The sequence below is a fragment of the Stylophora pistillata genome, chromosome 1 (genome assembly GCF_964205215.1).
Source record: "Stylophora pistillata chromosome 1, jaStyPist1.2, whole genome shotgun sequence".
Lineage (NCBI taxonomy): Eukaryota > Metazoa > Cnidaria > Anthozoa > Scleractinia > Pocilloporidae > Stylophora > Stylophora pistillata.
The window spans coordinates 19989435-20112241 of NC_142519.1; the positions used below are offsets into that span (position 1 = coordinate 19989435).

At 38.2% G+C, this 122807-nt stretch overlaps 10 protein-coding genes across 24 annotated transcripts; 6 read left to right on the forward strand and 4 right to left on the reverse strand.

Moving 5' to 3' along the window:
- The first annotated feature begins 20163 nt into the window (after positions 1-20163).
- On the forward strand, positions 20164-25524 carry LOC111340201 (uncharacterized). The gene is made up of 3 exons (XM_022946997.2): positions 20164-20435; positions 21867-22558; positions 23109-25524. The coding sequence occupies exons 2-3, from the start codon at positions 21874-21876 to the stop codon at positions 24896-24898; spliced, it is 2475 nt and encodes an 824-aa protein (XP_022802732.2). The 5' UTR covers positions 20164-20435; positions 21867-21873; the 3' UTR covers positions 24899-25524.
- A 1671-nt stretch (positions 25525-27195) lies between these two features.
- Positions 27196-37537, forward strand: LOC111340200 (E3 ubiquitin-protein ligase TRIM71-like). 3 transcript variants are annotated; one of them, XM_088742908.1, is made up of 4 exons: positions 27196-27465; positions 29039-29123; positions 30227-30924; positions 35340-37537. In XM_088742908.1, the coding sequence occupies exons 3-4, from the start codon at positions 30234-30236 to the stop codon at positions 37109-37111; spliced, it is 2463 nt and encodes an 820-aa protein (XP_088599034.1). In that variant the 5' UTR covers positions 27196-27465; positions 29039-29123; positions 30227-30233; the 3' UTR covers positions 37112-37537. The 3 variants fall into 3 exon arrangements, with proteins under 3 accessions (XP_088599034.1, XP_088599038.1, XP_088599042.1); XM_088742912.1 differs by lacking the exon at positions 29039-29123; XM_088742916.1 differs by lacking the exon at positions 29039-29123 and having other exon boundaries at positions 30626-30924.
- A 1363-nt stretch (positions 37538-38900) lies between these two features.
- On the forward strand, positions 38901-46293 carry LOC111340199 (uncharacterized). Its single transcript, XM_022946995.2, has 3 exons — positions 38901-39094; positions 41751-42438; positions 43333-46293. Exons 2-3 carry the CDS (start codon positions 41763-41765, stop codon positions 45057-45059), a joined length of 2403 nt encoding a protein of 800 aa, XP_022802730.2. The 5' UTR covers positions 38901-39094; positions 41751-41762; the 3' UTR covers positions 45060-46293.
- Positions 46294-46664: 371 nt separating this feature from the next.
- On the forward strand, positions 46665-51520 carry LOC111340193 (uncharacterized). 2 transcript variants are annotated; one of them, XM_022946988.2, is made up of 3 exons: positions 46665-46809; positions 48074-48791; positions 49179-51520. In XM_022946988.2, exons 2-3 carry the CDS (start codon positions 48086-48088, stop codon positions 50936-50938), a joined length of 2466 nt encoding a protein of 821 aa, XP_022802723.2. In that variant the 5' UTR covers positions 46665-46809; positions 48074-48085; the 3' UTR covers positions 50939-51520. The 2 variants fall into 2 exon arrangements, with proteins under 2 accessions (XP_022802723.2, XP_088599030.1); XM_088742904.1 differs by lacking the exon at positions 46665-46809 and adding an exon at positions 47233-47394.
- Positions 51521-51849: 329 nt separating this feature from the next.
- Positions 51850-69123, forward strand: LOC111340191 (serine/threonine-protein phosphatase 6 regulatory subunit 3). 4 transcript variants are annotated; one of them, XR_015994575.1, is made up of 33 exons: positions 51850-52542; positions 52640-52719; positions 55158-55244; positions 55781-55853; positions 56368-56432; positions 56893-56941; positions 57050-57187; positions 57758-57823; positions 57923-58035; positions 58561-58680; positions 58795-58847; positions 59004-59077; positions 59188-59340; positions 59454-59579; positions 59902-59966; positions 60693-60808; positions 60916-61001; positions 61205-61291; positions 61516-61613; positions 61717-61774; positions 62161-62235; positions 62374-62429; positions 62920-63098; positions 64017-64176; positions 64492-64574; positions 64729-64771; positions 65012-65128; positions 65623-65733; positions 66244-66298; positions 66539-66663; positions 67051-67146; positions 67533-67574; positions 68251-69123. XR_015994575.1 is itself a non-coding variant. In XM_088742892.1 (32 exons), exons 1-31 carry the CDS (start codon positions 52483-52485, stop codon positions 67106-67108), a joined length of 2829 nt encoding a protein of 942 aa, XP_088599018.1. In that variant the 5' UTR covers positions 51850-52482; the 3' UTR covers positions 67109-67146; positions 67533-69123. The 4 variants fall into 4 exon arrangements, 2 of the variants coding, with proteins under 2 accessions (XP_088599018.1, XP_022802722.1); XM_088742892.1 differs by having other exon boundaries at positions 67533-69123; XR_015994574.1 differs by having other exon boundaries at positions 51869-52542; positions 67051-67574.
- Positions 69124-70306: 1183 nt separating this feature from the next.
- Positions 70307-75981, reverse strand: LOC111340194 (lysosomal acid lipase/cholesteryl ester hydrolase). Its single transcript, XM_022946989.2, has 7 exons — positions 75432-75981; positions 74465-74784; positions 72672-72915; positions 72300-72455; positions 71808-71879; positions 71628-71699; positions 70307-71199 (listed from the first exon to the last, which is right to left on the reverse strand). The coding sequence occupies exons 1-7, from the start codon at positions 75528-75530 to the stop codon at positions 70957-70959; spliced, it is 1206 nt and encodes a 401-aa protein (XP_022802724.1). The 5' UTR covers positions 75531-75981; the 3' UTR covers positions 70307-70956.
- An 809-nt stretch (positions 75982-76790) lies between these two features.
- Positions 76791-86066, reverse strand: LOC111340195 (non-selective voltage-gated ion channel VDAC2). Of its 2 annotated transcripts, XM_022946990.2 has the most exons (12): positions 85993-86066; positions 84843-84903; positions 80118-80187; positions 79952-80001; positions 79732-79816; positions 79419-79486; positions 79193-79245; positions 78409-78519; positions 78054-78170; positions 77886-77925; positions 77357-77467; positions 76791-77143 (listed from the first exon to the last, which is right to left on the reverse strand). In XM_022946990.2, exons 2-12 carry the CDS (start codon positions 84888-84890, stop codon positions 76994-76996), a joined length of 903 nt encoding a protein of 300 aa, XP_022802725.2. In that variant the 5' UTR covers positions 84891-84903; positions 85993-86066; the 3' UTR covers positions 76791-76993. The 2 variants fall into 2 exon arrangements, with proteins under 2 accessions (XP_022802725.2, XP_022802726.1); XM_022946991.2 differs by lacking the exon at positions 84843-84903 and having other exon boundaries at positions 85993-86063.
- LOC111340198 (protein SPMIP2) lies at positions 85420-92087 on the forward strand. Of its 5 annotated transcripts, none has more exons than XM_088742965.1 (9): positions 85422-85594; positions 88324-88464; positions 89029-89147; positions 89492-89524; positions 89888-89959; positions 90119-90177; positions 90348-90391; positions 90504-90696; positions 91601-92087. In XM_088742965.1, exons 2-9 carry the CDS (start codon positions 88377-88379, stop codon positions 91671-91673), a joined length of 681 nt encoding a protein of 226 aa, XP_088599091.1. In that variant the 5' UTR covers positions 85422-85594; positions 88324-88376; the 3' UTR covers positions 91674-92087. The 5 variants fall into 5 exon arrangements, with proteins under 5 accessions (XP_088599100.1, XP_088599091.1, XP_088599083.1 ...); XM_088742957.1 differs by lacking the exon at positions 85422-85594 and adding an exon at positions 86065-86154; XM_022946992.2 differs by lacking the exon at positions 85422-85594 and adding an exon at positions 86065-86154 and having other exon boundaries at positions 91704-92087.
- A 1065-nt stretch (positions 92088-93152) lies between these two features.
- Positions 93153-104161, reverse strand: LOC111340207 (AN1-type zinc finger protein 4). The gene is made up of 13 exons (XM_022947008.2): positions 103776-104161; positions 101164-101239; positions 100214-100281; positions 99830-99884; positions 99558-99617; positions 98934-99011; positions 98234-98297; positions 97776-97856; positions 96498-96568; positions 95503-96085; positions 95022-95073; positions 94443-94584; positions 93153-93958 (listed from the first exon to the last, which is right to left on the reverse strand). Exons 1-13 carry the CDS (start codon positions 103876-103878, stop codon positions 93823-93825), a joined length of 1569 nt encoding a protein of 522 aa, XP_022802743.2. The 5' UTR covers positions 103879-104161; the 3' UTR covers positions 93153-93822.
- Positions 104162-106938: 2777 nt separating this feature from the next.
- LOC111340204 (uncharacterized) lies at positions 106939-120358 on the reverse strand. Of its 4 annotated transcripts, XM_022947003.2 has the most exons (13): positions 119939-120358; positions 118546-118689; positions 117860-118061; positions 117079-117145; positions 113357-114536; positions 112884-112994; positions 112192-112482; positions 111389-111478; positions 110885-111025; positions 110593-110639; positions 110004-110052; positions 109341-109470; positions 106939-108845 (listed from the first exon to the last, which is right to left on the reverse strand). In XM_022947003.2, exons 3-13 carry the CDS (start codon positions 118053-118055, stop codon positions 108250-108252), a joined length of 2898 nt encoding a protein of 965 aa, XP_022802738.2. In that variant the 5' UTR covers positions 118056-118061; positions 118546-118689; positions 119939-120358; the 3' UTR covers positions 106939-108249. The 4 variants fall into 4 exon arrangements, with proteins under 4 accessions (XP_022802738.2, XP_022802737.2, XP_022802739.2 ...); XM_022947002.2 differs by lacking the exon at positions 118546-118689 and having other exon boundaries at positions 119939-120356; XM_022947004.2 differs by lacking the exons at positions 118546-118689; positions 119939-120358 and adding an exon at positions 119378-119518.
- Between the last annotated feature and the right edge of the window lie 2449 nt (positions 120359-122807).

Below are 122807 nucleotides of genomic sequence, written 5' to 3' on the forward strand. Positions count from 1 at the left end.
GCTGCCCTAATTCATCTACCCACGCTTCCCTGGCGTCAACTTTCGGGAAATTTTTCATCTTGTCGTATCGTACACTCATATCGTCGTGTCGTTGAATCACCACCTTATTGTGGCACTCTGTCATCTTGTTGGAACATGGCACAACGAGATGACACGATACCACGACGAGATGATTCAACGACATGACGAAACGAGTATATGGCACTACAAGATGATAAGACAACATGGCAAGAACAATTTGTCCGAGACTTGACGCCATAGTTGTAAGTGATAGGTTAAACAATACGAAATGGACTGCATAACACAAATCGGACACTCTTAGCTTAGGAGCAACACATGTTGAGAATAAACTTTGTTGAGGCTGCTAATCAGAGAGAGAGAGAAAGAGAGCTCGAGAAAATAAAGTAATGCCCTATCCTTTTTTGCTTGGGGTAATCGGTGGACGTACCCGACTAAGATCAGTCAATTTATTTATGTGCAGGTCTGTACCATGTTTTATATGGCCAGGTCATTAAAGTATTAGGAAGTCAGTAGCGGAACGTCTTTTGCCAAAACAGCCTGAATTTTCATTTACATGCATGGCAAAAAATTAATTGTCTTAAAAAAGTAAAGCGAAGGTTACGAGTGAATCAACCTGAATACTGTGCTCCACATGTCTTTTCTTTGTGTGACAGAGCGATAATACACGCGAATAAGCTGGGTGAGCGTGACAACTGGTTGCCTGAAGATCACTACTAACTCATTATCATATTTTTTCATTGTTTATCAAGTAAGTTATTATTTCGTTACCGTTAAAGGAAAATGTAATCAACAGGAAGCGTTTGGGCATAGAGTAATCAAATTAGTTTTGCGAATAGTGATGTATCGAATCAGGTATTTTCAGGGCGTTAACCGCGTAGGGACATAACAGCATGACTGTCCAGTAAACCCACGTTTGACTGGAAATTAGTGCCCACGAATGTAGGACGTGACGGTATGCGCAAGCCTTGATTCCCACTCGGAATTATGTATCTGGGTGTAGATTTCCCAAGCTAATAAATAAAGCGCTTTTTGTAGCTTTAAGTTAGAATGGCATATAATAGATCGTGAAACGGAACGTGTACTGTTGAATCGTCGACAGTAAAGCCTGAATCAAGTAAAAGTATACAGTTCAAGATTATTGAACTAGCAAGAGCCGGAATTCTCAGTAACGCAGGAGGGAAATTCTGCAAAACTTGCCTAAAAGATGTACTTCCTTTGCGTGACAAAGAGTGATAATTTATACTATAAGGCTGGTTAACATGACAAACGGTCGCCTAAAGATCACTCCAAATTAGCCAATCAGCGGACAGATGAATAGCGTGATCCAAAACCACTGAAACCACTTGAACCAAACAGTTCTTGAACCAGCAATAAAAAACGAGGTGGAGGTTCCTTCGCCACCTCACAAGATACTTTTTGGTAATTCAGTCTTCTTGCAGTACGGCTATCGTTTGTTGATTATTTCCAAGGTCAAGCTCAGCTAGTTTCAAACTTTCTAAATCGCTGTGGCAAAATTCTTTCATCGAAGAAAAAGGACTGGAGTTTAACCAACGTTTGTCTCTCGTTCCTTTGTAGAACAAGCCGTCGCAATCAAATCAAAGCAGGAACCCCTTTGGGTGACAGAGTCACTAGACACATTTTTTGGAATGAACTAGAGGCTCCTATATTTCAGTATTTTTCTATATTTTATTGTAATAATTTTTCTACTTTTAGGATGCGACCTAGTGATCGTTTTGGAATGTAGTATATCGTGGTGTTAAACGGATATGCGCAAGTTACACCTACACAGTAAGACGTGATTTCTCAGGGTAGTTTGGAAAAGATGAAATGCAGGAACTCGGAACCAGAACCGGAATACTCGGAATGCCCAGAATACCAGGAATTCCCGGAATGACCGAAAAATAATAAATTTTTAAAAGATAAAAGTAAATTAATAAATGAATGAGAATATTGATAATTAAAAATTAATGTTGAATTCACAACTTAATATTAAATTATTATATACGATATTTTTTTCTCAGAGGATCTAAAAAAAAAACACCTACCGGCACTGTTCATGGAGATGCACGTATTAGAATTAAAAAAAGTCTGAGTCAGGCCAAGTAGCCCATACAGCCTAAGCGACGAAATATTTGTACTCTCCCTTCCCCCTGAATGGGATGCTAGTCCATCACATGGTTACTCCCCGTTTTAAACTCGCCTCCACCCATTTACACACCTGTAGGATGTCTAGGGCGCCATAGCGCCATGACCATTAGGCCGCCACGCTTTTCCAACCAGAACCATTGCAGAAGACTAAACAAATGCTATATTTCCAATTAGTTTAATAGTTCAATTATAAAAAGCTCCGAACTATTACACACATTGGAAGCTATCAAAGCAGCTACCATTAAGACCAGCTGTCTACAGTCAAATTGAGAGATCGTCAGTTACTCGACACCTTTTCGCGTTTATTCTATATACCTTGAATATATACCTTTGAATATAAACCTTGTACCGATGGATTCTTCTAAACAAGGTTTATATTTAAAGGTATATATTTAAGGTATTTATAATAATCGCGAAAAGGTGTCGAGTAACTGACGATCTCTCAATTTTAACTGTAGACGGCTGGTCTTAATGGTAGCTGCTTTGATAGCTCCCAATGTGTGGTTAATAATTATCTAAGGTAGAGTATTAGGAGTGAAACCATGTGATGGATTGGCATCCCATCCAGGGGGAAGGGAGAGTAAAAATATTTCGTCGCTCAGGCTGTATGGGTTACTGGCCTGACGTAGACTTGTTTTAAATTCTAATACGTGCATCTCCAGGAACAGTGCCGGTAAGTGTTTATTTTTTGGGACCCTCAGAGAAAAATTTCGTTTTAAATTGCTTAATTAAGTTGTGAAATTACCATCAATTTTTAATCATCAATATTCCTATTTGTTTATTAATTTACTTTTATTTTTTTTTAAATTATTGTTTTTTGGTCATTCCTGGAATTCCGGGTATTCCGGTTCCGGTTCCGAATTCTTCCATTTTCCATACCATTTCTCAGGCGCCGATTTAACTAATTTCCTTTCGACAAAATTATCTTGTTTGTTTTGATATAATTATCACATTTCGATAGCGAAATAAGTACAGGACGTCCTTACCACGCGCTGCAATTCGGAAAGGCGAGGTTTAGGCAACGAGTTGTAGAATCTTAAGAATGTTGTTCTACGCTTGTTCGTTTCACATAAATAGAGGCTGTTTTAGTTAGTTCTTCAGTTGATTATTTTGAGTTACATTGGATCACTTGTAAGAAGACGAAGACTTTCTCTGTTCGAGGGTTACTGTATTCTGCTAGTTATTCCCGTTCATTTATTTATTTATTCATTTATTTATTTGTTTATTATTTTTCCGCTTGTCTTTATTATTATCGTTGCTTAGGTTCAGTTTGGCTTCAATAAATTATTTTAGAGGTATATTCCTTGAATTCTTCTCGTTCTCTCGCGACCGCTCGTTCCGTCTTGTTACACTTTGTTAACAGTCAGGCGAGTTTCGAATTCACCGAATCTGGGGTTTGAGTGCTCATAGGACAGTTTTTATTTGTAGGTTTGTTATATTTTTTTTATGTTCTCAGATTTTATTTTCGAAACACTGTCTTACATCCTCAAATCAAGCGTCATAATGATGTCGTGAAATGACTTATATTGGGCGCCATGTTGCTTAATATAATTGCATAAGATCAAAGTATTTCCATTAACTTCTTCTTCCTCACCTACCCTCGAAGCCCCGTATATTTCTATGGTGCTGGTGTCCATGGTCGTTCTGTCTTCTTCATTTTTAGGGATTCGAATTTACCCTGTCGTCTATAATATGGCATACAATCAAACTCTCAGTTTGCATTTTGAACATAAATCCAATCAAGTTCGATCAACTTCATGAGGCTAAAACACCTTGATCAGATGAGTACTATCCTTCAAGCTCTTTCTCTTCCCTAACCCTCGAAGTCCTGAGTATCTTTGTAGGGGTAAAGTCTATAGTCGCTTGATTTCTAGTGATATTTTGGGATTCGAATTAAATCTCTCTGCTATAATCCAGCAGTTTTTATGTCGTGTTTATGACCTCCCTTCGCATAATTTCCCGGGGAAAGTATCACGCACAACGAAAAAGGATTTTTCTTTTCTGACAAGAGCTCATTTTTCATAGAAGAGTTTTCATAGACGAACACAGTAACTCTCTCCTTTTTTATCTGTGTTATTAAGTCATATTGGGTACACGAAATGATATTTTAGAGAAAAAAAAAGTTATTAAACAATGTTTTTTTCGAACATCAAATATATTTTCGTTTGTGATACGATGCGTCTCTTTTCGCACTACTTACGTTCTCTTCTCCCTCCGAGGACGATGTATGATGTTTCTTCTAACACCAACATAGGAAAACTCTTATGATCTTCTAGACGAGATATGGGTTAATTTTATCGTTTGACGGTTCTAGCATACCTTAATTACCGGATAATTTTAAAATTCTCCGACTGATGACTAAGATTTAAACGTTTTTGAATAACGTGTTGTTAATGTTTCCTCTGAAAGGCAAATCATATTTTCTGCTTATGTAAGGTTAACTGCTCGACGAAACTTAAAGGAAATTCGAATCATCAGGCTGCCCCTGTAAACCCAACCAAAGCGCCTAAATCTTTCCAGACACTGTCGAAGTAAATGTTTTCGAATTTCTGTCGGGTTTTATCCTCATCATTCTACTGTAGTTAACGCCAGTATTCAGTACTTAAATTATCTATAGTCTCAATATTTCGTTTCTAGAGACATTGTCGCACCTCTGCGAATTTGTGGGGGGGAGGGGGTTCTTTCTAAAATCGTATAATATATCACTTCTGTGTTTGCAGTACACCCTAAAAGATACTGTAAATAGAAGAAAGATTGGGCGAGTGCATACAATGGACTCTGATAGTGGAAAAAAACTTCTCAGCGAAAAGAAGGTAGCGGAAGACAACGTCAAAGATAAACAGGGTGAGGTTATTTAAAAGGTTGAGGGTGAAATTTCAATATAATTTAAGGCTAGTTTCGTTGTTGTTGTTGTTGTTGTTGTTTCTAACTTGGGATTAATTTTTTTTTTCTTTTTCGAAGATTTATACGTCGAGTTAGTCATTTCTTTGGCAACTCCGAGACAAAAGAAGGCAATCATCGTGGGGAAAAAAATTCTGAAAAAACCCAAGTTGAACTCATTTACAACAAGTCAAAATGAATAAAATTGGATTCTTAAGAGACATACACCACACGCTCTCCATCAAAAATTCCCAGGTCCGCACCTGCTTAAGAACGTCATGGAACATGAACATCTATAAATGTCTGGAAGGCAGAGAGGGTTTGGTCCAGCAATTTGCCCATTGCACATAGGATGGATAAAATGAGATTCAGAAGGATTTATTCACTCAAACAATATTTTGTAGAACAGAGGCTAAGGGTACCATGCAGATAGGTAAATCAAAAAGGGTCAAAATATTCCTACCGGCTAGAGACAAACCTTTTAGTAATTTACAAGCGTAGCTGTCTACCCGAACCATTAAAACGAAAACAACTGCGAAAACAACTGTTTTTTTAGCTGTGCATGGAATCAAAGTTATACCATTTTGCAATCAAAATGAATACTCCCTACAGCTGTCTCTGTATCATGGTCTACATATATGCTGTAGATGCTCTTTGGCTCCTATATTTAGTCAATCTTAAGGCTTTAACTCAAATACAATAGCATTGATTTTTTGGTTGCTTCTGCGAGAGCAGATTAGGTAACAGTACAAAACAAATCAGCGAACATAATGCTGCCTTGCATTGATTTATTATTCTCCGTTATTTTAAGGTAGAAATGATGTGATGAGATTAACAGTTCCTGTAAGAGATGGCATAGTTCTGGCCCAATTCAGACAGGAGCATAATCTGGCTGTCAGTAATCATGTGTTTCCTCTCAGCGACTCTGTTTATCAGACGCTGATGATGAGATTAGGCTTTATCATCAGTTTTTTTTTTCTCTCCCTTTCGAGCATAAATCACTTTGAGGTATAAACCGGGAGGGGGGGGGATTCCCAGATGAAACAGACGGGGATGCTCGTCGTCTCGCTTAGGGGTGTAAAACTTTGGATTTTGGTCTTGCTTAGGGTGTTCCAGGCAAAGCGCCAATATTTTAAGCCGCCAAGGTCTCGTTTAGGGTTCCGCGAAGAAATACAGAATTACGCGAAGAGAAACAGAAGTAAAATTTTCTTTTGAACTTGTATTGTTTACCGTATTACCTCAACATTAACTAGTTTCCTATTTTACCAAGTGCTAAAGGGACAATGCATGAACATGAGCGGTCTCTTTTAGGGGTCAAAATTTGCTTACGCCACGCCCAGATGGTCTCCTTTAGGGTTTTTTTAAAATTTCCGACGAGCATCCCCATCTGTTTCATATGGGAGTCCCCCCCCCCCCGGGGGATGTAACCAGTTGGTTGATTCTTTGTTGAATTCTGAGACATTATGCTTTTGGATGATTGAAGTTTTCTACGACTAAGGGTTGTCAAATTAAGCCGGCAACCTGAACATTTCACTTTATATTCTGAAAAACAAAACGTGCTGGCTATTCCAATGACTTGTTGGTACAGAAGGCGGCAAACGTATCAAACCATTAGAGATTTCTTTAATCTTCATTGTGCTTGATTAGAAGATTCTGAAGAATGAATCTCTGTGGCTTGGGAGAACTAATACGATGGAGCTTAATTCAATGTTCGCCATACTAACGCTGATCGCAATTGAAATCAAAACCTAAAAACTAGTCCTAAAACGAAGTATTCATGAACTGTCAAAGAAAGGAAAACGAACTATTCATGAGTTGTCAAAAAAAAGAAACCGCAATCGCTTAGCTGTTTAAAACCACAGGGAAGCATAGAAAAATATTCACACCTTGTTCAAAGTCACGCAACGAAACTAGAACTGTTCCTAACACTTGTGGCAGAACATTGTGCAGCCTACTATATATCTATATCTATATATATATATAGGAAGTCGTTAGTGGAACTCTCAGGCCAACAAAGGTGCACCGCGCCATGAGGATCGATAAAGATTCGCAGTCCAAACCTCACAGCAAACACGAACGTAGAAAGTTAAAAAATTGCGAGGACAGACAACTTCTGACGTAAAAAATATGAAAAATTTTTTAATAAAAAACGTTTCGGTCACAGACCTTCAGTTATTTACCTAGGCAGGTAAAATAACTGAAGAAGTAAATAACTGAAGAAGGTCTCTGACCGAAACGTTTTTTATCAAAAAATTTTTCATTGTTTCTACGTCAGAAGTTGTCCATCCTCGCAATTTTTAAACTTTCTATAAAGATATAGTCGTTAGTGGAACTCGCAGGCCAACAAAGGTGCACCGCGCCAGGAGGATCGATAAAGATTCGCAGTCCAAACCTCACAGCAAACACGAACGTAGAAAGTTTAAAAAATTGCGAGGATAGACAACTTCTGACGTAAAAAATATAAAAAATTTTAATAAAAAACGTTTCGGTCAGAGACCTTCAGTTATTTACAACTGTTGAAATAAAAAAAGAGCATTAAATAGGATCGAAGTGCTAATGATTATGTAATTACAGATAACGACTAATGAACTGGTGCTAATAACAAGATAACAAAAAACCTAATTACAAAGAAAGCAATGGACAAAATACAAGAAACAAACCCTAAAAACTAAGAGATAAGAATACTAAATATGTTAATATGAGTGGCGTAACCAATTGCAAAGAAGCAATGCGGCAAGCATTAAAAAAGGGAAGGCCCACTTTTAACTACAACTGTAAACCGTAACAAAATCCCAAAACAAGGCCTTTGGAGCCCGAAAGGGCAAATTAGCAACAAAATCCCTGGAGGGGCCCTTAAATGATACTAATCATAATAATATCCCTTGGCAGGGCCTCTGAATCCGATCCACACCTAAAGGGCCGACAAAATCCAAGAAAAGGACCTTTGAACGATCAATTTAGTAGCGCCTAATTCTTTGTTTTCAACCACGTGACAAAAATTTGCTACGTCATACGCGGCCGCCATGTTGGGGGATAACTAAGCTTTCAAAATGGTTTCTGAAGGCGTGCCCGATGTGAACCTTCACTATTCGGATTACTTTGCGGGTGTAGAGGGTCCTACGAAGTCAAGGTACCACGAAAAAATAACTGTTTAAGGCTTCGACCGATATGCGTTGAGAAAAAGTGATGTCTCCGAAAACATCGAGCTCCTTCTGGACGTTCAATATCCAGATATTGTGAACTACTTACAAAGACCCAAATGAAGTTGTTGTGTTCCCCAGAGTTAGTCACGGTAGTCTATTTTTTTTCTGATGATCTCGGAGAGAAGCAAACAGAGCAAAATAAAGGACTCATTTTTTATCGACCTCGGCTAACAACTCTTGTTTTACTAGGTAATTTGCTTACTTCAACTAAGTTGAAATTGTAAATTGGCCATCGTTAAGTGTTAAAAAGCTGACGTTTCGAGCGTTAGCCCTTTTTCAGAGCGATCTAGTTGATCTTGACACGACAGCTGCAAATTCAGAAGACATATCACTCATAGTACTCACATTAGCGAGTGATATGGCATATTTCAAGGATCTAAATTTTGGATTTAGAATTAAGACGTTTTGTGTACTCTCACGTGGTGAATGGCTCACAGAGAGCCCGTGACATCCCATTTTGAACATGGCTTCTGGCATAAAAATTTGGAACTGTAATTGCTTCCCATTGCTATTGCATAGCAGGGTTCTGTGAAGGGTGGTCTCATGTTGGGGCAGAGCTTTTTGCTGTGGAGGCTGGTGTTAGTATTAGAGATTCTACCACATGCACACAGGAAAAGAACAAATGGCTTCTCTCTAGTGATATGAAAGAAATCCCCATTACCTATAAGTGAGATGGATTTTACCTCTGCCTGAAGGAAGCATGAATTGATGGTGGAGAAACACTGGTTAGTCCTATGGCTACTAGATCTAACCCTGGGATCTGAACAACCAGGACACCTGCCCCAACCCCAGAAGAGCAGAAAACTATTTTTAGAAGTATTTCTGGCTGTACAGTAAATCCAGAAGTCTTGTCCCTTGTCGTACCTTTAAATGAGCAGTATACTTGTAAAGAAATTGGTAATGTACCCAAGCCCTTTCCCAATAGCTTTTTTTTTTAGAGAAGAGTGTTTGCAGTTAGATTACTGGTACATAGAGTTGTTGCAGCAGTGTCAACAAATATTGCTTGAGATTACACCTGATGAGTGTGGAGCAATAGAAGCTTCAACTAGAAAGCAGTCACAATGTAAAGTTTGGTACCAAATGGCAGGCAGGCAGGTCGTATTACTGCTTCCAATCTAAAAACTGCTTGCAAAACAAATACAGCTAAACCTGCTAAGAGTCTTGTTTAAGTCCATATCCTACCCTGAAGCCCACGAGTTTTTAACTGCGGCCACGAGGTGGGGTTGTGAAAACGAGGGTAGGGCTCACAAAGCTTACCAGTCTGACAATTTCTGACCATGAGTCTTTGACAATTTCTGACAGTGGTCTCAATATTGATCGAAGGTGACCATACTTCATAGCTTCACCTGATGGGATTATTAACTGCAAATGCTGTGGGATGGGTGTGTGTGAATAAAATGTCCATATGCACACAAGGATTCCACAATCGCTGAGGCTGCTGGCCAAACCAACTTTTGTTTAAAGAAAGATGAGTTTGGTAAAGTTCATCTTGACAAAAGTCATGCCTACTACCAAGTTCAGGTCCAGATCTTTATCTGTGAGCTTGAATATTGTGATTTTGTGGTGTGAACAACAATAGATCGCTTTGCGCAGAAATTCTTCCTGACAGAGTTTTGGGAAAATGCATGCTCTGTTTCCTCTGATTTCTTAAGCAAGTGCATTTTGCCTGAAATTGTAGGGAAGTAATATACATGCCCAGGGTGTGAAGCTGTAGCCATTGCATCTTCTTCAACATCATCTAGTGATGAAGAAGAGGAAAGGCTGTGGTGCTATTGTCAACAAGATTTGTAGGGCAGCACATTAATTGGCTGTGACAATGATTTGTGCAAGATAAAATGGTATATGTCATGTTTGAAGTTGAAAGAAGAGCCTTTAATTTAGGAAACTAGATCTGTCCAACTTTTTATAGAAAAAAATTAACCGAGCAATCATGATTGAAATGTCAAGGTTAATCAATTGTACCACAACCACCAAAATATTACTTTGAGGGTGCTCCTTTCTTTGTCAAAATACTTACTGAACTTTATGGTTGTTTGTCGTATAGGTATCTATTAACGACTAGCATCTGTGACACAAACTAAACAAATGTTGCTTGTCAATGGTGTACCTTAAAGCTGTGTTTTTGTCAACTTGAGAATTACTGAAGTTCTTTAATGACAGATTGTGGCTAACCTTAACTACAGCCTTTATATGAAAAATTGTACATGAATTACCTGGAATGAAACAGGTTGTAAGTTCACCTCGAAGAAATGGTACAATGCATGGAATCTGATAAATTGGTGACTGCATAGCACACTACGGCAGCTTTGCCAATAGGAGCCAGAGACTCACCTGGTTTTGTCTTTACCAACGAGACAATACCGGCTTCCGCAAAGTAGGTGGGTGGTTATCCCCCAGTTTGTGTTGTTATTATCACTATTTAGAAAACACAGCATCAATCCCACAAGTATCAGTAATTATCTGAATCTCAAACTAAACTATATACGTATGCGCCAAGTTTGGAAAATTTTTATTACATAAGAAACATACAGCCTTGAAAGCTTAAACAATAACCACTTTTCAATTGCTTGCTTGTTCATACCTGTAACACAACCAAATCCAAAACAACCAAAGACAACACAGAGTTGTGGCATGATAAGAGGGGAAACTAAAACTGTAAAACGATCATACCGGCTTCCGCAAAGCACGTGGGCGGTGTAGTATCCAACAAAAAAAATTTACCGTTCACACAAAATAAAGGTATTGCAATCCAAACTACAGCACAAGTCTTAAAATAGTCTACATTGGCATGCCTAATTACAAGTATTGACAGCTATTTAGAATGCATGACATCGACAAGTATATGCGTAACACCTTCAACTTACACTTCAGACAGCTATGTTACAGGGATTGTAACGCGTGGTTATCCCCCAACATGGCTGACCCCGGTTTTTTAATTTATGCCAACGTCACGTGCAAACAAAGAATATAAGATGGAAAATTAATTAAAGCAAATTCTATTTTTCGAATGAAATTCCTTTCTTTTATTCAAACCATATATATATATATATATACCGTAAATGCTCGAGTTAGCGCCCGGGGCGCTAATTTAATTTTCTAAGGCGAGAGGGGGGCGCTAATTCGAAGGGGGGCGCTTATTTGAAGCTGGGCGCTTATTTCGTTTATGAATTTTTAGCCTCAAAATGACACTATCTTTATTTCTATTTCAAACCAAACTGCAACATAAAAATTCAAAAACCTTATAGAAAACTACTTTAACAATGTCACATTTCATTATAAAGTACCGTATAGACCGTATACGTCTGGTATATCGTACCGAGTACCGAGATTCATTTTTTCTCGGGGGAGGGGGGGGGGCGCTCATTTGAAGGGGGGCACTTAGGAAGCGGGGCGCTTATTTGAGGCTGGGCGCTAATTCGAGCATTTACGGTATATATATATATACATATAGATATTATCCAACTACACTCTGTAGAGCACAAAAAACGCCATAGACGAGTATAAATATCACGCGGTATTTGTACTCCAGAGAACCGGTTAGACAGCTTTTCTCGCATCGCGCGAGCGAAGAGTTGGATTGAAGTTAGGAAAAAAATGGCGGGCAATTTGAATCATATATCTAGCGAAGAAGAGTCGGAATGGTTGGCAAATATAGATCCGAGTTTATTAGATGAATCGAACGAAGAAAAACAGCTAGACGACCAGGAAATTTCTTCATTTATCGAAGAAAATAGAAACTTAACAGCAACACGACAACGCGCCAATTCTGTTCCGCCTCGCATACTTCTGTCAGGCACCCCTCGCAATAAATATCCGCGAAATTCGCCCGCACTGAAATAACAATAGCCAACGAGGTGCGTAGCACCGAGTTCGCTATAATCATCTCGTATCCAACAAGCGCGAGTGGAATAATTGTTTTATTAAAAAAACGCCTCTAAGATATTAGACAAATGTTCTCGACTTTATTTTGTAAGAAGAAACCGGTTGTTACAATGTACAGATATTAGATTATAGTATATTGGCTCATACACCATAATGGCTAAGCCAATAAAAAGTCTTGAATTGCATTATCCAATGAAAAAACCTCTATATTTGAAGAATGTTTGTACGCCTGGAAGGACCACAATACAGATATCAGTTACAGCTTGCTGCTGTGTGAGTAACATCAGAATTAACATTGTGAATTATTCTTTTTCAATACTGTATATCTTCAACATTCTTTGACTACATTAATAAACGTTGCCTACTTAATTATCGTTAATGAAACTTATGTTGGTGTTTTTTCCCTTTTAATCCCACGTCTTCGTCTTTCAGTTGGTCCACAGACCCTCAGTCAGCTCCGTTTTACAGAGCTTGTTACGTAAAAGACTTCTTCCGGCAGAACAAAAAGTGAGTACTGCAAACACTAGCTGTTGCACCTGACTTTCCCTGTTTAAGTCTAAATTGCAAACATTACTCTTAAGTTGAATCCTTTCTTACTCTTCCTTACTTTTCTCAAATTGCTTAAGTATATGTTTGTTTGAGTGCCTGCTATTGTTCTCAATGTTTTATGTGTGGGTATGTTCTATCCCTTTTAACCTAATACATTTTGTACCTAAATCACGCCAAAAAACTGATACCTCGCTTTTGTAAAATATGAGGAGCCTGTAGCTCAGTCGCATAAGCCTCTTGTTTTTCCTACGGGTTTCCTCGTCACATGGTAAATCTTCATTTATATTATATTAATGTATATGTAATTCCTTTTATTTCTACTACTGTATTATAAATTACGAAATGGCAGATAAACAAATAAATAAAAATAAATAATTAAAAATAATAAAAAAATAAAATGTCTGCTTTGTAGAGCTGATAACTGTTTTCCGGAGCTGGAAGACTTGCATCAAGTTTTGAATTCTCAGTCAAGTAGCACAGTCGTATTAATTTCTGATTCAAATATCATTTTCTTTAATCCACAGAGTTAAAAGAAATTTCCCGTTAAGTTCATGTACTGCTGGCGGTACAGATGACAGCGTGGAACAAAAAGCTATCAAAGTATCACTTACATGTTCCATCACATTCAGAAGAATAACGTTACCAGTCAGAGGCCATGATTGTAAACATATTCAGATATACACTTTGCATGATGCTAGGCTAAGCTTGATCCCGAAAACCATCTGATTACAAATGTTGTTCAAGGCAGATCGAATTACCAGAAAATGGTTCAGTGCTGATACAGAGGAATTTATGCGGGCATATCAGATGTAACACCGAATCATTACAAACACCTTCAAACCAAAGCAAAATTGATGTTAGAAGTGATGGTTACTAGTTTCTAAGAGTTGGGATGTCTGACAGTGACTTCCCATGAAGTTATTTGATAGAATGTTATCCAGTTTACTGAATACGAAACTCCGATTTGTTGTTTCTGTATTGCTTCGACTTAGAATCTTACTTAGATCTCAACTCCAAAAGAGAGAGTTGGAAATGTCCGGTGTGTAGGTGAGTACTTCAGAATTTATTTTTGTTGTTGTCGTGTACGAGTGGTTTCCTTGAGGTTATAGCTCCGGAGAAGACGAAAGGCAGTGTCAAGAGCATTTTAATAGCTTGATGTTTTTCTTTCATCTTTGAATTTCCTACTGTCTTGGTGAATTCAACTTTAACTAAACACAACTATTTCATTTTACAGCGAAACTGCACCTGTTGTGGGACTTGAAGTGGATCCGTTCATTTGGTGCATCCTTACAACCTCCGGGTGGTTGCTATAGTTACCATTTTTCTAAACATAGATTGAAGATTTGCACAGTTTTTACACAGACTTTACTGGAATTCGAACCATATGGGTTTACTAAATGGAAGAATATTATTTATCGTTTTGAAGAATTTGAATCAAAATCCCCTAGGCACCAATGGGTATTGATACAATTCCACATTAACCGTCGCGCTCGCCACTACACCTTACCCATAGCTGATTATGTCAGGCCCAAAGGCACCCGTCTTACTCGTCATAGCTCTGATTAAGACGCACTAATTCCTAAGTGCCGTACAAAGCTTTTTCAATTTAGTTACTTTAATCGTGTCGCTAAACTCTGGAATACCTTACCTGTATCCACTCGTATTATTAGTTCTCTCAATCGGTTTAAATCTCACGTACTCCAACGCTATTCGGCTGCTTTTCGTACAAACTATGACGTCACTAACTTCAACAACTGGAAGTCGATCTGCTGCAATGCAGTAGGTCACGTGATCTTCTATTAGTTGGTGACTGCTGCTATTAGGACTTTCTATCGGCCGCATGAGGGATTCATTCCTATCGTTTTCGTTTTTTCTTTTATTATTTTATATACTTTTTTATATACATTTCACACTGTCTGTTGTTTACATAGTTAGTATTTGTGTATTTCTTGTAACGGCACACTTAATTTGGAGCCTCGCTCTGTTGTGTGTCCCGCACCCTTGTCCTCCGTTCTCTTCTGTGTCTTGTTCATATGTATATTTTAGTCCTTTTAGTATTGTAAGTATGGTGAAAGCGATTAAATAAATAAAATACCGTATCGACTCCTTTCTATTTCAGCACTGATGAGGAAGAGGTATTTCAGCACTGATGAGGAAGAGGTAACAATTGATCGAAACAATCAGTGGATACCTGTTCCAATTAAACGAGAACTAAAATATGACGATTTCCAGGAGTCCACAGTCAAACAAGAAGACTCAATCGTCTCCTCCTAACTCGTTACCGCTGTCTGGTGTTAAGACGCCCACATCACAGATGTCCAGCGTGCAGTAGTGAACGCTACTTGCCATATCCTTGAAACGAATGCTAATCTTGCTCAGGACATGTACCATGGCGGAATGACCCCTCGATCGAAATTTGAACTACTGACGATTCCCTCTTAAGAACTTACTAATTTGAGACTTTCTAAGTATATTCTTCACACTATAACCATGATGTCGATATGATTTAATCAATAGACCGTTCAAATGCCACTGAAAATGTACTGAAACTCTGATACATGCCTTCATTTCCAGCCGCCTTGACTATTGTAATAGCCTCTTATACGGCTTACCAACGTATCAGATTCAAAAACTGCAAAGAGTCCAGAACTCTGCTGCACGTCTTGTATTTGAAGAAAGTAAATTTTGTCATATTACATCATTGCTGAGAGCCCTACACTGGTCACCCGTAGCATATCGAATTGTTTTTAAAATTTTATTGTTAACTTTTAAGGCCATTCATAAACTTGCTCCGACTTACATTTCTGATCTTGTATCTCTGAAAGACACAGGGGGTAGGTACTATCTTAGATCAAATGATGGCAAACTTCTTAACATTCCACCATGCAAGTCTCTTTCCACGCTTGGTGATCGATCTTTTCATATGGCTGCCCTTAAATTATGGAACGATCTTCCCCTTTTTATAAGAAATATATCTTCAGTTAATGCTTTCAAGAAGGCTCTTAAAACTCATTTATTCGAGAAGGCGTTTCCTAGCTAATTTATTGTTTTTATTCTTTTCATAAAGACGGATTTGTATATAGGACTTTAAAGATTAATTGGTTATTGTAAATAAGACTTTTTGTTAATTGGAATATGTTTAGGATTTTAGGATTTTGTTGAGTCAATGTAATGCGCAGATGAAAACTTTTTCTCTGGATTGATATTTGCGCAGTACCAATACCAATTGATATTTGCGCAATACCAATTGTCACTCACTGATTGAATTAGCCTTCCTGAATCCTGTTATCATCAGTAAAAGAGAAACCTCGATCAGCGATAATTACAAACGTCGAGCAAATCAATAAATATTATTATATTATTATGCCACAGTCACAGCTGTGAGACTAAATCGTTGTTCTTCCCTGAACTTCTCAAACCTCAAATTTGATGTTGAGCTACTCTGTAGGGCTGATTATACTTCAAAACATTCGACTCCATGTAACAATGCAATGCCAACTTTATTCCGCTCCAACAACAGCGATTTACAGAATTCAACCAGAGAAAACAAGAAAAACGAGTTCATCGGCCTCGTGGTCCCTTAAGTCCTTGCAGTCACACACCAAAGTGCCTTTTTGTTTCGCTCCGCCATTTTGAAAGACGCGTTTCTCGGTCATGGCTGATGAATCGGAGAAATCAGACGAAAACACCGGCGATTTATTGTCCCAAGGACCTTCACAGCCTTCTATGGACCTCGGTGTTGAAGGTAAGCGCTTCGGTCAGGCGCTGTTAGCCGACCGTGGCTTTATTCCGGCGATCTCCTCAGCTATCGTCTTCTGGTTTGTCAGAGAGCGCGGGAAAGCCATATGGCTCCACAACACGTCCTGAACTACCTGGAACTAAACGTTCCGCCGGTGAGCTTGATGGCCCCGGAGATTTGGTGGGAAAGTCTGTTGACTCCACCAGTGCTAGCCCGTTGGCTAAACATTTTAGTCATGATTCTCCCTTTCACCGGGAAATCGAGCCTGCTGTAAACATTGACGACCCTACCGATGAGTCGGCAGTTAAGGGTGAATATTCTGACAGTGTGGAAGCCAGTGCAGCCAGATGGCAGGCTTCGGAAGAGCTCTCGACGTTTCTGGGTACAACAAGGACGCAATTATCAAAATTTGACAAGCGTCCGATCGTTAAAGATTACCCAAGACCCAACGTGGATGCAGCGTTCACTCCACGCTTGGACTCTTACCTGCCTAGTCTCATGGGCGGTCTAACCGGCCCTGACGCCGAGTTGAGGGAGATTCAAGATAAAGTGCTCGACATTCTGGGCCCTCTAAGCACTGCCCATGAACACCTACTGGACAAGCTTGATGCTCCTTCTTCTATTATCCAGTTCTCAACAGAGGAAGGGACTGGCCTCATGGCAATCATCCAAACGTCAATTCAGTTGGCCGGACACGCTTCAGCCACAATCTCACAAAAACGTAGGGTAGCAGTCCTATCTAAGGTAAACAAGGTTTATGCATCCCTTGGTAAGGAGGCTTTCCCTGATGCAGGCAAAGATCTATTTGGCAAAGGTTTTAAGTCACGTCTTAAAGAGCGTACAGAAACGGCGAAAGCAATTACTGAAGCTCAGAAAGTGGGGCAACAGCTTTTTCGGCCCGCCCCTCCACGTGGACATCCCTACCTGGCACGTGGAGGACCATGGAGCAACCTACGACGTGGAACCCGCCAAGGACGTTGGCAAACCAGATCCCGTCCTTCTCAACCGAGGGGAAGGGCTTTCCCCCACCCACAAGCCAAACCAGTGAACAAAGGTATGTCCGTAAAATGCACGATCCTCGTAGTAGAGAGCGCTATTTATGCAATGGCGAAAATCAGACCTGAAAAAAATCAGGCCTGTACGGGACTCGAACCACTGACCTCTGCGATACTAGTGCAGCGCTCTACCAATTGAGCTAACAAGCCAACTGGGAGCAGGCCGTTAAGTTGATTCGTAATAAACCCGTGATGATAAATCAGATAAAATGAATATATGAAGTTCATATATTTTGAACTGCGGTTGTAGATACGTATGATGCACGATCCTCGCAGTAGAGAGCGCTATTTAAGCAATAGCGAAAATCAGGGTTTATTACGAATCAACTTAACGGCACGTATGTAGATACGTATGATGCACGAGTGAGTACAGGCGGCCTATGGTGTCAATCCGAACAGTTTCTCCATATAAACTGTCTGGAGCTTTTAGCAGGTTCCTTCGCGATCAAATGCTTCGCAAAGGACAAAACAAACATTAACATTCAGCTCTTGATGGACAATGTGACTGCACTTACATTCATCAACAAAATGGGGGGAACCAAATCTCGTGCCCTAGCCTCTCTGTCTCGCGACCTCTGGCAGTGGTGTCTTCAGAGGCAGATAACAGTGTCTGCTACTCACATTCCGGGGATCCTGAATGTGACTGCAGACAGGGAATCCAGGTATCACCTGGACTCCTCTGATCGGAAGCTTTGCTCAGTAATGTTCCAGACCCTTCAGAACCTTTGGGGCCCTATGGAACTCGACCTGTTTGCTTCTCGGTTGACAAACCAGCTACCTCGCTTTGTGAGCTGGAAACCAGACCCCCATGCGGAAGCAGTGGATGCCTTCTCCCTTCAGTGGAACATGGTCAGGGGTTATGCCTTTACCCCCTTCTGTCGTCTGGGAAGGTGCCTCAGTCAAGGTATGAGACAACAAGCCCCATATCTTGTGTTGGTAGCACCTGTGTGGAAATCTCAACCCTGGTATCCCCTCTTGCTGGATCTTTTAGTAGACTTTCCAGTCCTTATTCCCCAGTCTCCCAATCTTTTAACCCGGGAGGGAGTGTCCCACCCTCTGAACCACCTCCAACTGGGAGGATGGCATATCTCTGGCAACAGTAGACGTTTTTATCCTGAAGGGGTAGTTTTCAACCTTCCTTGCCTGACTAAGTCTATTCGAACTGGAAAGTATAAAAAGCAGTCCTTTCATGCCAGCTTCCCTGAGGATAAAAACTTGTGTGTTGTCGATTGCCTCAAGGATTATAAATCTCGTGCGGGAGATGAGATCTGTTCTTGCTAGCCAGGAAAATCGGCTTTTCCTGTCAGTAGTCCAACCTCATAAACCCGTTTCGGCTAGTACGGTTGCTAGGTGGGTACCAAGTCTGCTACAAGCAGCAGGTATTGACACATCTCAATTTAAACTTCATTCAGTGCGTGGGGCATCGGCCTCTGCTACTGCCAGCGGTGGGGTCGGTTTGTCAGATATCTTGGCCATGGCCTGCTGGTCATCTGACTCCACTTTTAAGCGTTTCTACTATAAACCTGTGCTTCACCCTGACGCAAGTAGGTCAGTTCTTTCCGTTCCCAGGTTAGATAGCCGTCTTTGAACATGCATTGTTACATGGAGTCGAATGTTTTCACGTATAATCCCAGATTAAACAAAGGGACCGTAGGTCCTGAAGTATAAGATAGATTATACGAGAAACATAAGACGGAATGTAACAATGCAATCCCACCCACACCCATAACCCTCATGTTTGACGTTTCTTTGTTTTTGCATTTTTTCTCTTTTTTCTGTTCTTTCCAGGTTGACTTGCTCAACAAAAAGGCACTGTGGTGTATGACTGCAAGGACTTATGGGACCACGAGACCGTTGAACTCGTTTTTCTTGTTTTTTTCTGGTTGAGTTCTGTAAATCGCTGTTGATGGAGCAAAATAAAGTTGGCATTGCATTGTTACATTCCGTCTCATGTTTCTCGTATAATCTATCTTATACTTCAGGACCTACGGTCCCTTGTATAATCTGGGATTATAATTTATTATGATAGATAAATTCGTATCTGCACTACAAATAAAGCAAATGTTTGGTATGATCAGTTCATGTTGAATACTTTATAACCCCAAAAGGTACCAATGTCTTTGAAATGTGTAATACATAAGGGTCTCTTCCAGTACTTTGTGATTGGTCATTGCCTATGATATATATGGATGTGAAAGTACGGATAACGTCATACCATTTTTACTTGTTTTGACCCGTGATATATTTTGACCTAAAAATTTTCCGGTCTTATGTAAAATACTTAAACATGAATATACAGGTTAAAATTGAACGCGCATTTCCCCCGTTTATTCTAAAAAACTTCACGTTACCATCGAGTTCATAAATTGGTGAAACCCATTTTTTTGTAATTTTGAATCTTGTATTTTTAGTCGCATTTTAGGAAAACTGACAAAAGTTCCAATGTGGCCTTAAACTACTATAAATTTGATGTCAAAATGTCTATCCCAGCTTTCGCCGATCCTTCCAGTAATACTGATAATTGCGATCTGGAGTTCCATTACAGGCCCGAGGCACTCAATAGCAACTTTAAATTAACCGAAATTGAATGCAAAATACCTTTGTTTTCTTAGTAAATACCTCCGATCAAATTTGCTTGCGTGACTAAGTAAAGGCGACTCTTATAACATGGAGAACACTCATTGGCCGATCACTGAACTACCACATAAATTGATATTGTGACCACACATATGATGGAGAAAATGGTGAGGAAAGATCTTTAGATTCTTATTCATTCAAAGGATAAGAGTGTCAGTCTCTTTAGTGAAAACCAATTGTCACTCACTGATTGAATTAGCCTTCCTGAATCCTGTTATCATCAGTAAAAGAGAAACCTCCATCAGCGATAATTACAAACGTCGAACAACGTCCTGTTTGTGGAGGGCTCACCGTAATTTCATTGTCGACTGGGATTCCTAGGTTTGTTTTTGATTATGCCAATTTTCAATTCTATTAATTCCACAACATTTCCAACATTTCAGTCCTGTATTCTCTTGGGTCTGTCCTACATCATACTTTACGCACACGATGGACATCTGCATCTCGTCGATGATCCATCGGCAGGAATTTTCTGTTGTAAATTGTCTGCAGATTATTCAAATTAGTTCGCTAAAGTGAAGGGGCTGATATTAAAAAGTTTTCTTCGAAGATCTCAGGGAACTCAATTAATATTTCCAAAACAAAACAAAACAAAATCGATAAAGCTCATTCAAAGGGCTCACGGTTTACTTGTGTTTGAAAATCGATCATGATACTGAGAACAATCACCGCACGTAATCGAACCGAGCGTAATCCAACTAAATCGACTGTTGTTTTGTTTCATAAGATTGCATCGCTTGACACTTTTTCTCGCATTCGATGCAATTTTGTTTGTTTGTTTGTTTGTTTTTTTTTTTTAATTCTTTCCGTAACAATGGAAACCCTGATTAAAGGTCGTTTTACGGTTGGAACATATACATGCATTAATAAGAAAGCCAATTCTGTGATCGATATTGTCGTGCTTTACTGGTTGTGTGATTTTGTCTAATTACCACATGTCCGCTGTTTAGGCAAAATTTTTTTGAAAAGATCACTGCTCACTTTGGGTTAGCGTAAGTCATGGTAGGCAAATAATTCATGCCATGCTACTCAAATAATCGTCAAAGCTAATTTTAGATCAGCCAGAACGTGAAGGAACTTGTAACAGAAAGTAGCAAAAGGGGGGGGGGGGACAGGAAGTAGCACATGGGGGGAGGGGGCTGATCCCGTTCACGCATGAATTATAGAGAATTCACTCGTCACGTATATAAAAGAAAAAACTTCAAATATTTCTTCTTGTGTAAACAAGGTTGCGAGGAAATCTTGAGGTTTAGACGAAATGAAAAACATTCAATTGTCATATATATTTCTGGTGGCAAATCACGCTTCGCGCTGGTTTATAAATTCACGAATCACGCTGTCCTTTACGAAAAATTCACGCTTCACATATCTCAATACTCTGTTCAGCCTTATGCCTGAATAAAATAATTGTACCGAGTATGAAAGTATCAAAATGGATGCAGATGATTCTTTCAAGCTTTTCCTGATTTCACTGGCACAAAACTGACTTCAGGTGAAGCAGTCGGACAGCTCTAAACATGAGAACCAACATGACGACGCTGAAAACAATATACATGTTCTCTGTGCTTTTCCTGTATATATTTCCAAGGGTGCTGACAAGAAAAGTGTGTTTACACAATCAAAAGCTTCTTTGGTTGTTGATCATTTCCTGCTTTCTCCTGACCTTAAAATGTGATTCACGGGTGATATTGTAAGGAGAAATTAGATGCTCTTAAGGGTCAAAGGGTTAAAATGATTCTTTTTCTGCCTCAGACAGTCAATGGCTACCGCAACACCGACAGTTTCATCCACAAAGGGGACAACCAACTACGCTCGCTTGTGTCGTCTGCTGGTTGATGCTGGTACCCAGGCCCTTAGAGACACATTTGATGCCATCCATTCACCAGCAAATCTTCACACAGTTTTGGCAGCCAATAAGGCAACTTTACAGTCGCTGAGAAAGAAAAAGGTTATGAACGCGACGCAGTGGGGAAAGCTCTTTCCTGTTATTCCATCCTCAGTGTCTTCAAGAGACTTTGATATCACGCTTTTGATGGTTCTACTTCGAAACTTATGCGGCTTACCTTCTCCCTCAGCAGGCTGGGATACACTTCCTGCTGTAACAGATGTGAGTCGTGAAGCTGATATCGCTCGTATTAAGTATTACAGGAACACTGTGTACGGTCACGCCGAGTGCGCCTCAGTTGATGATTCGAAGTTTAACGCATGCTGGGGCGACATCCGGGACACTCTAGTAAGACTTGGAGGGGTGAAGTACAAAGCAGCTATTGACAATCTTGCAACTGAGTGTATGGACCCTGAAGTTGAAGATCACTGCAAAGAACTCCTTAGCCAGTGGAAGAAAGACGAAGACAACGTTAAAGATAAACTGGATGAGGTCATTGAAAAACTAGTTGAATTGAAAACATCAAGCATGACGCAAAGAGAGAATCCCGAAAATGAAGGTCAGCTTTTTGTAATGCAAGTTTTTTGTTTCACTTATTTCTTTGAATGACTGCGAATATATAGTTATCATAAATGCTGCGGATAAATATGACAGATTGAGAGTGACCTTCACAGTAGTGAACACTAAATAAGCAGTAGTGAAAATAAGGCCTGAAAAAAAATACAGTTCTGTACGGGAGTTGAACCCATGACCTCTGCGTTGCCAGTGTAGTGCTTTACAAACTGAGCTAATAAGCTGACTGGGAGCTAGTTATTTGGTTGGTTCGCATTAAACCCGTGATACTCAAGCACATTTAAATATCCGCAGTTCACATTTATGATATTCATATATTCACGTGTACAGTCATTCATACATCAGTTCACGGGCTTATTACGGGTTTCATAAGCATAGCTTTCTACTCGAGCCCGGGACCTCCTTGCGTTCTTAACACTCACTCACAGATGTCGACCACAAACATCGAATTTGATCCAACCACTCATTAATTATTTATAGTAATATACAGAGGAAAGTAACGATCATTTGAAACGTTTCTTTTCATGTTATACTAGAGGGTGAACCGCTTGTGTCGAAAGACCGGGAGAGCTCTGCCATGTGTAAAGAGAGACATAACGAAACCGAGCCACTCGATTACTATTGTACGAACTGTCAAGTTTGCATTTGCGACAAGTGTGGAAAAACTCGTCACACTCATCACACCAAAGTGAGTATACAACAGGCTACTGAGGAAGAAAAACAGAGGATGGTGAAGATTGTGGAACAAGTAAAAATACAAATTACTGAGCTTGAGACGCAAATGGAAACAACGACAAGACTATTTGCAATAAGCAAAGAAAAAATTTCTGCAGCTCGTAGTTATGCACAGACAACTGCTGAAGAACTCATTCGTTTTTTGAAGGAGCACGAGAAGTGCGTTGTTACCGAGTTAGACGTTATTGAAAAAAGACAAGAAATAGACTATGCAACACAATTAGAAAGCATGCAAGCAGCAGTCAACGAATTGAAATGTTCTGTGAAAAATTGTGAGGAAATCCTACACAGAGACGTTAGCTTAGAAACTCTACAATCACAAACAAGTGACACTAAAAAATGTAAAAGTGTTCTGAAAGAAACAAAAATGGACATTTATGAGCCCTGTCATGTCCACTACCAATTATTTGAGGAGTACATTCGAGCGATGAAAGGCGGAACTCCTGGCGACTTACTGTATAGCAAAACGGATCCTTCAAGGTCATTTGTCAGAGATAATGACTTAAAACAACCTGAAGCTGGACGAACGAAGGATTTTGACATCGTTACAATTGACTCAGAAGGGGAACAATGCTACCATGAAATCGATGAAATCAAAGTGACAGTTCGGAGTCCGACGGGAATGGTTCTCGACAGCAAGACTGATAGCTGGATGCCACGTGGGACGTACAGAGTCAGGTACACACCAGCATGTGATGGAGAACATGAGGTGACAGTGTTAGTTAATAATCAACCAATTTCTGGTAGTCCGTGGAATGTAAGCGTGACTCCGCATAAATATAGTTTCTTTCATTACTTCGGGTTACCAGAGAAAGCACGCAAACAATTCAAAGAACCCTGCGCTGTTGCAGTAGACAAAAACAAAATGACAATAGCAGTAGCTGATAGAAAGGAACAAAGGGTGCAACTGTATGATTTTTGTAATTCAGGGCATCTTTCAGATCTCGGTGAGAAGGGACCAGCGGCTATAAGACTAACTGACCCCACCTCGGTTGCATTCACCCAATCTGGTGACGTCATTGTCATTGCCTCTGGTACCATGTTTTGCTTTACTGTAAGGGGTAGTTTTCTTGGATGTATTAACAACAGAAAACTCCAGCTTCCATTTTCATTGAGTGTTACCAGCGAAGGCCGCCTCGTGGTGTGCGATACCGGTGACAACTCAGTCAAGGTCCTCTCCCCTGATGGAACAAAACTGTTACAGTCCTTTAGTGATCCAGACTGTGATGACTCCCCGTGGAAAGCTGTTTTTCACCAAGATATGTTCTTCGTGTCTTACCCCGAAGCTCATTGTGTTAAAACATTTAATAAGGACGGGGACTTTCTCTATGATATTGGCAAAGAAGATGCAGTTGAAGGACAATTGAGTCAACCTCGTGGACTCGCTATTGACACCTTTAACAACCTGGTGGTTTGTGACAAGAAAAAAAAGACGTTGAATGTCTTCAAACTGGATGGAACATTCTTGAACACGGCCACCAATAATAATATCCTCAGCTGTCCTTCGTCTGTTGCTGCCCTCTCAACTAATGAATCCCCGTGGCTTATCATTGCTGATTCCAAAACCAAATGCGTCGTGATGTTTGATTAAGTGACAATCAAATTTTTATTTGAATTTGTAGTGTTCTAATTGGTTAATTTAATCTCATATCTGATTACCTCATGAGCTTTGAATTTACCATACATGGTAAATGATTGCACTGTGTTTCACAAAGTTGATCTTTCTTTCTTCCCGCGGAAAGAGAGCGTTTCCATAGACAGTGCAATGGCCCGCGGAGGCACTCGATGGGCATGGTTTATTGTTGCTGATCCCGGAAAAAGTGCGTCGCTATGTTTAAGTAACTAAAATAATCAAACTTTAATTTGTAGCGTTCTGATTGCTTCATTCAATTCTGGTTGTTAGTTCGTCAGCCATAGATTGGCCATATGTGGTATGATATTCAGTGTCTTTTGCCCTTTTTGTCACTGACCCGCGAGGAAAGAAGCCTTATTTTATCGGCTGAAAAAAGAATGAAAGTACAATACCCAGTTATTTACCCTGATGACAGGCTGCCCAAGTGTGCTTTGTGTGATTTTGGGGTCTAAAAGGTTATTGACAGGAATACCCAACATGTGAAGATTGAATTTTAAGCTTAAGCGTATGCCGCAAAAAAAGAGGGGGGAAATGAAAAATATAGGAAAAAAAATAGAAAGGTTATTAAAAGCGAGAAATATGACGGTTAATGTCTCCTTACCTTTTTCCGCCGTCGCCTTGTCGCTTACGGTCGTTTTAATGCTATTTTGGCGACTTCCCTCGTACCGTGTGTTGCGCTACTATACTAGTATTATATAAATTTCAAAGTTACGAAATAAGAAAACAGAGAGGGCGTTGCCGTAGTAATTCTACTGACCCCACCCCCTTGTCCTCTTTATATGTTAGATCATCTTATACGGCGGGGCGGTAAGAGTTACAATTCGTCCTCAGGGAAGGAAAAACCGCCTTAGGAACGAGATCGGTTCGACTATAGCACATTTAGGAACTGTTAAGTTAAGCCGCAGCCCGAAATGAGAACGACTGGTTTTCGCTTACCTAGTTTCTTTAAACTGCGCTTGGTAGACAGACAGACAGACATCTATATTTATACAGGATAGCCCCTTCAGTGTAGTAAACACTGGTATCAACGGGGGTCCTGTAACCCACCCATCCCACCCCAGGGGAGGACATCCATCACACAGTAATCTCGTGCGTGAGAAATTAACGTCTCCTGCCCCTAACCCTGCAGGAGACGGGACCTCCATTTATTCGTCCCTATCCGAGAAGACTAGAATATCTAACCATTTCTTGATGTTAAAGAAAGGAAGCATATTCATCTCAGTTAATTTTAAGACCCTGAGTGTTGGTCCGGCCGGTATTGAACTCTCAACCTCCCGCACAGCAGTCCGGCGCTCTCCCAATTGAGCTAACCAGGCGGCGGTACTCAAGTTTTGAGCATCAGTGATTGTTATTCTCATGTTCTGATTAGCTTTCGGAGTTCCAACCCGTGGCCAGTCTGCCTGTGAGTCTTAATACTTCTTAATGAAAATAGAAATGATTAAGTAGAATAATGAATTAGTCCGCCTTTACTTATGAATGGCAACTTCCATGGTCCTCATGTGTTTAGGTTGAGGTTATGTCTGGAATATTTTTCTCAGACATTTTGTGATAGATTAGACATTGCGTGACGAACTGCAAGAGGTACAACTCGGATGCGCTTCAGAACAATAAATGTTGAGAATAAACGTTGGTTGAAGCTATTAATCCGCGAAAGAGAAGAGAAAGCGACGCCTCATCCCCTTCTCACTCTCCCTTGTGGTAATCGGTGAACGAGGTCGCCTGATCAGTCGATTTATGACATGGCAGATTTGCATGTATAGTGTTTTATTCGGCCAGGTCACTTAAGTATACGATGGCAATGGCCATATCTGCGTATGGCAAAAAGTTAGATTGTTTTAACAAGTACAACAAAGTTTAAGGCGTTATCACAACTGTGTTAGACATGTCCTGTCCTTGTGTGACAAGATACGATCATATATGCGATTAGGCTGAGTTAGCGTGACAATTGGTTGCCTAGCGATCGGCACTTCTAACCAACCAATAAGCACACCAGGTCAAGCCTTGTTACAAACCTAACATGAACCAGCACTGGTGAGGTGGTGAAAGGTCCTCCGCCACTAAGCAAAGCTTGGAGATGTAGTTCTATTTCCTTCCTTTCTTGGTTGATTTTAATTCCTTGGGACACATTTCTTAATAAAAACCTACTTTTCTTAATCTTGGCGTAACTTTTTTCCGCCTTTTTTACTTCAAAATCTTTAAGTACAAACACTTCCCCACTGGGTAGTTCTGGGTAATCCAGTCGACAGCATGTGACACAAGAGATAAAACTAAGCTAGGTTCGAATTTGCTAAATTACTATGCGTAAATTATTTCCTCGAAGACGAATACCTAACGTTTACTTCATCAAAGAAGTTCATCCAAAGTTTACTCGTTTCTTTGTGGAACGCGCCGTTGTTGTTAAATTAGAAGGGAAACCTTATGTAACTACTATTGTACAGAGCGAATAACTTCCTGTGCGAGGAGAGCTTCGAATTCACCGAATCTGGAGTTTGAATTAGTGCTCATAGGACAATTGTGATTTGCAGGTTTGATATATTTCTTTTTACACCCCCAAATATTATTTTTGAAATGAATGAGTTATCTCTCAAATAAAACCTTATAGTGCTGTCGTGAAGTTCGATCAACTCTTTAAGACTTAAGCGCCGTGGTGCTAAATCGATGCTAAATATGACCAAATTATTTTCATTTAGTTCGTGTTCTCGCTTACCCTCGAAGTACTGAGCATTTCTGTAATGCTGATGTCCGTGGTCCTTCGGATTTCATTTATTTCATCAGGATTCGTGTTGAATTCGTCGTTTATAATCAGCCTGCGACAAGGTCGCATGGCATTTAAAGCTTATCTATCAGTTTCAAGAGAGTGAACCTTCTCCTGACACATTACCACCAATTACTGTGGACGTTCTTTCATCTTTCTTTGCCGGCACCATTCGTAGGCTAAATTGTTTCAGCCATAGCTATAAATTGTCTCTTTGAATCACTTATTTCAGACAAATATCACTTAGTTTAAATAGCTAAGTACGGTTACTGAGAAAATCGAATGGCACCTCTCGTAACGTTCATTTCGAATTTGGTGTTATTATAATTAAGAAATTTCAACCACAATCTACTCGTAATATAGAGTCCAGTCAGTTTATCGTTCGAACAATGTTATATTTGGACATGACAGTCTTCGCTGGACAAAGCAAACGTTTTAGTTCTGTCTTAGACCCAATCAACTTTGATAAACAACGTGAGACTTACACCTTGATCAAATAACTATTTACAATCTTTTCGTCCTCCCTCGCCTTTGAAGTCCTAAGTATCTGTATTGAGCTGGTGTCCATGACACTATAATTTCACTCATGTTTCTGGATTCGAACTCAGTCTCTAGTCTATAATGAAACCGTTTTAACGTCGTGTTTACACTCCAACCTAAAAATCTGTTACAAGTTGAGAAATCTCCCAGCACTCTACCGTGCATAGCCTCATCTGTAGGCCAAGACGTTCTTGAATTTTGCTGTTTGAACATAATCGTCATGCACTGATGTTAAACACCAATCCTGCAACCGCATGTTTACACGGCATGCTTCTCGGGTACGAATCGATTACATTGCTCGACCTCACTCCGCATATCAAGCAATTTAACAAAATGGCGGCTTTAATTTGTTATGACTGAAGCTTCTCAGTGAGATGAGTTGTGATTTGTTTCATAAACAAACACAGTAGCCTTCTTCCTCTTTATTCAGCTGTTTTATTTAGTCTAATGGGTTCACGAATTGAGGTCTTGTGTTGTAATCAGCTTATTTGATACATTATGTACGAGAATATTTAAAACCGTGAAAATGAGAGGAAATTATTCAAAACTAGTAACTCGATTGACTAAAGGAGTGATTGACTGGCCAGAAAATATTTACAATATCTATATGTGAATATCTATTATTCTTTATTTCCGGGCGAGGAAGCTCATTTACTGTTAAAAGAGAAAGCTTTGTATAAATTTACAAATTGTGGACCTTTTTTTAACACGTGGAGAATGAAAATTTGTCTTATTTACGAACAGATCTCACAACTTCTTGGATTTTTGGAAGTGAATCTTTTGCCCTACCATTTTTCTTATAGGCTGTACTGATTTGCATTTGTCGAAACATACCAAAATAAATACTTCACTCGAAGGCTATTCACAGGTGAAACAAATCTGACCGAGGTAAGACTTTGAAAAGGCGCTTATCCGTGGTGCTGGTGGTGGAATCCTTCCGATTTTACTTTAATTCTCATTTTGTAGAGGGCCTGGTCAAGCAAGCCCTATAGCTCATCAAAATCTCCTTAGGGCAACCTCATGGTTTGCTTTAATACTTCAATTAAGTGGTAAGAACTTTAAAAAAAAAAAACCTTTTGCCATCTCCTTCCCATACAGTGCGTTACGTACCCGTACCATTTGATTATCAAATCCGGGGTGCTAAAATTAAACTTAACTTAAGTAAATTATAGTAAACGCGATAACAACAGACACAAGACGAGGTATGAAGACAAATAAATTGATGGCCAGTTAAAAAGAAATCGAAAAATTCGAATGATGACCAAATTGATCCTTAAAATTGTTGCTCAAGCAAGAAATGAATTTAACTATGCGTTAAAATTCTGCCTAATAAGATGCACGGGACTAAACCAGGGGCGAAATAACTCACGAGGTAATTGCGTGACAAAAAGAAAGGTAAAATCCAGTGAGGCCTGTAAAACCTCAAAACGTGGTTAATTGGCCGCCAAATACGCGAAAAACAAATTGAAGACAAGGATTAAAATCGCTACATGGCGGGAAAAACATTTTCCATATCTGAAATTGGCATCGTCGATATTAAGACTTTGAAGCCGTGTTATTTCCAGTTGAGTATTCTCCTCGGTTGCTATTCGTTTTTAAGGTCTACAGAGGTGTATTTCGATGATGGGGGAACGAAAAGTAAAAATCACCTTGATCATTTAAGCGTATGGCTCGACCACGCAAAAGACATCATTTCGAATTACAGTTGTTGATAACTCCTTGTGCTCAGGCGAAAATGTCTGCATGCACCCCAACCCAGATATATGAACAGGAGCTGGTTTGCTTCTGTACCCAAAGTCGCGCTATTAAGAGGGGGAGGCAGGGTATAACGCGCGTTTAATCCAAGTTGTGATGCTAAAATTAGTTGTCTAACACGTACAATGAATTATCGACAAGACGAACGAGTGAGTAAGTTTTAAGTCCATACGTAAACCTCATAGTATGACTACGTAGTCATACTATGAGGCAAAGAGGTTTCTTCTCTGCCTTAGGTTTCCTATGGCTAACGCAGCACCAACAGGTTTTTCGACAAGGGAGACCACAAACTACGCTCGCTTGTGTCGTCTGCTGATTGATGTTGCCACCCAGGTCCTCAGAGACACATTTGATGCCATCCATCCACCAGCAAATCTTCACATAGTTTTAGCAGCAAACAAAGCGACGATATTAATGCCACTGAGAACAAGAAAAGTTCTAAACGCGACTCAGTGGAGAAAGCTCTTTCCAACCAATCCTTCCTCAGTTTCATCTGAAAATTTCGATATCACCCTTTTGATGATCCTGCTACGAAACTTATGTAGCTTACCATCTCCCGCAGCAGGCTGGGATACACTTCCTGCCGTAACAGATGTGAGTCGCGAAGCTGATATCGCTCGTGTTAAATATTACAGAAACACTGTGTATGGCCATGCTAAGTGCGCCTCAGTTGATGATCCGACGTTCAACACATACTGGCGCGACATCCGGGACACTTTATTGAGACTTGGAGGTGCAACTCGGTACAAATCAACCATTGACAAGCTTGAAACTGAGTGCATGGACCCTGAAAATGAATATCACTACAAAGAAGCTCTCAGCCAGTGGAAGAAAGATGAAGAAAACGTTATAGATAAACTGGATGAAGTCATCAAAAGACTGGATGATATCAAACCATTAACCATGTCTCAAAGGAAGGAATCTGTAACCGAAGGTTAGTGAAGCGTTAGTTTCACAAGATTTTTGCCTCTTCAAAGCTTGTATGGCAGTCGTCTACGATTTGTAACGACGTAAAAGACCAACTGAAAAGAGAGCAAAGAGGAAAGAGTATTTTCTGTAGTTTTAGTTACTTAAATTTCGTTAATATACGTTCATAGCATGTGATTTTCAGATACATGATTGGTTCAGGTTTGTTTTCAAACATCAGCTTTAACTTTTTTCTTCACTGGGTTTTCAGTCAGGTAGAATAGGGTAACAGTATAGTGTCGCTGGATAGATAGCCCAACAAGGCACGCACAAGAAACTTCAAAATGCTGACCTTGTTTTACTTTTTACATTATTTTTGCACGTTCAAAACTAGATATCTCAGTGGTCCACTTTGTCCTAAAAAGAGAAGGACGACCACCTGTAAAAAGCTCACTAAGACAACAGTTGTTCTTGTAATTAAGAGCGTGTCTCTGTAATTTCCGACCACTCGAAATTGTTTCAAAAATAAATCTTCCCTTAAACTTTGCATGTGGATAAGGAAACCATTGCCTATTATCGGAACAAAAGTCGTTTCCCTCAGATTACAAAAGTTTTTTATTTTTTAACAATTTTCCGCACGAAGGTAAAATCGTGAAATTGACATAATTTGTGTGCACAAGATGAGCAATCTTTATTAGGATCTCACGCTGTCAAAGATTATTCAATACGAGAGACATTCTAGAACACAAGAGTTTAATACATCAACTTTCCAAGTGTGATCACAAAGGTAGAGTATCTGGATAAATGTATACACTGTCGTTACGTCAAATATGCCACTACTTGACTAAGCCGAAAAGTGGTACTTTTTAAATTGCGATTTATCCGTACTGGGACAAAACTAGACATCAGGAGTTACACACACTCAACAACCGTGCATGAGAGCACTATATTCCGTAAAAATATCCATGGCTATTATCGCAGGAAAAAAATAAAGCGAAGTAGAAATGTGTGATTTTCACATACCTGTACGGCGCTGCTTTCGGTAATTTGCATTCGTAATTATCCACAATGAATCACAAAATAATCGCAAATGAGCAGCTAAGTGCACTTACTAATACTGTAGAATGTCTGTAAGTCGGGTTTTATTGTCCGAAGGTCCAAGGATTCCAAGGATTTCTTTCCGGGTGCGAGTCTATAGGAATTTAGGTCATTCATTGTGAGTGACGATTCAGCGGCACCGAGTATCTGTATACTAGCACTGTAATCCTGTCCATCTTCCAACTTTAAAGCCATGCTGAGAACAGTATCCCCTAAAATACACAGCTCCATCCGAATGCAAGTTGTGTTGTAGACTGTTCCAAATTTGCCGGTCATTTATAAGAATCGAGTAACATTCATCGTGACATTCTTCTCTTTGATAAACAGTCTGTGGCTTCGATTGCATGAGAATCTAGACAGCCGCAGGCCGGGGGAGGAGGGGGGGGGGGGTGGAGGGGCAGTCATTGCAGACAACTGCATTCTGTGACCAGTTCTTCTATCTTTGCAACAAAGTCTTTTTTTCTCTCATAATAATCAAGAATTTCCTTGAGAATTGTATTATTCAGTTTCAGGAGTTTTCGCTGAGTAGCATATTCACAAACATTGAAAGTGTCATAGATAATGGGGTGTTTCAAACCAATGTGCACATGGATAGAGTTTAGAAGCTCTACTTCATCTTCAAATTCTTTCCATTCAACTCCCGCTGCCTCCTCCTCTTCTGAAGGTGTTGAATGTTTTCGAGTGGACGCCAGCCTGGAGAAGAAGCTTTCTATCTGGCTTTCTTTAAAATATTCAACACCTTCAGAAGAAGAGGCAGCGGAAGTTTAATGGAAAGAATTTGAAGATGAAGTAGAGCTTCTAAACTCTATCCATGCGCACATTGGTTTGAAACACCCCGGTATCTATGACACTTTCAATGTTTGGAAGATGCACAGGATTACAGTGCTAGTATACAAATACTCGGTGCCGCTGAATCGTCATTCACAATGAATGCCCTAAATTCCTACAGACTCGCACCCGGAAAGAAATCCTTGGAATCCTTGAACCTTCGGACAATAAAACCTGACTTACAGACATTCTACAGTATTAGTAAGTGCACTGAGCTGTTCATCTGCGATTATTTTGTGATTCATTGTGGATAATTACGAATGCAAATTACCGAAAGCAGCGCCGTACAGGTATGTGAAAATCACACATTTCTCCTTCACTTTATTTTTTTCCTGCGATAATAGCCATGGATATTTTCAAAGAATATAGTGTTCTCATGCACGATTGTTGAGTGTGTGTAACTCCTGATATCTAGTTTTGTCCCAGTACTGAGAAATTGCAATTTTAAAAAGTACCACTTTTCGGCTTAGTCAAGTAGTGGCGTATTTGACGTAACGACAGTGTATACATTTATCCAGATACTCTACCTTTGTGATCACACTTGGAAAGTTGATGTATTAAACTGTTGTATTCCAGAATATATCTCGTATTGAATCATTTTTGACAGCGTGAGATCCTAATAAAGATTGCTCATTTTGTGCACACAAATTATGTCAATTTCACAATTTGACCTACGTGCAGAAAATTGTTAAAAAATAAAAAACTTTTGAAATCTGAGGGAAACTACTTTTGTTCCGATGAAAGGCAATGGTTTCCTCATCCACATGCAAAGTTTAAGGGAAAATTTATTTTTGGACCAATTCCGAGTGGTCGGAAATTACAGAGACACGCTCTTAATAATGTACTAAGTCGCTTGTACATGTTTAGTTCACAATTAAAGTGTACCTCGTAGAACTGGAGTAGTACTACAGTACAGCACACGGCTGAAAATAGGTGTACCCTCTTCTTTTCCAGCAAGGAACACTCGCGATCTTTTTACGTTCTCACCTGGTTCTCCTCACTGTGGTTGCCTGTTTTTCAGTATAGATATCACATAGTTCTCTAAAGCAAGCCATACTCACCATTAATTCTTGAAGTTAGTTATTTTTTTTTACTTGAAACAGCCTATCATTAACTCACATGGTGCATTTATAGCTATAAGTCCTTTGTGCTCATTTGTTATTGGGTGAGGGGTGGGGAAGTCAGTCAGTCAGTCAGTCAGTCATTCAGTCAGTCAGTCAGTCAGTCAGTCAGTCATTCAGTCAGTCACTCAGTCGGTCAGTCAATCAGTCAGTCATTCAGTCAGTCAGTCAGTCTTTCAGTCAGTCATTCAGTCAGTCAGTCAGTTACTCAGTCAGTCATTCAGTCAGTCAGTCAGTCAGTCATTCAGTCAGTCAGTCATTCAGTCAGTCAGTCACACAGTCAGTCAGTCAGTCATTCAGTCAGTCAGTCATTCAGTCAGTCAGTCAGGCAGTTATTCAGTCAGTCAGTCAGTCAGTCAGTCATTCAGTGAGTCAGTCATTCAGTCAGTCATTCAGTCAGTCATTCAGTCAGTCAGTCAGTCATTCAGTCAGTCAGTCAGTCATTCAGTCAGTCAGTCAGTTACTCAGTCAGTCATTCAGTCAGTCAGTCAGTCAGTCTTTCAGTCAGTCATTCAGTCAGTCAGTCAGTTACTCAGTCAGTCATTCAGTCAGTCAGTCAGTCAGTCAGTCATTCAGTCAGTCAGTCATTCAGTCAGTCAGTCACACAGTCAGTCAGTCAGTCATTCAGTCAGTCAGTCATTCAGTCAGTCAGTCAGGCAGTTATTCAGTCAGTCAGTCAGTCAGTCAGTCATTCAGTGAGTCAGTCATTCAGTCAGTCATTCAGTCAGTCATTCAGTCAGTCAGTCAGTCATTCAGTCAGTCAGTCAGTCATTCAGTCAGTCCGTCAGTCATTCAGTCAGTCAGTCAGTCAGTCAGTCAGTCATTCAGTGAGTCAGTCATTCAGTCAGTCATTCAGTCAGTCAGTCAGTCAGTCAGTCATTCAGTCAGTCCGTCAGTCATTCAGTCAGTCAGTCAGTCAGTCAGTTATTCAGTCAGTCAGTCAGTCAGTGAGAGAGACGAGAGACAGAGGCGGGGAGAGGGAGACACAGACAGACAGAGAGCGTGTTTTCTTGTCTTTGTTTGTTTGTATTGTATTAAATATATTAATCAGTAGTTTCACTAGCAACCTTTGTGGCTTCCTTTGTTGTTGATTTATGGGATCCCATGAAAATGGGTTCCCACTCCACTAATGAGCAATCTGATGAGGCAGAGACAGAGGCGGGGAGAGGGAGACACACAGAGAGGGAGACACACAGAGAGGGAGAGGGAGACAGACAGAGAGTGTTTTCTTGTGTTTGAAAAATTTGCAAATTAGAGTTCCCACTTAACTCGTTTTAAACCTTCACGTGTCCGCCAAGAAAACCTATTCGCAGCATCAAAACTCTGTGCGTTAATGTTTCAAAAAAAGAAGAGGAAAGTCTTCCTCACTTGAATTTTTTATTTGCGTTTTCACCAGGCGAGTGTATCGTGTCGAAAGAGCTGTTGGAGAGCTGTGGGATGTGTACAGAGAAAGGGCATGAGACCAAACCTCTGAATCACTATTGTAAGAATTGTAAAGTTTCCATTTGCGACACGTGTGGGGAGACTCGTCACACTCAGCACACCAAGGTAAATATCCAACAGGCCGCCGAGGAAGAGAAGCTGAAAATGAAAGAGACTGTAGAACAAATGAATATGCAAATTTCTGAGCTCGAGACACAAATCGCAAAAACAAAAAATGCTTTTGCAATAAGCAAACGAAAAATTTCTGCAGCTCGAAATAGTGTACGAACAACTGTTGAAGAACTCGTCCGTGTTTTAAAAGAGCACGAGAAGTCCACTGTGGCCAAATTGGATGTTATTGAAGAAGCACAACAAAGAGATTATAAAATAGAAGTGGAACGTTTCGAAGCATCTGTAAACGAATCAAAGCGTTTTGTGAGAAATTGCAATGAAATTTTACGAAGAGACACCACCGTCGAGACTCTACAATTGCAACAGGCGGAAATCGAAAGGTCTAAAGGTGTTCTGAGAGCAACAAAAATGGACATTTATAAGCCTTGCCATGTTCTCTATCTTAAAGACACGAATTACGTTAAGAACTTGACATGTGCAGATCCGGGTAAAGTCCTCGTAAGTAACACTGATCCACAAAGGTCATATGTGAAAGGTTATGCGGACTTAACAACAGCTGAAGCTGGATGTACAAAGATGTTTGACATCAATACAATGGATTCAGATGGAAAACAGTGTTACCATAAAATCGATAAGATTAAAGTGGAAGTTCGGGGTGCGGCAGAGAGGGATCTCGCCAACAAGATTGATGACTGGATGTCACGTGGGACATACAGGATCAGATACACACCAGATCGCGATGGAGAGCATGAGGTAACAGTTTTTGTTAACGATCAACCTCTTCCTTGTAGCCCATGGAGGGTAGATGTGGCTCCACACCGGTATAGATTCTCCTGTAATTTCCAGCTAAGTAGAAAAGGACAATTCAGGGAACCTTACGCTATTGCAATAGACAGTAAGACAGGGAATTTGGCAGTAGCAGATCGAAAGAAACAAAGACTGCGACTATTTAGCACATGGGGGGACCACATAGCTGACTTTGGTCTAAATGGATCAGAACTAATAGATCCCACCTCAGTTGCATTCAACCATTCTAGTGACGTGCTGGTCACTGCTTCTGGTTCTATACATTGTTTTAATGTCAGTGGTAAATTCAAGGAGTGCATCAACAACAAAGATCTTAAGTTCCCATTTTCGTTGACTTTTGCTTGTGATGGTCGCATGGTGGTGTGTGACACAGGTGACAAGTCTGTCAAGGTTCTCTCCCCAGATGGGACAGAATTGTTACATTCCTTTAGTGTACCGGACAGTGATGACTCTCCATGGGAAGCTGTTTTTCATCAAGACATGTTTTTCGTATCTTACCCTACAGCTGGTTGTGTTAAAACATTTAATAAGGACGGTGATTTTCTATATAATATCGGCGTTGAAAATTCAGATGAAGGACAACTGAGTAAGCCTCGTGGACTCGTTGTTGATGCCTATAACAACCTGGTGGTTTGTGACGAAGAAAACAAAACCTTGAAGGTATTCAAACTGGATGGAACATTTTTAAACGTGGCTGGCAACAGAAATTTGGACTGTCCCTGGTGTATTGCAGTCAGCCCAAATATTCGATGGCCATGGCTTTTCATTGCTGATCTCAACAAGAAAACCGTCGTAACCTTTGAGTAACTGCCAACCGGAAGCTTTAAAGGCCAAAAAGTAGTTTTTGTTGGCTTCGAGAATCTCTACAGTTGGTTTTTCTGATACAAAATTTATAATCCACACCTTTTTTCTCTTCTGACCTCAGCCAAAGCCCTTTTCAACACTGATTTGATCCGAGCAAAAGACGAAAAGGCTTTCTCCGCACTGGCAGGCCACTCTTTCATCGGCATGGGAAAGTCCGATTTGTTTTCACAAATGCCTTTTTCGTAAAATACAATTTAAAAAAGTTAGGTAACCGTGCATGTTTAAGAGATATGAAGGGCCAAACTTATCCCATCTATGTCTGTACTGGCCCTATTCACGCGCGTTATTTTGTCGTTTTACGGTACATTTTACGGTAGTTGGAAGCTAGGGTTTTTAAAGTAACAATTAAAAAATACTTGATAGATAGAAGTCTTGAGCGTATGAAACAGTTTCACACATAATTTGTAGAAAAATCACGAAATTTTTAAACGACATCGGCTCAAACTGTTCCTCGAGTCGTTGCTTCCAAGGTTATAATTTGCATCATCGAGTAACGGGCTTAGTGAACGCTTTTAGTCATCATGATCTTTTTCCCCTTTGATGACCCTTTATTTTTTTAATTTACCCAATTTTAAAGGGGTAATTTGGACCCTGTTCGCACTACACTGTTTTTGCAATAGCGTTCGCACTTGAGACGTGCGAATTATTTGGGTAACCACAAACGTCAAGCAATCGAAAAAGATACCGAGATTTCGTGACAGTGCGTTTTCTTTTATGACATTTCTGGTCAAGGACTGATCGCAAAGCAAAATGCTCCCGGGAAATGTTTTAATCGCCCTTCTTTGCTGTTTGCTTGCCATGCAAAACCTGATTGTGGCTTGTCAACAATTACTTTTGGTTTTGTTGGGAAGGATTCGGCTTTTACCAATCATGGAGACTAACTCAGTCGCTCAACAAACGTCGACGCCACCGTCGACCTGTAGAATCCTGGTATGAAATCGTAACTTCCTTTCAGCCTTTTTTCCTTAGACATTTGAGAATGGGGAGAGGGAGTCATTCGACAACTTACTAACGCCAGTTGAGGGGTATCTGTCAAGTGACAATAGATTTTCTCGCCCCTCAAAAAATTGTAGGCCTCCAAAAGTAGTTGACGGCCGGCATCTTTGAAGTTTGGTGGCTCTTGCGAAAATTTTTGGTGCGTCAAAAAAATCGTTCGCACCGAAAATGGTTTCGCGTTGACAGATTTTTTTGCAAAACAAACAAAATTTCGCTTAGTGCGAACAGGCCCTTATTCACCAAAACTATGCAATAAATAATATAGATCACTGAGCTCGTTTAAGAGCTACGGACCATCGTACCTTTTTACCTGGTCCATTGACTGAAAAACAGTACCATGTTCTCGGAATGTACGCGCGCTTATTCGCCTGATTAAGTGATTTTTATACGCAGCACAGAATGCGCAGTACAATACTGAGGAATCACCTTAACTGTCCTATTACACTGAAGTACACTGTCCAATTACAAGCACGACGCGTACACCATCTTATTAGTGCTCAAATCGGGCTGGTGATGACCAATCACGTTGGAGAATTTTGTTATAGTTCTGCTGAAAAATTATTTTCTTATCTCAAAAGCGTTGATCTTATGAAAACCTATTCCCATTTGATTTGCCCTACTATTTTATTTGAAATGAAAAGTTTTGACTTATTCATGGGAAGCCGTTGTTATTTTGAAAACATTACTTGCTTTTGGATTTCAGTTTCTATCAAATGTTATAAACAAGGCAACTTTTGCTTTCAAAAGAGAAGCAAACGTGCGATTACTGATTTGCTACGAGTGTCATTCGACCCATTCGCACTTCCTGTCAGACTCTATTTATGAGTTCCCGTTGAGTCAGCCCGTTCTTTCTCCGAATTGCTCCAACTGATCGACGGGTATCCAACTTTCGCTGTTCAGGAATCTTTTGTCAAACTTTGGACATCTAAGGTTTGTCTTACGACTAGTGCGCTCACCGAAAAACGGATCTAGCAGACTATACCGGTCTCTTTACAAAAAGAATTGCTTTATTGATTAGAAACCTCCGCCGGATCAGTTTATTTCATACTTGTTTCTGCTATTCCTATTCGACTCTGTAAACTGAATAATATTTAGAGTAAACTCTCAAAAGTGAGCGGTATAGTCTATCAGTTCCGTCAATAAGTAGCCTCCTTAGGATTTAGCTAGAGTAGCACGCGAAACGACTCTTTTACAGTCGTTCGTGTGTCGCAACGGAATTGAACGAAAGTTATTAATACCGTAGCGCATCAAAGCTAATATTCGACAACAACTGCATCTTTCAAGTTTTTCTTATTCAACCTGCGGCACTCACAACTCGGTAAAGACAACCTGTTGGCATGTTGATCGATCAGTTCGTGTAGCGTGTTCAACATTTTATTATAACTTCGCCAAGTGCAAATGTAAAGTGTGCACGTCAAGCATTTCGTTTCACGCCGCCTGATTCCTGCTACAGTGTTTTAAAGGAGCCAGTTAATGGCGTGCCTACAGTCTTCGAGTTTGACACATGATGCAATCCAAGTTAACTCTTTTATAGTGTTTAACATACAATAATATTGAGGATGAAGTTGATGGAGTAGTCTTAAAAAAATAACAACTTCCTAATTCCAGCAACATTAAACTTTTCAGTCTTTGTCTATGATCATTTTCTTTTTCGTTTGGCACGAATTGTGATAACAACGTACACGTGCCTTACACATCATTTTCTTTCACGAGAACTTTTGATAAAATCAACTTTAAAAAACTCCACATAATCAGTATGCCTTATAATTAAATCTTGCCAAAGACCTCAAATTAATGAATAGATATTAAATGAATCCACTTGATAGTTTTCAATCAGTTTTTGATCGAAAGAGTCAAAGATAAGCCCAAGCAAAAAGATCTTTAATGATGCAAACACGATCGATCGTCAAGAACAGCACTTTCCTTTTTAGTTTTCACCCAATGACTCTCGTTTGCTCGCATTTCCGCCCAATAATTAGAATGTGGGGACTTCTCTTTCGCTCGAATTAAGAAAAATGTTGTACTAGTTTTGCTTGTTACAAGATCTCAGGGGAAAAGCTGAACAAACCAAGCTTGCATAAGGTTTTGCACTGAACTCAAGATTGGAGGAAAATTGAACAACATGACAATCCCTTCAAAGAGTGATTGACGTAAGGAAATCCTTACCCATCCCTTTCCCCTATCAATTCTGTTCTTCGAAGTACAACGGGAGCTTCAACCTAAGCCAAGCCTCTAAGCTGGGCATAAGACAGAAAGAATCCAAATTAATTTTAGGTGTTGAAAGTAACACCGAAGCTTAATAAGATGATGACGTGCACTTCTTAAGTAGACACAGCAAATCATGGCGCTAGCCCCAACATTTTGGCTATAAACGGTTATCGCAAAATCTTAATCACTACATGTGCCATCTCTCAGTATCTTCACCTGTATTATGGCAGGTACACATTTATGGTCAAAGTTATCAGATTCTCAAATGGTGAATTAAACGCAACGATTAACAAAAACAATCGGATAAAAAAAATATCAAGCGGATTTCATTTAAAAACAGAATCAGCGAAAGCTAGAAAGAGGGTCAATTAATTGGGTTAACCGTTAAAGTTAGCCATAAAACAGCCAAAAAATAAGCCGCTAGGCGTAAAATTTACAAATTTTGACCGTGAGCTGTAAAAAAAAGTTAAATGTAAAATAAATATCTGGTGACAACAATGGAAAGCTATTAACCGTTAGCCGTAAATTGGCCAAACTTTTAAACGTTAGCCGTAAAAGCTACATCACCCCATTGAGATCCTCTAAAAATTGGCGCTATTTGAACTTTCTGAAGACCATCACCTTTTAGTTGATTTTTTTTTTTTTTATAAATACTCTTGATGATGATCCGCTAAGCAGGAAGAGCCAGGCTACTTGGAACTTATCCAAAGGCATAAACGAGTGTACTCGAATTGTACATTGTCAAGAATAGCTCATCAAATATCATCGCAGTATGATGTTAAATCGTTAATACCAAATGCAATGTGTTCGAGAAAAAAAAAAAAAAAAGCACTTCAAAGATACGATCTCACTGACGGGGTACCTAGGTGTAAAAGTAAGAGGAATTGCGAAGACCTTTGTTTGTGATGTTTATTTTAGATGAAAAATTTTATCAAAAACTTCCTCTACGTTGGCAGAAAGTGCAAGGTAGTGATTTCATTTTCATCTGTTATTAAAATCATGTGAATAATACGTCGGACAGTTTGTTGCGCTTTGTTTTTGTTTTGCTCAATTTTGAAAATATATTTGAATTCAGCCTCAAATACTGTCGATGATTTAATTAGATTTAGTAAGACCTCAGGCCAATAATCCCCAGTACGGCCCTTGTACTTCAGTTAATGAGAAGTTACTCATCATCGATAATAATAATTAGCAAGTAGAAATCCATGTCAATCAATTAAGGCAGCCAAGCATGCGTGGGCGCTCTTGCCGATAAAGAAACTAAATTTAGTTCGCATGGCAATTTCATTTTCAAAGTGATATCCTTATCTTACCTATCCATAGCTACCGATTATATTTCTGAAATCTTTGTCTAAATCTGGCTTTGTTCTCCTTGTAGCAACTTTTCCTCATGGCTTGTACAACACCTCAAACTTCATCCACCAAGGAATCAACCAACTATGCGCGCTTGTGTCATTTACTGGTGGATATTGGAAACCAGGCCGTCCGAGATCAATTCAATGTTATCCATCACCCAGGAAAGCTTCACGAAGTTTTGGCGAAAAACAAATCAGTGCTGGAGGATCTGAAAAAGAAAAAAATTTTATATCTAGCTCAATGGGATAAGCTGTTTCCTTCTGACCCTAAATCAGTATCGTCAGAAACTTTTGATATTTCACTTTTAGCTGTTCTATTTCGAAATATCTGCGGCTTAACTCAACCCTCGAATGGATGGGACAACCTTCCTCCCGAATCAGACACAAGCCCTGCAGCAGATATAGCTCGGGTGAAATATTACAGAAACACCGTGTACGCTCATGCTGAGCGTACTTCTGTTGATGAAGCGGACTTCAACCAATACTGGTCTGACATCCGGGACGCTCTTGTGAGACTGGGTGGACCGAAATACAAAGCAGACATTGACAATCTTAAAACTAAGTGTATGGACCCTGAAGTTGAAGATCATTACAAAAAACTTCTCAGTCAGTGGATGAAAGATGAAGAAAACGTGAAGGATCAACTGAATGAGATTGGCAGCGAAGTGAAGAATGTCGTCAAACGGCTGGATGATTTGTCTAAAAGGGAAAGTTAGTACAGTTTGAGTTTTAATTTATTCCTCGTAATCCGTCGCAATTCACATGACGTAAATGACCAACAGCGAAAAAATGTCATAGAGAAACAATAAAACTAACTATTTACTCATCATATCTTCATTCAAGTAAGCTTTATCGGTACATATCGTTACTGGATCGGGGTAAATGCACTCCTTTTCTCCCAGTAGGGAACGCCAGAAAACCCTACATTGTTGGCCTACTCTTCAAAAAAGAGATGTTGCTAGTTGCGTTGGTTGATTTCCGTCAGATGTTAAGCATTTATATTTTTCTAACCTTGTAAATCTTATCAACTTATGACAAAGTTTTTCTTTAATTCATCGTCAATTTCGCTATAGCCGAATTGGTTTAAAAATCTGCTTGTAGAATTTGCCTCGATTCTGTTTATCTTGAGCGTACGCGGAAAAAAAACACTCGCAGCTTTGTAACATTTCAAAACAACTATTAGAAACGCTAAACTTTAAACTGGATAAGCTTATCGAAAGGGTGAATGGATTAACTCAAAGACTTTTTCACGATAGTAAATGCCTCGTACTTGATAACCGAGTTCGAGGTTCATACTCGAAGTTACGGGCCGATTACTTTTCCTCCCCAAACATTTTACAAGCTAAAAAGAAAACAAAACCCCTCCCACAGTAACTTTTTATCAGATATTGATAGTACTACACCAGCTTTTAATGTAAGTGCTAATGTCTTTATCACATGCAAACAGATTTTTGCAGCAATTCTTAACATTTCTGAGAGGAGATATAAGTATAATATATAAATCCTTCACTGAAGCCAATCAATCATATCTTGAGTTTGAAAATTTTGGATAAGGACCTGTAGCCGAAATCTGGGCTTTATTTTTGTATTCATTTTCATATTTAGAACCCGTCGAGCCACCACCTCTTGATCACTACTGTAAGGACTGCAAGGTTTGCATTTCTTCTAAGGAGATGCAAAGTAAACACACTGATCACATCATAGAGAATAAACGACAGGCTGCAAAGAAGCAAAAGCCTATGATAAAAGAAGCTTTGAGGAAAATGGAAGAAAAAATTCGCGATTGTAAGAGCAACATAGAGGAGGAAGAGGAGCAGTTGAAACGATGTCAAAGAGACATTGGAACAACCCGAGAAACTGTAAAGAAGACTGTTGAACCTCTCATACATACACTACAGGATCACAAGAAGGATATGGAGAACAGTTTGAAATATATAGAAGAAGAAGCAGAACGCGTTAGCAAAAAACGCAGACAGTTGTTATCGGAGTACCACGAGAGGTTAAAGAGCAAAGCAGAAGAATTGCAAGCTACCTTAAACGGAAACAATGATGATGACATTTTAGAGACTTGTGAAAATGTTAATGAATACTACAAAGATCTCTGCGATTATGAAAAAAGTCATCACTACGAACCGGCACCGAATGTCAGGTACGAGAAGAACGAAGAAGAGATTCAACGCATTAAACACGCAACACTGGGCCGAGTCGTCACTGGCAACGATTCAACGACTTTCTACTCAATGGCAGAGGGACAAGGTCTGCAAGAGGCAGAAGTCAGAAGAGAATCTTACCTTGAAATCCTGACTCAGAGTTTAGATAAAAAGCAGGTTTACAACGCAGACGATAAGATAACAGTGAAAATCCAGACTCCACTTGGAGAGGACCTGTCCACTAACATTGAAAACAGTGAAAATGGTTCGTACACCGTGTCCTATACACCTAATTGTGACGGACAACATGAAGTATCGATCGCTGTCAATGGCAAACCCCTTCCGGATAGTCCCTGGCGTGTTCACGTGACTCCGCATCAATACAAAATTATGTCACAATCAGCTTTCGGGTCAGCTGGTAAAGCCAAAGGAGAATTTGATGGACCCTGTGACATTGCAATCAACGAACAGACAGGAGAAGTAGCCGTTGCTGATGGCAAGAACAACAGAGTACAACTGTTCAGTCCCGATGGAGAGTACACCAAAGAGATTAGTAAATCTGGCTGTGGTAGAAAGGAACTCAATTCCCCCACTTCCGTTGGATTTACCAAGTCTGGTGATATCGTCATCATCGCTAGCGCCGAGATTTATTTGTTCCACAAAAATGATGACAGTCTTACAAAAGTTTCCCAAAAACACGCAAAAGATCCAAGATTCTTGTCTGTCAGCGGTGATGGGAATCTAATCGTGTGTGACTGGAGCGATAACAAAGTACATGTCCTCTCCCCTGACGGTACAAAACCGGTGATAATGCCCTTCAAAGATCTTCAGGTGAATGATCCCCCATGGTTCGCTGTTAACCACCAAGAGATGTTCTTCGTTTGTTACGGCTTGAATCACGTGGTCAAAGTGTTCAACAAGGATGGAGTGTTTAAGTACAGCATTGGTGGCATGGGCTCTGGTGACGGACAAATGAGTTATCCCACGGGAATAACCATTGATAAGTTCCACAACTTGATCGTGTGTGACCCCAGTAACCACAGGCTGCTCGTGTTCACACTGGATGGAAAGTTTGTCAACTCAGTAGATGGACCGGACTGCCCAGGAACAGTAGCTGCATCATCGACTGGGCAGCTTTTTGTAACAGACTTTACCCAAAACTGTATTCATGTCTTACAGTGAAGGACAAGGTAAATTTGAGAGACGATAATCTTGTAGAAAAAGTGACTCACAACCGTTTTATTGGCCCATAATTGTCGAGGGATAAAGCCGCCTCCACAAGTCAACTTTCAAAGCCAATTAAAAGAAATCGAGACTAGCCCGTTGTCAATTGCCAGACAGCTAGTACATAGGCAGGATCACAATAATAAAGGAAAGTATTCGTGAAAGACCTTTGATTCATGCATAAAGTGTTTATGTTTTTATCCTTTTATCGAGACTGTTTGCTTTCCTTAAGCGGTGGTCGGCGGGCTAACCCTCCTTTTAGACCTTCGTTTGGCTTATTTCGCTCACTGTCAATTCAGTGAATTAATGACGGCAATGTTTTAATAGGCTTTATTTCCTCGTATATTTGCTTGTATTTGGCAGCTGATTCCTACAGCTTTACCGCTCTGCGTGAGAAACAATTGAAAAAATAGACAGATGAACAGATAGAACTTAAAACTGTTATTGAAAGGTCTTAAAACCTTAAAATACATACAAGGTTGGTCGAGTAGGTCAACTCTGAAGATGTATAAAAATAATTCAAGAAGTAACAGAGATAGTAAATGATGGGCCGGAGAGCAAAACAGATTGCGCACGACTAACTATCTGAAAAGTCTAAGCATAGTATTTCAAAATTGATAAACCGGGATCTATATTCATTGGGCCTGGGTAAGAACAGCGGTCTGTTCAGAACAGCGGTCAGTTACTAACAATATGAAAAAGAAAACTGACTTCCCTTTGAATGTAGACCTGATGATGCCACCGTAAATGCAAGCTTCTGGATCAATCAAATTCGAAAGTCCGTATAAGGAAATATATTCTATGGTAGACTTTTGATGAAGGTCTTTGATATATATTCGATTTTAGACGACAGTAAATGGGAGAGAAAAAAACTGAAAACGAGTATTCGTTTAGCTGTGAAATTTTTTCGGTATTGATCAGCTTTTAGCAGCTGTTAAGGGAATAGTATTAATTGGGTAGTGCTATATTATCTTTGCAAGAACTGGCCGCTTGGCAAATCAAAGGAACCATATCTTAGCGGATCTAACCAACAGAATTTATAGAAATTCAATCAAATGTACAAAGATTGATTGTAAACTTCGAGTAATCTTTTCTTTTTTTTTTTACGTTTTCTTGGGATGCTGTAAGGTATAATTTAAATAGGTAATATTTTAAAATATCTCAAGATATTAATAGAAGAAGGTTAAACTTACACAGCGAATTTTGTCTTGAATTCTTGTACTCTTAACGGGAGGGGATTGAGTTGGCTGCTTTTGGCAGATTAGCTCATCCCGGGGCAAGCGATGAACGAGGAAAGGATAAAAGTGTAAACGTGATCAGCTGTTACTGATAAGAAATTCTCATGCCAAGTTATCCAAATAGTGTAATTGTTAAATCGAAGTGCATGAAATATTTTTGCAAAAGGTTAACAGACCGGTTGTTAGGTCTGTATTTCCAAAGGATCGGCCTCGTCTGTTGCAAATATCATAGAATATCTTTGTACTGATTTGCGCAGGTTACGTTTCGTGACGAGCTTCGTGACCTTGGGAAGACTTGGACCATTTTAGAGCATGTCTTTGAGAGTCTGGGAACGAAACAAAATATGACCCTTGAGTAACGTGGATGTTCTTTCGATTTCGTTACTATCAGTTCAATAAGTCCTTAAGAATGGCGGGTTGATCATCTCATAGTTTCTTTGATTCGTTTGCTAGATTTCCTGAGATCGCAGGTGTGTACTTCAATTTGTTTTTACGTAGATATAAGGTTTTCTATTCTCCTTATCCAAAACAGCTGTGAGTAGTGCTAAGAGTGATAACTTCAATTCCTTTAGATTTAGTCGCACATCTGTCGCCTTACGTAAACGGTTTAGCTTATATTTCCCTTTTGTCTTTTTAAATCAAACAGCGACCTTAGCTGTACCCCTTTAACTTAATCGGAAATCATTAGAAATGCCTGACGAGTGCTTTTAACCTTCACTGAGGTATCTCGAGCAACGAGAAAGCTTAGTTTACTCGTCGCTTCAGCCAAATATTTAGTGGCTTTGACCTACACCTCATTTCGACCTCGTCTACAGTTACACTTAGACCAAAAACCTTTGTTATGGTCGTTACCAAATTCAAACCTTGAGTTCTCAGAGAAACTGGCAATCACTGCTGGCGATGAACGATGAGCCAAATGCCCCAACGGTTGATTAACCTTATAGAGAAATCATACTTCCGGTTCGTTGTGTTACACATGGTCTACGGACGTCTACTTTTTCAGAGCGGGGTAAAGCTTAAAAGTGGGCATGTGGGCAGAAAGAGGCTGGAATTTTGTAAGGCTTTTTTCTTTTTTTATTCTCACTGTTAGGAGGCTATTTTTGGTCCACACTGACAAAAATGTAGTGCAAACATCTGGTACTATGCAACTAAACACATCTGTGCTCTGACTGCTCAAATGAGAGGTCATGCGTACACAGAAAAAAATTGTACTTTTCCAAACACGACAGCTTTCTCGGCCACCATTTTAATGTGTGTCGCGCAACTTAAGCTCAAAAACTACACATTTACAAACGAAAACAGTTATCACGCTGAAAAATTTCCTTTAGGTCTATTTTCATGTGGTTGTTTGTTCTATCATTATACATTTTGGAATGGATTTTGTGACACTATGCAAAAGCCAAGAATAATAACAAAGCCACTGTGCCAGACAGTTGCAAGAGGAATGTTGCTTATACCAATTTCACAGAGTGGAGAAGTAAAACCAAAACAATCCCAACTTATGTATGAAACAGAAAAAAAAATATCATTGAATGTAATCTCTTCGATAAGGTGCACACAAATAGATTTGATACGATACAAAGCTTACTTTTCCGCTTGATACCCATCGAAATCATCAGTTTTGACTGCACCCATAAATCATCACCTTTGAAGTGAGCCTTTTCTGATCGAAAGAAGTGATACGTGTGCTATATTCTAAATATTTACTAATCCAGTTCTATTATTTTTATCCAGCCGGTTCTTCTCATGGCCACCGCAGCACCGACAGTTTCATCCACTAAGGAGACTACTAACTACGCCCGCTTGTGTCGTCTGCTGGTTGATGCTGGTACCCAGGCCCTCCGAGACATATTCGATGCCATCCATCCCCCTGCCAATCTTCACACAGTTTTAACGGGCAACAAAACCAAGTTACAGTCACTGAGAACAAGAAAGATTATAAACGCAACGCAATGGGGAAAGCTTTTTCCTGTTATTCCATCCTCAGTGTCTTCAAGAGACTTTGATATCACGCTTTTGATGGTTCTGCTTCGAAACATTTGCTGCTTATCTTCTCCCGTAGGAGGCTGGGATACACTCCCTGCTGTAACAGATGTGAGTCGTGAAGCTGATATCGCTCGTGTTAAATATTACAGAAATAATGTGTACGGTCATGCTGAGTGTGCCTCAGTTGATGCTTCGACTTTCAATGCATGCTGGAGTGACATCCGGGACACTCTGGTGAGATTGGGTGGAGCTAAATACAAGGCAGCCATTGACAATCTTGAAGTTGAGTGCATGGACCCTGAAGTTGAGGAACATTACAAAAAACTTCTCAGCCAGTGGAAAAAAGATGAAGACAACTTGAAAGATAAATTGGATGAAATCGGAAGCGGGATTGAAACAGTCATGAAGAAGCTGGATGATTTAAAATCACCGACCTTAACTCCAAAGATGCAACTGGATAACGAAGGTTTGTTTTCATTCCTGTTTTTTTTTTTAATTTACTCGCAAGAAGAGAGTGATGGACTGAAACTGTCGTAAACCGAAAGTACGAGTAGCCAAGTGGGATTAAGTTTGCGACCAATCAGTTGGATAGGGTGGAACCAGTAGAAAAGTAATAAAGACCTGAATTACCTGTAACACCCAATGGAAAACTGCATTGATTCTGATGATCTGGTCCACTGTTTACTCAGTCTAATAATCACAAACTTGGATGCAAACATAATCGCATCTCCTTAATGTAAGATTTTCATTTGCTAGACTTTTCCATCGTTGTTGAGACTTGTGAAGTGACCCTGAAATCGCAGATCTATTTTCAGTGACATTCGTAGTAACCATAGCCATTTGTTTGTTTTAGGAATGAAAGAGTTAAAGGTGGAAGAAGCCGGGGGGACAAACAGACCCGGTTTTTGTGAAGAAAGATATCACGAGAACGAACCACTTCAATTTTACTGTCGAGAATGTGAGATCTGTATTTGTCACCGGAGCAAACTTATTCCTCATTTTAATCACACCAGCGTTAAAATACAACAAGTCGCTGAGGAACAAAAGGCCCAGATGTTCGATGTTCTCCATTGCCTAAAAACAGAGATTGGCGTCTGTGAAAACCGAACGAAAAGGTTGTCCGACTTGTGGAACATCGTACGACACGACATCTCAACAGCACGCATCTGCGTGCAAAAGACTGCAGAAGACGTTATTCGGGTTGTAAGGGAACACGAAAAGGCTGTATTGGAAGACTTAGATAAGATTGAGGAAGAACAAGACAAAAGTCATGCTTTACAGCAAGAACGCTATCAACTGTTCAGCGCTCAGCTTAAAGGCTATGCAGAACACTGCGAAAACATTTTGAGGAGAAACAACAGTATAGAAATTCTTCAAACACATCAGACTGTTGTGGAACGTTGTAAAAGTCTTCTAAACACTCATTTGAACGTCTGTATGCCATCCCACGTTAGTTATTTGTCAAACGATGAAGCTGTTCAGAAAATCATGCAAACGATTCTAGGACAAGTTATCGTTAGTTCTGCGAATTCTTTGAAGTCGGTGGCCGAAGGAATTGGTTTAGAATGCGCAGAGGTTGGTAGAAAAGGCGATTTTGCGATAACAACGAAAGATTTTGAAGGGAAGGTGTGTTATTACAAGAATGACGCAGTTACTGTTAATATCAAGACACCGTTAGGGGAAGACTTAGACAAGATAATCACCAACAAGCAAGACGGTAAATATATTGTGACTTTCACGCCAACTTGTACCGGGAAACACCACGTGACGATAGCGGTGAACAGTCAGCCGCTGACTGGTAGTCCCTGGGGTGTTCAAGTATATCCTCACCGATACAGACACGTGTTAAAATTCGGCTCAAGCGGAAAAGGTCAAGGTCAAATTGACGATCCCTTTGATATTGCAGTGTGTGATAAGACAGGAAAAATTGCAGTTGCAGACTGTCAAAATAACAGAATTCAACTTTTTACCTCAGATGGCCAGTTTTTGAGTGAATTTGGTCAGAAAAGATTCCACGAACCGTTCTCTGTCGCATTTACCAGGTATGGTGAAGTGGCCGTTGTGCATTCAGGTCAGATTTCTATGTTCTCTGAAGATTTTCATTTTATAACACACATTATCAATGAGCAGTTAAAGTCACCCTGGGCGTTGTCTATTACATGTGACAATCAAATGGTTGTGTGTGACAATGGTGACAATTCAGTCAAGGTCCTCTCCCCTGACGGTGCTAAATTGATACAGTGTTTCAGTGCTCCAGACTGTGATGAGGCTCCGTGGTTTGCTATTTTCCACCAGGACAGATTTTTTGCGAGCTACGATGGCCTTGGGTGTGTCAAGGTTTTTAATAAGGAAGGAGTGTTCAGCTATAACATTGGAATGGAGGGGCCTCGAGTCAGACATTTAAGTGGCCCTTTTGGCTTAGTTGTCGACAAGTATAAAAATTTGGTAGTCTGTGACTACGAAAGCAAACACCTACAAGTATTTACACTGGATGGGGAGTATGTCCATGCTGAAGACCAGTTGAATGTGACGCCGTGGTCTATTGCCATGTCAAAGAAGGGACAGTTATTTATCACTGATCCAACCGAGAACTGTGTTCATGTTTTGGAATGACATTCTAGCTGTTTAAAGACCTGTGCAAACTGGCATGTTGGTGATGCTTGTAGTTAACATGTCAGTTTAACAAGTCTTGTATAAGTTTCGTAGACAAAGTAGAGGCCAATTTCTTAGGAGTGTTCTTTCTTCCCTGAAAAAAAAACATTTCCTTCAGTGGAAAAACTCCATTGCTTGTACAGATGAACTTTAGCCGTAAATTGATGAGTTTAACACTTTCATTTCCAAGCTACAATTCTTTGTAATGTTTATGTTCATATCTTTTTTTCTGTTATCCATGAATTGCGTTAATTTGGAGGAACGCCCCTGTTTTTCCAGGTGGTTGAGTCTCAGATATGTTCGGTTCGTAATCTCTGTATAAATTTGGACGCATATCTTCCTTTCTCATCACCAAAATCAGTTAATTTATATTTTTTTTAAACTGATAGGCAAATCAATAATTTTTCTCGCGAGTTTCCTTTTCGACCGGGCATTACAGCCTCATTCCTGATTGAACGATTACAAAGTCCATGCCGCGTCCATACTTTCCTCCTGCGCTGATGAAAAACATGAATAATTATAGATGTGTATGGTGTGCCACGATATTTTGAGTCATTCCTAAGGCTGTAGAAAATTTGTCTGAACAGGAGAAAACACTGAAATGAGACCTTACCAGAGTAGTCAAGGTTAGAAAACGGGACGAAAAACGCTTAGACACACCATAGTTAATTATGGACACACCTGACATTCTTGCAGCCGAGGAATTTACTATGAAACGACTTAACTAAATATCCATTGCAACAAGAGCCATTCCTTTTCCCGGTCAGCTCTTGTGAAAAGCAAGTTCTTGTAATCGGCTTTCTGGCGACCTTTATCTCCTTCACAATATATCACTTCTCCGTCCGGCCACAAACTTCCCTTCAAGAGACTCAGCCTCGCTTTCAAACATTTTGGCGGCCATCTTGAATCTCATATCACGTGCCCAAAGCTGTGAAACATATTATGGTCCATAAAACTTATTACCATTTTCCTTCTATATTCTTTCTCCATTTGTAAAGCGGAGTGAACTCGTTTCCCGCCGTTAGAGTTTCGGAACCCTTCTGTTGATTTACGCTTGTAGAGACGTTAAAACGTACCTTTCATTTCCAACACATTAATGGTGGCTGAAAATTATCAGTTCATGTTTTGTGAAAAGTATTTTGAGCGCATGTGGTCACGACAGCCAACAGCCTATCGGAAATAGTGGTGGATTTCATGTTCTTCTGTGCTTTTGGATTTATTGTGCAACGTTGTTAATAAATTGAGAAAGTTAAGTTCTTCTCTAACGAGAATTATGGCGGTTAGATCCAACTGAAAGAGTACAAAGTCGCCATCTTGGTTCACAGCCAGCTCAGACGTACAAAACGAAAGTTGCTACAGAACTTCGTGGATGGGCTCGAACAAGAATTATTCCGATTTCTACATTTCCTAATCTCTGATACAAAGACCTGTATCCTAGCGTGTTTGCTCTTCATGAGACCTACTTTTCCACAGTTCTAAAGGAGTATTTGATACACGGATTCAAAATGTTTTGGAAATTCGATTTGCACCCGAGCTCTGCTATAGACACGATGTTGACGAAAGAGGTGAGTTTGATTTTTGTAGTCGTTTTGCAGTCAGCTCGAAAAGATTTGTTTAATTCTGTATGGTTTTCTATTATTCTCCTAAATCGTTCTTTTACAGGACTGTACTTTGAGCGAAATATTGGACGAAGATGATGTGCTGCAAGAGACAAAATCGCAGAATAGAAAGTTGGTTGACTTGTAAGTAGAACATCTCTATGCATCGTAGAAAACTCAGACTTGTTCGCTCAAAAGGAGTTCAAGTCCGTCAAGGTTTCATACATCGACTTTGAACGCTGCTCGCGGACCAAAGATCTAAGTTTGTACCAACGAAAAATGAGCATTAAATAGTTATTGATCTTAACCGTGCTCGCCAAACGTCTCTTTGAAATAATTGCTGCAGATATAAATTTGCACGGGAAGTGAAACAATAATTGATCTTTGAAAATCATCGATTAACGTCATTAGGAATGGAGGAAAGAATATCATATCCAAATTTGCGAGGTTAAGATGAAAGCGCGGAGATAGTGTACTATAAATAGCCAACTTTCCATTACGTCTTTATACGGACTCAGGAAATCAATAGAAATGTGTACTTGTTGTTAGGCATCTCAATTGGCTTATTGATTACGACTTTTTTCATGGTCGTTGAGAAAAAAAAAACTGTTTATCTACACCGTAGCAGCTTCCTGAATTTGCCTAGTGTTGTGAAGAAATTTTGTGCTTTGCATGTGTGGGAGTGTTTATTTTTCATTTACCTCACACAGAATGTATTTTTCTTTTCTTTTCTTTTGAGTACCTTTGATTTCCTAAGCCTTGCTGTTTTATTCGAAATCTTTTGTATGTGGTGTTTCATGAAAACGTTACTACGTAGAAGAGGTTTCACGATGATAATGTCTTGTGTTGATCACTTAAGCATAGGATCTGTTAACATTTAGCATTCTCCTGAGTATAAATTGTAAATGACAAAGGTAAACATCTCCATGTGCTTAAAGGCATACTTTCACAATATTAAGTTCAACGTTCTAGTCTAAAATGTGCCTCACGAAAGTGAAACATTTTCAGTCGAGCACTCTTTACCCTAGCACCTATCAGTAATGGCACTTTAACATTATTGTCCATTTTCTTACATTGTCAGAGTTTTGTTGAAATGTACAGTTTGGCACAACCAAAGAAGATGTGAATAGGAATTATAAAAAAATCCAAAAACTGACAAATAAGTGAGATAAGATAATGCTAGTCCAAAATTTTAGGTTAGTTAAAAAATGTAGTTTTGAGTATGATCTCAAGGAACTGTTTCAAAAGCAGAAAATGTAGAGAGGAATAAGAGGTATACTTGCTAGTACGAAATTGTACAAAAATTCTCCAACCACAAAAAATAAGATTCTATGAACACAAGTTTTCATATGCTGCAAGGTACATCTTCATGGTAGAACTGCATACTCAGAGTTTTTTATTGATCCCACAGCAAGAATTAACTGTATAACTATCCTCTACTGCGAGGATCGTGCATGATATGTAATTAACTGTATGGTGATATGGTAAATGGAAAAAGTATTTTAATGAAAACAGAGGAACACTCTAAATTACTCTCTCTAGCAACCCTCAGGGATGTTTATATCATTTTATCTGAATGATTCATTATGTGTACAGTGACATGTAATGTGTAGCCTTGTAAATGTTTTTACAATTTTTGGAATCATTTTAAAATTTACAAATTTACATGCAGTAAAGGGGACTAGTATAGGAGATAAATCCATATTAGTTTGAAACATTTTGTATAACCTCGTATCAGTAAACTGGTCTCTTAACAAAAAAAATTAAGAAATACAAATAATTTGATAGAAGTTTGGTAAGGGAATGGGGCTTGTATGGGTCCTATAAAAGCCATAAAGTCCTGATCGGGAGTTTAAAAATGCCCTTCTTTCAGGACCTGGAATGTAATGATATTTTTTCGAAGTGAAAGAGTATAAGTTACTTAATTAAAATACCTTTCATATAAAGAAAATGGCCATGCAAGAGTTCTGCCCATGCAAGATATAGGACCACTGATGTTCATTTTATTCTAGTGTGATGTACATTTAAGGCTGGGATAGTAGCACTAACCTAATGCAGGGCTCGACACTAACTTTTCAACTTACTAGCCAAGTGGCTAGTGACAACTTAGATGTTACGACAATTTCAGTTTGTTTACTAGCCAAACTGGCTAGTGGAAATCAAAAACTAAATCTGAATTTCTACTGGTCTGTGGCCAGTTGGCTACTGTTAGTATCAAGTCCTGTAATGAGAGTCAAGATACTCCTGTATTACATATATCTTATTAACCTAGCGTGAGGACCGTACTGGCCCCAGGTCTTGACAGTATGGACTTCGCTGCGCTCGGTCGATACAAAAAAGACCAGGGGCCGATATTCTTCCAGTATGGTCTTGAGCAAGCTTGGTTAAGAAGAGATTTATTATACGACTGAAGTTCAAAGGGACACAAGTGCAGTATCATTCGGGACCATTCGGGACAGTACCCGGTCCAATACTTAGAGAATATTGGACCAGCAATAGAGCATTCTGATTGGTTGATTTTAGTTATTGGCCCTCTGTCTGCCAGAGTCGTGTAATAATAATTTTTTATTTTTACCGCCCAGTTTTATCAGACCAGACATTTTGGAGGAGCTAGTGGAATATGTTTTACAACAACCAGATGACAATAAAGATGAAAGTGTAAGATACAAGTAAGTAAGCATCATCAGGTATTTCCTTGCAATGGGGAGCTATGTAACCGTGCTGTGTTTTTATTCTTGTAAATTTCTCAATATAGTAAAGTGTTTAAGATAGTACATGCGCTGGGCTGATAGATTATGGTATGTAAATATGGTAGGGACGTAATCCTTTGTGTGCTCTCTGAGAATTGTTTTGTAAAAGCAATAGAGGATTCTTCTGTCTTTACATAGCCTCCTTATAACTCTTGGGGATAATAGAATTGTCAAAAGTTCTACAAATCCTTGACAATTTGCTTGATTTTCTTGAATTCCTTCAACTTCTTTCATGTTAAAGTGAGGCTATGGAAACATGGAAAAAATCCTCTATTGCTCAAATAGTAATCCTAAGGAATAGCTGCAAATGAATTGATGGTATAAAAGATTTCTTCTCTCTCAAGGTCATTTGTACCAGTTTTATGCTGGGAAATCTCAGCACACTGGTTTTTTTGTTAGTTATTTGTTATTTAATAACTGTGGCTCATGATATGACAAAAATTACTTTGTTGCAGACATCCTAACACTGCTTGTGAAGTTTTGACAGCTGATGTATATGCAATCATTGATAGGTTAACAAGCAATGAGGTATGAAACTTGCAAGGGTATTTTGCTACAAGAATAAGTCACTCACTTTCTAAAACACTATAAGACAACATATTGATTAAATAAATCCCCTTAAATGTGTTCCACTTCTCAACTTCTCTCAGAAGTGACTCATGTCCATTTGAATTAATATTTACTATTATTTTATGGCTGTGTCTCACAAGGACTGGGAACTACCGAATTCACGAATTTGATTGGCTGAAATCGATATTGAAATTGGTCTAGATTTTCCCATCTAGACCGGCATCTAGACCGGTCTAGAAAGAAAAGGTACGAAGAATATAAAAAATTGGCATATAAGACACAGCCATATAATAAACATCTTCACTTCATTCGGTCTGTACTGGCAACCTTGGTCAAGATTCTCACATACAGATCTCCCACTAGGTTAATAAGAACTAATTATTAAACATTTCTCAGATATCTTGCAATTTAATAGTTTATCTCTTCCTTTGGATGGTGAATTTAAATTGATTTGTTTTAATTCCTTTTCCAGGATCTTTTAAACAAAATCTGGTCCTTTATGGAATCTGAACCTCCACTTAATCCCTTACTAGCTAGGTAAGAATTTTACTCTTGAAGAGTTTTTTTTTCTGATAACATTGTAATAATGATGACAACAAGGACCATTTTGATTACATCAGGGTCTTCTCTTAGCGGATAAATACACTTTTGAAAATTTCCATCAAATCAGTAGAAAAATTAAGAAAGGCATGTGTAATGTCAGTGTATAAAGTGACAATAACTCAGTTTCTAACTTCTATCTGAGACTGAGTAGGTGAAAAAGGCAGTTGCTTTGTCTTGGTCTTATCAATGATTCCTTTGCACAAGGTGTAGTTCTGCTGTCAATTGGTCCCAAAAATCCATGAATGCCATAAAGTTTAGAAGTTGCATCTGAACTCAAATCTGCCTTTCAAGCACTGTTTTTGCTAATGAAGACTTTGAAGAACCTTTGGAACTTTTCAGTATTCTCATTTAATAACCATTTTTTTAGTTGTGATGTTTTTTGTTTCTCTTCCAGTTTCTTTAGCAAAGTTATGGGAGTTCTTATAAGTAGGAAGACATCTTTGGTAAGCATGCTTTCCTTTCCAACAATACAAGTGGTTTTTATATTTTGGTAGACTTACCTGACTAGAAGTGTTTTGTCTAAATCTCTTTTTACTATTTACTTTGTTTAGATGTTAGAGTACTTAAAAAGTAAGGAAGATTTTGTGAATGCTGTTGTGAAACATCTTGGTACATCTGCTGTCATGGATTTACTTCTACGATTGATAACCAGTGTTGAGTCACCACAACTGCGACAAGATCTGCTTGAGGTAGAGTTTGATATTTTAATTCTCTTGGCTTAGTTGCTTGGTCAGCTCAGGTTGTTTAGAGATTTACTGGGGTATGGCAAGGTTGAGGGTTCAAGCCCTAAACTGGAACAGCACTCAGGGTCTTGAAATAACAGAGGAGAATGTGCATATGACATCTTTCATGGTAAGACATTCTAGTCTTCTTGAATAAGAACAATAAACTGTAGCTACCATCTGCATCTTCTCTTCACTGGCTAGCAGGGGATTTTAAAGAACCCATGCACTGCTTGCATAGAGTAGAGAGTGTAATTCTCTTTGTTTTGGTCTGGTGTTCATGCCAAAATAGGGGATCTACAAAAAATGTTCTAGAAAATTTTTAAACTGCTCAATGCAGTCTGGTCAAAGTCCCCAAGAAGTGTTATGAAGTGCCGTGAGCTAGTGGATATATATGCAGGTGCTATAAAAATCCTTCATCCAAATCATTAAACTGTTGAAACACTTTCTTTTGGTTTCCTTTCTCTTTGACCTTGTGTGGGTTGCTATCTGTTCAGTTTTGACCCACAATATGTTTTAATAATTTGTGTCTTTTAGTGGTTGAATAATCAAAAACTTGTGGAGAGTTTGGTCTTATTAATAGATCCAGGAAATGATGAAGAGGTTGGTAAATCAACTATTTTTACCAGAACCCATTTGAAATTGATTGAAATTTTTTTAAGTGCAAAGATAAGTACTGAGGGGACCGTGCTATTTTTACAGAGATGTTGCAATGCAGCACAAAGCCTGTGTGATATAATCCGACTTAGCAGAGATCACATGTCACAGCTCCAAGAGAATGCTGATCAAGATCCTTTACTAGATGCAATTCAAAGGTAAGCTGTTTTGTGTGTTGATTCTTACAGTTACTTCCTGAATGGTGTGAAGAGTACATGTACACAGGTTTGGGTAATGAGTCTGAAAGTGTTGATCAGTTGTAAGTTAAACCCTCTCACCTGAAGAAGTGACTGGCATGTAATTTCTTCCTACAATATCACCCCTGAATCAAACATTAAGGAAATGATCAGCAACTAAAGAAGCTCTTGATTGTTAAGCAAATCAAATTCTCCTTGCCAGCATCTCAGGAAATGTAAAGAGAACAGTACTGAGATTATGCATTTTATAATGATGTTAGGGTACAGAGGGTGAAAGTTACTTGTCAGCCATTATAATCCAACCCTGTTCTCTCCAAATGTCTTCTACAACCTATGAAATGCTGTAGTCCTTTGTTCTACCAGCAACTTTATTGTGAATAAATCAATCTCTCAATATTCATAAGCTATCCAGTTATAGTTTTCTATTTTGCTTCTTCTTCTCTTTATGGTTTTTTATTTTTATTTTATTTAATTTGTTGTCATAAGGAGAGAGACCGTATCAGAGTTATTGGATCACATGCTTCGGGATGCTCAGCTTCACCCAGATGTGGCACTGGTCAATGGAATATCTGTTTTACTCACGCTTTTGGAAGTCAGGAAAGGAAGGTTCGTTTGCAAATATATGTTATCCTCTTATTTTATTTGGAACCTTAGCTTTATATGTAAATTACAAAAGAATTTTGATTATTTGAAATTTACATGTTTTGATGCTAATTTCAGTGGGGAAGGTGAAGAACCTATGACTGCTTTGGATGCAGAAAGGCTTGCACAAGGTAAGAGAATAGACCCTAAACTTTTGGATCTATGTTCTGCACAAAAGTCTTGTTTAAAAAGGATAATTTAAGAAGTAGGGTAGAAATGTAGAGTGACGTTATATCTCTCCAAATGTATTATTTACTTTTGTATGCTTTTTTTTTTGTTTGTTTTAGGAGTCAGTGCTACATTAGCTGCTCTAACACCCAGACTCAAAGATTTTCATCAGCTTCTTGTAGATCCTCCTCCAGTAAGCTGCATTGTTTTTTTCTGTTTTGATGTATTGTATGAACCTTTTCTTATTTACCTACTGCAACATAAAAAACTGTATCTACCATTGTTGGTTTCTTCTTTTGTCAGATGAAACCAATGCTTACGACTGTAGGAACACTAGATCCTCCACTTGGAAACGCTCGACTTCAAACCTCCAAGCTGATTGCTGCTATATTAGCCACTAATAGTGATACAATAAATGCTGAACTAGCTAATCTAGGAACAATACAAGTTTTATGGGTATGTATACTCTAGTCCAATGGAATTATCCTTGTCCCTTGATTATACCAGGGGTTACTGCTTGTTAAGGCTTTTAACAGCAATGTTAGTATTTTTTTTTTTTGGTTCTGTAGGAGTTATTTTTCAAGTATTCATGGAACAATTTCCTCCATACTCAAGTGGAGAAGTGTATAACCACAGTATTAAACAATCCCCCAACTGAAGAAGATGGGGAACAGAGCACTCCTTTAGTTGATGTTGTAAGTGGTGCTTCATTTTCAGTGACTTTAAGTGATAGCACATTTGATTGATTTTTAGTGTGTCTTGCATGTGTTATAAATCAAGATTTGTTTCACCCTCTGACCCCTAAGAGGGACTAGCATCTAATTTCTCCTTACAATATCACCCTTGAATCAAACATTGAGGTCAGGAGAATAAAGGAAATGCTCACCAACTAAAAAGCTTTTGATTATGAAACAAATTCTCCTTGTCAGCCCCTAGGAAATGTATGGAGAACAGTATGGAGAATATGCATAGTGATGTTAAGGTGTAAAGGATTTGTGTCTCCTTTTGTTTTTCCAGTTATTTAAAGATTGTCAAATTATACAAAGGATACTACAGGAATGGGAGGATCATGATTCAGATAAGTAAGGGCACTGAAAGATATTTGATGATTTTAAGCTGAATATTGTGTTCTGTCAGTGGTGAATAGATCAATTAATTGCAAGTGGTTGATCAGGTAGATACTTGCAAATCCTAATATTTTCAATAACTAAGTTGAAGTAATTGTTTTAACTGTTAATTACCAAGATAAGTTTCAATATATTTTTGAGAATCTTTCCATAAAATCACAGGGAAGCGATCTTTGACTTTCCTGAGACAAGCATGAGTTCAACTACCAATGAGAAGTAGAGCTTTCTTGTAGGTAGTAATTTTCAGGTTACATATAGTGCCAATGACTGTTTGTGCACTTTGACCATTACCAGGTAGTAACCCAAACTGTGAATAGTTCAGTGTTCTCACTTACTCTAAGTATAACAGGTGAAACAAATTTTCAAACCAGAAGTAAGAGCAATACCTTCACTTGTTGAATTTTCAAGAATTTTAAGTGATTTTAGGCAGTCATAAGAGTTCCTACAGGTGGTAAACTTTACCAGATACCACCTCAAAAGGAGGATACTGTGGGTCCACAGGGAAACTTCATCCCAGATTTTGAACTCAAATTTTGATTTTATCATTTTGAAATTTCTCTCATAAAACTGCATTTTGCATCTGAAATGTTTGCTTTGGTACCAGTTTTTTTTTATTTTTTATGAATATTGGTTGTATAAGAAAATGTGTATGAGTGTATTGCTTTGTCTTCTTTTATCCAGATGTCAGACCAACCAAAGGAAAGGATATATGGGTCATTTAACAAATGTGGCAAACAGTCTTGTTCATAGTCTAGAGAAAGGGAAAAACAAAACTGCTCTTGATACAATTTTTGCAGGTAAGTTATCAACACAATTTTCTAGAATTTATCAACCACTACATTAGGTTGACTTAACTGTGATATTCTAACTAGTGTACTTATTTCCTCTAATTTCCCCTTATTAGAGTTGCCTGAAAAAGTGCGTGAAAAATGGAATGCGTTTGTCAGCGGGAAGTTAGCAAATGTCAACAAACAGAACTTATCAGAACTGGTAAGTCATTTCCTGTCAAGGATTACAAGGTTTTCAAAATTTTATTATCAGGACAAATATTTCCATAAATTTTGTTGACTTCCAAAGTTTTTTCCAAGCTATTTTCACTGACATATTGTCAGTTCTCAGAAATTTTACAAGAGTAGTTGTGTGTTTAAGTCTTCCTCATTATTCCCATAATTTTTTCATTTTGTTTTTCCAAGGTTGGACACAATTTTCAGTCCTCTTCAGAAGATGAAGATGATTTCAAACCTATGTCCTTTTTACATACAGAAAACTCTCTTCAGCAGGTAGAAATACTAGTGACAGTTACAAAGCTTGAGCTGCAAACAGTTCAAATAATGGACAATTTTTGAAGAAGCTTTCTACATGTCTTACAGGAAACACACTACACAGTACTAAAATATATTTTGCAAGTCACATTTAAGGGAGAAATTATAAAAATTAATATGCATGTAGGCCATTCTAAGGGAGGAAATTCTTTGGTACTAGGCTTCTGTAATTTTTGCTGCAGGCATTCTCAAGATACCAGATGCAGCAGATGACATCAGAATTTATGGATACATTTGGTCTGGATGAGGAAGAATTCCAAGAACCAGATGATTCAATCACGTAAGTCTTGCAAACTTATTTTGTTTAGTTTGAAGGGCAGGTAAAAGTAATATATTGTGCTCAAATATAATTGTTTAATTTCATTTGTGTTTCCCTCTTTCAGGGGACCATTTGACAGAATGGGAGATGTTGGTTTTGCTGTAAATGCCCAGGAAGATAATGTGAGTTGTATGCCATTTTTTCACTTAAAGGGAAATAGATGGAAGTGCAATGTGTTACTTTATCATAACTGTTGCTTCATTAAGTAGCACTGTAGAACTAATATTATCAAGGTCATGAGCCTGGTTTTTACAAGGGTATCATGGGTACTTGCTTCTCAGTAGAGTTATTGTGCTCTGGGGTTTAGATATGAGAATTGTATGGTTGAAAATAATTTGGATAGTGAAGTGATAGCTTGGTAAAGAATTGTACTTGCCTTGGCTAGTCTAGGATTGCAAATTGCTTGCACCCATTTTAAGTGGTGAAGTGTTATCTTTTATTGGTTAAAGAATTAATGTAAGACAGTGTATAGTTATAATTATAAAGTTGTTGTTGTCACTCTTCACAGCCCAATGCTTCATTATTTGAAGCTTGTTGTAATGAAAAGATTCAACAGTTCGATGACAGTGGAAGTGATGAAGAGGTATTTGTAGTTTCCTTCACAACAACACAGGTTTTCTGATTAATATATTTTTGAGTTAATTGGTATTTAAAGTTATCCAGCATAGGTTAGGGGGAATTTAGAGCAACTCCAATGATAGTTTTTATTTCTATTTTTTAGGATGTTTGGGAGGAAAAAGAACTCACCTTTTCATCCATTGCAGAGTCAAGACATAGGTATCGCATTTATTTAAATATAAACTCTCATTAGGGCTCCAAACTCAATTTTCCAAAAAGTTGCCTTTTGGCAACCTTCAATGGTAAAATGGTCATTGGTTTATATGATTTCTGTCAGTTTCCCAGCTGAGAAACATCCCTCTTTTGAAGTGAGCTTAATTGTTAGTATTAAAACTTAAAACCTCCCATATTGTAAATAACATCTTGAATTGCTCTTTAGTTAGACACCATACTTTGTACTGCAAAGTTTATGGTTAGACTGAAATGCTGCACACATTATCAGATGAAGGTTATCTCAACAAAATCAGTTGGACTTGATCAATACTCATTTAGGTTAATGCATACCTGGGATTTGCAGAATGGTCGGAGGAAAAGATGGGAGATACTGGCATGGCCACCAAAATGGTTGCAGCTTGGAGTGCTGCTGATCTACATTATAAACTTGTTACTACTTGCTGGAAATGTAACATTGATTGTTATTTTAATATAGTACCCTATCACCAGAGGGAGGAAGTGAAAGTGAGAGTAGTGACAGTGATGACGATTTGGAGTCATCAGCTCCCAAAGGTCCCAATGTACCATTTGAAAGTGAAAGCAGCCCTCAGGGACTACCGGTAAAACAACCTCCTGCAGCTGCAGATAATAAAATGGAAGTAGATCCCACTGATGGTAAGCAATTAGTGTAGATGGATCTCAAAACAGGCAATGTGGTGACTTAACATGGTTGCAGGCAGTAAACATATTTGTAGAAACTCGACTCCTCATGCGAAGATATCAGCATTTGCTTTGCAGTTGATCTAGACGACAAGATGGGAGATTTTGACAAATATTTATTTAGAATTGTGATTTTGCAAAATGTTGTGATGTCATTAAATTTGGTCATGGTTTTGATTACTGATGTACATGGCTCTTGTCAGGGCATTTGTCTCCTTAAGCTTTTTACTTGTCTCTGTACCATAAAACAATCAGAAATATTTGGACACTAGATTGTAGCAAGTAACTTAGTATCATTTTAACCGCCTCCCAGTTAGCTCAATTGGTTAGAGCGCCAGATTGTGTTGTGCGGGAGGTCAAGGATTCGAGCCCCGGCCAGACCAATAATCGTGGTCTTAAAATAAGTGAGGAGAATTTGCTACCTTTCTATAATAAAAAAATGGATAGATATTCTAGTCTTCTTGGATAAGGACGAATAAACCGTAGGCCCTGTCTCCTGCAGGGCTAGGGGTAGGAGACATTAATTTCCCACGCATGAGATTACTGTTTAGGGGATGTCCTCCTGTGGGGTGGGATGGGTGGGAATTGGCCCTGAAAAGCCCCCATGGGGAGTGGTCAACTAACATACGTATGTATGTAGTTTGTTAGTTTTCATGGGCAAATAAAAGCACTACATTCTGTAAGAAAATGGCTCACACTACCAAGTCAGTGCTATGGCACTGGACCTCTTTACCAGGATTATGGTTAGTCATTCATTGGGTCAGCACTTCTACAATCAAGATTGTAATGTATTTTCTTCAACAGGCTTTGAATTAAGTGACATAGGTTGAAATATTATTATTACAAAACACCATAATTTTTTTTTACCATCAGCATGGTCCCTTGCATTTGAACCTGAAGAGACAGCAGTAGATGAAGCTGTGTCAATGGATGCTTCAGATGTTGGCTGGGGAGACACACCAGCAGCAACCACAGATGACACAGGATGGGCAACATTTGATAGTTTTACTGATATCAGAATGGCTACCAGCAGGTCTGTTATTATAGAAGCTGTGAATTTTTTACTGAAAGTGTACGTAGTCAACCATACTGTTTTATAATCATTTTGCTATGTCTTAGTGTTGTTGGGATCTACTGACTAAAAGACAAGTTTTATGTTTTGAGCAGCAGATTCCCACTTTTAAATCACTTCAAACTTCAATTTTTTATTGGAAAGTATACAATGGTGACAAACTTTGGTGCATTTTAATTTAATCCATCAATCAGCTTGTGGGATTTTCACACTCAAAAGCTTGCTAACATTCCTTCAGATTTGATGAAATAACAAATACATTTGCATTGTTATCAGTGAACCAACTGAGGAAGCAGCTGATTCACCTGTTGCAATGGAAACAGAATCACCTGCTCCTTCACAGGCAGGGGCAGCATATAGTAAGTGTTGTTTTTTGCTTCATGACAGCACAGCTTGTGGCTTAAGTTGCATATTATTAAGTTTGGAACAGAAAATGTCTCTGTTCGCTGTTCACTTTTATTTCTGTTTTGATCTTGTTGGTGAAGACTTGTCTCTTCCTCGTTTTTCTTGTAGTAGTCAAAGAGGATTCCATTTCAAACAAGCCAGATGAGTTAAGGTACGAACTTATGATGTAGAATGGGCAAGTGTTATCCTTCTAATTACAAGATTTACTGATTACAAGATTTATATATCCCAGCAATCTACATGGTACATTTTCAGGAAATTTTCAAAGTACCTGTGTATTTGCATACCTATATCTTGTGCCAGTCTTTTTTTGTGTACCTGTATGACTGTCTCTGAATTCTTGGTGGTTAGTCAGTCTTGTTGAACGAGTAATTTTTCCACTTTTGTGTAGAACATATGGCTTGGTGTCCAGTGCTGAAGCTCTTGGAGTCACAACAGATGGAGATTGTGAGGAGTCTACAAGAAAGACAGAGCCCTCACCAGTCCAGGATAGAGCAGCTCGTTACAGGTTAGCAAGACTTGGCTCAAGTGTAAACTAACCAAAAACCTCTCATTTAGGAAAATAATCCTTTAATCCATGCAATAATCAAACTGTGATCTGAATGTATCCAGCCATTAAAATAACTATGGACTTTGAGAGACAGCAGGTTCCCAAAATTCCTTCTTTCTATACAGACTATGACAATCCATTGGCAAAACATTTGGATTGTAAATTGCTGGTTAAATTACTCATAGGAATGCAGGGCAGTGCTAGAAGGTAACCATGACCTTATTTGAATGTACCTTGTCAGATGGCTGTCTTCTAGAGATATTGTATACCCTGGAAATTGACAGACAAATGTTAAAACTTCACTCAACATCTTTGATGATAAGATACAAAATTTTCACTGTATTCTAACCTTGAAGTTGATGATCAACCTTCTGCTGATGATTACAAGGAAAGTTTACCGCTGTGATAAAAACAAAAATTGTTTGGTTGTACAAACTTTTATTTGTGTTTAGGTGTGAGGGTCAATCACTTGACAATTCAGCTCCACTAGCAACAAATGATAGTGATGATGATATTTCAGATGAAGAAACTGCTGGTGTGAAATGTGAGGAAGTATTTTCCAGGTGAGGGTAAGAGAAGGGAGTTAAGTGTAGCTTCTTTGTTTATAACAAGATCTAACAGGATGAGTTCTCTCAAGAACAGTATTGAAGTATCATTGGTACTTAACATACCATACAATTTTTATTATCCCCTTACTTTTTTCTTGGAATAGGAGATGGTCTTACTTAGAGTTGGAGCTTTTTGAATGGGAAATCTAATCTATATTTTTTAATACACTAGAAAAGATGCAGAGTGTAATTTGAGATGCATTAAAATGGTTATGTAGGAAGGTAGCAGGTTACCATGACAAACAATGGGCTGAAACCTTATGGATGTGGTTATCCACAAGCCATTCAAGGTTTACATGGGATGTAATGTTAAACTTTAGATCAAAATGAGAATGCAAATTAATAAGAGAATAACAAGCATGTTTCAGGCCACTTAGCAGTTGCACTTTGGTCCACAAATCAAAAATGGATTTTGCACATTATGTTTTAATGTTTCTTAATTTCATTTCTGTTAACACCCACTAGGGTAGAACAAGATAACCAAACTGAGGGCATTGTCCATTCAAACAATGAGGTTATGGTGAGTGAATGCGATGACAAGTAGTAGAATGCATTATAAAAAGAGTTTGGAAAGGTTGGTTCTAAAAAGCTCTCAAGACAAGGATCGAATATTCTTCATTGTGTTACAAACAGGTAGTGGTTGGATCCTGATTATTTCAGTGTTACACTAAGCTTTTAATGGAGAATGGTAAATTTACTAATTTTATTATATTTTTTTGAGAAAAATTAACGTGTATTTTTTTTCATGAATCTTGCATAGACTGTAAATAATGCTCATGATGATCAGATGACAAGTGCAAAACTGGACAATGGGCCTGTGGACTGTACAAAGGATACTGAACATCAGGGCTTAACAAAGAAAACTAAATTGGATCAGGATTCTAGGTACTGTATTAATTTTATTAATATCTATAACTGTTAACTGAACCTCTTATTCCCAAGAGAAATGAAGGAGAAAATTTTAAGCGGGAAAGGCTTTAATTTTATGTCATACATGCTTTAGCACTTGTTTTGTGTCATCTCAAGGCCCCCAGGGCTGTGGTCTAGGAGCACCCAGTGGCCCCTGGCACCTTACTTTTGTTCTTGGGCGACTAAACAATCTTAGTTTTTTCGTAAAAAGCATATGCTGGCACCCTGGATTTCCCAGTTTCTGAGCATTGGGCACCTTGTTCTAGTAGATAGGTAACAGACAGGGCTGCCTCTTAACTAATCTCATGTCACACCTGTATTGAGGCAGAAGTTGTCAACTAATAATAATTTGTGTTGTTTCAGGTCACCGTTAAAGGAGTTGGTTGAAACACAAACAAATCTAGTGAATGGTCCAGGCTAGATGTTCCTCTGGTTATTGTTTGTAACTTTGACAGATTTGTATGTTTATAGATGATGATGTGTAAAATATTTTAGTAATGGCTAAGTTTGCTGAAGGAACTTTACTCAGTAGGCAGGCCTCTGCATCCAACTAGGCAAAAGGTAATCAGAAATTGTGACACATCGTATTCTAGGATATCTTTGTACATGCAAAGAATTTTGTGAGCCATATTGAATTGGGTGCTGTCAGTTTTTTTTATATTTTAAGTTATCTGATTGAAAGTGACCTTTGAGGCCATGAATTAATGTCTTTTTTTCAGAGAAGTTTGTGTTAAGCTCAGTTGTTCAAAACATGACTGGAACACATACTGCCAGCTAATACTGGTCTGGAAATGCCTTGTACTCTCAGAGTGATAAAGATTTTATTTCAATACTTAATTATCCAGGTAGATGATGAAAAGTAAATCAATTGACTGGCAGATTTTCAGGTACAGAACCAAGTTTGGTGAAAAGCAGAGATAAAATGAATGCAAGATCGCAATATGAAATGGCAAATTCCAAGTGCTTTGAGAAACTGAACAAGAATGGGATGGTTGCAAATACTTAATTTCATGAGTATATGTCATCTATGTAATAATTTCAAAGATGGCAGGGAGGTTTGTTTCAAAAAATTACTGGTTACAATATATGTTCTTCCAGGCTTGATTAAATTTTGCAATAAAGGAAGTTTTGCCTTCCTTTCTGGTGAGCTTGGTCTCTCTGTACTTGCAAGAGTATTTTTTCCTAATTCTTTGTTTCATATTTTATAGTTAAGGGGAAGTGTCGTGATATATTGTTGTGAACTGTTGGACATTCAGTTATTGAGGGTTGAAATCTTAAGTTGGCATCAGAATTCTTTGAATTTTCCTTTGACCTTTTTTTAAGAAAATGGAAACAAAACTAACTTTTACTACAGACAAATCAGCTGAATAGTGTTCAAATCCAGCAATATTGGTTTAAAGAAATGTTTTGTGGTACTGAATTGCTAGAGAAATTTTTTTTTTCTTATGATGGGGGGGAAATGTTATAATCACAAGGACAAGCAAAGTGATGTACATAGTAATTTTTTACCCTTAAAAAGTTATCTTCCTTGCAAGATTTCATAGAAATCTTTTTTGTTTAAAGGCAGGCATAAGAAAAGCTCCACTACTGGACCATGTTGGTGGAAGATTTTTTCAAATCATTTTCACTGGCATTTGCGAAAACTTGAAAACCAAAAACAGCCATCTTGAAGAGTGATGCCATTTTGGACTATGTTACATTCACGTCATTGTTGCTGTCATTTCAGTAGTTATTCATTCGTAGTCAGCAGGGATTAAAATAGCTTATGTAAAGTATCACAAAATTTAGAATGACCAGAGATTAAGACTGGAATACTGACATTTTTCACCAATTTGACTGTCCTTTATGTGTGTGTGTGTGTGTGTGAGCCTGAAATTAATTGTGAGCCTGAAATTAATTGTCAAATTACCAACAAGGTGTGCCAGTGGTGGAGGTCTTCTGTAAACTTTTTTTTCAAAATTTGCTTACTCAGGATGATTGCAAAGCTTTTATACATAACATGATCGTGTATAATAATTATGAGTTGATCAATGGAAAATCTCTCTCAAACCAATTGAACATTACAATTTTACATTTTGTTTTTGCTTGAAAAGGGTATAGCCAGCAAACGTAACAATTTTATTTCCAGTTAACCTATTACTTAGTAAAGGATGATAACCTTTACTCTCAACTACCAATGCATGTACCAAAGGCTGTATTCATAATAAAACCTCTCGCAGTATTCAAGAGATGCACACCATCACAGTTGTTGAAACTATATTGTAATTTTAGTCAGTTGCCCCCTGAAATAAAATTAATCTTAAGTTGTGAACTGTTACATTGTTTGTGTATTACCTAATTGGCCATATATCCAGGAATGACAATCCTTTGTCAGTCCTAAAGGCATTTCAGTCTTGTTTAAGTTCAACACTCCAGGTATTAAAAGGTGTTCTTGAATCTTGCACTGTTTACTTGACTTCAGAATGTTCCCTTTTAACACAATTAATTACCTTATTTACTACTCCTACTCCACAACATACCACATTAATTAACCTGTTACACCTCAACATGATTACGCATATTCTCCATACCATTCTCGATACATTTCCTACGGTAGTGCAAAGGAGAATTTTTTGAACAATCTAGAGTCAGATTCTTTAGTTGGTGATCATTTCCTTTATTCTTGTGACCTTAATGATTGATTCAGGGGTGATATTGTAAGGAGAAATTAGATGCTAGTCACTCTTAAGGTCAAAGGGGTAAGGGGGGAGAGTGTAAATAAAGGTCACACATATTCAGTTTATAAGTCTCTTCCCCATGGGAAATTGGGACTTGCAAATCTCATCTAGTGGATTACTCATACTTTTGAAAAAAATTTCATTTGGGTTTCTTTCGTTATCTTTGGGAGTGCAAATAAAGACAGACAATGAGTGCACAGAAGTAAATTGACCAATCACATCAACCCTACTATGCAGAGACGTACATTTCGATTTTATAGTGTACCTGCATACTGGATTTAAGAAAGTGGTGCCATGGTTGGATTTTACTTATCATGATGATTGCTCCTGTATGCTGGGTGTATTACATTTGATTGTGAGTTAAGATTATTGCTCATAGCTGGAGAGGTTTACATCAAGACACAATGGATGCCAGGGCGTGGACTTGTAATATTACTGTTTCTCTTTGAGAGGAACCGTACACCTTGATTAATCAAGTCTACTTTACTACTTTGCCTAGCCACAAGTGAAGTAATCCTTGATGGTAGGCATACATTTGTCACGAGTGGATGTAGCATATTTCTCAGGGCACCAATGAGCATTATGTAGCAAGCCTCACACAGTGGAGTGCTGGACCATGAAATCTGAATATTCAGTGATTCTTTGTGGAAAACTTGAGAGTTTTTTCCTTATTCCATGCCCCCTCAAAAATGAATGACAACTTGCTTTATGGCTTTGAAAAGAGGTATTGACTGTGGAGAGGTCTCTAATAAGTCTTGGGCTGTCTTGTTTGGGTCTGGTTATAAAGTTTCAAAGGTTATTAGATGAGAAAAATCTTTCTGCTTGCTCCCACATGAAGAAACACCATGTTATTTTGCTTCTGAAGGTAAAGACAATAAAGGAACTCTAGCACTATGCAAAACTTAAGTTAGGATTTTTTAATCTTTGAATGAAAAAATAAGAACCTTTTTATCTTCATCATCTTAAAAATCATAGCAGCTGCTATAAAAAATAGAAAGAAACTGAACTGACCTAGATATAGGAAAAATTCAGAGGAAAAAGGGTAAGACCTTCTACCTCTACTTCCAAAATCTTTTTCCTGCTCTCAGATGCTCCATTCTCAATTATGTCTGTGTCATCACACGTCTCTAATTTGTGTTCATGAGACAAATGTTACATATTAAACATTGTAATTAATATACATAGCTAGAACACTTAAAAGTTTTAAAATCAAATTTCATTATTTCCATTTAAAAAATTATTCTATACTTCAGCTAGTCAAGAAATTATAGGTAATATAGAAAGCATCTTAAATCTTTTTTAATATGATAAAACTTTCTTATAAAGCTTGAAAAACCTAACATTCATTAATTTTTTTTATTAATTATAAGAAGAAATATAAAACCAGACAAAATAATTTAACCAAAATATTAATCATAAATTTCTCATATTTGCACCAAATTCAGTTATTCCAAGCAAAGATTTATGAGTTATTAAGAATCATTTGCTGACGTGTGAGAAAACTTTTTTTAAAGAAATTTTACTTTGAATGATGTGGTTGGTACAAAAGTGGTCAAAGTCCATATTCAATTTCATTAATCCTCTTGATGATGTCATCATATACCACGGATGCTGCATCCAAGCCCCAAGTGAAGTCTAAATGCTGCCATGCCGCAATATATTTGTCATACCACTTGCTTGTAAGCTTCTGCATCAAAATTTTCACATCACTGGGATCTGCTAGCCAATCATTTCCTCCATAGTAGAGTGCAATAGGCACAGTGATAGCAGAAGCATTGTACTGAGGGACAGTGGCCTTGAAAAAAGTAAACAATAGTTAAACTAAGACATGATACATGAAACTTCAGTTGTGAAAATACATTCATGAATGGTTGACTAGAGAAAAGTTTGATGTGGTTAAGAAAATTTTTACAAATAAGAGCTGTGGATAAATTTTATGATTAAAATAAATCCTTTGATGCTTAAGAGTGATTTGTATATAATTTCTCCTTACAAAATAAACCCCGAGTCAAACATTATGGCTATGAGAATATAGGAAATTATCACCAACTGAAAGAGAATTAAGCTCCTGATTGTTAATTAAACAAGTTGTCCTTATCAGCATCCTCCCAGATGTATAGAAAACAGTATAGAGAATATGCACACTGATGTTAGGGTGTCAAGGGTTAAAAGGACCCAATTTTACTAAATTTGTTGAACATGTTTATTTCTATTTTCACTTACAGTTCCATAATGTTCTTTGTTTTTCTCTGGGCTGCCATAGTCATACATTTGGAATTTACTAGACTTGTACAGCTAAAAGGAAAGACAAAAAAAAACAGTGTCACATCAAAAATCTTCCCTTTTTTCTTTACTGTAACCAATGGTTTTGCAAATACATGGTGGCAAGAGGGATTTTCCTACCTGGTTGAAATGCACTAAATTCTTGACAGATGTTCCGGCAGGAGTGTGTGATACATAAACTGGAAGGCGGGTCTACAAATATGGATATCGACATTGTCATTGATATATTGCTTCTGTCCAGTGGACAGATAGTATTGGCTGTAATATAGATAAGCAAATTGGACTACTGAAAAAAAAGATGCCTGTTCAAACCTCAAAAAGGTAATTGAGTTGTGTTTGTTGGGTAAGACACTGGACTTTCACTATGCCTCTCTCAGTCCAGTAGTTGAAATGTATACAAGCTAATAGTCATTGCAATCTGAAAAAGCACCTGAAGGTTACCTTGAAAGGATATAGAGGAAGGAGTAGCACATCACTCAAAGCTACAGAAACTGGGACATGCTCAGCCAGTTAGCTCACTCTAAAGCATCATTCTTTCATTGACTTCTTTATAAATGGAAGACAAATGCCTTGCACATTTGAAATGAAAACAGACTAAAAATTATGTTTTACCAAATTCAATTGTGGTACATCAAATCCACATAGGAGAAAGATCACACTTGAACAAATCAGCCGCAGCTCAGGTGGCTCACAAACATTTGTGGCCATCCAGTGTATAAAATCATTGGAAGGGAGAAAGTCACGCACTCCAAATATCACAAAAAGATCCTGCAAACAACACCGAACAATTCAGTTATAACGATTCAGTTGTATTAATAAAGAAAATAGTTGCAGCCTGGAAAAGTAAGTAGTTTTCTGAAAAGCTAGCTAAAACAAATGAATAATTCAGAAAAAGTTCTGAAAGTTTCCAACCTTAAGGGATGTTCTGATGTCTGACTCAAAACTTTAATTAGTGTGACTTGCATTGAAGGTCAAATGACATACCTCGAGCTCAGGAACATAATCTGCCAAAAGTTTTAGAGGACTCTTCATGTGACCTAAATAAGCAACAGGTCCTAGTCCAAACACAGCCTTTATTTTCTTAGCCAAATCTTGATTTCTTGATAACTCTGCAAAAGCCATAAGGCTTCCTTGTGAATGGCCAGCATAATACAGAGTTGTCTGCCCAGTTTTGTTGAGGATGAAGTTAACTGCGGTAGGAAGCTCATATTTAGCCATTTCATCAAAGCTACAAAGCAATTGTAAAGAAATTGGAACCAAATCAGTAGGAAAAAGATTTCAGAAAACATTTTAAGGGTGAACACACTGGGATGAATACATTTCGGTAAACACACAAAGGTGAAACTATAACAAATAAAAATACAGTCCTTATTCATCAATGTCCATGTCTCTATCTAGCTGGCCTGAACCTTAATTTTAAAGTAACTAAATTTGGTTGACCTAGGGGTTACTATAATGCAAGCCTGCAAGCCCTAGCCTTTTATGATGAGACGGAGCCATTTTTTGTGAGCCCTGGGAAAATAACATCCAAATATGGACATAATGCCTTTTTATGGTCATGGTCCCAGGTATTCCTTGTTTAAACTGCGGAAACTGAGGATGAGAGTGTGACAACTTGTCTTATCATGTGCTCGCTGATTGTAAACAACACAATTTTCAAAATATTGTGTTTTGGGAAGATTGCACAGCAAAGATTCCTGTCTTGTACCCTGTTCTCACATATAAATGCGCAGACCATTCGTGGTAGGCCCACACTAAACGATGTTGAGCATTTTCGCTCAAACTACGAAAACACTGGCAAAACTGTGACAGCTGACTAGCAACAAACTATGAAGCTGAGACAAACACCTCGCTCGAAGGTGGCACTAACAACAGCAAATTGGATAGGGATACTGACAGAAGCAACATGAATAGTAACGTTAAATATCTAAGCTTAGCTCTTCCGTTAAATACCTGTTTCTGTAATTGATTTCTATCGGGTTCAAAACTTGTAAAGTACGATTTGATATTTCGTACATAACCACTATTATTGTCGTGCAAGCACTCATGAAAGTTGGTTTGCTCTTTGCATAGAGTTACGAGTGCTTAGTAGAAGACATGATGAATACTCTTGATGACTGTGATCTACTAGAAAAATTTTCCAATATGACCAATGTACATGAAATCTCATAGCATTCACATGTGAGCTTTCTTGCCAGGAGGGAAAAATTGTATACCAGCATAAGTAATCAATGTAAATATTCAGGCAAAATATAATAAATCTGTAAATCAATATAATTTTTTATGTATTACTGTTTTATTTCTTATTTCTACTCACTGGCTTATGATTAAGTCATTTATCGTAATATTGCATTCTGATGCTCGGATATCACAAATTTCAAGGTCTAGTACAACATGTAATCATAACCATTACAATTTCCTCAAATGGCACATAATGTCCAGCTGCTTTATTTTTTACTAATTATTCTGTATAATTGGTAATTGGACAGTTTAATTGGACAGTTGGCTGTAATCGGACACCTGTAATCAGACAGTTGAATCAGCCAATCATAGTCCCCTTGGCTAAATCCTCCAATCACAGAGTTGATCACAACAACCCCTTTGCAATTGTCTGATTTTGTCAATCACTTGTAAGATAACACACCAAATTGGACTCCACTAGGTCTTACTACAATTATCAGTCTACAAATCTTAATTCAGGACACTTATGGTTTACCCTGAATATAAATCTTACGAGTTTAAACACACCACCCATCATCTCACAAAGAACATCTTACCTAAAATTCCAAAAAGCATCAGAATCCACCGAGAGATTGACATGCCGCCTACCGTATGTATTACCGCGGACATTTCCAAGCCATACATCAAATCCTTTATCAGCCAGTATAAACCCAAAGCTTTCATTGGGTAAATTTGACACCCAAGTAGAAGAAACATCCAGAAGTCCATGTTGCACCAGAATAACCGGTTTGGCATCTTCAGACGAATATGTTTCATGTCTCCCATGGGGAATTCTTTGAATGGTTATGATGTAGCCGTCAGGAGTTGTATAATCGTATTCTTCAGCAGGGTAGCCATTGTAAATTATCATTTGAGTCTAGAGAAAAACACACAACAACATTTGTCATGCACAAGACGAGGCAGATCGTGCGATTGGGGTCAAGGTCTGCCTAAGCTTTTGCTCTTATCCGGAAACTAAAATATGATTTAGTAATACAAACGCTTTGGAAAATTGATTTAGAGATTAAGTGCCTCCAAACCCTCCAATACTTTCATCATTCTCGATCGTAAGAGTTCGTAAAAGCTGAAGAATAAAGGAATGAACTAATGAAAGGTCATGATCAATTAAGCCACCAATAGTGATTGAGGAAGTCACTCCATCTACCTCTTCAATTATTTCTTTGTTTTAGAGGTGCGAAATGTAGAAGTTCTTAGAAGCCACTGGAAAGCAATTTCAATGTGATCTCAATTTCACATTCTTTGCAAATTACTCAAGTCTGAAATTCATTATTGTGGGCACTTCGCATGTGTTTTGACAGACAAAAAGATCAGCCCTTCGGGTTCACAGCGGGAGAGCATGCTAGCTCATCATCAAAGGTGAAGCGATTTCAAAATAGCGTTTCCCTCAGCAAGTAATGGTCTCTTATATTTCCCGAAATCCTATTCCTCGTGTATGCTTTGGGATTACGCAACACGACCCAAAGTTCATGGCCGCCATATCAAAACATAAACACACGCCCTTACCACGTTCATGTTTTCTTCTGGAAGAGGGACGACGGCTGAAATTCCTGTCCACAAAGATGAAGCCAAAAAGAAAAACACTGTCTTCTCAATCAATTGCATCGTTGTCCAGATTGGAAGAGATCTTTCTTCAAAAGTGCTCCAAAGACGCAAGCTTGCTTCGATAGTTTAGGAACAATTGATCTCAGCCCAGGGTCCTCGGCCAGACAAATCAAATAAAACTTTTGTTTCTCTTTCGTGAGTTTTAAGATATTTCTATTAGATTTAAGTCCGAAACGTTGACAGGGCCCACAGCATCCAAAGTACTGTACTTTCGCTTTCCTTGAATTCCGAGTAACAGGACTCACAGTGCGGTGTTTAGTTACGTTGACGTGTGATCGTCATGTGACTCGAGAGGCGTAAAGTGGGCGGGACAAAGGCAGGTCTTCACGTACTACGAAAGAATCGTAAAATAATGCAAATAACGACTTATCATGACATTGCCTAATGAATTAACGGGATTATGTCAAACAGTAGCCAGTATCTAACGTAGTTACTGACTACATTGTCCAGCAAGTTCTCTAAAAATCAGACGCTTTTTTCTAATGCGTTTGACGACCTAGGATAGGAACCTAGTTAGACATTAGTATGGCAAGATTTTTAAGTAAGTTGGAAATTGGCCAGAGTCCAGAGGTAACATTGAATAAGTTCATTATATCGGAGATATGATAGTAACACAAGAAAGAACTGTTCACTTCAGCTGCAACGCATTTTCTTAACACAGAAAACCTCAACTTTAGAGTTCTTTCTCCCTTCTCCCACGGTGTGACATTTCTTTGAGGTGAGATAACATCTGATACATAATTCTTAAGACAATACTTCTTTCATTTCTATTCTGAGGGGCTGACAAAGTCACATTCAACTGGAAAACTGTTCAACTGTAATCCAAAGATTACCCATGTCTCTAAAGATACAAGCTCCCACTTCATTTACCATCAAACACTTTTAACTACTATCATTGTGAAAATTCACCATTCAATTTTGCCACTTGGTCCTTTCAAAAAGATAACTTTCCTATAGAATCAAGTGTCATTTGATAGTCTCTGGTGAGTCTGGAAAGTTCCAAGAGGAACCAACAGCACTTCCCTTTTAAATTTTGGGATAGACAAAAAAAAAAAAAAAGGGACAAATAGTGATAAGGACAACCATGTGAAAGAGATTCAACTCTCTCTAATCACAGGACAGTCTGCAAAAGGCATTCAAAATGCACAACATCTTGATTACTCTTGTATGTTTTTACTGGTAAGTCTTTTACCAATCTATTACCATTGCTAACATGTGGAGACTAGCAGCATTAACAAATTAGCAACACAACATTTAGGATAAGAAAGCAACACGTTACTTTGAAGTTTATTCAAGACAAATCAATTGCATACAAGCCTGACTTTACACATATTTTAGCCCTTAAAGCATTTGCTTTATGATTCAGAAGCTTTCTCACACTGAATGAAAAAAACTAAATTTCAATACACAACGCATCACTGCACAGTTGTTGCATTGTAGGAGAAAAGTTCACTGTAAAATCCTCAAGCTTCCATGTCCAGACCCAGACCAATTTTGTGTCCACCTTGATTGAGATTCTTGGTGTCAATCAGTGAGGACAGAGTGAGCTTGATTCCATCACGAAGACGCTGGGTGTAGGCTGCACCCACTTGGCTGTTGTTGTTCACCTTAGCCTTTGAATGGGACAGAAAGTTAAAACTTGCTTTAAAAAAGTTCCACCAAACATGTGAGATATAGCCCCCTTAAAGTAATCAAGGTGTATCACCATGTCAAGCTATAAGGGAAAGGTTTTGGGGGATTTTAGCAGTCAAAAGAGTATGTTTCTAAGGGTGTGACTCTTCGTTTCAGTGCTGCCAAATTGTGCAGTAGTTTAAAAGTTTACCTACCCTAAAAGATGCATCTTTGTCTACATCATACTTGCAACCAACTTGGAATGAAGTACTACTGCTACTAGATGCCCAGTTAAGTTCTGCAGCAGCCTCAAGGTTGCTGCTAAGCTGAAAAAATGTTTGTGATTATCAAATTAGATTTTAAGGCCTCTTAAACTTTTTGTTAAGAGCTACACGTAAAAAAGATAATATACTTCTTGTGAAGGGCTGGGAATAGAGCTGTCTTTTTGTTGACTTTTCTATACTTTAAAAACTTGTTGTAGTTCCCTGACTTAAGTTTTTCATTTAAATATTCAAGATGCTACTTAGTAAACCAAATATACTTTTTTTTTGAGTTGTTTCATTTATTTTGCACAAAAAAGCATGCAATGTTTTGCAAATCATTAACTCCCAACCACTAGAAAAAATAAAATATTCTGAAGGGATTCTTTATAAGGTGATGAAGGCTCAGCCTTTCAATTAATAACAGCTAGTTGAATGCTTTGTAGTGAAAACCCAAAAAATAACACTACAAGCATAAACTTACCTTGTGATAAATTGATCCAGTAAATCTAGAAGCATCATTCCTGTAAACAAAAGATAATCAAATAACCTTATCAGATTCATAAAAGCGTTTGATCTTTCCTTATCAGATAAATCCTGGAGAAGTCCTGCCCTTTCATGATCCCATGTAACAGTGAATAACTTTACTTACACTGAGGAGTGAATGTGAAAGTCACCTCCTCGGTAACCAAAGGAAAAGTTGTTACCAATAAGTTTGGACTTGGCAGTGTCATAAGCAGCCTGATAGCCAGCCACCCAGCCTTCGTATCTGGAACCAAAAAAAAAAAAAAAAATTACATAAACAGTCATATGTATGTACTTCCTGGATAACAAAATCAAGTTCCAAAATCCTACTTTGGCAGTTCAAAACCTTTGATGGTTGATGGTCAATTGCAGTCAAATTGTTTCTGGGGTTCTAGCTAGATTTTGACCTCAAGATTACACAACTTTGAACACAAAGGCCATCAAAAATTTTTTTCAATAAAAGCTTTGTGGAGAAATATTACCCTACAACTGCAGATGCTTGAACAGTTGGTCCAGCAAAGTCAAAGTCAACATCACCAGTGCCATGGAAATAATCCTGCTTGTAAGCACTCTTTATCTTGGCAGATTTCTTCCTAAATGTCCATCAAGTTGCAATTAAAATGGCAATGAAACAGGTAAGTTGACATTGAATCCACATATAAATAAGTAACTAGCTTTGCTAGAAGATCATGCATGTGTGGCTTGATCTTTTTCTATTCTTAAAAAGTTTTAAGAACCAAATTGATATTTATTGTCCTTTGTGTTATACTGTGATCATGAAGACATGGTAAAAGACAATCAAATTGGACCTGGATGGTCACTGAGCACATTTTATACTTTGGTCACTGAGCACATTTTATCTTGGCTGCGTATTGTAATATTTTTTTTTTCTCTTTAATTGATGGAATTTTTTCCTTTTGTATATACACTGTTGAGGTTATAAATTTTGTAAATAGTGCATAACAATAAACTGTATCTGTATGTGTATCTGATGAAAAACCAAGAGAGATAATGAACTTCAACAAACCATTATTAGCTTGTTGACCTTCTCCTTTGATTTAAAGTCAAAAGCATGGTACAGCTAAACCATTTCAGGGTAAATGTTAATCAAATCACCCAATGTGGTTCTATAAAAATCCATAACTACAAGTACCACATGAAAGTTTAATAGATTCTGTAGAGGAATGTAGTCTTCAGAGTGGGTACACATAAAGGTTTACAATTATAGCCACAATGAAAGACAACAGTGCACAGTACTACAATCACCCGGTGTTAGGTGCAAAGCTTGTGTCAAATTCCAATTTGAGTCCTTTGGCTATCTGTTACAAAAAGAATAAAAAAAAATAATAGCTTATCCTATCAATACTCAGAGCTAACGTAACATGCATCATGACATATAGCCACATGATTAGAGAATTGCCAAATCAAATTCTCTACCAGAACAGAGGTATTACAAGCCATAGGATAAATCAGTGCTTGAAACTGAAAGTACCTGATCTTCTACTGTAATTTGTGAGGTCAGGAAATTGTCTGTTGTCCACTTCTCAGCCAAGGTAACACCTGTTGAATGCAAAACATTCTTTAATGAGAACATAGAGCAGATCAACTTAACAACATATGACATATGACCTCTGGCATGACATTAAGAATCACTCTCAAGTTACTAATAACCATCTGTTAGACTTGAGCCCATTTCTCTAACCCAGTTGAATCTACACTTACTTCACAAATTTAGCTAAATCTTTTCTAAGAGTCACATGAAGGTTTTCTTAGCCTGCTGTTAGGTGCTCTAACAGTTAGCTTACCATAATCAGCATATTTGTACTTTGTTTCCAAACTACCGAACACCTTTCCGGTGTCATTGTTAGATGAACCAGAAGTTATAAATTCCTAAAAAAACCAAACAGTGTATCAGCAAGTACATGTAGAGAAAACACTTTGCAACTATAGTAACAGTCGATAACTTTACAAGAGCTTAGGTTAGGTTAAAATTCAACTACATGCATATAGCTGCAATTTTCTTACCACATTGTTTTTTGTTTTTGTCTTTAAGTCAAGCTTGACTGATCCAAATCCTGAAACACAGAGTAACAGAAATTTGATGAATTTACAATAAAGCATGCTTTACAGAAGGTGACCAGCTAACTCATGTGACAATTTCCAACTTCCTTTTTACTTGACTATGTCTTACCATATCCTTTTCCAAAAACATCTCTAGACTCTTTACCAAGGTCATCATACTTTGGTGGAACAGACATTTTCTACGAAGTTAGATAAAAATAGGGAGACATCTTAAAATAAAAATTATATGCAACTGTTGATAAAGCTCTTGACAGTAAGATTAATCACTGCAACACTGCATACTAAGGAACAGGTGGAACTGTGATTCTATTTGTGATTACCAGGTAAGTCAATGGAAATTTTACTCCCTTAGTGTTTTTCCCTTAACCCATTGACACTTATGTGTAACACGTGCCGACGAAAAGTCAAAATTTTGGAGAAACCAAGAAGGCAAACACAATGCGCAGTAAATTTTTAAAAATAAGCTTTTCCGAAAAACAAGCTCCAGTGAAAGAGGACTAAGTAAAGAACTTATTTCCGGCGAAAAAACCGATAGGTGCATATTACGTTTTAACTCAAAAATCAAGATGAAAGATATAAAATCGCTAAATATTTTCGCATGTGTGAAAATAGGCATGTGGATCATATTTCAAAAGGGAATATGCAAATTTGTCCGTGAGTGAAGAGATCTCAAGTTTCATGGAATCTATCAATAGGAAGCAAGACTAAAATGGCCAAGAAATATTTCGGGACGTCAGATTTATTCAAAACAGTTTTTGATTTACTGTTATAAGCGAAAAACGTACGAATTTCTTACGTGTAAAAAGCCCACGCGGTAAAATTCATCATGCTTAGATCGTTGTTTACTTGCGTTCATGGCCAGAAATTGCGCAGCGTTATGCTGAAAATTCTGAAAAAACTTCGATTTGAGGCAAAATCTTGTATTAAACTATACTTTTTGAACACATTGTTACTCAAACATAATATTTACCGGGCCATCGAATCGTCAAATTGTCGCCAGGCCCTGCTTGAAGTCCGAAAGTTCGGTTTTCACTTTACGTCCATAATTCGCATCGCCTTAGAGAATCGTAGTGTCGTTGACTTGAGAGCTTATTCTGTCACTTTTAAGACCTGGATATCCATTCTTTTCCAAGTAGAGTATTCTATAGCATTGTTACTTTACATTCTGAATTCCACAAGGTCTAACTCGATCGCAAATGAACGAAAAATCCGACCTGAAAATTTTGAGGGTCGGCCGCGTGGACGCCATATTTTCAAATTTGATCATTTAGTGAAGACGCATAGAGTAATGCCCCTCTAGTACCCCCTAAAGTCGAAAAAATATATGCGCAAACAACGGATTCTGATTGGCTTATTGATCTCCAAACTATAGAGGAAGTTTGGGGACAAAATTCCTCTTAGTATGGGAGGTAGGGGGGAAAGCGTTCTCGCGCGAGGCGATCGCGAAGTTCGGGCGGTTACGGTATGAACTCGTTTTTATTGGCTGTAGCTAAGAAACCTTATTCCCCTGGGTATTCAAATATGTCTGAACGTGACCTGCATAAATTAACCTTTCATTTGATGCTAAGTTCATCATTCTGCGATTCGTGTGTGATTTTTCGTGAATTTTTGAAAATTGCGTTCGGTATTTTAGTATGGCTTCCCACAGGTTTGACGATACTTCATGTTCTTCTGATGAAGAAGAAGAAATCTTTCCTGGTTTTACTCTCGAAGAAGTGGCTGAAATTCGACAGGAACGGCAGAGAAGGCAACAAGAAAACTCTCTCCGAGATGTTGATCGAGAAATCGAGGAAATCTTCAATTTTGGCGAGCACGAAGGGGGAACAAACTCTGATGTCGAAATTTTTGGCAACGAAGAAGAAGAAGAACAAGATGATGAAGAAGATAGTGACGACGAAGATATGCCTTCCGTTGGGGTTCAATGGTCAAACACATCGAGTGAAATTGAAATCGAAGAGTTTACCATTCCTCATGGCCCAACGAAAGATCTCGGCGAGGGTGCAACACCGAAAGATTTCTTTAATCTTTTCATCGACGATGGTTACCTAGATGAAGTTGTTCGATGCACTGTGGCCTACGCTCGTTCGAAAGGAGACGCAACATTTGTCACGACTCGGGCTGAAATTTCTGCCTATCTCGGGCTCAACATTTTAATGGAGATTCATCGCCTTCCTCACATGGATATGTTTTGGGACTCTGACAAATTTATCGGCGTAGAAGGGTTTAAAAAAACAATCCCCAAGCAAAGGTTTAAAACTCTTGGCAAGTTTCTTCATTTGATCGACCCAAGAGAAGAAGATCCAACCGACGTTCTCTGCAAAGTTCGCTCTCTGGTCGCTCTTCTGGAACGCAGATTCATGGAAGCATTCATTCCGGGGAAAAATATAAGCATTGACGAAGGTCTGGTCAAGTTCAATGGGAGGCTTTCATTCAAGCAATATATGCCTATGAAGCCGGATAAATTCGGAATTAAAGTTTGGATGCTCGCTGACGCCAACAACTTCTACGTGCCGCGTTTCCAAATTTACCTCGGAAAAAATCGCACCAACAGTGAACTGTTTCAACGAAAGGGTTTGGGGTACTATGTCGTTTGGACACTCGGTGAACCATATTTAGACAATCACCGACATTTTTATTTCGATAATTTTTTTACCTCGGCTGATTTGATGCAAGATTTGGAGTCGAGGGGTACGTACGCTTGTGGCACTGTACGCACAAATAGGAGAGACTATCCTGCCGACCTAAAGCGAGCCAAGTTAGTTCGTGGGGAGATCAGAACCCGTCAGTGCGGAAATTTGGTGGCCACAATGTGGAGAGACAAACGTGTTGTATCTCTTCTGTCGACGAACACTCCTCCGGAACCTGAAATCCACGCTGTTCAGCAGGTTGTGCGAGGAAGAAGAAAGCGAGTTGTGCCCGCAGACTCGATGAAGAAGCCAGATGTGGTTACCGTGTACAATGCAGGTATGAATGGGGTCGATGTAAACGATCAATACCGCAGCTACTATCCTCCAGGGTCAGTTTCTCGAAAGTGGTGGAAGTATTTGCTTTGGTTTTTCTTTAATTTGTCCATCGTTAATGGGTACATTTTGGAAAAAGTAGCTGGCAAGAAGGTGCGAAGTCAACTGGCATTCCGGCGTGAACTGGCGAGGCTCCTCATAGCTGGTTACAATGGATACAAACGGCCCTCCACATCAGGCAAGCGGGCTATCCAAACTCTCTCAAGTGAAGAAAACGTGAACGGACACTTTCTCAGAAAGTTGCAAGGCAGAAAGAAAGCATGCGCCATGTGCTCAAAAGATGGGAGAAAACGAACTGATGGACGCACCTTCGAAACATCTTATGCTTGTGAGCAATGCGGTGTTGCCTTATGTCGACAAATGCGTGGTGAACTCTCCTGCTTTTCTAAATGGCATGGAGGAAATTAACTCTCAAAAACACTCAACCTTTGTTCTTAAATTGTATTGTAGTTTTCTTTTTTTTTTCGTTCTTTAGAGCGCTGTATTAGGCTGTAAAGCCCAATTTCATTTCACCTTCGCTTCGCGAGTCACGAACTGGTCAAAGATAAAAACAACTTTCTTTGTTAGTATAATTCATGCATTGTTCGTAATCTTCCAGTTGAAAGGGTTCTACTCAATTGATAGTTATTTCATTCTTCAATAGTTCCATATCACAATTTTCTGCCAGGTCTGTGCAGGCTTAACTTGTAACTTGTAGTTTTTTTACCTCGTGACGTTCATTGATGGCCATTTTGTTTGCATTTCTGCCGAGTTAAGAGCAGGAATTTAGACTTACTGTGGTTTTAGATACTTTCATTCATTTGGAGGTAGTAGGTAGTACAGTGATGGTCACTTTGTTTACTTGATGTCCATACTTTAATATATTTTTTTTTAAAAAGCAGAACATACATCTGCAGGATTTAAGTAGTTTAAGTAATTCTTTATTGTATTGGCAATCATGTTTTAAAGTTTCACTGCTGAAGATTAAAACTAAGACATGAAATGGTAAATTTGTTTGGACCATGTCATATTTTTTAATTCGACAGCCATTTTGTCTGGATTTTCAGGGGTGGTCTGGGCTGAGGGCTTTGGACCTTAATGGGTTAAAACAGGTTGTAAAAATTCCAAAAAGGTTGAACTATTGTGTGATCACACAATCCCTGAGAAAACAAGTGGTATACACTCCATGCAGAATAAATAATCCACAGAGCAGTTTTCAGCAACAACTCAATGCCTAGTTCACCCAAATATTGAGAATTTATGGCACTGACCAATCAGAGTTAACAAGCATTAAACATTCCCCGCTACACTCCATTACTTTCAAATAAATTTACCCAACTTCTTTGTAAGACAAAACAGTATCATCAGTCCCTCATATACCTTTCACCAAAGGCTTTTACTTGAACACTTCACAAAGACCTGTAAAACTTAACTCTACTTTCACATTCCAATTGGTACTCATAATTTAAAAGACTGGTTTTCAATACCAGATTCTAAAAAATTGGGCAAGCTTTTTTGGAATTGCTATAGGAAATTTACCCCGCTACTTCTATTTACCAGATCCAACATAAGCCAAAGCAAGCTTGGGTCTCATATTTTGCAAGTTCTCTCAACTTAATGCAATCAATTACAATTGAACTATCATATTTATTCATCAATGGCTATGAATATATGAAAATCATATATTACTCGTGTAAAGGACGACTTTTTATGACTAAAAAATCAGCTAATTTTGACTTTGACTTCAGTGCATTGAGATAAAAATCATTACATTGGAAAACGACCCAGTAAACCTCCGCCTATTTGAAGTTTTATATAATGAAAAACAAACCTACCCTTAACTCCCGAGAAAACTCTGTTTTGCTTTCAAGTAAAGAGTCCATCTCATCCACAATCCTGTAGTTCAAACACGTGTACAAAACTAATTGCATTTTCTACTTTCCTTAATTGTGTGCAATAGTGCCAACGTAACTATGTCAGTTACGTTTAATAGAAATTCAATATTTTCCTGGGATATCACGAAGTCCCTATTTCTACCCTTAATAAATCTCCCCAAGAATAAAGTGAAAGGTTGAGATGCCACCTATGCACTTAATCATGAGCCAAAGCATCCATGTACAATAACACTGATGAGCTTGTAGGGTTAGGAATGAGAATATAGTGAAAAAAGAAAAAAAAAAAAAAAAAGGATAACATAGCCATCCTATCTTGAAATTGTCAAAGGAAATCTAATTCTCGTTAAAAAAAGTTAACAGAGATTGATAAGATTTTGCAAAACGTGCTTAATGCCTCACAATGTTCGATTTGCAATACAATCAAATCGTAATTTGCATTTTGAAAGAGTAGAATTAAAAGAGGAAATGAAATAATTTCGTACATTTTTCATTCATGCATGCTTGAATAATATAAGGCGATCGACGCGTAATCCATTCGAAATACCAATACAATATGTATCTGCGAAATCGCCGGTTGAGCGAGTAGATTTGAGCATTCATAGGAAGCACAAATGCTCAATTGCTGATTACGATATGTACACTTTGTAATCGGGAATCTTCAAAGTAAGGTCGAGTGATGATGAAAGATTAGGGTGAGTATTGCAACGACAATCGTCAACTCCCTTGAATACAGTTCTGAGCAGGCGTCTTCTCGTCAATATTTTGCTTTAAAGGTTACTTTTCGTGGGGCAAGACGGTAACAGTTAAAAAGATAGTTGGGAAAAGATATCACTAGCTCAGACTAAAGTCTTGGAGAACAGTAAGCAAGTTTTTTTGTCGCCCAACCGAGGTATCAAGCATGAATCATCAAAAAACTTTTGGATTGGCCACGCGCAACATGTGTCTTAGGTGATATTCCAAGGGCGCGACGATTTCATCAAAAATACCAGTTTTTCACCTTTCACACGTTCAAAATCAATAATACTGTGTTGGATCAATTTTACTACCATGATATGTGAACGATACACTCAAATAAAGCTAAAAATCTTACCTCCCGGCGGATGCAGTATAGCCCTCAATTCGCTCTTTCTGCTTCGCTTGGCAGTTTGTGTGGAAGTGGCGTGGGGAGCTTGAAACTAAAATGCAGGGGCAGGGTGGTGTAACCATCACTAACTGTACCAATCTAAAGAAGGAAAGAACGTGAGGAAGTAAGGTAAACAGACGAGCAGATAAACAGACCAAGATAAAGAAAGTCGTGTTCATTCCTTTCATCTTAGTCAGCAGACTTGAGACAGTTATATTAGTGAAACTCAAATCGCTACGTTTTGCGGCTTTCGGCTTTACATGGCTTTGGAAATTTTGCGCTGAAATGCGTGACTTTCAAGGAGCTGTCCATCTCTTATTTGATGAAGAGGGCAAAGCGCATCCTCGGAGACCCAGGGGCAGTGAGTCGATTTCAAGTTAAGGGCAGAAGAGCCCCTGGGGACATTGTCTTACAAGACTAGTTCCAAACGGTCGCAGTCGTTCTGGTATCTGATTGGTGCCAGAAAATCTTTGTGTTTTTCTGCCCAATCAGAGGGAAGTGTCGTTTGGAGTCCTTTCGTGTGTTTTAACACGCACATATTCATCAAGCTCTGTTGCTCACTATGTTTGTATCGGCCGTGCGACGAAGCTTTGCGCGAGGTGAAAAGTTTCAGTCTCAGCAAAACAATGTGAGAGAAATCGATCAGATTGTCCGCGAAATCTTACCGGAAATTATACTGAATACTTTCGCAGGTATCACAAGAGAACGAGTTTAAAAGTTTGCGAGGTTCGTATAAAACATAATGGTTGCAAGCATTGATTTGTCGCTTTAAACGTTAGATGAGATGTAAGCCTAAATCTTTCAAGATTTTTTTGTTTCATTTGCTGTCACTGAAACTTTTCCAATCCCGTGAAGCTATTTCGTCGCACGGGCCACGCAGGTATGTCGAGCAACTGGCGCTTACGCATTTTTTTGTGCACGCCCGGCAAAAATCTAATCTAATCTTCGCTTGAAAAATTAAAAAGAAAAGCTAAACGTGGAAACTTTTGTTTATTAGACGTGGGTAGATAACCCTGTACTAAGCTGACATTTGCAATAAAGCAAGCTCGCCCTTTCCATCCAATATTTCTTTGTCTTTGGTTTTGTTTTCCCCAATGAAAGCAGAATCGATTCCCAATGATCAAAGGTAATTAACTTGGTCTTCAACAATCGACAAAAGAGGTGAAGTGACAATGACCAAGGGACTAGAAGAGAATCCGTGGCCTTTCGAGCTCAAGAATTTGAACACTCAACGCAGCAGTTGAAAGATTAACTTTCTTCAAACCCCTTCGGTAACTGTCCGAAAACATATCTCCTTTCCACGATGTTCTCGATGATTAGTTTTTGTTCAGATTTTAATTAGCTAACCGGAAACACAGCTAAGCTTTCTTTAAGCGCTTGCTGGTGGTCGTCCATGTACTGAACGTTCTCTGCAAGTTTGGCCATATTTTAAAGACTTTACTACAAAGCAACGATTAGAATTTGGCGCGCACAGAAAGCTAAGTAAGCGTAAGCGCCAGTTGCTTGACATACCTGCGTGGCCCGTGCGACGAAATAACTTCACGGGATTGGAAAAGTTTCAATCACAACAAATTGTACAAAAAATCTAAAAATAGCTTACATCTCATCTAACGTTTAAAGCGACATATCAATGCCTGCAACCATTATGTTTTATACGAACCTCGCAAACTTTTAAACACGTTCTCTTGTGATACCTGCGAAAGTATTCAGTATAATTTCCGGTAAGATTTCGCGGACAATCTGATCGATTTCTCTTACATTGTGTGTTGAGACTGAAACTTTTCACCTCGCGCAAAGCTTCGTCGCACGGCCGATACAAACATAGCGTGCAACAGAGTTTGTTGTATATGTGCGTGTTAAAACACACGAAAGGACTCCAAACGACACTTCCCTCTGATTGGGCAGAAAAACACAAAGATTTTCTGGCACCAATCAGATGCCAGAACGACTGCGACCGTTTGGAACTAGTCTTGTAAGACAATCTCCCCAGGGGCTCTTCTGCCCTTAACTTGAAATCGACTCACTGCCCCTGTGTCTCCGAGGATGGGCAAAGCGCTGACTCCCGCAAGACGCTCTTACTCGCGCTTAGTCCTAAAAATTGGCAAGTTAAACATGATGATCAGTTCCTAAAACCAAATCGCCTTTGTACCTACGGAACTATCTTGTTATTACTAGAAAGTTATAAAAAATCATTCCAGGAATAAATTCCTTCGAACGGAGAGTATATTTTACATCAGTAATTGCGTGACAGTGGGACACGCGACAACCTGTTGAACTCCTAATTACCTTGTTGCTTAGCAACAGCGTCTAAGGTCAGCTGGAGGCCACAGACATTCAGAAACAATCATAAAATGGTGGAAAAGACGAGCGTCTTGTCTTGGAGAGGTTCCGACAAATACTACAACCCGTACATTGGCCGTGGCGAGGTACTTTTCACAGGTAAAATCACTCAAAGTTATGACTACAAGTGATTCAACGGATTCTTCAGCCGTACAGGGTGTCTCTTACAGCCACACGTGTTTACTTTACTTACCAAACGCATACTTTCCTTTATCTTCGAATTAAGTCAAGCTCACAAAGCCTTGGCAGTTAAACCCTGTAAAGGTTTTGAAGTGTAAAGATAGGAGAGAAATATAGATGCAGCTGCAGATGGTGGAGATAAACTGATCGACCTAACGAAGGAATGTGGACTGACCGGTGTCCCATTCCAAAAATAGCACTCCAGAATTCTTCTCTCCTCTCGTAAATTTACCTAGTTTAGTGATGTTACGATGCATTTTCAGTGGTGTCTTTGCACTACTTGCATCCGATATCTCGTATGTTGTGTTCTTTGTTTCATAAGGGGCCGTGTTAAAATGTTCTAAATAATTTATGTTTGACTCATGGTAACCTTTCTGCGCGGCTGGATTCATCATACATCTGTTGGATTTTTTAGTCATCAAGACCAAATTATGTTCCACTGCCATGGTGAAGTAACTGAAATTTTTTGTCTTTATTCGAAAGGTCCTGATGGCATCAGAGACCACGACACAACAGTCCTCGATCCCAATACTTATGTGGGAATAGGAACGATGTCTCCCGAGGGAACTAGTGATCTGAACTATCTATGGAGACCCTCCAAGGTAAAGGGTTACAACCTTCATCTAACGGTTTGGGTGGATAAATTAGCGAAAAAAGAATTCTGATTAATATCTGCTGTTTCAGAAACTATTCAATACAAATTCCATAGGGTTGGGGGAGAGGACAATAGGCCACCCTGTGGGAGGTTGGGAAAATATTAACTGCATCAATAATTAATATCCTATTTTGTCACCAATTTGTGATTTTTGACATTTCCTTTGAGAAATGGAGGGAGGAGGTGTTTCCAAGGTACACTGATTAGAAAGGGGAAAGTTATTTGTTGAAATTATCTGTAATTTAAATTTAATAGTCCCTTTCTAATAATTGCCATGTTGTTTCACTGTAGGGCTGTACCCATCCTCTGCCCAAGTCTGCTAAGGTAACTCAGTTTAGTGTGAAACAAGTATATATGGAAAATATAGTACTGAAGTAAGAAACAGAAATTTTGGTACCATAGATATAGCAATTTCAACATCACTTGAACCAAATTATCCCTAATGTCAGGATTTGTACAATCTCAAGGGTACTACCAAATGTGGCTTACACCAGCACCTTCCCCCATAATTTGCAGGATTCTTCTTCTCTGTAATGTAGTGAAAGATGCACAATCCCTTATGCATATTGATGTATCAAGGGTTTAGAAATGATAGTTTATTATCCTTGCAATCTTTGAAAAAAAAAGTCACTTAATATATCTATCTAGCCTACTTAGTCATAACAGGTTTCTTTATTTTCTTGTAAGGTTGGAGAAATTGGGTGGGGTCTACAGTTTTACAAAGACCGTCACCATTTGAGAAGTGGTCACCAAATCAAGGTAATGAAACTTTCTCACATCCAAATGAACTTGCTTTTATGAAATTTTATTCAGACAACATCTATGCATTCATTTTTTAGTATCCTTTCCCTGCACTGTCACATATTTCTCAATTAAGACTAACTCTTTAACCTTTTCTCCTTTGCATTTATTTGACAGCATGGTGAATTTAGACAAGCTACAGAGGACAGACATACTCACCTTTATCAAAATCCTTGGTACATTTTGTGATCAATAGTATACACAGCACGTTCAAACATCATTCATGACTTAATCAAAATTCCACATCTTTTAAATTCCATATTTAATTTAACTGCAACTTATCAATAAATTATATCTGTTCTGTTGTGAGTCACACATTTTATTAAGTACTATGAAATGTTTGTAGGTATGCAGGACCAAATGATAAACAACCAGATGAAGCTGGTCAAGGTTAGTCTTAATAATGTTGGTGACTGATGGTCATTATAAAATAGATAGTTAATTTCAAGTATCTTTGGATAAAAATAATAACTTTACAATACTGGTAACTGATATTACACAGATAATCAGGTTCCGCTGTGCAGTCGGAGTGAACGGCACATGACACCTGTTGGCAGATACAGTTCAAGGTCCTTCAGGTCCCTTACACCAACTCCTCAGAGATTTCGACTCTCTGAGGCCCAGAGACAAACAACACCTAGGTCCCATTCAGCAGGTCCTAGAACTCGGTCTGGTACTTTGTCCAGTTCCACGTCGTAAGTTTTGTTTCACATTTCATTATTGATGGCCATGGATGAGTCAGGGAGAGAAGATTAATCATGGCACCAGACAGAAGAGAGCTAGAGAAAGTGCCCACATTGTTGTCATAAGATTGTGATGACTTGTTTACCAACAATTTTACATGGACTTTTAGGAAGATAGTTATCAATTTCCAAGCTATGGTGGCAGCTTGCACAATCCTTTAATGTCTCATTTTTCTTAGTCACTGCAAGTAATGTTTTATCACAAACTGCCATGTGGCACACAAGCAGAGATGCCAGATAATACTGCACCATAGATATCTTACATAACACACGACACTATAGATCAGCTAGTCTTATATTTTTAAATAAAGTTCATGCTACAAATGTACATCTGCCAGTGTATGACCAACCCCAGTCCAAAGTTAATGGTCATTCATTTTAATATTTTGAGATATGAACATAGTAAATTATGGCCTAATGCACTTCAACAGAGCCCTCTGCACCTCAGTGGTAGGGCATCAGAGCATGGAAAGTGACAGCCTGGGGTTCAATTCAACATGAGGACTCAGAACTTTTGTTTGAACACCACCCATGACAAGACAAAAACCATACTTCTTTGATTTATTTTAACTTCAGGCACTCTTACTGTAGATGATTGACTTGTCAGTAGCTTCGGTTAGTTTCAAAAGTTAAGGAAGTGAGAAGAGTTATGAGTCAGTAATGTAAAGAGCTTATAATTTGCAAATGGGTTGCTTACAATTGTTTAACTCAGGCAACAAGACGTGTAGTATCTGAGAAATTATACAACCAAGCCCCCTCTTCCCCTAGCTTTTGAGTTGTCAGTGAATCAAAGCCTCAGTACCTTTTTAAAGGGGGTCTCAAAGTATTGGCAATACTTTAATTTTACTGTTTTCAGGCTTTATTTGGAAGAAATGCAACATCCAGTTGAAGGAGGACTGTCAAACCTTAAATACAAAGACAGAGTCTAGAATTAAAAGAATTTTCTCTTTTTGTGGCAGACTTCAAAGCTAGATGGCAGAGAAAGACCTCTAAAGACAGCAAAAAAGAGAGAGAGAAAGAAGGAAAACATGTCAGGATGTTTGGAAATATAGGCATCAAAAAGCAACAGTGTGACTGTTTTTGAGCATTGCATTTCTTTTTCTTGAGACAAATTGTGTATGTCCTAGTGCAATCTTGTGTTGTCAACACATGCACAAAGACAAATTCAAGAAAAAAAGATTTGACAGTTCAAAATGAAGAAATTGATTTTGAGCTGTAAGAGGATGTTTGATATTTTATAAATTTGGATAAAAATAACAAAGTGAAATATTTAACAATTAATTTATTTTGCATTTGAACCTTCTGATTAATAAAACAACTGAAAAAATTTGTCAGAAAGGCAAGTGGACTCTCTCTGTTCTTATGTTTCCATTCTCACGCAAGTTTTGTTTTGGGTTGTCATTTTTAAAATCATGGTTACTGCAGAGGTGCACTTCAGAAAATGAGAAGATTTGAAGCAGATAGGTTAGATTTCTAGCCAGAAGGCCATTCCTTCCAAATTTCCATCCCATATTTCAATGGCAAGAAGTGACAGAGTATTGCAACTTTCCTCTGGGCAGGACACCAGTCTATCACAGGGTTACAGGGAGTAAGTTTCTAAAAGAAACTGTAATTCTATGTGGGTGGGAGTAACATGGTAATTTTTGTTTTATCAACTGAGTTGATAAAGTATATTGGCCATCGTAAAGAGTTTCAAGGCTGACATTTCAAGCAATAGCCTTTCGTCAGAGCCAAGGGTTAACACTCAAAACATCAGTTTGAAACTGTTAATGGTGGCCAATTTACTTTATCAACTCAGTTGATAAAACCAAAATTACATCACAGGATAACCCCTGCATTCCATCAGGTTTCCCTAACAGTTAGTAGATAAATATTTTTCTACTTGAGAGGAGAAAAGCACTGAGAATTCTTGTCCACAAAAACAACACAATAACCTACATGAATTTTACTCCAGAGTACCAACAAGGCCAATACATCTCCTTCAATTAAAACAACCTTTCATTCCTCCAAGGGTGCCAACAATAATAATAATGCTGACAACAACAATCCATCAACATTATAAAATTAATTTGTTTGATATTTCATTGATTTGGATGAAAATAATACCAACATCCTGGTGTTAAACATTTCCTGCTGAATATCTGTGATGAATCTCTTTGGTTGAAAAAGAGAGAAAAAATCTGCGAGCAGTGCAGACTTGAAAACTCACCATGTCACACCCTCGAAAAAACTAGACAGATTAATGGTAATTACCTCAGATATTTTGTCTCTTTAGTGTAAAGAAACAAAACTGGACACTAGAAGCAAGGCCAAAAACAACTGAAGTTTACTTAACTCCAACAGTAAATCAACATTGCTGTCCTACGATTAGACTACAGGTAACAAAAGGCAATCATCAAACACAGAGGTCTACTGCAATACCCATGTATTTTTTCTTTTATTAACTCAATCACCTGCTCCTTTAGTAGCTCAGTTTGTTTACAAGTGACCATGGAATAGCTTTGCTATAATTTATGTACAATGGATTATGGACAAAGAGAAAGGAACCTTACAAAAATTCAAAGTTCAATGAACCACTCACAAATAGAATGTAACCACGCTTATCTACCACATAGAAGAATGGCTGAAGTTACTACTTAAAGACCCCTGTTATAAGACGAAAAAAAAACTATAAAAGTATATATAGAAACCTACAAGGCACTAAAAAATGTTAACAAAGCCTCCTCTTGAATTAAAGTTTAAATAAGGATAAAGACTGCACAAAATTATATTTTCAAAACACTGATACTGTGTGGAGACAAACCATGCCAAAAACCTAAACATACATTGCACAGCAATTCCATTGCCTAGGATTATTAATCGGTAGGCTACCAATATTTTTCAGACAAAGTAACTAATAATAGCAGTTGCCATGCATGGTACCAAAAGTAAACAAAACAAGAAACTTCAATATCCCAGTGACTTTCACATCTACATGATGCATACCATCAAGGCATTAATTTTTAGTTGACTTGGAACATATTTACAAAATATATTTATCTGACTTGTAATCGTACATAACTGCTTTTGAGGAAACTGTCAGATTTTGGGGAGCTTGGGTGCTGCTATAACAGGATTGTTCTGTTCAATTATCTTTCTTCCTTCACTTTTGTAGTCATATGTACAGCTGTGAGCTTCTGCATAGCGGTGTGTTGCACAAAATGAGTTTCCACATCTGTGGCAAAAAAAAAAAACAACACAGACTAAGCATTACACCACAAACATTAATTTTAAGGATAATGAGACAAACAAGATAATGGTGATAATAACAACTATTAAAAACTAGATCATTGGATAATGCAACTCAAGACTTTTTATTGGCTTAGCCATTATGGTATATCAGCCAACATACCATAATCTACAAATATGGAAAGCGTACATGTCAGCTTAAAATTAAAAGGGAGCTAAAAATTTAACAAAGTTTAATAGCTTAATTTAACATTTTTAATAAAACAATTATTCCACTTGCTATTGTTGGATATGAGATGATTATAGCCAACTCAGCGCTATGCGCCTTGTTGGCTGTCTTTCATCTCATATCCAACGCGCGCTCGTAGAATAATTGTTAATTATAATGGTGACAATAATGCTAAAGGAAATGACAATAATAATGATAATGAAAATTATAGGTAGCCAACATCCCAGTTAACCTTATATACCTGCATTGGTATGTTGTGGCTAATCCTGTTTTTTTCCCACACAAAAAACATCTAGTCTTCTTTTTGACTGCAGGCAAAAGTTGTGGTGGTGGATGTGGTTTTGTTTTTACAGGAGGAAGATGATGTGAGTGTGAAGGAGAATCTAAAATAGAACAGAAAATGCCATCAGTTTTATTAGCATATTCCAAGTATTGCAATCTTATATTATTACTAACACGACTTGGGCAGTCAGAGGGCCAATAACTAAAATCAACCAATCAAAATGCTCTGATGCCGGTCCAACATTTTCTAAGTATTGGACCGGGCACTATCTCAAATGGTCCCGAATGATACCGCACTTGTGTCACTTTGAACTTCTGTCATATAATAAATCTCTTATTAGGTAACCAAGCTTGCTCAGGACCGTAGTGGAAGAATATCGGCCCTCGGCCTTTTTTGTACAGACCTTGGGCCGATATTCTCCCAGTACGGCCCTCGTGCTTGGTTTATAAGATATATATATATATATATATATTTTAAAGCAACAAATTACAACATCGAAAAGTGGTACTTAAAAAAATACAAAACATGACCACGTACTATTTGATGCACTTCCATGAGAAATTCGATATGAATATGACAGGGAATCATTCTGTAAATGCAAATATGAATACAGTTAGTACATCAGTAGTCAACTAAAATCTCTCTCAGTACTAATTTGATACTTTTTCCCCCTTTGAGAATGGAGATCAAAAAGCAAGTTTGCTCGACTTGAATAAATTCAAGACCCAAAAAGGTTCACTTTTTTAATTCAGTGATGATCTCAGTAAGAGCAAAAAAAAAAATAGTTCTCAGGAAAAATTTTCAAACACTGACCAATAATGTTTAACTAGGATGCTTGTGCTGCTTCCTTCATAAAACATTAACATTGTAAATACAACACTGAACCACATTTGATCATAATTATGTAAATGAAATTTGCGCACTACAAATATTAAACTATTATTACAACAGTGATAAAACTAAAAGTGAATTTACAACAGGAGTAGCAGAATAACCTAAATCTATGATCCATACTTACCAAAAGTCCAGATCTTCTTCCTTCTGGAGTTGGAACTCGATTTTCCATCCCACGAAGCCGTCTGAATCCACCACTTCCTGTTGACATATCTAAAGGATACCTAACACTGGAAGAATCCTCAGGAATTCTTGATCGTCGTAAACTAGCACTTCCAGATGCATAATCTAAGCTAGTTGCCCCATGTGATGGGCTTGAAGTCCTTGTTTCTTTGTGATGACTAACAGGTTTTGATATACTTCCCAGGGGTTTAATTTCTTTAGAGTCTTTCACTATCTCTGATATTGCCTTTCTTCCTTCTTTAATTGCACTCCTTGAAAGTGCTCGACTTGAAGGAACAATTTTTGTATCTTGGCTAGGTTGTACTAAGAAGTCTGATACATCAATTTGACTTGTTTTTCTTCTTGTATTGACAGGTGGCAAAGGCCCTTTAGGCATGACCCTGCTTGTTGCACTTGATTGTTTTGAAGGTGAACCTTGAACTGCTCCAGCCTTAGGTTGATGTCTACTTGCTGACTGATGGTCAACAACTCGGAATGCTGTCTCATGAGTTTTTGTTGTAGCTGAAGCAGAGGTTAATTGCAACCTAGAAAAAAATTAAAGAAATTACACCACAACAGACAACAAGCAATGTCTCTGATACAAATGCCTTGTAAGGAACAACACTTGAGGTTATGCATAGAGCTGTCCTGTTGGACTTGAAAAACTGCAGGGAAGGAAAAGGAAGGGGGTAGACGGAAGGGGGATGAGGGTGAAAAACAGTGCACTTTCTCTCTCCCCCTCCCCCCACCACTCCTTCTTTCTATATTCCATTTGTCATCATCTACATTCATATTTCATTCTCTCTTGACCACCTCTCTTGCACACAAGAAGTATTAAATAATTTCTCATGAAAAAAAAAAATCATTTGCACTGTGGATTAATTATGTCATAATGTTCCACTTTAGTGATTCTATCTCTGCACGAGGCAAAAAATCATTACTAACAATTGACTTTACCTTCTTCTTGCACTTAGAATAGATGTACTAGTAGGTTTTTCAGTAGGTGGTGGTGCTGGTTGATATTTAGGCTGAAATTAAATCAAAACAGAACATGTATTTCCCAGAATTTGCAACACAAAACTATTACCATACTTATATCCTTTCTCAAACACTGCTGGTAGCCATGTCAAGCTGACCGCTGCAACTTGACCTTTATTGCAAATTCAAAGCTAATACAACAGGGCTAAAAATTAACTCCAGTGCTTGGTGGCCAGTTGGGCCAGTTAACTTGAATTCTTAGTCGCCCATCCCAAAAAGAAGTAGCCCAGGATTTCCTTTTGTTTAAAATGAAACACTCGAATAAATGCCCTATGGCCTTTTTCGAAACCATCCCGCACGGAAGTCTGGGGGAGAGTCACGTGGCAATTCCAAAATGGCGCCTTGAATGTGGATCGCTCGTGAAAACACCCGGGTGAAAACGGCTCGGAATTTCCACTTCAAAACTAAAAATTTACTAAAATGGACGATGTTAGAGTCCAGGCAAAAAACGAAGAGAAAGGTAGTCCGATTAAACTACATATTGGGTTTTATTTTTAACTTTGTACTTCTCATAATTTACATTGCATTACAGCTTTTCGAGATTGTACATGTAGTCGCCCATCGGGCGATCAAACTTAAACTTTTGGTCGCCCTAGTCAGTTTTAACTCGCCACTGGCGACCGTGCGACCGTCAATTTTTAGCCCTGATACAAGTAGCATAGTTTTTTACACCAAGACCGGAAATAACAGAAAAAGTTCCAGGCTAGTACATTATACTGGTATTGTAAAAACATTTAAATCTTTGGGTGGGTGGGGGGAAAGTCGGCAATGGTAGATGCAACAAAAACAACTGCCCGCCCCATAGGTCACATGACCTATACCCAGGCCCCAGCGACATGTTAGAAAAACATTTTTCACTTATTTCGTTCTACTCAGCCAGTGTTAAAATCACTCTCATCACTTAAAAATTAAATGAACATCTAATTGAAGAAGGTTGTAAAAGCTTTCTCTGTTAATAACACAAATTGGGCAGCATAGACCAATACCTAAAAAAAACATATAATTCAACAGAAATAAGTAACATAAAATAACCTCAGACATTCTGACAAGTTCATATTAAGATTCTTCAATTATATTCTGGTTGTAAGAGAACTGTATTTATTGTTTACAGTTTCCACATTATGGCATCTATTCATGTTTGGATTCCTAAAACATAATTACTGCAGGTTACCCTCAATGTATAGTTTATTTTTTTACCTTCATGTTTTTCTGTGATTCCATTTTATTCTTAAGAACTCTCATTTTGTTCATAGTGACACTGTTTTCCTTAATGGCTTCCTGAAATTAAATTATTAAAACTGATCACTTCACCTGCACTGAAATGACATTTAAAGATACAGTATACAGTGCAAATACCTTCACACCAGACTCAAACATATTATGTACTTTTGGAATAAGTTTTTCTATTTCAGACCAGTATGTGAGTTTAAAACAAAATGGAATACAACTTGATGGCACTGTATAATTTCAAGTTAAAATGGTTTCTGACTAGTTTGAATTCATTTGAACCTTATTAACTCAGTTTAAACTGCAACAAATGCAATAATTCATAAAATGTCAAGCTAATGGAGCACAGGCATTAAATTAAATCCAATCACTAATTACAGCTACCTTATGTTGAAATTCACAAAACAGCAAATTTTGATGTAACAAACCTGTGATATTGGAGGTTGATTATCCTCTTCCTCTTCGTCATACAAATTGTACATTGAAGCACCACTACATTTTTTATGAAAAGAACCATTGCTTAATACAAAATACTGTAAATCAATATTTGAAAATTCGAACCAACTGTAGAAATCACAGAAAAAATATTATCTTTACAGCAACTTTGAGCACAAATCAAGTAAACAAAGCAATAAAAAACCTCAGCTAAAATCATCACAGAAATAATGGCCTAAAGTTGTCCATATTTACAGATAATTCAATCAATGGGGAAAGGGAGTAAGTTACTTTACTGTGGTGCTGCGTCAATGGGATAACAAGGTAATTTGCTCTGATGAAGGGCTAATGCTCGAAATATCAGCTTTTAAACTCTTTGTGTCGGCCAATTTTACATCATTGACTCATTTGATAAAACCAATACCTTGTATCGCTGTGGGTTTAGCATATACTCCCAACTTGTTTTAGTGTCTAAGCTCTTTTTTCATTCTGTGTTAAATTAATTTTCCTGTAATACAGGGTTTTCTAGATTTCTTTCTAAACATCCACTGCCTCCACAAACACAACTTTCCAAATTGCATCCTGAAGGTTAACAGTAACCTTATGTGGACGTCAAATCTGTTATGCAAATCATTGACAGGGTCCTTACCATTACCAGTTAAAATACAAATTTATGTACACATGTGTAAATACCTTAATGAGTCTGAAAGAGGGGTTAGTGTTCCATCACCTCTGTCCACCACTCGGAAAAAATTCAACTGGTCTCCATCCCTAAAAAATATTGTAACGTCAATATCAAATTAAGACTGAAAATAAGTGAAGATTATAGTGATGTAGGAGAAATAAAAGACCTTTAATGGCTTCAGAATTGAATTTTTTTCACAGGAGCATTGATAGTGATCCACCACAAGGAAATATTAAACTGCAGGAGCAGAGCACATTCTGGGAAAGTTCTTATCTATCACATGTATATAATTATGTAATGTCAAAAGACACTCCCCTAGCTCCACTAAATCTTGTTTTGATCACAGCCTTAGAAATGAAGCAGACAAACTAAACAATGGTAATAATAATAATAATAATAATAATTATAATTATAATAATAACAATAATAATAACAATAATAATAATAATAAAATGATCAAAGGGAAAGAGAAGACCCCCATCACTAATAGTGAGCTACATTTCTAATAATTTTAATGCTTGCATTTGTCTGCCGACTGAGTAAAAATTTTTTCCAATGTTAATGGTGATAGGCAGGCCAATTTATATGAACAAAATTGGGCTCATCATAGTCTAAGAGGTTTATAGAGTTACCTAAAAACAAGTAAAGTCACTTGGCGGTTATCTTTGGGTAGTTTATCCCATATTTCATCCCTGCAAAAAGGAACAAATCTACATGTGAATAATAGTCTCACTCAAAAGAGGAATAAACAAATAATTGATAAATTACTTTTTTACTGTTTAATCAAAAGTGTAGGTTCATTATAGTTCCATAACATTACCATGACTACAAGCATCTATTTAAAATAAACTTGCTTATGAAATATCATGCAAGAACTAAAGTCTAAAGGAGGACAAAATTTCACCTGTTTACTTCCATGTATTCAGCCATTTCTCGTATAGTAGGATCTTCAACAGGAACTTAAGAGAACAAATCAAAGAAGGTCATAACTTAGTACAAAGCCATATTTATTTAACCCCTCACTGATCTGCTCAAATGTGGTTGAAAATACAAATTAATGGTCTTACCATTATTCTCTCTCTCATTAACAATAGAGAGTTTTCATTACAAAAACTTGCGGTTACATTAGCCCATACTAAAAACAGCAGTAACTGTGGACAAGTGCCTGAAGTAGTAAGACAGCCTTGAGTGAAGGTTTGACAACAGTGCTCTTGTGAAATGTCAACCACCATTGTACTTAAAAAAAGTCTACTTGTACATGATGTAATTTAGATTTAGATTGACTCACTTCTTCTGGTATTGATAGGGCCACCTCTCATCGCTAGCACCAGTTGTAACGTTGCTCCATCTGCAATACTAAATTGATGAGGAGAAATAAAAAAAATGAGCCAAATATAATTCATTTTTCTTTAAATTGTTAAAAATTATTCTTTAATGAGAAATCGCTTAATCTATAAACACTTTTACTTGAAAACAATCCTAGTTTTACAACAAATATGCACAAAACAGGAAATCCTTGTTAAAATAATGCATCAGTTATTATTTTTAAATGAAGGTATAAACATAAAAAAAGAGCCGTTGAGCTAGAGTTCAATTAAAGGGACTTCAACAATTTGAAGTGAATTGGTGATTGCACAATTCATGTAATTCGTAAAGAGAGAGAAATTACACATATGTATACCAAAAACTCTCAGTCTGGCCTTGGTAACGTGTCACTGTTTTTCAAAATTCATATTAAAAATAACAAACCACCTTTATGGGCAACAAATCAAGAATAAAAAAGTTTTCTTCTAGTTTCAGCATTTGTCCAAATATGCACCAACTTTTTGTTGGGGCATGATAACCATGTGTTCCTTCTTACTGAAGCCATGCCCTGTTAGCTGGGGTTACCCCTTGGATGGGTATCCACACAATTTCGTTACATGTTGTTGACCTTTTTTTTCTCTATTTTTCAATTTCATTCCTGTACTTTGAAGAGTCAGCATTAAGTTTATTGTTTTTAAACTTAAAACCTGAGTGACTGTACATGTAGATAAGGACCAACAAATCCCTCGTTAATGCCTCCAGGCATCTTGTTTATATCTGGTTGAGGGGACATGATGCAGTCATAGGGTTTGCCATCCAAATCAACTTAAAAATTTTTTGATCAAGAACCTGATTACCACAAAAAATTATTCAACCAAATAGTATAACATTATCACTTTTTTAGTTCAAAGCTTACACTTTTCACATACTTACTTATAATCATGGAGACAATAATCATCTTCTAACTCAACAGATCTCCATATCAAATGCTGCTGAGACATTGGAATGCCTACAGTTTTAACAACATTCACATTTTAGACTTTTGACAAATAAACAATCAAATATGTCAATAATAATAACTATGGTATGTCTTTAATAGAAATCAGTTGGTAAATCAGGTAGTTTTCATATGTGTTACAGGCTTGTTTGCAACAATGATATAGGTGCTATAATCACAGGTATAATCAAGTCCTAAACCATTCTTTGAGTTTGCAGGGAAATTGTTTTTATATCAACTATCCTGTATTCCTGGTTCAGTTGACAGTTTAACCTGTGAAGAACCAGCTTTAGACTAACCCATTGAAATCCATTATTCCATCAAGGAGACAACACAATTCATCAATCAAGTGAATTAATCAAGGTAATTACAAGTACACTGACAAAGAATGTTAGTGACAATAACTATGTCAAACTTCAAACATGTAAACCTATGGTCACAATTTATTGTCAACCAATGAGTTTCTTTTATAATTCTTGCTTCTTGTTTTTTTTCTACATACCAGAAAATACAATTACACGATGCCTTCTGGTTACAAGTATTACTCGATCTAAACATTATAATGCAAAAAGAAAAAGGAAATTATAACGAGCTACAGCTGCAGATATTCTACATCATGATTTCGCTATGCTTTATCAGTAGCTGGCTCAAATCTATTACAACAGTAAAGGCTGATAGTTTTTAAAGAAACTGGGGCTGCATCGGTGGGGGTAACAAAATAATTTGAATTTAGTACACGACTCGGGCAGTCAGAAGGCCAAGAAACTAAAATCAACCAATCAAAATGCTCTATTGCCGGTCCAATATTCTCTAAGTATTGGACCGGGCATTGTCTCGAATGGTCCCGAATGATACTGCACTTGTGTCCCTTTGAACTTCAGTCGTATAGTAAATCTCTTATTAACCAAGCTTGCTCGGGACCGTACTGGAAGAATATCAGCCCTCGGTCTTTTTGTACAGACCTCGCTGCGCTCGGTTCGTACTGTCAAGACCTCAGGCCGATATTCTCCCAGTACGGCCCTCGCGCCTGGTTAATAAGATATATATATCAACAAAGTTCAAATTTTACCATTCCAACTTTGTTGATATATTCAAATTATTGCAACAGTATCTCACTTCCCCCTTGACATACTTCATGAGAGTTAAAATATTTGGGAAAAATAATGAGCAGGACACAAAAATAAAATTTACAATTACATATCTGATAACAGAAATTTTAGTTAGAAAACCATGCAAAAGCTAAAAATACACAAAGGAAAGTTTACAAGTTATACTCAGAGTCTATCTGATGACAAAACAATTGTTGTCAAAGGTAAATTTAGCTCTCAGTTTTCAAAGCCTTTATTTTCTCCTGGGTATAAATCAATTGGTCACAGGTCAAATTTGTCAGCTGCAAGCATGTCAAAGCTTTCATATGTAGAGTGTTAACACTCCATGAATAACTAGGAATTGAAATAACTTGATTTAGCAACTGACCACAAAGGAAGTCTAATCTTAAGATAAACATATGATGGAACTGCATTCAAGGTAAAAATTTCAGTTTCGTCTGGATGGCGAAGTTTCTCAGTTTGGGAACAAAGATCAGTAATGTTCTTGGTTACATGACTTAACAGAGGACATTGTCAAACAACTAGTGATGATTATTGGCATCCCAAAAGTCACTGATCAGATAAACCTTATCAACGAGCAACTGTCAAGTCTGAACATTTGCGGCATCCGAGTCCAAGTTCATATCCAGAAAGACACATGTATATGTGCGTGACAATCTTACTCGACATAATATCGAACAATCACATGCTTCGATAAATGTAGGACCATAAAAACGTGAAGAAAAATAAACAGCACAGTGATATGCTTTTTGTAAACATCCCCACAACCCTAGAAGATCTCAACATACCACAACGGATCCGCATAATAATTACAAAAACGATAACATCGCGTTTTAACGAAAGGCCGATAACGTGAAAATATTCAAGTGTTTTCTTTTAAGGTGTTAAACTTGCCCACAGATGTTGGAAGAAAGAGTTTTCAGGCGGTGACAAGACGTTAAAGTTCTTCCTAATAAGAGTTATTTTAACCTAAGAAGACTGATGCCAAGGGAAAAAATCAAGAAATGATGTTGAGTAACATACCATCAAAACGCCATCGAAGAGATAATTTCCCAGACTATTCAAAATAAAACGGGTCCAATATAATCAACAACTCGCGTTGGTTTGTGATCCTTCGTAACCCATTGGAAATACTTCCATTTCAGAATTACGACGAGAAAATAACTTCCAAATGTACTAGTTTATCCACTTGGCCAGTGTTTACAAATGGTGCAAAACCACACATTTTAAATTATTTATGTCGGATGTGAGGGCAAACCTTCGAAAACACGTTCATCAGGTACACGGGTTTTACATGTTGAAAGGAAACTTCAAACCTACCGATCTTTTAATTTCCTTATGATAAAATAAACTAGTTTTGTTCTCGATGGTTCGCTGTTGTTCCCACACAATTATTCATCAGCTCAGAATAATATGAGAGTACTTGCGTTTACACTCACCTTCTAGACGTTGAATCTTAGCTTTTACGCTCATGATGGTTTCAAAAGGACTAACTCGTAACTCGAAGGCTGTTCCAGTTAACGTCTCAATAAACAGGTCCATCTATGGACCTTTTCAACGAAGCTTTCACACCGAAAGTTAGCAATTAAAATCCTTTGCGACCAAGAATACCTCAAACCACGTCTTGGAGCCTGTCGACTGCAAGTTATCTCTTGTAGCCATAATTAAATAATGCTGTATTCCATGGCCATAAAAATCAATTTAACATATTCCTTCGATGATCACCGACCAGATCCAACAGTTATTTTGGAAATGGTGGAAGTATTTCACCTCGGACTAAACATTTCAACGCGTGTCGGATGCGCTACTAATTTGTTCCCAGGGTACCCGGATGAAGAGCAGTTGTCATGGAAATTCGCGCAAAACTTATTTTCGCGTGTGAACAATGAGTAACAAACGCAAAATGACTTCACCAATCACAACAGCAAATTAGTTGGCGTATTTAATTGGTCCTTGAGCCCATCTACGTATGTTTTAACCAAAACAGAAATTTTCAAAAGAAATAATACAGTCGACTCCCGATAATTCGAACCTTCAAGGGAAATTGAAAAAGGTTGGAGTTATCGGGAGTTGAGAAAAAATGACCGGAAATAAGGGAAAAAAGGTGTCAAATGTTTTTCTTTATATGCAGTGTACATTTTAATCAAATTTTATTACAGTAAAGAGAAGCCGAGTGAAAAAAGAGAAAATACGACTCTAAATTACTGTATAAATCGAAACGCACCGTAATGTGAAAAATATAACAAAGGAATGCAGCGGGGAGAGGTCCAGTAACTGCGAACCGTACAGGATTTTTTTTAAGAGAACAATGTCGGGCTACTGGTACAAATAACCTCATGCGATTTAAAAAGGAGTTAGGAAGCAACACTTTGTGAAAACCAGCGGAACTTGAACTGAACTGACACGTTTTGTGTAATGTAAAAGAAAGGAAACAGTTCACGCGGCTGCTTCAAAATAAATTTAAGGTTTTGGACAACAGTGTTTTGACTTGTCACGCATTGACGGACATGGTTCGAGTTATCGAGGGTAAAATTATATAGAAAATGACCTGAAGGGAAACGAAAATTGGTTCGAGTTAGCGGGAGTTTCGAGTTATCGAGGGTTCGAGTTACCGAGGGTAAAATTACAGTGAATGTGTGACGGAAATCCATGGGAAATCGATTTTGGTTCGAGTTAGCGCGAGGTTCGAGTTAGCGAGGGTTCGAGTTATCGGGAGTCGACTGTAGTTTGATGTCTAAGAACGACGGCGATTATTACGTACGTCTTAACAAAAACTTATTTAAAAAAACAGAAAATTTTCAAAACAAATAATAGTTTGATGCCGAAGAACGACGGCGATTATTGAAAGCAGTTTAGTATTCGCCTTCGCATGTTTGTACTCCTTAGCTGCCACAAAAATAAATCAATAACTAAATCGGGAATCATACATCGTTAAGCAGAGTTTTGCAATATTTATACCGTTTCATAGTCATTTTTTTTCCAATGCAATAAAAAATAAGAAAATGTTCGCCAGGCTTGTAAATCAAATCGTAGGTGGGATGTTACCTTCCTTCGGCCGGCTTATACATAGATCCAAAAATTCTGTAATACTAGGAATGATTATCAGAAAATTGATGATGACAAAGAAAAGGTATAAAACCGTAGGAAATTTTTCTACGCGGCTTTTGAGCTTCACTGCTCGAAAAGGATCGTAGCTGATTGCAAGATCTTATTTTTTATTCCTGACTCTGTTCAAGTATCCCATACCTGGCCATTTTCGCTGCCCCTTGCTTTATTTTTCGCAGTCTTTTCATTCTTTTTTCCGGCGAAAAAGAGCTGTTAGGACCGGTGCTTTAGATCGAGAGATCGCAATGGAACTAGGCTCACTGTGTTGTGGCTAGGGGAGACTCTCAATCCCTAGACTCTCTCTCCACCTCTGCATGGGCAGCAGAGATCAGCCAAGGAAACGAAATTCTAGGAGGTAATACGGGCTATTATTAAACAACAGTGGACGTTAAACCATTCAGGGGGAGTATCAAATCTGCTAGTAGTTTCTTGGGACATTTATTCTAATATTTTTTATGGTTCAAGAAAGTATAACCAGGAGTGATACAACCAGTGGCGGATCTAGGGGAGAGCACAAGGGGTCCAGGACTCCCCTTATTTTGGGTTAAAAACAAAAAACAAATCAAAACAAACGAAGAAGGAGGAAAAGCCGGCAGGAGGACACACACAAACGAAAATGCTCCCCCCCCCCCCCTTTAGTTCAAGGTCTGGATCCGCTACTGATAAACCAACTCTCGAGTAGAAATTATTGTTATTTTGCGTGATTGCCGTCTTCTGATAGCGAAAGGATCCTCTCTTGACTTGTTGAATTTGATGAGGACAGTGTACGACATTCTGCCATCTGATCGGGGCCTAACTTCCTCCCCTCCCCTCCCTCCTTCCTTGAAGAAGTGGGAGTTCTTAATTTAGCCAACACGAGTAGGTGCTGCCGAGCAGAATGTGGTTTTCGGAGAGAGGCTATATGAGGTCTATCATGACCAGTGTAGAAGGATGTCTTATTCTGAACAAGATAGCGCGATACACAAACCTTAAAGTTCCTAAAGTGCCCCCTCCCTTGCCCCCCCCACACTCAAAGTGGGATTAGGGTTAGAGAGGCTATATGAGGTCTATCATGACCAGTGCAGAAGGATGTCTTATTCTGAAGAAGATAGCGCGATACACAAACCTAAAAGTTCCTAAAGTGCCCCCTCCCTTGCCCCCCCCCCACACTGAAAGGGGGATTAGGGTTAGAGAGGCTATAAGAGGTCTATCATGACCAGTGTAGAAGGATGTCTTATTCTGAACAAGATAGCGCGATACACAAACCTAAAACTTCCTGAAGTGCCCCCTTCCTTGCCCCCCACACTCAAAGTGGGATTGCCGGGTGCGTTTTTTTCGAACGCAGACTACGTGCACAGCACTCTTCGATAACTTAGCTTTGAAAATCACTGGCAATTCCGTTAATTTATTCGCCACATGAAGATACAAAACAATCATGAATCTAGTTAACGAGTATGGAAAAAACTTGACTTTCTCCAATGGGGAAAGCTGAAGCTGAATTAAATTGAACAATTGCAAGACAGTTCAATTTTCTTTATTTTTATTATTAACAAAAAAAATTAGAAATCACCCTTCTTTAGCAATTCTTGACGAACGCATTTAATAAAAAATCTCCAAACAAAAACTATACTATTGATGGTAAGATCTTATCTTCAAGATGATCTTATAAGAACTTTTATTACACGACTCGGGCAGTCAGAGGGCCAATAACTAAAATTAACCAATCAAAATGCTCTATTGCCGGTCCAATATTCTCTAAGTATTGGACCGGGCACTGTCCCGAATGGTCCCGAATGATACCGCACTTGTGTCCCTCTGAACTTCAGTCGTATAATAAATCTCTTATTAACCAAGCTTGCTCGGGACCGTACTGGAAGAATATCAGCCCTCGGTCTTTTTTGTACGGACCTCGCTGCGCTCGGTCGCACTGTCAAGACCTCAGGCCAATATTCTCCCAGTGCGACCCTCGCGCTTGGTTAATAAGATATATGTACTTCCCACCCATTGTAACGTGTAGGTTCTTTATCCACTGTAGAGTCTCTTTCCTTTTTATTGCGATTTTTGTTTACAATCATGGCATGTTGTTGGTATATATCATCATTAAAGTGATGATGAGAGAATACAATGCAAATGGTGTCGGTTTGAAGCACACACATATACCTACAACAACCTTATGGCGACAGTCCAGCGCAACGAGATAAATAGCACAGCTTTTTGAAACATGGTTGATAAAAAACACAACGATATGATGATAATAATAACAACAATAATGATAATAATAATGATGATGATGATAATAATGATAAAAAGGGATTAATGTCAGTGTCCGATCAAATATGCACCGTTAACAAGTCAGGGTTATAGTAAGAAAAAAATTGTAGCATGAAAATGGGGAAAATCTTGACTAACTCTGAAATATTTATGAACACGAGTAGGCTTCAGTGACCAGATCAGTCTGATCGTGGCGTGAACAGCGGGTGTACACTTCTCTTTTTATATATATTCTTTTCTGGCTAATCAAGGTAGAAATCAGTGAAGTGATAGGACATGTTCAGAATACTCTTGTACACCCAAAGCTGCGAATACACTCTTGAATGAAGTTTTACAAATTAGTGGAAAAACAAAACACAATGAAATCGAAATCACACTGCCAACAAAACGATAAAGACACGTCCTTCCCTTTCATCATTAAACTATACCATATAATCTAAAAGTGTAAAAATCAACTCTCAGCCTAAAAAAAGGTTCATAAAAAATTCAGAAAATTTAGCCTTGGCAAGAAACATGTACCTTAAAAAAAAGTGTATATTCCTTCTTAAGACGTAACTTTCAAAGAAACTGGACGTGGGTCTCATGTTTAAGGGGATTGTCTTCCTCTTTCGTTTTCTCTTGAACATCAGGAGATTTTGCTTCTCTCCACGATTTTACAATCTTTTCAATGGCGCCAGGAGTCCATGAGTGTGAGAGAGGTGAGGATTCTATCTTGCTAAATAATTTTGATCGAGATAATTTTCTTGTTCGTGGTGAAGCCAAAGAGGACTGTCTAATGGTTTTGCCAGTGTCTGTTACCTCAATCTGTATCCCTGGCAAAGATGAATTAGATTCTAAAATTGTCTTGTTCGGTTTATCAGAGATCGAATCCAATGGTGGCGACGCAATTCGCCGTCTGTTCGACTTTCCCGAATCTGAATCAGACGCTCTTCCATCCGATTCGTCTTGACTTGGATACGCTGTGCGTCTTCTCCTAGATCTTCCAGCCTCCGAACTTGAGTCTTCGTTGTTTCCTTCGATTCCCGAGGATGTCATTCCTCGTCGGTTGCTTGACTTTGTCGAGTCCGATTCGTATTCTCTTCCATCCGAGTCCTCGTGACCTCTTTCGACACTTGAATGTGAGTCGGATCTTTCGAACGAAGGTCTCGATTTGTCTGAAAGAGAAACGGACAATTAATACGCCCTTGAGGTACGACCTTGGCATGACATCATTTATAAAGACTATGTCACGCAAGCATATTTGTGCTTGTGTAATGAACGCCATCATAGTTTGAACGCCATAAAATCTTGCCCTAAGGACCACAAATTTTATGGTAGTCAACATACACAAGCTTAGAATCAAAAATGGTAAGAACGTGGAAATATGACACCAAAGAGCTCAACATTAAACCCTTTTGGAAATGACATGCGAAGCAAAGATATAGCCCCCTGATAAGTGATCTTCTGTGACAAGTATGATGATGTACAAGGCACTTTCGTGACGATTGAAATTGGTGATACAATTCTTACGAAGCTGCTTCACTGCATGAAAGTAAAAAAAAAAAAAAACAATTCCTGATGGAAAAGACTGCACGACCCTCAAGTGAAAGAGAGCTACTCGTGCAAGTGAGAGGTGTACAGTGACTGATGTAAAGTGCAGTGAAGAGCACCTTTCGGCAGCTGCTCTGTGCTGGCGTGAGGTGATAGGACAGGTGGTGAATATAACGAGATAAGACCTTTCTGTGCCATGATGATGTTCTGCTCCGCTTTCTGGATATGTTTGCTCAGCTGAACATGACTCTGAAAACAGGACGCAATACAACAATACAACATGATCAATGACGAATGTGGTATGGTACGCTTGATGATGGTGAGTAGTCATGACAACAACTTCGGTATAGTGCTGGAAAGAGTAACTCTTCCCTACTCGTTTCCAGTCTTCGCCACAAAGCCCACGGGATAGGAGGTCGGTGGGGAGAAGAGGGTGATGGGATAGGGAGAAGATAAACTTCTGAGAAATCCTTTTTAAAACAATGGCGGACAAATTCATTGCTAACGGTAGCGAAGTGGTTTCGCCCTGGCGCTTTTTTCCTACCTATTGTACCATGCATCCCACGGTGCTAATATCATTATCATTACTGTAATAATTATCAGCATGCAGCATGCAAAATCAATCTCTACAAGAGAGATATTTCACAACCATCTATCCGCTATCTACAAAAGACATCTCAGTTTTATTTGGTTGATCAAACCGTAACCAAGCGACACGCTAGACAAAAAAAATTATCAAAAAAATTGATCTCAAGATGGACAATTTAATTCTGGTTACCAACCTTTGACGACTCTCCCAGATGTCTCACAAAAGCATCCCTGAGGCGATTCCTAATAAAGATAAAGAGAGGACTGCATTACAACTTCGAAAACCCTTGAGCACGTCTAAGGAACCCCTTAAAACCAATGTAAACCATTTCCTAACGCTAGGAACCCCTTAAAAACCAATAACAACCAATGGAAACCACTTCATATTGCGAGTAACCCCTTTAAAAACCAATAGAAACTATTTCATAACGGCAGGAACCCAGTTGAAATTATTTGATTCCCTTTGATCAACGAGGAAATCATTAAGAACTCTTCAAAAAGATCACGAATCGCACACCAAGAGTCACGCAACATTCGTTAAACGATTTCGCCGTTTTCTCGGATCTAGTCTTCGATCCTTCCAAGAAGTTAGATTCGGGTAATCGAGCCTAGTAAACCAAAAATAAAACAGTCACCTGGCCCGTGAAAAACCGAAAATTACTTTCGTCATGACGACCCACTGAGGAAGCAGCAGAAACAACTAAACGTCTTTTTACCAAGACTACTGAACGGTCTAACGAGGTAAATAAGAAATATTGAAAATCTGCAGTCATATTAACCAACCTGATGTCTGATTTGATAGCTTCCTTTTTGTTTTGAAGGTTTGGAACCTGTTAATCAATTATACATGGGTATAATATTCAGTTATTATTAGACGATATCAAATTGAAATCAGAGACTATCATTCCATTGTTTTTGCTACAATTCTCTGATATGACTTTGAAAGAAGGAAAAAGAGCAAAATAACAGTCGGTCCCGCCCTTTCCTACAAATCCTGTCTACGCCTTTGTCCCACCCTCCCCTCCCCCCACCCTGCAATGATAGCAGGGTGAATGAATTACAGGAGGACACTTACCGATCCCAGGGGGACAGGACCAGGGCTGGTCGACCGATATCTAAGTTCTGTGATCTTCTGTTGCTGTTGCTGTATCTGATCTGTGAGTGACTTGACTTGACTCTTGAAGTATGCTATCTCGTCTCGATTGTCTTGGGCTTCCTAACGGATGCACGATAACATAATGTGTAAAGGCCTACCGAGTTGTTGTTTAAGTCTCCCGAATTTGTCGCTAATTGAAAAAAAATCCTAAAAAATCTACAGAGTACATTTATTCTAGAGAAGAAAGAGTAAACCCACAGTACAAAGCTTGATAAGGTTGGTGAACAGCAAACTTGTAAAACTTCACGCATAAGTTCTCGAGACGTAAAAGCAGGGTAATCGCTCCTTAAATAACCTTTAGAAAATCTTCAAAACGGTTTATCGTGTAAGCCGAGTTCACTTCTATAAATCAAGTCCATCTAGAGGCTGAATAACAATCAATAGAAGAATAATTGCTCTGACATTTTCTTTCCGTATTCTTACCAGTTGTTTTTGAAGCATTCTGATCGTGTGATTCTTGCTGTCGAGTTCATGTTCGAGTTCTTCTCTTTCAATCATAAGCGACGTTCTCTCCTACAAAAGGAAAAAAAAAAAAAAAGTCTTTTTATAGGATTAAACAATTACTGGTGAACCAGTAGTTTCCATTGTGGTCCTTGCAAACAAATGAAACAAATGGTCTAAATTGAACATAACATCATTAAGAACATCATTAAGAACCCCAACCGGCCGGAGGCAAACCAGTTGGCTATTTACAAGCGTGGCCAAGGATCTGAACTCGGGGCTACCGTGAAACAAATCTAGTGGTCAGGGTGGGACTCGAACCCGGGAGCGGCGGATTACGAGTCCGACACTCTAACCACTCGGCCACACCGCCTCCCACGAAGAAGAAGGATACGTTAGCCGATCTCTTTTAATTTCCCTTCAAAATAGACTAATCTTCCCTCTACCATCCAAGCAGAATTGACCAATTTTGCAAAAGGGGACAAGGAAGCTACTGCATATTACAAAGAAAACTACGGTGGAGACTTGATTAACAACACTGTAAGTAGAGAAAAGACAGACAAGCTAAGCAGGAAAGGATACTAAGTTCAAGAATCATTGAACTTTATTAACTGGAATCCAGTGATGCCAACCTATTTACTATCTATTCAACATCACTGAATAGATTGCGCTGGGGTTAAAATCAAAAGTGTAATTTGAGCCGATTAGCCATTTCCAATACCACTCATACTTGAATGTTAACGTTAATAACATGTGAACAACTTCTTAACGTAATTTCTTCTAACCTGAGTAAGATCAAGAAGTTTGTTTTTCACTTCTCCTAGTTCGTCACGAAGTTTCTTCACTTCCTCGACACTAGCCCCAGTTGACGCAGCTTCTGGCTTGACATCAGGGATTGCCGCCACTTCCTTGGTCTGCACTGAACTACTGAATACCGGTAAGTGTGAAATCTCTGTGACATCGTCCACACTATCTTTTCCATCCATTGAAGACATGGAGGAACCTCTTGTTCTGGTGGTCTGAATCCTCTCTTGCATGGCTGCAGGATCCATGGTCATGGTTCTGTTCAACATCCTCTGTGTATATGTACGAGATCAGTTATTTTGAACCTGCACAAAGAGTGATACCGCATCTCCCATATCTTTTATCGTATTATTTCAACTGCTGCGATGAAAAATCGTTGAAATAGCTTCTCGTTTTTTATTATCCGACTTTGAATTGTTCTAAAAAAAAGTATGAATGGAACATGTGACTTTGCAATCTCAGTGTAATGCTCTTACTTAGCTGTAAGGCATCGCAACAAGATATCAACTTCACAAGTTCGTTTGATTCGTTTTAACAGCCCTGACGTTTCTTAGCCTTCTTAACCTTCCATGCCCAGTAACGACCAAAGTGGAATTTCTCCCAGCAATATAAGTGCAAGAAACGTCCATTTTCCCCCGGACATTACACACAAACCTCAAGTTGTGATACATACCTTTCTATGTGAAGCAGTTGCTCTCTCCATTGCTGGATCAGAGTCAACAGATGCAGATGCCCTCCTTGCCAAACAGGAGTGCGAATGCATCAGTGGAGAAACGACATCAGCCTACAAGAACAAAACCTGTCGTGTTAGCCACACCATGGAGGAGGTGTGGTCAAGTGATTTAGGGAAATGCACATGATATCTGGAAGTTCTAGGCTAAAATCCACCTTCTCTGCTCCTCAGATGGACTTATATTTCAGTGGCTCCACATTTCAAAATCTGCTCTGCATTATGTAATTAACTTACTGGTTAACAAACAGCAACCAGGAACAAAAGCAGTACTCCTGACATTTCCATGTATGTCAGCTCGGCAGAATTGGATTTGTCTATGTATTGCACATTCTCAAATGGTTACCAAAGAAATAAGACTGTCGCATTCAACACCATCACTTTTCATTATGTTTTAGAATCAAAGCAATACTTACCTCTTGAAGTTCACGTTTCAGTTTAAGCAATTGAGTCTTTAGAGATTTAATATCAGTGAACAGTTGCATGAACCCTACTTCGTCCATTTCAACAATGTCACCTTCTCCTTCTTGAGCAGCCATTTGTTTTGGAGGACGAAAAGACACTAGTGTTGTCCTTCTTCGTAGTAAACCTGGTCTTTTACCACCTTTACTTTTTGGTATTGCTGAGTCATCTGAAGACACCTTGCCCTTAAGTAAAGGAAAGGGTGGTTTTGCAGCACTGTTGGATCGTTCTTTTGATTCTGTCTTGGACTGATCACCTTCCTGATTTTTGGTAAAAGTTAATTTAAAACTTGGTGATGGTTCCTCTAAAACATTTGATACATCACCATGTGAGTTAACATCACTTTTTGTCAAAAGTACTTCAGCTAAAGAAACATCACCCATTCCAGTTGACACACCCTGAATTAAAGAATCCAGCCTTTCTTGAAGATAACTAGAGTCCCTGTGTTCCAAAGGAGGTGTAGGCCTTTCATTTCTCACTTCCTTATCCACAGAATTTTTCCTGGTACGATCTGCATCTTCAGTTACTGTTAATTCATCAGCATCAATGTCTGTACCAGATCCATTTCCTGAGCTAAGTCTTTTAAACGCTTCATTTTCATCACTTAAACTTATTGATGTTGACATAGATGAGCTGTAACCTGAGTCGCTCTCACTATCATGCTTAAATGTTTCTTGAGCATTACCAAGTATTAGAACATTAGAAGCATCCAAAGATATTTCTCCATTGTTGTTCATTTCTTGATGGGAGCTATGATAACCCTGAGTTCTTTTTCGGGTAAAACTCTTTTGTTTAGATACATAGGATTTATTCTCCCTGCTTCGTCTTGAATATGGAGTTTTGAATCGTGTTTGTTCATTGCTTGGAAATTCTACTTGGGATGATTGCTTTAAAGTTTCTTCTCTCAGTATTTCCAAAGAATCTAAGTCCACTTCATTCATTTCATCATACTTTGAAGGTGATACTTTATCAGCAATCTCTGACAAATTGTGTGATAAGAAATTAAGTTGTGACTCTGAGAGATCAACGTGTTTTTCTTCATTGGCACCGCCCTTCTGCGGTGGAAGTGAACTACTCAAATCAGCTTTAACACTATTCACAGATGGCAAGGACATGCTGGAGTCTGATTTGCTCCTGTGAAGAAGAAATAAGTAAGTCAAATATCTCTATTATGAATGACTCGAACTGCAGTATGGTAAATAACTTTTAAGGTTAAAAATGTATTTTTTCATCTTGTCATGAGCATGGGACAAAGAAAACAATTCTGAGTCCTCAAGGAAAAGAGCCTCAAACCTTTGGATTTCACCATCCAATGTTCTACCACTAAGCCACAGAGACTTTCCAGTGAGCTAGGGCATTATGCGGTTTCACATGACACAAGTACTACATACTGCTAGGATCAACAATGTTGAAAATGTTGTGTGTGCAATAGATGAAAACAAATTTTAAAAAAAATCTCTCACTAATTCGTTAATTGATTAGATTTGCCGACAGGCAGGAACACCGCTACAGCTTGTACCAACTAATGCGGGCCCAGTAAACCCACCCATCCCATCCCAGGGGAGGACATCCACCATACCATAATCTCGTGCGTGGGAAATTAACGTCTCCTAGTACCCCTAACCCAGCAGGAGACAGGGCCTACAATTTATTCATCCTTATCCGAGAAGACTAGAATAGCTATCCATTTCTTGATATAAGAGAAAGGTAGCAAATTCTCCTCAGTTATTTTAAGACCATGAGTGTTGGTCCGGCTGGGGCTTGAACCCTCGACCTCCCGCACGATAGTCTGGCGCTCTACCAATTGAGCTAACCAGGAGGCGGTTATACAAATCTAAAAATTTACAATCTTTTTTATTCTATTTAGGTAACTTTGGGCTAAAACTGCAGTGTAAACCAAGAAAATCTGCCAATACTGCAAAATAATGTTTCTTTTTTCACTTATAGGTCACTGAATAGAAGAAAGCCATCAGACATAAGATACTTTAAGGTAAAAGTTTTTAATTTAATTTATAGTTTGCCTGTGAATCTTAGGCTGCCCTACAACTGGTAACAACAAAACAGGAAGTTCTGAAAATTAATTCAAACTTTTCAGTATGCTAATTTTGAGATTAAAGTAAATTACTTGGTCAGTCAGACATGGTTTGATATGTTACTCTGGTCAGTTGTTAGCACTTGAGGCTTTAAGATGCTTTTAACAGGATATAATTATCATTGCTATCATGGTAACCTGTATAGTACAACGGTTGTAAGAATTTACATTTACCATATTCATGAGTATATGTGGCCAACATATTTGAACTTACAACGAGTCCCTATACATAGGGAGCTGCACTCATCAGACTGTATTAGACTACAGGTTCCTTTTGAAAAGGGGACCTCTCAAGACACCTCAGCTGTTTTATTTAATAATCTACCAAAGGAACAGAATTAACCTGTAATGACTTGCATATTTTTACATTGCATTTATTTAAATACTTAAAAAACCGGGTGAAGACACGCCTTTAGTAATTTTAAATAAGGTTAAGTTTTAAGTGTATATAGACTGGAATGTTTTGCTACTTTAAATTTATGATTGTAAATATTAAATAGGTTTTAGTTGATCCTATAATGTAGTTAGTTAGTTAGTGACAGATGATGAGCCACTCTGTGGAAACACTGTTAATACACCCTTTACTTAGTGCTTACTTAAATTTATATTTACTAACATATATGTCAGAAACTCATTTGTTGACTAACTTCACAACATACACATAACACATGGAAATCTGAGGCACTCTAATTATAATATTTTAAATACTAGTTAAAGTGCACCTAAACCCAAAATTTTTTTTCGCTTAACGAAATAAGCATATTTTTTGGAGTATTTCTGTGCAAAAATTTTTTATTCACTCAAATCTTCAATTTTCTGTGCTCAGTCAAAATACGGAAAATTGGCCACCATCTTGCCCTACTACCGAGTTTAAAGAGGAATGGCTCTAGCGGATAATGTGACATCAAATTGAGAACACGAAAGTCTGCATTTCACACATTTTCACTTGTTTGGGAAGGTTGTAGTCGATATTGTCTGAAAATATTCAGACTAAGTGTGTTGTAGAAGGATGTAGCAACGTGCGAAATTTGCATGAGGGTATTGCGCTTCATACATGCCTCATACAACACACCTAGTCGGCATATTTCGGAAAATATCGACAACAACCTTCCCAAACAAGTGAAAATGTGTGAAATGCAGACTCTCGGGTTCTCGATTTGACGTCACATTACCCGCTAGAGCCATTCCTCTTTAAACTTGGTCGTGGGGCAAGATGGCGGCCGATTTTCCGTATTTTGACTAGGCACAGAAAATTAAAGATTTGAGCAAATTAAAAAATTTTTGCACAGAAATACTCCAAAAAATAAGCTTATTTCGTTAAGCCAAAAAAAAATTTTTGGGTTTAAGTGCACTTCAATAACCCTCCACATTCTAACATCAGTATCTATATTCTCCATATTATTCTTTACACGTTTCTTAAGGTGGTGACAAGGAGAATTTCTTTAACAATCAAATGCTTGTTTGGTTGGTGATCATTTCCTTTATCCTTTTGACCTTGATTCAGGTGTAATATTGTAAAGGGAAAATTATTAGATGGTAATCTTTCTTAGGGGCCAAAGGGTTTACTTAATATATTTTACTCACTGAGTATCAACATCATCAAGTGCAGTTGAGGTCTGTGGGGTGGTTTCCATGTGAGACTTGGGAGTTTCTGTTTGTAAGACAACATACTTCATAGTGAGTAAGAGGATAACTGAGGATTACAAAATAAAAGCACTAAATGAAAAAAAAAATTAAAGATAATAAATTACAAGATCAGATAAACTATCTATCTAAGTATCTATCTATTGTCTCCTATCATCTATAATAATTATAATTATTATTATCTGTCATTAGTAAAGATGGTTTTAGAATGAGAAAGACACTGGAAGAGTGGACTATACCAAACTGATTCCCAATTCAGACAATAATTCATGTCCACTACTTGGACGATGTAACATTGTTTTTTAATTCATTTGCATTTTTATTATTTCATAATTTCACACATTTTTTTTCAAAATGTTTCTCTGCTTCTTGTCATTCATATTTTACCTGTCGAAGACTGCAGTTCAGGAAGTTGAAAGCTTGTAATTTTTTATTCATTTTAGCCAGAGATTGTTCTTTTTATCATGTTTTATCCTGGCTGCAGTCCTTCAGTATTTACATAATATTAACTGCCACACAATCAATCAATTTATCAATCAAACAACAGTTTAAGTTGATCGATAGTTAAAAATTTGAAATGATACAACTAAGTTAGTTAGCCTGATGTTATAACCAAATCCAACTATTAATTAGTAGTAACTGTATCAAATTTACAAATAAAATCTATAAATAATTCAATCCTGATTCAATTTGATAAAAATATTTTTTGATCCCAGCTTACCAGGTTGGGATGATGACCTGTTGTTGGCAAAACCAAAAGAGCAAAGGAATCCTGGTGTATTAAGCACTGAGGGTGATAACGGCAAACTCTGTGAAGGAGTCAATAATACACTCTTGTACCCTCCTTTTGGCATGAATTCAGTTTGAGGAGCCTTCTGGGAACCAGTTGAAGGCTCTGAGTTTGTCCTCTTGAACATTATAACCTAATAAATGAAATGAAAAAAAATTTGGTTTGGATATATATATATAATTTTATCACTCTCCTAAAAAACAAGGGACCTCAAGCTGCTTGAGGAATCTCATGTCTCTGAAAATGTAATTTTTTGTTTCTTTTTTTCATGCTCCATTTGATTCCAAGCAAGAAAGGAGGTACAATAAATGATACTAACATTGTCCATTAAGTGAGGCATGGAAATATTTGGTTACAGGGGGTTTTGACTATAAAATTAATGTCACTAGCAACCTTCCTCAATTCCAAAGGAAAATTAATCTCAACAACTGTACATCAGCAACTGCCAAATGTGAAAGCCTCCCTAAAGAAGACAAATGATACATTGCTACAGGAAAAAGAGCCAGTTTCCTGTGACAACAATATGATTTAACATCAGAAGACTTCAGAAGGTGCTTGCTAAACCTCCAACACACCTCACTCAACTGAGAATTATAGTAAGAAAATAAGAAGCTCACCAATGGGCTTCCCAACTGTGTAAACAATATTAAAAACTTAAGGCTTTCTGATAATTTTCTTGTCCATATATACAGCAGTCATAAGTTCCCTCTCAAGCCAAGGTTCACACTTTGAAGCACGTTGGGCTGAGAAACCTGCTGGCCCTATGTATAGTTAAGGGTTTGGAAGTGAAATCAATTTTATGGTAAATTTTGTTGTTCACATCTGCAGTTGTTCACTGTTATCAGTGAAAAAGGGTTGCAATTCCTGCAGCTAATCTGCCATTTGGAATTCTTTGGCAGCTTGTTGTCAAAACCAGAAACCAGAAACTAAGGGTTTTGGAAATTTGGTAAAAAACAAAAACTTCCCTAATACGCCTACTAAGCACTATACAATCCTCAACTTTTGAACAAATGACATTGCCTTACACATTTTCCTGACATGTTTCTTGACAAATTGATGTCATTAGGTCGATCGTATGACTAATATTGGCAACATTATTCGTTGAAACCAAACCTCCAGATTACCTTATCATAGTAATTTGGTTATATCAACCAAGTTGAAATTGTAAATTGGCCACCCTAAGGAATAAATAGGCTGACGTTTCGCGTGTTAGCCCTTTGCTCGAAACGTAAGCTTTTTTATTCGTTATGGTGGCCAATTTACAATCTCAACTTAATTGATATAACCAAATTACCTTGTTGCCCCCACCAACACAGCACCACAGTTTCTTTAGGAACTTTCAGCCTTGATTCATTTACCTTACCATAGTCGCGGACACGAAACTCCGCTTAGAAAGCCGCAAAATTAGATTAATTAATCCTTCCAAAAACAACTCTTTAGTGGATTTACCTACTATCCACCATTTCATAAGCGCATCAACCGATGACCTTCGAAAGACATCTAAAACCTATCACAGCCGCAGGATGATATATGATCCGGATATAGCCCAAGGTTGACGACATGTTTTGACCGATCAGTGTAATTTAGCAGCTGGAAGAACAATTTGGCCACGATTAATAATTAAAAGGGCATTTAGCACCTTCGTTAAATTGGAGTTAGGAAAGCGGATAAAAAGCCAAGAAAAATTCTAGAGATCCATTTCTTAACAGGTGTTGACCAGTGTTTAAAAAATTACATTCAACCAACCAAACAAAACACTTGCGATATCTGCGATCTGATTCTCTCTAATCAAATATCAAAAGGATTTTCTGATGTTGAACAATATCTTAAACGAGATTTTACATGCATGGCAAGTATCTAGCAAGGAATAATTTACAAAAGCAAGCTTATGTTCCCTTACAATTGTTTATTAAGTTACTGTAGCATGTTTCTTGTCGCATGCGTTGAGTTGATTTCGGCAGGTTACGGACAAGAAGGATAAATACAATGGATAAAGGCACAAGAACTCACTTTAACACCATATAAAAACAGCTTGTCTGATCTTCAGTCCTTATCTGGGCTTCTCATCAGCATTTGCTTCAAACAGAAGACCAAATTCTTCATCTTTCTAGAGTGTGTACACTGGAGTTCCTTGAATACCAAGGTTGCTTCAAATATTGTTAGAGTCCAGACCCTCACCGGGAACACAGATGAAACCACACAAATCCTCAGCGTAATTTCTGCTAACTTTTTGTCAACAATTCGCAAGGATATTTACCTCAAAGAAGTATCAAATTGATTCCAAAGTACATGAACGGAGACATATTACGATTAATGGACCAGCGGAAAATCAATCATCTCGACAAAGGTTCAATTTTGCATAACAAATGCTTCGCCTAATTTGCCTTGCAAACAGCATCGTTCTCTTAAAGTTAAGCGAAAGACAAAAGGGGATAAAGAAATCAGATTACTTGAAGAGAATTAAGCACGATTAACAAATAAATCCGACAAGGAATTCTTTTTAGCATGCTTATGTCGTTGTTGCCTGTGTTATAATTTTGTTTTTCCTCCCATAAAAGTTCTTTGCGTCATTTTTTGTAAACTGAGACTTCGAACTAGCTTATCCGAAATTATTATTTCCCACCGTCCCACCAAAAGTTCATTAGATTCGAGACATAGAATCAGAAAAAAACATGGCACACTTGTAGGTCGTTCCGGATTGAAAACCACACCATGATCAAAATCACGTCTTAACTGAAGAGTAACAAATGAATTCAAAAATTCTCATTTTTATCCAGCTCAAACTTCCGTGAAATCATACGGCTGTCTTTGCAGAAAAAATCCTAAATTTCTATTGATACTTAGAAATCTCGACTGAACCGCCTGTACTGGCACTAATCACGCGCGCGTTATTTCGTCGGTTCATAGCACGTTTTGCGACAGCTGAAGGCAAGGGTTTTTTTAAAGAAACACTTGAAAAAGCCTTGATAGGTAGAAAGTCTTAAGACTCATGGAACAATTTGTTGTATAACCTGTGGAACAATCGACTCAAAACGCTCCTCGAGTCGTTGACTTCAAGAGGGGTATCGAATGGTTCCATTCAATTTAAAAGTGCTCGCAAACATTACACGGATGCTCGCTTGCTCGTGCTCGCAAAACTTTTGTAACTGCTCGCCTGCTCGCATTCTCGTTAATATGTGCTCGATTGCTCGAAATTTCGTGAATCCTACTTTGCAGTTATTTTTTATACATATCTAAACGATAATCAGTTATGATATAGTTAAAACAAAAAGGTTGAAACATCCTTATCTCTACCCTCAGTCTTTCTTCAACAGTCTGTAGCTGTTTTAGAGGCGCTTTATGTATTATCAGGAAAACGCACGAAGGTCCATGACAAGCAGTTCGTTAATTGGTTTATTCTTTATCCGCATATTTCATGGTCACAAGCTTTCTGCTTGAGAGGGGTACAGTTTATGTCTCCGATCTTACATCCGACAAATTTGGCTTTTTCTCGCTATAGGCTACTGCCTCGCTAGGGCTCGCCAGCAACAAGTATCTGACTACAAAACGAAGACCTTCACCAAAAACGCTTTACTTGACGCTAAAACATTGAAATCGATGGGGTCTTCGTTTTGTAGTTTTACTCGACTCAAACTACAAAACGAAGATCCCCACTAAAACGCTTTATTTGACGCTAAAATATTGAATTCGACGGTGTCTTCGTTTTGTAGTTTTACCCGCCTCAAACTATAAAACGAAGACCCTCGCCAAAAACGCTTTACTTGACGCTAAAACATTGAAATCGGTGGATTCTTCGTTTTGTAGTTTTAGTCGACTCACCCTCGCTAACACGCTTTATTTGATGCTAAAACATTGAAATCGATGGGGTCTTCGTTTTGTAGTTTTACCCGCCTCAAGCTACGAAACGATGACCCTCGCAAAAAACGCTTTACTTGACACCAAAACATTGAAATCGATTGGGTCTCCGTTTTGTAGTTTTACTCGACTCAAACTACAAAACGAAGACCCTCGCCAAAAACGCTTTACTTGACGCTAAAACAATGAAATTGATGGGGTCCTCGCTTTGTAGTTTTACCCGCCCCAAACTACAAAACGAAGACCCTCGCTAAAAACGCTTTACCTGACGCTAAAACATTGAAATCGGTGGGGTATTCGTTTTGTAGTTTTACCCGCCTAAAACTACAAAACGAAGACCCTCTCTAAAATGCCGGTGTCCATTTTGTAGAAATTGCCGCCTCAAACTACTAAATGAATACGAAACAACTAGTTTCAGTTAAGGGCTCTTGCATAGACCCGAAGGTTGACATTAAAAAATTCTAATCTGGTTGTTGTTTTACCGTAAAATCTCTTTTAAACTCCACCTCGCTGTTAACTCCCCCCCCTCTCTAATAAGCCCCCTGTTTGGAAGTCGTATTTTTTGTAATAAGACCCTCCTTTCTATTAAGCCCCCTCCCCCCCCCCCCACCTCGTTTGGGGACATGAGATTTTGTAATTAGTCCATCTTATTCCCAAATACAAAATCCACTTCATGCAGCCCAGTTGATTTGTTTTGAAACAAATGTACATTCCAGTACATAATAATGTTAGTTGCTACATATTAAATAATTCGTTCCATTTAATGTTTCCCCGCAGTTGTTTGAGTTTACACAAAACTATTTTAAGACGGAAACGATGTTTTAAGATTTGAAATAAGCGCCCCCTCTCTGTAGTCGAGTTTGAGGCGGGTAAAACTCGGTAACGAAGACCCCGTCGATTTCATTGTATCAGCGTCAAGTAAAGCGTTTTTGGCGAGGGTCTTTGTTTTGTAGTTTGAGTCGAGTAAAACTACAAAACGAAGACCCCGTCGATTTCAATGTTTTAGCGTCAAGTAAAGCGTTTT

Excerpts from the sequence above, each read along its gene's own strand:
- LOC111340201 (XM_022946997.2), top strand. The coding sequence starts at position 21,874 with ATGGCTACCGCAACACCGACAGTTTCATCCACAAAGGGGACAACCAAC. Across the intron at positions 22,559-23,108 it reads AGAGAATCCCGAAAATGAAG|AGGGTGAACCGCTTGTGTCG; the intron begins GTCAGCTTTTTG and ends ATGTTATACTAG.
- LOC111340200 (XM_088742908.1), top strand. The coding sequence starts at position 30,234 with ATGGCTAACGCAGCACCAACAGGTTTTTCGACAAGGGAGACCACAAAC. Across the intron at positions 30,925-35,339 it reads GAAGGAATCTGTAACCGAAG|GCGAGTGTATCGTGTCGAAA; the intron begins GTTAGTGAAGCG and ends CGTTTTCACCAG.
- LOC111340199 (XM_022946995.2), top strand. The coding sequence starts at position 41,763 with ATGGCTTGTACAACACCTCAAACTTCATCCACCAAGGAATCAACCAAC. Across the intron at positions 42,439-43,332 it reads TGATTTGTCTAAAAGGGAAA|AACCCGTCGAGCCACCACCT; the intron begins GTTAGTACAGTT and ends TTTCATATTTAG.
- LOC111340193 (XM_088742904.1), top strand. The coding sequence starts at position 47,368 with ATGTGGGCAGAAAGAGGCTGGAATTTT. Across the intron at positions 47,395-48,073 it reads CAGAAAGAGGCTGGAATTTT|CCGGTTCTTCTCATGGCCAC; the intron begins GTAAGGCTTTTT and ends ATTTTTATCCAG. Across the intron at positions 48,792-49,178 it reads GATGCAACTGGATAACGAAG|GAATGAAAGAGTTAAAGGTG; the intron begins GTTTGTTTTCAT and ends TGTTTGTTTTAG.
- LOC111340191 (XM_088742892.1), top strand. The coding sequence starts at position 52,483 with ATGTTTTGGAAATTCGATTTGCACCCGAGCTCTGCTATAGACACGATG. Across the intron at positions 57,188-57,757 it reads TGCGACAAGATCTGCTTGAG|TGGTTGAATAATCAAAAACT; the intron begins GTAGAGTTTGAT and ends TGTGTCTTTTAG. Across the intron at positions 58,848-59,003 it reads TGCAGAAAGGCTTGCACAAG|GAGTCAGTGCTACATTAGCT; the intron begins GTAAGAGAATAG and ends TGTTTGTTTTAG.
- LOC111340194 (XM_022946989.2), bottom strand. The coding sequence starts at position 75,530 with ATGCAATTGATTGAGAAGACAGTGTTTTTCTTTTTGGCTTCATCTTTG. Across the intron at positions 74,785-75,431 it reads CAGAAGAAAACATGAACGTG|ACTCAAATGATAATTTACAA; the intron begins GTAAGGGCGTGT and ends GTTTTTCTCTAG. Across the intron at positions 72,916-74,464 it reads GATGCTTTTTGGAATTTTAG|CTTTGATGAAATGGCTAAAT; the intron begins GTAAGATGTTCT and ends ATTGCTTTGTAG.
- LOC111340195 (XM_022946990.2), bottom strand. The coding sequence starts at position 84,890 with ATGGACTCTTTACTTGAAAGCAAAACAGAGTTTTCTCGGGAGTTAAGG. Across the intron at positions 80,188-84,842 it reads AGTTTTCTCGGGAGTTAAGG|AAAATGTCTGTTCCACCAAA; the intron begins GTAGGTTTGTTT and ends CTAACTTCGTAG. Across the intron at positions 77,144-77,356 it reads ACAAAGATGCATCTTTTAGG|GCTAAGGTGAACAACAACAG; the intron begins GTAGGTAAACTT and ends TCCCATTCAAAG.
- LOC111340198 (XM_088742965.1), top strand. The coding sequence starts at position 88,377 with ATGGTGGAAAAGACGAGCGTCTTGTCTTGGAGAGGTTCCGACAAATAC. Across the intron at positions 89,960-90,118 it reads GAAGTGGTCACCAAATCAAG|CATGGTGAATTTAGACAAGC; the intron begins GTAATGAAACTT and ends TTTATTTGACAG. Across the intron at positions 90,392-90,503 it reads ACCAGATGAAGCTGGTCAAG|ATAATCAGGTTCCGCTGTGC; the intron begins GTTAGTCTTAAT and ends GATATTACACAG.
- LOC111340207 (XM_022947008.2), bottom strand. The coding sequence starts at position 103,878 with ATGGACCTGTTTATTGAGACGTTAACTGGAACAGCCTTCGAGTTACGA. Across the intron at positions 99,618-99,829 it reads GAATACATGGAAGTAAACAG|GGATGAAATATGGGATAAAC; the intron begins GTGAAATTTTGT and ends TCCTTTTTGCAG. Across the intron at positions 95,074-95,502 it reads GAAGAAGATCTGGACTTTTG|AATGATTCCCTGTCATATTC; the intron begins GTAAGTATGGAT and ends TTGCATTTACAG.
- LOC111340204 (XM_022947003.2), bottom strand. The coding sequence starts at position 118,055 with ATGTTCAAGAGGACAAACTCAGAGCCTTCAACTGGTTCCCAGAAGGCT. Across the intron at positions 117,146-117,859 it reads CAGGTCATCATCCCAACCTG|AAACTCCCAAGTCTCACATG; the intron begins GTAAGCTGGGAT and ends TCTTACAAACAG. Across the intron at positions 112,483-112,883 it reads CAACTGCTTCACATAGAAAG|AGGATGTTGAACAGAACCAT; the intron begins GTATGTATCACA and ends ACATATACACAG.